General features: G+C 39.0%; 1 protein-coding gene across 1 annotated transcript; it reads right to left on the bottom strand.

Annotated features, from left to right (window-relative positions):
* Window positions 1–65,476: 65,476 nt before the first annotated feature.
* Window positions 65,477–130,570, bottom strand: LOC124615472 (Krueppel homolog 1-like). The gene is made up of 7 exons (XM_047143392.1): window positions 130,444–130,570; window positions 106,664–106,876; window positions 103,446–103,980; window positions 95,653–95,973; window positions 87,378–87,740; window positions 77,178–77,633; window positions 65,477–67,067 (listed from the first exon to the last, which is right to left on the bottom strand). Exons 2-7 carry the CDS (start codon window positions 106,672–106,674, stop codon window positions 66,723–66,725), a joined length of 2,031 nt encoding a protein of 676 aa, XP_046999348.1. The 5' UTR covers window positions 106,675–106,876; window positions 130,444–130,570; the 3' UTR covers window positions 65,477–66,722.
* Window positions 130,571–144,179: the final 13,609 nt, after the last annotated feature.

The raw sequence follows: 144,179 nt of genomic DNA, 5'->3' as shown, positions 1-144,179 counted from the left end.
ATTCCTGCCCCCACTCCCCCCTGGTATATGTGCAGCTACTTACAGTACAGTTGTTTGTCCCTATTAGTATCATGTGCAATGTTTCCCTGTATTTTATATTTTACTGTGTAATGAAAAGTACACTGTTATATGCCAGCATCTGTACTTTATTCAAAAATCAATTTAGTCTTGCAACTCACCCAAGAACCAGTTCCCATAAAGTTCTATCTATTTGGATCTACCACACATGGCCCCATTTTTTAATCTTCTTTCAGAGGAGTACTTTCCAAACACAGTAGTAACTCAGCACATTATATGTGCACAAAGAATTCATATGGCATTTGGATCTGTGCAATTTAGTCTGTCTAAAAGGGTTACTTATAAAATGACCCATATTACAGAATTTTACAGTAGCTAAAAACTGTATAAAGAAGTAATGTGCTACTTCCTGACAGATTAAAACTGTGTGCCCGACCGAGACTCGAACTCGGGACCTTTGCCTTTCGCGGGCAAGTGCTCTACCATCTGAGCTACCGAAGCACGACTCACGCCCGGTACTCACAGCTTTACTTCTGCCAGTATCTCGTCTCCTACCTTCCAAACTTTACAGAAGCTCTCCTGCGAACCTTGCAGAACTAGCACTCCTGAAAGAAAGGATAAGCGGAGACATGGCTTAACCACAGCCTGGGGGATGTTTCCAGAATGAGATTTTCACTCTGCAGCGGAGTGTGCGCTGATATGAAACTTCCTGGCAGATTAAAACTGTGTGCCCGACCGAGACTCAAACTCGGGACCTTTGCCTTCCGTGGGCAAGTGCTCTACCATCTGAGCTACCGAAGCACGGCTCACGCCCGGTACTCACAGCTTTACTTCTGCCAAGTTTGGAAGGTAGGAGACGAGGTACTGGCAGAAGTAAAGCTGTGAGTACCGGGCGTGAGTCGTGCTTCGGTAGCTCAGATGGTAGAGCACTTGCCCGCGAAAGGCAAAGGTCCCTAGTTCGAGTCTCAGTCGGGCACAAAGTTTTAATCTGCCAGGAAGTTTCATATCAGCGCACACTCCACTGCAGAGTGAAAATCTCATTCTGGAAACATCCCCCAGGCTGTGGCTAAGCCATGTCTCCACTTATCCTTTCTTTCAGGAGTGCTAGTTCTGCAAGGTTCGCAGGAGAGCTTCTGTAAAGTTTGGAAGGTAGGAGACGAGATACTGGCAGAAGTAAAGCTGTGAGTACCGGGCGTGAGTCGTGCTTCGGTAGCTCAGATGGTAGAGCACTTGCCCGCGAAAGGCAAAGGTCCCGAGTTCGAGTCTCTGTCGGACACACAGTTTTAATCTGCCAGGAAGTTTCATATCAGCGCACACTCCGCTGCAGAGTGAAAATCTCATTCTGGAAACATCCCCCAGGCTGTGGCTAAGCCATGTCCCCGCTTATCCTTTCTTTCAGGAGTGCTAATTCTGCAAGGTTCGCAGGAGAGCTTCTGTAAAGTTTGGAAGGTAGGAGACGAGATACTGGCAGAAGTAAAGCTGTGAGTACCGGGCGTGAGTCGTGCTTCGGTAGCTCAGATGGTAGAGCACTTGCCCGCGAAAGGCAAAGGTCCCGAGTTCGAGTCTCTGTCGGGCACACAGTTTTAATCTGCCAGGAAGTTTCATATCAGCGCGCACTCCACTGCAGAGTGAAAATCTCATTCTGGAAGTAATAATGTGCTGCTAGGTATGGGGGCACACAGAAATGATTCACACCTACAAAGTGACAGCTGCAGCAGATACAGTCGTTTATACTAGCTTGTGAGAAAACTACTGTGACTGAATATATAATCTCCTTATGTTCTGTAATGCTAAAGTTGGAAAGGAGAAAAAGTGGAGACATGGGGAAAGGGTGTGGTTATGTGGCAGAATAAGCTCTGATTGGCCAAAACATTCACTTAATCATGACTTATTCTTCAGTTTACTTAGATAGGCCACAATAATTCTTGATTGCTTCTGGGTGGGTATATTTCCTCATTTGCAGCTCCCTATCCAGTAAAGATGAGCCCCCATTCAATGTTGTCAGGAAGTGCCGCCATAATAGTGTACTAAATTTTGGCAGAGTCTGGTTTGTACACTTACCAGAAAGCATTGAGTTGCTTAGCCGGCAACTTGACTTCTATTTTACATTTTGTAGATTTTACCGATATTTATTTTTTTACTTTCTGATTCAAAGTATTGCAGTATTTCTCAATGTTATCATCTTATTTTTAGTGTTTCATTTATCTTGCTTTACTTATTTTCATTCCCAAATGAAGCAGTGCGACTAATTTGAAAGAGTCCTGATCATCACACAAACAATCACTTTTTAACTAACAATTCACCATTGACGGTTTCTGATTCTGTGATATATAATTTATATCACTTTCATAAAGTTTAATTTAATTACTACACCTACACTTCATTTATTCTTAATTTTTCTTCTTTATTGTGTTAACTATAACTGTGCTTACAAATTTTTATAGGCTCTCTACAGAAGTGACCTTAATGGGTTGCTATTGAAGAGAATGACATGGTCATTCATATTATATGTATATTCAAACAGGGCAAAGGAGATTGATTAGAGAAAGAAAACTGAGGTATTGTGGAATTCATGATTTCCCATGGTTTCCAATATTTTCACTAGGCTTTTTCAGGATAAATGTTTTTGAATGACAGAGCTGCCAAATAACAACAAACATGCTAGCAACAACTCGTAGAAAAATAATAAATAGCAGGTTTGACAGCAAAAAGGGTAACAGTTATAACACATTTTCAACATAAAAACATAAGCAGCTTATTCAGTAAGAAAGATGAATGCACCAAATCATGATACAAAACTGAAAGATTCTTCTACCAATGTGCTAAGCATAACATCATACAGAAGTCACAGAAACTGAACACAATGCTTTGTGAAAAAAAATTGAAGCAGCCAGAAGGGATGCAGAAAATGAAGTGAAAGTTCACCAATTGAGAGGGTATGTGATTTTCTTTCAATAATTGCAAATTTGAGTCAAATTTTCAAAGAACTTTCCAGTATGAACGAAGTCATCAGTTACATTACACTCCCACTGGGCTGAATGCCTACTCTGATTCGGTTGAGAAGCTCTTGTATTCTCTCTTGAGGCAAGCTGGCCCATATCTGTTGTAACTTCTACGTGATATCTTGGATTCTACCACTGTGATGGAGTTGGTCTGACACATGTTTTACAGGGGACAGATATTGGTAAATTTCAGGCCATGGGAGTGCTTCAGCACCCCTCAGACAGTTCATAGAGACACATGCCATGTGTGGAAAAGCATTGTCCTGCTGAAAAGTGGCACCACAATCCTATCATATCAGAGGTCACACATGTGGATACAGAATGTTCATGATGTACCACTGTGTCATCAGAGTTCCTCAATTACTATCAGCCGTGTCCTGAAGTCTTACTATTGCCTGCCCACACCACGATGCCAGGAGTAACACTGTTGTACCTCTCCAAAACATTAGAAGAATGGGACCTCTCCCCAGTTTGTCACCATACTCACTGCTGATTCAGTTTAATACAGAACTGTGATTCATCACTGTAAATAATGCACCATGATTCATCAGCAGCCTTGCTATCCAGTCACAACACTACTCCAAATATAGTTGATTGTGTTGTCATGTTAACAGCAACCTACCGGGTACACATGGGATGACAATTCCCTAGTATGGCTGCTGTTAGTCTCCAGTGGATGGTGCAGGATGACACAAAGTATTGAGGGAGTCCATTACTTGTTTTTGGATGGCAGTTGCAGATGTGAAGGGGTTACTATATGCTTTGTGTACAATATCATGATCTTACTTTGTAGTAGTCAGAGGTGGCCTATCAGAACCTGGACATCGAGTATGTCTGCTTTCATGTTGCCGTGCAGTCCAACATTGCACCAATGTTACATCTGAATGCCTCACAATTCGGAAATTATGGTGTTGTATGATTCAACCATTTATCCAAATGGAGACACTCAATAAGGCCTCTTTCTAACTTCATCAGGTGCTGATAACACAAGTATGTGACCTCTCCATGTTCTTCACAGTGACCACTCAACATCTGATACTGTTCTCAGGTCTGGCGACAACACTAAACACAAACAACACTAATGCACTCTGATGATCATTACATGTGCCACAGATAATTGCAGTTCTAATTATTTACATACTTGCTGATGTTATGTTTGTGTACTAAGTTACATTAAAGTATGACTATGTTTTCTGGGTGCTTCATTTTGTTTTGTCAGGCAGTTTTTAAGGAAGAGGAAATAGCTAAACACACTATAATTGGAATGATGTCTTAGTATAGCATTGAACATAAATAGTTTGGGAATAAAGCTATCAATTGAATGAGTAGCAAAAGCACCAGTAAACCCTGATTCTTAAAAGGGTCAATCTCTCATGTATAAAACAGCCTCAAATGGCTGATTACTTGATTGATAAATGAGTTAATGTGTTAAATATTTGATGTTAAGCTTGTAAGTGAGTAAAGTTTAGAAAAGGTTATAAATTATGTGTAAAGTTCGTTGGATGTTGCTGAGTGCTCTTATTATCAAATACTCGTTAACTATCACTGCACCCATCACCCAACGGTTTCCCCTTCCTCCACCCTCTCACTTCCTCCCAATTCATGTCCCCAGGTTGCCTTCAGTCTATGCTGCTTTTCACTGGTCGCTACAACTATACCTACCGCCCCTCCTTCCTGCATTCCTAGCTAGCAAACTGGCCTCCCTCTGGCCACTAGCCACCACTAGTCCCTCTCCCCTGCCTCTCGCCTACCTCTCCCTATCTCCCTACACTCACGCAACCGCACCCAGCACTACCCCCACCACTGCCAGCACACCTGCCATAAAATAGCATTGGCACTATTACTCTAGTAGCTGGTTAGGGGCAAAGGTATGTAGCATGCCCACCTTCTGTTGTGTGTGCATATTGACAACTCAACATTTCTCAAACAAAACCTTTCGGCAAGTGGTCTCCTTTAATCCTAAAGTATTTACATTCTACAAAAACTTTACTGCAGCATTTAGTACAGAGAAAAATTGATAACAGTCATGCTATAGCCCTTGTTAAGCATCACCAGGAAATTATTAACTTAAATTGCCATAGTGAAGACAGCCTCCCTAGGGGAATAAAATATGAGAAAAAATCCCAGTCCTCCAGGTTGGTGGGTGTTCAGCCACCCCAATAAAAACAGGTTTTGCTTCATTTTCCAAACAAAATAAAAAGGTTGGACAGATCTAAAAGCATCAACTCTGGTTAAGAACAAGGACTCTGATTTGTGGAACATGGAATGTACAGAGGTTAGCAGGAAAAACTGACAACATAATTAAGGAAATGGAAGTACTGAAAATGTATAACGTGGTAATAAGATCAATGAAAAAGAAAGGAACTGGGCAAGAAATAATTGGAGGCTGCATGGAATGAAAAAAACAACTGAAAGAGCATAATCAGGAGTATCATTTCTTATAAAAGAAAATGAAAACAAAGAATAATTAAATGGAAGGTAGTGAATTAAAGGATAATCAGTGTAACAGTAAAAATCCATCAAATAAAATTAGTGTTACCTGGAATGTGTGACCCTAATGAAGATGCACCTGATGAGAAGAAGAGGGATTTCCTCAATGACTTACAAGCTGTGGGTGATGAATGTTCAGATGGATGTGAATTGTTAATAATGTGAGACTTAAATGAAGTGGGAAAAGATTAAATGATGACATTGTAGGATCATGGGCAGACAACATAAAAAATGATAACGGAAGGAGGTTGATTAACTTCTGTAAAGTTGAGAAGTGCACTGTTACAAATGGCCAATTCCAGCACAAAGAAATACATCATTACATCTGGGTCAATCTGTCAAGGAACCTAACATCAGGGGTCAATCTGTCAAGGAACTTAACATCAGTCACAGACTATGTAATAGTTTTGAGGCAGCAAGTAATTAAGGTGCAATATATAAGGATAAAAAATGGAACAGAGTGTGTCCAATCATTTTATAGTAACGTCAAAAATTGCTTTTCTCATTAAGACCAAGGTAGAACAGGAGGAGAAAGAAAGAGGAGGATGCTGGAAGTAGTACTGTTGAGAAGCCAAAATTTAGGAAGCATCTGCTATGAGAGGAAAGTGTGAAAAATTTTATCAGTGAAAATTAAATCAAGATTGGATGGCGTGGAGGAGGACTGGAGTGCTAATGAGCTATACATTTTCCTGAAGCAGTCAGGAAGGTAGCAGTGGTGGAGACTTTGTAAAGGAAAAGGGAGAGAAGAGTAAGAACTGAATGGATTGCCAGAGAATTATTGGAGGTGGCTGAGGAAAAGAAGAAACTGTGTCACATATTGTTAAGCTCCGGGAATAAAGAGAACTGGAATAGGTGCAAGGTGTATAAAAAAAGATGGCCAAGAAATTGACAAGAAAGTGTAAGGAAGAGGAATGGGAATTTGGATATAGGAGATCAGCAGAGGCATGGAGGATGATAAGGAAGATAAAAATGGCTAGCAATGCTGCACCCACTATATGATCTATATCTATTGGACAGTGGAAAAAGCACTTTGAAGAATTTATGATAGTAAAAAAAGAGACCACATGATTGAAGTCTATAACAAAACAGTAAATTACGTAATACAGAACCTGTACTAGAGGAAGAAGTAAAAGAGATACTGAAAAAGCCAAGAAATGGAAAGGAATGTGGACTGTAAGGAGTTGCGATGGAACTGTAGAAATATAGGCCCCCTCAAATGGGGAAACTATACGCAAATTGTTCAGTCAGATTGTGGGGGGAGAGGAAATACCAAGAGAGTGGTGTTGTCATACATAATAGGTGACAATTGTTGAACCATATGGAAAAAAAATGTTAATTAGCTACAAACTACAGTGTCCACACACTTTATTCAACATATAAACATCACTATGGATATTGGGATTTAGGTTATGACACGTTCGAAATGCCTCCCATCATTGGAGATGATGTGGAACAGATGAATAGCGAAATTCTGCATGATCTGCTGAAGTTTCGCTATATCGTTGCTGTTGATGACATCCTGAACGGCTGTTTTCAGCTCAGCAATGGTTTTGGGGTTACTGCTGTACACCTTGTCTTTAATAAAGCCCCACAAAAAGCAGTTGCATTTGTTCAGATCTAAAGCATATGGTGGCCAATCGAGGCCCATGCCAGTGGCCTCTGGATACCCGAGAGCCAGAATGCAGTTCCCAAAGGGCTCCTCGAGGACATAAAACACTCTCCTGCTTTGATGGGATTGAGCTCTGTCTTGCATGAACCACATCTTGTCAAAATCATGTCACTTTGGATAATGGGGGTGAAATCGTTTCCTAAACTTTCACTTACCGTTCAGAGTCACCCTGCAAACAAGGAATATCGCACCGATTATTCTGTGACTGGACATTGCACATCATACAGTCACCCATTGAGTGAGATGAGACATCATTATTATGAAATACGAATTCTCAGTCCCCCAAATGCGCCAGTTTTGCTTACTGAAGAACTCATCCAATGAAGGTTGACTTTGTCGCTAAATGAAACAAGGCACGCGTGCATGTGCATAGTAATTCCCATCATACCTCCCTGGCCAACTGTGCAGTTTGAACATCCTAATGAAAACTGTTCAGAAGTTATGATAATTTTGTTTTATATATAATTCAATAATTGTCACCCTGCATCTGCTATCTATAAAAAGGAAACAAGAAGCACCCAAATAATTAGAGGGAAATCAGTGTTATGGATCTATCAGCATACATTTTAGTGCTATATTGAAGAACAGGTTGGAGAATGAGATTGATGGAAAGATGCAAGAGAAACAGGAAGGTTTTACAGTTGGACAATCTTGTATGGATCATACTTTTGGCCTTAGACAAACAATTGAGAAGGCAGATTCTAAGACTCAGGAAGTACACCTGGTATTTGTGGATTTAGAAAAAGCACATGATTCTGTACCCATCAATGCACATTGGGAAATGGAGCTGTATACAGTTGTTGACGCAAAACAAATTCCCTAATTTGGAGAATATACCACCGATTGTACACACCAGTTAAAGAAGGGAGAAAGTTGAGTGAGGCATTCCAAACATCAAAAAGCCTTAGAAAGGGCTGCAGTAGGTCGCCGTCCCTATTTAAAATATATACACAGCATGTATTGAAATGGTGGAATCAGTCATGTGGAGGTATGGGAATTCCTTTCCAGCATGGTACTCTCTGCTCATTATTATTTGCTGATGATAAAGTATTGATATCACAAAGTAGAGAGGATGTCAGGTTTATGATAAGTTAATGGAAACATTTGAACAAGGTGAGTTTAGAATAAATATTTAGTAGTGGAAGGAGACGGAAGGAATATAGTACTGCTGTAAGGAACTATTAAAGCTGTAAAGCAGTTTAAATACTTTGGATCGTTTATCAATTCCTTTGGAAACTGTGAAGCAGATGTGGAATGCAGGGTGCAGCAGCAGGCAAGAGGAGCAGTTATAATGCTAAATGGAGTTCTATGAAGCAGGGCAGTATCTAAAGAAAGAAAGAAGATTGTTCTCCAGGCAGTAATGGAAAGTATACTAACATACGGTGCAGAAGTATGGACCCTGTCAGAGTGGCAGAGAAGCAGAGTATAGGCAGTAGAGATGGATTGAATAAAGAAGGCAGCTAAGATATCCATTACAGAGTGGAGAACTGAGGAAATTAGTGAGATGATGGATAAGGAACAATACCTAGCAATGCAAAAAACTGAGGATGGAGCTCTTCAGTGATATGAACAAGTATGGCAAATGGAACAAGGATGGCCAAAAGCAATCCTGAAAGCGTCACCTCCAGGAAGGATGAAGTGTGGATGGCCAAGATTAAGTGGCGGTAATTACAGATGGTGAATGGAAATGAGTGTTTGGCGTCATTGGCCGGGAGACCCCTTGCAGGGCAGGTCAGGCCCCTTGGTGCAGGTCTTATTGCATTCGATGCCACATTGCATGACGTGCGTGCTGGATGGGGATGAAATGAGATGAAAACAACAAAACACCCAGTCCCTGAGCGGAGAAAATCTCCGACCCAGCAGAAATCGAACCCGGGCCTGTAGGACGGCAGTCCGTCACGCTGACCACTCAGCTAACGGGGCGTACTGCCATGATGGTGAAAGCTGGTAAATGGGAATACAGGGCAACTGCTGAAGACTGGAGAAGCTCTTAAACGCAAAAATAAGTAAGAACTGAAAGAGAAATCAGGCAGGGAGTTCCACATCACCAAAACTATTTTGATCAGCCCTAGAAGAGTTTTGCAGAGCTCGAAACTGAGGTAGGGAAAAATGGAGTCTGCTTGTTGAAACATATTCTAACGTTTTTGACAGCAAGAATGTGTGAAGTTGGATTGCAACCTTCCCAGTTCTTTTACACGAGTCGATTTAAATTGTGAATGCTCAGCTGATCTTCTTTGCTGGTTAGATGGCTACTCGAATCTCTAAAAACTTTTCTTCTCCACTCTTCTCCAAGGAATGATGCAAGTCTCTCTCTATCTCTCTCTCTCTCTCTCTCTCTCTCTCACACACTTTCTCTCTCTCTCTCTCTCTCTCTTAGTCGTGAAATAAGTAGGTACTCGAATAATACTTTTAGTTCACTGTCAGTATATTTCAACTTTCTTAAGGAACAAAATGATTAAATCGTCCATGTCGTCTCACATTAGACACAAATTAGATACATTTACAACATAGTTGGTTAAACAACCACAGAAATCATGAACATGTATTGCCTCTAGCTAATCTGTGTTAATTTTTTTTTAAAGACTTCAGAATCTCAATTGTTCTTGTTATTTATAACAATGAGGTCTGATATGATTAGCACAGAATAACGTAGACGTTCCACACTTCTTCTGTATACTTTCACTGGAACTTGCATGGATTGTCTGCCAAGTACTTGTCGGTGCCGTTTGTCCGCCGCATCTACCTTGTGCTCGCATTTGATTTCACACCTGCACACACAGACATGTGACATACAGTAGGTAGGATTCTGGCATCCCATTCTCACATCTAAAATATCGTGTGTTTGAGATGGTAGAAGGCCGAGTGGTTCTAGAATTTGCGCAGAAATTCTTGAAACACTACATATTCCCTCCTCAGATTGAACACATGATATTTTTTACATAATCATGATGTAAATAACATCAGCCATAACAACATTACATTTCACGACCATATACTTTTCTTCTCTCTCTCTCTCTCTCTGGCACGTCGATAGACACACAGACAAACACAAACATACACACAAAATTCAAGCCTTCGCAACCAACGGTTGCTTTGTCAGGAAAGAGGGAAGGAGAGGGAAAGATGGAAGGATGTGGGTTTTATGGGAGAGGGTAAGGAGTCATTCCAATCCCGGGAGTGGAAAGACTTACCTTAGGGGGGAAAAAAGACAGGTATACACTCGCACGCACACACATATCCATCCACACAAGTCTGCTTGTGTCTGTGGGAAAATATATCTAAAAATAAAGATGCTGTTACTTACCAAATGAAAGCGTTGGTATGTTGATAGGAGACAATAAAAAACACACAAACACACACACACAAATTTCAAGCTTTCGCAGCCCAAGGTTGCTACGTCAGGAAAAAGAGAAGGAGAGGGAAAGACGAAAGGATGTGGGTTTTAAGGGAGAGGGTAAGGAGTCATTCCAATCCCGGGAACGGAAGAACTTACCTTAGGGGGGAAAAGGACAGGTATACCCTCGCGCACATACACATATCCATCCGCATATATACAGACACAAGCAGACATATGTAAAGGCAAAGAATTTGGGCAGAGATGTCAGTCGAGGCGGATGTACAGAGGCGAAGATGTTGACGTTGACCGCTATCTGTCCAATGGCCAACTTCACACATCTGTCCACATTAAAATCACCAACAAGCTACAGTACCTCCATTATGACAGCTGCCACCCATTCCATATCAAACGGTCCTTTCCCTACAGCCTAGGACTTCGTGACAAACAAATCTGCTCCAGTCCTGAATCCTTGAACCATTACACCAACCTGAAAACAGCTTTTGCATCCCGCAACTACCCTCCCGACCTGGTATAGAAGCAAATAACCAGAGCCACTTCCTCATACCCTCAAACCCAGAACCTCCCACAGAAGGACCCCTAAAAGTGCCCCACTTGTGACGGGATACTTTCTGGGACTGGATCAGACTCTGAATGTGGCTCTCCAGCACTTCCTCAAATCCTGCCCTGAAATGAGATCCATCCTTCATGAAATCCTCCCCAATCCACCAAGAGTGTCTTTCCGCCGTCCACCTAACCTTCATAACCTCTTGGTTCATCCCTATGAAATCCCCAAACCACCTTCCCTACCCTCTGGCTCCTACCCTTGTAACCACCCCCAGTGTAAAACCTGTCCCATGCACCCTCCCACCACCATCTACTCCAGTCCTGTAACCCGGAAGGTGTACACAATCAAAGGCAGAGCCACATGTGAAAGCACCCACGTGATTTACCAACTGACCTGCCTACACTGTGAAGCTTTCTATGTGGGAATGACCAGCAACAAACTGTCAATTTGCATGAATGGACACAGGCAGACAGTGTTTGTTGGTAATGAGGATCACCCTGTGGCTAAACATGGCTTGGTGCACGGCCAGCACATCTTGGCACAGTGTTACACCGTCCGGGTTATCTGGATACTTCCCACTAACACCAACCTATCAGAACTCCGGAGATGGGAACTTGCCCTTCAATATATCCTCTCTTCCCGTTACCCACCAGGCCTCAACCTCCACTAATTTCAAGTTACTGCCGCTCATACCTCACCTGTCATTCAACAACATCTTTGCCTTTGTACTTCTGCCTTGACTGACATCTCTGCCCAAATTCTTTGCCTTTACATATGTCTGCTTGTGTCTGTATACATGCGGATGGGTATGTGTGTGTGCACGCGACTGTATACCTGTCCTTTTTTCCCCCTAAGGTAAGTCTTTCCACTCCCAGGATTGGAATGACTCCTTACCCTCTCCCTTAAAACCCACATCGTTTCGTCTTTCCCTCTCCTTCCCTCTTTCCTGATGAGGCAACCGTTGGTAGCGAAAGCTTATGAAAGCGTTGGTATGTTGATAGAGACACTAGCAAACACAAACCCACACACAAAATTCAAGCTTTCGCAACCCACAGTTGCTTCATCAGGAAAGAGGGAAACATGAAAGGATGTGGGTTTTAAGGGAGAGGGTAAGGAGTCATTCCAATCCTGGGAGCGGAAAGACATACCTTAGGGGGATATGTCTGCTTGTGTCTGTATATGTGCGGATGGATGTGTATGTGTGCGAGTGTATACGTGTCCCTTTTTCCCCCTAAGGTAAGTCTTTATAAACACATTTAACAGAAAACTATCATGCTTAATAGTAAGTCTCAGAAGCAACTTTTAAATACAAAAACCATTTGTAGACTGACGGTTGCTCAGCAGTGATGGAGAGATGTGTATTGTGAATTACTAGGAAACACAAAAAATAAACAACTATATCAGAGACCAAACTGGAGTAGGAGAATTGTAAATATGACTAAAATAATGCATGTACCAAGGTGAGTGGGTGATAGGTGGGTCAAAAAAGTTCTTTACAAGTTTCCAAGAGGAAATGATAGCATAATGTTGCATATATAGCTTGTTATACTGTGTGTCTGATGTTTTTCTATCTTTGCCACTTCTATCCTTCACACAGCCTTTTACTCCTTTGCATGTATTTGCATTGTTTTCTACGAAATATTCCGTGTCTTGAGTTTTTAAGCGCCTCTGTTTTATTCAAGAAATAAACCTCGGTCATTATCTGCTATTATAATTTAATTGCAGCCTGTCACAAGTAATACAGCATGAGTAGATGATATGAGAAAACACACAGGTACAACATGGAGGCATATAGCAGAAGACCTTAATACATAGAAAAGTCCAGAACAGTGATTTATCATGTAATGAATAACAAATAGGTCGTACTCCAGCTGTATTAAACATACTTTTTGTTAAGCTTTTGATTATTACATTCTGTAGTTCTCTGCATTCATTTAGTATCTATCTACCATTACATTAACTGATTAAAAACAATGGTGTGATATAAGCAAAGTTTGTGACTAACTTTGCTGTTGCTTATGTTCACCATATTCCACCAGTAATTACAATTATCAGTAGTAACTAAAGGAATGAATTGTCAGTAGTTACTAAAATAAAGAAGAAAACATTGCAACATAACGGGAAAAAGCTTCATAAAACTTGTGTAATACAGCTGAAAGGTGTGGCTTGGTGGTTAGATATGTAAATACCAGATTACAAATCAAAAGGTCTGGGTTTCAGTCCTGATTTGGTCCTATGGTTGTTTTATGTCATTTACCACTCTTTCATCTCTGGTAATGATTTGCATATGAAAGTGTCAAATTGCACCATAACTGAGAACCTACTTTAAACTGTAAATCCCTTTATCACTAGCTAGGATAAATTGTAGGAAGGCAAGAGCATAGTGCTTTGGCTAGTGAAGTACTGTGGGGTTCAGACCAAACACCATGTTGACTGATGCTTTACCTTTTAGTGGCTGCACTAGTTTTTCATGCAGATTGTAGCAAACCTCAAAGAAATGTAACACTTTAACTGTATGAGTTGGAGATTATCGCATTGACAAATGTTTGAGTTATATATATTTAATTTTAATTGCATCAGCTGAATTTATTTATTATTGCAGAAGTTCTTTGTTGAGATGGAAAAAAAGCGCACTGAGCAGGCTCAGAAGATGCAAGAGGTATATGGAAGTACTGGACCAGTAATGATGAAACTTGAAAGTGTTGTCCTGCAAACAAGTACTGGCTGTTGCCCTCTTATGATACCTTACTATGAGTTCTGGGAACATGAGATTTTCATTTCACTTGTAAGGTCAGTACCTGATGTCAGTAATGTCACAAATGTGGACACTATTTTAACATTTTGCTAAAATACAGGGTTAAGCCGATTCTACAAGACTTTATCTTCTACTTGAATGGAGACAGAAACTGGAGATAAATTTTTAACTTACACTTGAAACTATAACATTTTTTATTTTCAAAATAACCGCCCCATTTTCCAGGTGTACCTTTTACCTTTGGATATTTTTTATAGTTACACTTTAGGTCTCAGAGTTTTCATTTATCTGTCACATATAGTTGATGTGCTCTCCACTGGTGAACATGCCCACAGTAGTCAGACTCATCATTTGTGAGCCTGCCTATAGTTCAGGATTTCACTGTTAATGCTATGCAGGCCACAGTTTGCCCAAAATTGTTGGAAGGTGAGATTTATGTACCTTTTATGCCATAGAAGTTGCAGTGCCATATTCATGATGCATCTCACACTGCACAGTTGTAACTGAACCGCTACTGTTGAAACAGAGAAAGCAAAATACTTTTGATGCTGTAATTTCACCGTCTCTGGAGTCCCATATTTGGTAATAACAAGTGAGCTAGCTGTACCGAAGACCTCCATCAGTAACCATACAAAATGGCAACCTACAACTAGCACAAAGGTAAACTTTACGTTTCAATATATAAGTTAAAAATTACTCCAGTGTTCTAACTTCAGTTATGTACAAGATACAGTATTCTGAAATCAGATACATCTTTTAGAAACAACTTGTATTTTCTGTTATCATTTTGGTACTTGTCACTTGCACACACTCAGCTCTGTAAGGATTATAGAGCATGTAATGCAAAATACTGTTACTGATTTTATTTAACACCACAGTATAACTTTCTGAGAAAAATTCAAAAGAAATTGTGCAAAGCAACATAAATATCAAGAATTTCAGTAATCTGGTACATAATTCGGGTCACTTTAACGCAACAGAATCTGTGGTAGACTTACATTGTATCCAGCAGGAATGTTTTTGCCATACACACTCTCAAGTCTATAAAACGAAGGCTTTTTAATAGCAAAGATAGAAAAAAGTATGTAAAATTATAGAAGATAAAAGGAAGTAAAAAGTAGAGAGGGAGGTGTGTGTGTGTGTGTGAGAGAGAGAGAGAGAGAGAGAGAGAGAGAGAGAGACAACAACACACAACAGGATTTATGGGATCAACAGAAATCAAATCAAATCAAATCAAGCTAACTCAAAATACCTGTATTTTGATACAAATAAAGACATAAGATTCATGAATTGTGAAAGTAAACTAACTGTTATGTCAAGGCACTAAAAGAATAAAATACTTAAATAGAGGAGAGTTTCAGTCATTTTACTCTAGATGTACATGGTGATTTTTCCACTGTGTACAAACTCTAGGGATTGATCAATGAGAGGATACAGAACAATAAATGTTTAATGAAATTATGTATGGAAATGCATGGTTTCCGTACTAGACACCATTTATTCGATCATACATTGTTATAGAGACTGTGGTCTAATATGCGCTGTGCCATTCAACCACAGTTAACATATGTACAGAAAATGGTTTCCATGTGTTTCAACACATTCATTTGCGCACCGTACCACGTTCTGTCCCACACGTTCACATCAGCCAGGCTGCAACCGAACAGTATGAAAGGGAACATGAAATGCTGCTCCAGTGTATCCACGTCTGGAATGGACTATGCATACATGATACTTTTGAGATGGCCCCAAACCCACAAACTGCACTGGTTGAGATCTGGTGAATGAGAATGCTATGCAACTGTACACCCTTGTCTGATCCATTGACCATGGAAGACTCAATGGAGATGCACCCAGACATTAACGGTGAAGTAGGCTGGAGCGCCATCATGTAGCAGCCACATAACACTTCAAATCATCAATGGCACTTCTTCCAGCAGGTGAGGCAAGACCACCCACAAGAAACACCAACAGTTCTGGCCTGTTAGGCGACGTGGAAGGAAGATTGGTCCCAAAATATGGTCGCCAGTTATCCCAGCTCACACATTCCAGCTGCACCAATGCTGATGATTCACTGCCACCAAACCATGGGAGTTCTGCATACTATCGCACAGATGACTGTTATGAAAATAGAAGATACCACATGAAAATTGAAGATACCATTCAGTGTAAAGCTGGCCTCACCTGTGAATGGTATAGATGACACAAATCCTGGAATCATAGTTGCCTGGTGAAGAAACCAGTGACAAAACTGCTCCTGATGTGGAAAGGCTGTCGCTAATAAGCCATGCACACTCTGTAGGTGGTAAGGGTAGTAACGATTGTCATGAAGAATGTTCCAAACGTCATATGGCTTATGCTGTACTGGCAGGTCAGGTGCCTGGTATTGATATGACAGTCACCTTCCACAGTTTTAATCACATTTTCTTCCAAGCCTGGTGTCCAAACATTTTGGGTATGTCCTTCATGATTTCCTGCTGTCTGAAACAACCTGTCTCCACAAATGATGAAACACTGTTGCAAACATTGAATGCTGTGGTTTTTGTCAGTGGGGACAGGTCTCCTGATACAACCTTTCTGCCCGTCATCCATTGCCATATGCCTTTCTGTAAGTAAACACGATGTTGGCAAGCTCTTGATTTGAATACGGGACCATTGTCTACATCACTGTGTCAGATCCACTATAAGATGAGACAGCAAGAGAAATGAATGGGACACAACATTATCAATGAATATGGCAGGAGAGGGTGCTAGGGCATGACATATGAGGAACAGTACGAACCTCTAGGAGGGAACCATGCATACTGTAACTGTGGCTGCATGGTACAGTGAGTATTAGGCTGGTGGTCTCTAGCATGGAAACCGTGCATTTCTGGATGTAAGTTCATTACACGTTTGCTGTTCTATATCCTTTCATCGATCAATCCCTAGAGTTTGTGGAAAAAAATCACCCCGCATAATTGACAACCAACAAAAAGCATTATTTACCAACTGAAATAGTACTTGAAATATATTTTCATTATTTGCACTCTAGAACTGAGCTGTTCATACCTTCTAAATAAATCAATTGTAACCACATACTTCAGTTAAATAAAACTGCCTTTGTTAAAGAGTCCCTTTCTGTTACTCGCACTATAAATGTAATATTTCACTGTGTCTCATACCCTCTGATACCAGACTTCACAACAATCTTTGCCTTGAACAGTTTTGTTGATTGTTCCAATTTGATTCACAGAACCCAAAGAAGTGCTCCAAAATCCATTCACATCTACTTACATTGCAGTTGGGTATAAATGGACAGCCAGCTAGTAAATGTGAGACATGCATTTAAAACTGTAGTAGTTCATGTATTAAAAATTTTGCACTAAAATTTTCATGCGTATCATATAATCCCTAAACCTAGTGCCCTGCAGTTTTATTTAACTTTCTCTCCTCCATAGCTCACTGCATACCTTTTTGGTGGGTTCTTCTTTTCTGTTGTTGGGTTATGCATTGTAAAATGAGCCCACTTTTTGCTTTAAATACAGTGGTGCATGACATAGATAGTAGGGATTAAAATTTGTTAGTTGGAATGCTAGTAGTAGTTGGAGGGTTGACCACAATTTGCCATATTAAATCCTTGATGTTCAGCCTGCAACTCCCAACAACTCCTGCTTTCGTTATTGGTGGTATTCTCTCAACAGAAATCTATCCCTCACAATTATTTTACAATTGTGGCTTTGGACTTCTTTTTTCTGCGATACTCCTTTACATGCAATCTAACGACAATGGCATTTAATATTCCTTCTTCATTTACAATAAAACCATTAGTGTTTATTATACATCACAAAACAACTGACTATGTCTCACTAAGACCCAGCTTAAGACTGCCATTTTATAATTCTATCAACTGTTCCTCTTTTAAAACATTTTCATTTTAATAGATTCCACAGCATTCAGTGCTCCTCTGTGAATTCAGTGTCAGTCAATAAGTCTGTGAAGCTCTTGTGGTGCAACATGACAAGTAACACATTTTTTCCACTTCCTCCAATAGACACAGTGTCTCTTGAGCATGGAAGACGTGTATTGTCCTTAAAAGTTCTCAAAATGCATGTAAATATAAGAAAACGCATGCTTTACAAAATTTACAGAGGACGCATTTCATTTAATAAGTATAAATTGACTGTTCTTATTTGTTGATGACTTCACATTCAGTATTATACGGTGGTAAGAGATCATAAGAAATACATGCCACACATATTCCAGGAAGTGCAGATCACTACACAACATATGTGATTTCAAGTTTAATATTTGTTTATTCATACATGTGAAAAAGTATTTCTAAGTCTCATTTTACTCATATTAAATGTTGTTGTAGTCTTGGATCCAAAGACTCCATGCTAGTGTATGTGCAAGTCTCACCATCTCTGCATAACTACTGCAATCTTTGATTGGAATTGTTTACTTTGGTGAATCTGTGGTCTTCCTCAACATCACTCCCCCATCTCCTGAGTTCTCTCAGTGCTATTGTCTGTTACCAAATTATCTGTTCTTTAATTCCTGAATACCTCAAGATGTGTCCTATAAACATATCACAAGTTGTGCCATAATATGCCTTCTCCCTGATTTGATTCACTACATCTTCATTAGTCATCAGATCTAACCATGTGATATGTAAATGTATTTTGAAAAACTCTGTTGTCTTCTTCTTCTTTTCCTTTGTGTTTTCCCATTCCTTCTGTGGGGTCAGCATCTCTATATGGGTTGAGAGTGGAATATTGTGTAGCCCATCTGTGTCTAGAATAAGTTTATCTTCAAGTGTGAGAATATTTTCTAAATGTTTGTGTAGTGAGTATGTGAGGTGGGATGTGGGTATGAGCTTATGTTAGTAGTCATCTAGTTGGATGTGAGAAATGATGTACAATATAAACCACACCCAGACTGTCCGGCTCACAAGTCCTTCTCATAACCTGTGAGGCAGATTCGATGTGGGGCAGGCTTGCCTCCCTGTATCCCAAGTGTTTTGGGTTGATCTAATTTCTCCTTTTCTGTACTGTATATAATTTATATTTTATTTCCACGTAAACCTACACTCGCTAGAACTACTTTTTGAAAAGACCTCCTACACTAAAATTTTTATTAGATGTTAACATATTTCTCTTTATAAGAAAAATTTTTCTTACTGCCCAAGTAACAAAATATGTTGATTACTTTAGGGTCTGATATCCTAATTTAATTTCCTCAGTGTCATCTGATGTAGTTCAAAACCATCCTGTTACCCTTAATTTACTATTATTGTTGTTATCTTACAACCTCTTTTCTAGGAACTGTCCATTACATTCAGCTGATTCACGAAGTCCTTTGCCATCACCAACAGTGTTATAGTGTCATCAATCTTACTGTAAAGTTTTTAATTCTTCTGTCTGTACTTTAATTCCTTTTCCAAATTTCTATGTGGTTTCCTGTGCAGTTTGCCCAATGTTTGGATTGAATAAAATGAGGGATAGACTAAAATCTTGTCTAACTTCCTTCTCATCAACTGCTGCCTCCCTTTTATGTCCTTCAACTCTTTTTATTATTGTTTGGTTTTTGTACAAGTTGTAGACAGCATTACATTCCTTGTATTTTATCCCAGACAACTCCAGAATTTGAAGGAATGTATTGCATTCAACATTGTCAAACACCTTTTTAAAATCTACATGTGGTAGAATTTCTTTAATCTGCCTGGTATGATAAGTCATAGGGCCAATATTGCTTCACATGTTCCCACATTTGGCCCTAACCAAACTGATCTTCTCCCCTGCCAACTTCTACCAGTGTTTACATTCTTCTGTAATTAATTTGTGTTAATATTTTGCAACTTTGACTTATTAAACTGTGATTCTAATATACTCACTCAAGGGCATGTGCCTTCTTTGGTAATGTCATTATTACATCATCCTTGAAGTCTGGTGGTATTTTACCTGTCTCATATGTCCTGAATATCAGGTGGAATAGTTTCATCATGGTTGATTTTCCCAAGGATCTTAATAATGCCAAAGAGTAAGCATCTATTCCTAATGTCTTGTTTCAACTTAGGTCTTTCAGGGCTGTTGTCTTATTCTCCTCACAGTATCAGATCCCTTCCTCCAACTGACACCCCCAGTCTCATCTCCACGCATTTCCTCTTCCAATTCCATAATACTGTCTTCAAGTTTCTTTCTTCTATACAGCCCTTCAATGTATTTCTTCCACCTTTCAGTCTTGCCATCTTTTTTTTAGTACTGGCTTGCAATTGCACTATTGATATTCGTATAGCCACTTCTCTTTTCTTCAAAGGTTTCTTTAATTTTACCAGATATGAAATCCATATTTTCTCATAGTCATGTATGTTTGTACAGCTTTGCATTTATCCTCTAGTAATTCTTTGCCATTCTTCATTTTCTGTCAATCTCAAATTCTAGGTGGCTCTATTCCCTTTTGCCATTTTTGTTTGCCTAATTTTTGTATTTTTAATTTTCATTGATTAAATTTACTACCTTCTTCGTTAACCAAGGATTTGAACTTGTTATTTTCCTTGTATTTTCCTCTGCTGACATTACTATGTACTTGATTTCTTAATGCGACAAGTAACACTTCCATCATAATAATTTCTCTAGTGCGATTTAGTCATTTCGGAATGCTCTCTTTACTACTCATAACAACCTATGGTTGTTTCAACATATCTAGGCCCCATTTTCTAATTTCTTATCTTTCCGCAATTTTTCCACTGTAATCTGCATCTCATAACTAGTAAATCATGAGGTGCCCAAAATACCTGAAAATTTCATTGTAAAAATCAGAAAACTATACTTATGTCATAATGTCGTCTGTCACCTGCAAAGTACTCACCTTGAGCTTCTATGCAATGATCCCAGTGTTGTTCCCACTTTTAGACTTTAAGGATCACTCCTGTAAGTCCACAGGGTGAAGGATATTCAGGATCCATTGTGATTCCACTTACATGTCTTCAGTCAATTCAAAATGTCACCCTTTCAATGCAGTTTTCATCTTCAGGAATAGGTAGAAGTCCAATGGGGCTAGGTCTGGCAAATAGGTTGGCCAGGAATTCCTTCTCAACGAGTGAGGTGCCTGCAAGTGCGTTGCCCTGGTGCACCAACCAGTGTTTCATTTTCCGCAACCTTGACCATTTGTGCTGAAAACTTCTCCTCAGTCGCCTCAGAACCTCACAGTAAAACTGGCCATTGACAGTATGACCAAAGGAGAGAGGGAGAGATCAGCATCGTGTTGCTGCAAACTTTCTGTGGCCTTGGAGATGGCATTTTTGTGAGGATTGCAGATTCATTTCATTGTCACAACCATTGACCCAATATTCATTAACTGTTATGACTCTGGATAAGAATGTTAGACACTCTCAAACTCTTTGTTGCAGCTTGGTACACGTTTGAATCCTATGGTTTCGTTGGTTGATGCTGAGAAGGCGAGTGCACTTAGCTTTTCACTCTTATTAACTCATGTGCAATGTTTTAGCAGTAATCTCTGTCTTCCATATTACCTTGTCTTCCACCTTTAAGCTCTCAGGTTTTCAAATCTCATCTGGTGCAGTCCCCTACAATGTCTTTCCTTCTCATCCCATCAGGTAAATTATCCCTGACCCAAGGTTCTGGATGACTTTTCCAAAATCTAGCCGTTTTCCTAAATCTCTCCAGTTCTTTTCCTTCACCCCTCTTCCTTCCCCTTCAACACTTCTGCCGTGAGAAGGAGCCACTGGCTCTGAAAGCTTGCATAAGTTTAAACTACTTTTATGTGTATGTTCTCCTACCGCCATTTGGTGAGTAGGTTTTTTGTCTATCCAATTTCATAATATTATGAAAAGGATAATTGCTACTCATCATATAGTGGAGATGTTGAGTCGCAGTTAGACACAACAAAAAGACTGTCAGAAAGTGAGCTTCCAGCCAACAAGGCCTTCGTTGGAAATAGACAATATACATAGGCGAGTGTGTGTGCGTGCACGCGTGCGCGCGCGCACACACACACACACACACACACACACACAAACACACACACACACACAAAACTGCAACTCACACCCATACGATCGTGGTCTCTGGCAGCTGAGACCAGACTGTTAGCAGCAGTGCATGATGGGATAGGCAGCTGCATGGTGGGGGTAAGGAGGAGGCTGGGGTGGGTATGGGAGGGATAGCAAGGTAAGTGTTACTTATGAGAGCACACAGGAACGAGGCGGAGACAGGATAGGGCAGCTAGGTGCAGTCAGGAGGTTAGACAGAGGGTAGGGGGTAGCAGAAAAGGAGAGAAGTATAAAGACAGTGGGTGCATTGGTCAGGGTGTATACAACCTGGGACAACCGGGAAATCTGGGAAAAACCCAGGAATTTTTTCATCATGGAGAAAACCAGGAAAAACCTCAGAATTTTTTGGAATTCATTTGGAATTTCATTGTTTTAGTTTTCAGTTAAATTTATGTAATTTTTACTGGTAAGAACTGATACTCTAACAAAGAATATTACTGTATCCAGCTACTGCAGAATAATACTGTAGAAATGAATCATAAACAAAAAAACAAAAAAAAACCAAGTCAAAGGAAATGCTCCATTTACAACAGCAAAACACTGTGTACACACAAGCTTCTGCCAACAGCAAAATGTCTCATAGGCCTTAGGTTGAAGACTATGCAATACTTTGCAACAATATGCCTCTTCCTATAAGAGTGATGTCAGAACTGTGTTTGCAACTTTGACTTATTAAACTGTGATTCTAATATACTCACTCAAGGAATGTTCTTTTGAGCAGTTGCCAGTGGGCTCATGCACATGCGCAGTTGAGTCACGTATAAGCAGTACCTGATGCCACTTCCGGCTACTTGAACTGTGGCTGCTAGCTGTATTGGCAGTAGTAGTAAGCAGCCAGGCATAATGAGAAAAAATTTTCTGGCATGCCCTAGCTACCATATTTGCCCATGTGCAGAGTTGTCTGAGTTGTAGTCGGCAGGGAGGTAGTCCCCACATGACTCATGTTTACGTTTCCTGATTTCGCTGATTCCTCTCTGTTTATTGTTCTCACGTCAAATGAAAATTACTAGTTTCAGTTTTCTGATTTTATTTTATTTCCACATTTCTGGCAGTCGTTGCAGATCAGTGAAGTTAATTTTGTCAGTTTGCTAAGTAAATTTGGCGTTTATTAATCTTTTCCACTGAGGCAGGCGATCCATTTATTTGAAACGAATTGTTTCATTCCACAGTATTGGCTACTTCCAATTGTTCACTGAATTTCAAGTGCACACTTTCATCTTCTGGCATGTATGGCATGATGCTATAATAAAGAACTAAACCTGTGACAGTATAGTAGTGGTACTTCAAGAAAATTACATCTCAAAAACCTCACTGAAAAGCTTTATATCAGGTGGGGCCTACTTCATTGTGAATCTGGACAAACCAGTGTACACTACAAGCAGCATTATTCATTTTAGTATAGTTTACAAAATTCCGATGCTCTTGGAGTATCTTCTGATGTCCTGTTTCTTTTATGACGTAATATAAGGTCCCTTAATGCTTTATACTCATGAAGATACGGGCTTCCTGCATCAATGCAGCTGTGCAATAATGCCTGTTTTCTTGTGCTCTCTGGCAACTGCTAAAACGAAATATTGCGAATGGTGGTGTGAAAAGCATGACTTTCAAAGGAAATTTCCTTTCACGCAAGATGAGTTATGTTAAATGTGAGAATGAGGGATGAATTTAAAGCACAGAGCATTTGACTCTCATTTAAAACTTAATGCTTTGAGGACCAGCCACTTACAAGAGTTTCGAGCCCAGAAGACCAGACATTTATGTCATTATTTTAAATTTTACTGGCACATTTGTGTGATGTATCTTGAAGTCTAACACACTCAAAATGATGACCAATTATACATGTGAAAGCTTAGCTTCTTATGTAGCTTATTAATCTGCGAGACCGATATTATACATGTTTTTTCTTGTAGCTACACTATGTACATTAATGTAACTATTAACTTTTCCTCTTTGTGTGTTTGCGCTAGTTAGTGATCTTGCTATTGGCTGGCTACATCATGTGTCCTATGTTCTGATATCTGCTGTCATCAGCTGGCTACATCATGCGACATTAGCCATGATTGGCTTACATCATGATCTTGATTTCAGTGCTTCGGAAACTAATGTGCTGTGTTCGGCGGAATTCGAATTCATACTTTCTTAATATGAAAATATGCAGCGTATATGTTGCTGCAAATCAAAGGTCTTTGTAAAACGTGTTTTTTTTTCTTTTGTTTCCTAAAGTGCTGGGAAGTGTACACTGGTGTACAAAATGTTAACCATTCAAATTAATGATAAGTTTTACAGCTCCAAGGAAAAATCTATGGAAAATCTGCCGTAACTTAACATGGAAAAAGTGTATTTTCAACCGAGAAAAAATGTTTAACTGGGGAAGACCCGGGAATTTTTTTTCCTTGTCTGCATATACACCCTGATTGGTGGAATGGAGGCCTGTCTAGTGCTGGAATGGGAACAGGGAAGAGGCTAGACGGGTAAGGACAATGACTAATGAAGGTTGAGGACAGAAGGGTTACAGGAACATAGAATATATTGCAGGGAGAGTTCCCACCTGCACTCTTCAGAAAACTGAGTGTTGGTGAGAAGGATCGAGATGGCACAGGCTGTGAAGCAGTCATTGAAATGAAGGACATCATGTTGGGTGGCATGCTCAGTAATGGGATGATTCAGCTGTTTCTTGGCCACACTTTCTCAGTTGCCATTTGTGTGGATGGACAGCTTGTGGGCTGTGATGCCCACCCGGAATGGTTGCAGCTGAGCTTGTAGATCACATGATTGGATTCACAGATAGCCCTGCCTTTGATGGGATAGGTCACAGAGGAGTGTTCCCCTTGTGGCTCAGGACCACCTAAGACTTGAGCAACTGAATCACATTCTCTGCCAGGGTTTTGACGACCTCTCATTGTGCCCTGAAATGAGAAATGCCCTACTCACTATCCTTCCCATCCCTCTGACAGTGGTGTTCCACTGCCCACCAAACCTAAACAATATCCTCATCCATCCCTACACAACCCCTGCTCTCAACCCCTTGCCTCATGGCTCATATCCCTTTAATAGACCTTGATAAAAGACTTATCCCATATATCCTGCCACCACCACCACCACCGCCACCGCCACCACCACTACCACCACCACCACCACCTACTCCAGTCACAAGCATCATATATCCCATCAAAGGTAGGGCTACCTATGAAACAAGTCACGTGATCTACAAGCTAAGCTGCAATGACACTGGTGCATTTTTGAGGACATGAGAACATTAATCTGTCTATCTGCATGAATGGCCACCGACAAACTGTGGCCAAGAAACAGCTGGACCACCACATTGCTGAGTACGCCACCCAGCACAACGTTCTTCATTTCAGTGACTGCTTCACAGCCTGTGCCATCTGGATCCTTCCCACCAACACCAGCTTTTCTGAATTTCATAGGTGTGAACTCTCCCTGCAATATATCCTACGTTCCCATAGCCCTCCTGGCCTCAACCTTCATTTGTCATTGTTCTTACTCATCTAGCCTCCTCGTTGTTCCCATTCCAGCACTACATAGCCCACTATTTCACCAATGCTTTTTACTTCTCTCCATTTCTGCTAACCCACCCACCCTCCATCTAACCTCCTGACCACACCTAGCTGCCCTACCCTCTCTCCACCTACCTCTGAATGTTCCCACAAGCAGCACTTTACCAGCACCTACCCCTACAGTGCTATCCCTCCCCATGCCCATCCCTGACTCCTCTTTACCCCCCATCATCCTGTTGTCTCCCCCATCATATGCTGCTGACAGAGACTACTGTGGTCATGTGTGTGCATGCTGTGTTTGCGCGCGTGTGTGTGTGTGTGTGTGTGTGTGTGTGTGTGTGTGTGTTTTGTCTTATTTCCCATGAAGGGCTTGTTGGTTGAAAGCTCTCTTTCTTGCTGTCTTATTGTTGTGCCTATCTGCAATCTCTGCTATTTGGCGATTAGCAGCTACCCTTTTTATAACATTGTTACATTCCATCCTGGATTTTACATTGTTTGATTTTGCCTAATGGCTCTTCTTCCATTCCGTAACCCAGTGCTGTTTTCCTTTGTTACTATTTTCTAATGCATTACTATAATCAGTGTCTGCCCTTCTTTCTCTGCTTTCTTGTGTTTCTCTTTTTGCTGAGAAACCAAACTGCATGCTCTACTTATAAGCCACACTGTATCAACCATATTGGCCATGCGCAACGGACAGCTACAGGACTGCACTGATTGTTGGTGCAACATCTCAGCCCACATTACTCCCATCAATATCATTAATCCTATACCTCCAAATTCATTACTCTTCCTGTGTCACTCTCACATATTTTTGTATGTTATTTCCCATGACTTCCTGTGGAACACAAGCTTGTATCTCATCCTACCCATCCCTTCCCACCCCTGCTCCTTCTCCTCTCTATTCAAGTTTGCACATACTAACCTCACCTAATCTAGCCATATCTGCCGTACCCCTTCTTCACCCTTATCCATCCACAGGCCTGCAATCCATATTACAATCTTTTCATTACTTTTTTCTTTGACCTCATTGCAGCTTCATGCTGTTTTCAGTTGGTTTTTGCCCATCACTATTGGCCTACTCCCTCAGATTTCATCTTATTTTCCTTTACCTCATCTGTTTCATCCTTCCCACGTGTATTATTATGACCTTTTTGGGCATTTTTCTGCTTTATTTACGTATTTTTAAGCGTTTTTATCCACCACCATGGATCCTTGCTCCTTCCATCTGCATAAATACAGAAAAGTTTCCTTATCCCTAGCCAGAACCCACTCCCACATACTGTTCTTGTGTTGCTTGGCCCATGGAATCCCCACCAAATTGCCTTACTATCAAATTACCCATCTCGGCTGCCACACTTCCCTCCACAATGACCTCCATCTGTTCAGATTCCGCCAATCCTTAACCCTTACCAAATCTCCCCCCCCCCCCCCCCCCCTCTCTCTCTCTTTTATTTTATTTTATTTTTTTAATAAAAGATATGGAACTCCTCCATACCCACACTGGCATGATGGCTAACACAGAAGGTCTACTGCCATCACTAAAGTGAGGTCTCGCAGGATGTGGGTACTGTGATGTTTGCATACATCTTCTTAAGGTTAAACATTAATACACATTCATCTGGAGATAGATTGGGTCGAAAGTTGAATGAAGGGTAGCGGTTTGAAGGGTAGAGGAAAAAAAGTGCCAAGGCAAGAGCCAAGGAAAAAAACCTCTGCAACAGTTTGGTCAGGTTGTAAGAACAGCAGCGGTTTTCTTGCTGCCTCGGGGCTGCCGCTGGATGCCGGTGTTGGTTGCTCGGTCAGCATCAGCATACCTGTAAAAGTTAGGTTCATCATCATTTTGTGTCTGATAGGTCATATAGGTGATTTACGGTGTAGGGTAACAGGGCGTATATGCTCCGGGACAACTGGGAAATCCGGGAAAAACCTGGGAATTTTTTCATCCAGGAGAAAATGGGGAAAAACCTGGGAATTTTTAAGAATTCCAGGAATTTTTCATTGTTTTAGTTTTCTGTTAAATTTTTGTAATTTTGACTGGTAAGACCTGACACTCAAACAAAGAATTTTGCTTTAGCCCGTTACTGTAATATAATACTGCAGCAATAAAACATAAACAAGGAAAAAAAAATAAAACTTAAGTTGCAAAGGAAATGCGCCATTTGCAGCAACAAAACACAGTGCACACGCAAGTCCCTGCCAACAGCAAAATGTGTCGAAGGCTTTAGGATGAAGACTATGCAATAATTCATAACAACAAACTGTTCCCGATGGGTGTGACATCACAATGTTTAACATTAGATCTGTCTGAGAAGTTGCCAGCAGGCTTATGCACATGCACAGTTGAGTATGCACAGTATGAGCGATACCTTCTCACGCTTCTGGCTACTTGAAGTGTGGCTGTTAGCTGTATCCGAGGTAGCTAGATACGAGCTTTATCAGCTGCATCAGCAACAAGCAGTCGGATGCTACCCTGAAACATTTTTCTGGAGCACCCAAGCTTCCAGATTCACGCGTGCACAGAGCAATCTGAGTTGTAGTGGGATGAGGGGTAGTCTCCACGTGAACCGTGTTTATGTTTAGTGATTTTGGTGTTTCCTCTTGGTTTGCAGCTCTCAAAAAACAAAACCGATTTCTGTGGCCGGGAGCTATAAAGTGAATTAAAATTTTAACATAATTATGGAAGGCTAAAATATGTTATTAGTCTCAGTTTTCTGATTTATTTTATTTCGAGGTTTTTGGCAGTTAGGTATTAATTGGCTTGCAGAACAATGAAGTTATTTTTGTCTGTTTGCTAAAAAAAATGTGTTTAAGTAATCTTTTCTGCAGAGGTTGTTAATTTATTTGAAACACTATTGGCTAGTGTCAAGTGCTCATTCTTATCTTTAGTGACGTAAGGCATTATGCCACAGAACTAAACACGAGATAATACAGCACTGGTACTTAAAGAAAATTTGCATTCCGAAAACCACACTGAAAAGTGTAATATCATCTTGGGGCCTACTTCTTTGTGAATCTGGACATACCAATGTGCTCTTTAAGTTGAATTATGGATTTTAGTACAGTTTATAAAATTCCAATGCTTTTGGAGTATTCTCTGATGCCCTGTTTCATTTATGATGTAATGTAAGATCTCTTAATGCCATATACGTACGAACATACAGGCTACCTACATCATCGGTGCTTCGCAGGCACAGCAACGCCGTTTTCTGGCACTCTCTGACAACTGCTGAACTGAATTCTAACAGGTCACGGGTAAATATTGCAATTGCTTGTTTGAAAAGTGTTACTTTGAAAATACATTTTAATTTTATGCAGTATGAGTTATGTTACATGTGCAGATGTGCCTTTGAATTTCTTAAATCACAGAGTGTTTGATTTTCATTTAAAGCTTAACACTCTGAGGACCAGCCACTTTGAAGAATTTCGAGGCCAGAATCCCATTACTTACAATTTTACAGGCACATTTGTGTGATATATCAAAGTGTAACACACACAAAACGACAAGTACTATACGTGAAACCTTAGCTTTTCTTGTAGCTACACTGCGTACATTAATTTAAACCATAACTTTTCCTATTTGTGTGTTCATGCTACATAACAGTGATGTTTCTGTAGGCTGACTACATGCTCTGAATCACTACTTTTACACGCGACACATTCTCTGAAAGATGAAAAATGAATTTAAGAAACTGTTTTTTGCTGTTGTGTTTACATGTTAAAGGTCTGAAGCGGATTTGATAACCCAGTTAACTACAGTGCCTGGAAAACAGCAAATGTAATTTATGATTTAGTCAGCACAGTCGCTATTTCTCTTCAGTTAGATGAGGCATAAACATCTTCAGTCTAATATTTCTACTTATCCTTCTCTGTTCAAAAAGCCACTCTGTCAATATTAGCCAAATTTTTTAAAAACAAGATGAAATCTGACAGCCCAAGCATGTTTCAATACTGGCTGCATTTAGATGGCAGTGAAAATCAATTGCAGAATTGGAAAACCGGCAACCAAAAGCAGATTTCCAGATTTGATTTTGAAGTGTTTGCCTGACTATCCAGGAGCAGTATTGGGAGATCAATTTATGAAATCAGGTTTTGGGAGCCCCATGTAAACGCAATGAATATCTGCTATCATCAGCTGGCGAAATCACGCGACATGAGCTATGACTGGGTTACAAAAGTTCATGGCGATCTCGATTTCAGTGCTTTGGAAACTAACATTATGTGTTTGGTGGAAATCGACTATTTACTTTCGTAATACAAAAATATGCAGCACACTTGTTGCTGCAAATCAAAGATCTTTCCAAAATGCATTTTTTTCTGGGCTTTGTTTCCTATAGTGGTGGGAGGTTCTACACCAGTGTATAAAACCATAACAATTCAAAGGATTGATAAGTTCCATGATCCAAAGGGAAAGCACACTGTGACTCAACATGAAAAAAGCGATTTTTTTCCCGGGAGAAATTGTATTTTTTAACAGGGAAATCCAGGAAAAACCTGGAAATTTTTTCCTTGTCCGCGTATACACCCTGGGTAATGTTGGTGGTTTGTTTGTGCATCACTGTGTGAACTTGCCAGTTTCCTTGCTGTAACCTATTGGTCGGCTTTAATAGCAGTCAGCATATCCAGTCAACATTGTTGTTATGCAGGGGCTTCTCAATGTTGTTGTTTATGGATGTATGTTAGTTTGCCACAGGTGTTTATGCCCTAGCTAGTAATGCCTTTGGCCACTTATGCTACCATGTATGGTTGTGATCACAGTTTCCCAGAGTAAGGACAAAAGGATTGTTCAAGTGTATAGTCATGTGGCGTTTTCTTGAATTCTTCCTTGAGGGTTTCAAGGTGGTATTCATTGTGAAGATTCACAGTGCGTGTGTAGTGTGTAGCTTTACTAATGATGCGTAGCAGTTTGTTCTGTATGATCTGTAGGCAGTGCAGACATGTAGGAGCTGCATAACCCCAGATGGGATTTGCATACGTCATCAGAGGTCTAATCATTGTTATGTATATGGACCTCGACACTCTCCTACTCAATGTACTTTCCCTGTTGAGCATTAGGTAGAGTTGTTTGAGCCTCACATGTGCTCTGTTGGCAATGTAATTAGTGTGGTTCCCCCGTGTAATTTTCCAGTCCAGCCAGACATCAAGATATCTGAATTTCTCTTGGAAATGTATTGGGATTGTATGTAGTTTTTACCTGTCAACAGTGCTGATGTTTGCACGGTAGCTTTGGTCTGCGTGTGAACAGAACTGCTTCACACTTTTCAATGTTTACTTGGGTACAACCAAGGTTCGGCAGTTCTGAGTGCCATTTGTATTCGTTAATTTATTTTTGATGGTTTCCAATCTTGCGCAAGGATGGCTGTGTCATCCGTGTAGATGGCTAATGTCATGTTTTTTGTTGCTGGGAAGTCATTAATGTACAGGTTTAAGAAGATGGTCCCCAGGATGTTTCTCTGAGGTACTCCAACTTGGATACCATGTTGTGTCGATCGTTTGCCCTGCATGTCGGTGTTAAAACATCTGTTCATGAGATATGAGCATATGAGACGTACGAGTCCATCAGGGAAGCCAGCATTGCTTGGTTTGCTGATACGGCCATTGTGCCAGAGATGATCGAAAGCATTTTTAATGTCCAGTAACATGGCTTGTGTGGCTTTGTTTGTGTTGTAGCCATGTGTTATATGTTCGACTACTCGAAGGAGTTGTTGTGTTGTTGAGTGGTGATTCTTAAAGGCGAATTGCTCCAGTCTTAGGGTGCCATTGGTGATGCAGTGCCTAGTGATGTGTTTAAGTATTACCTTCTCAACAAACTTGCTGAGCGAGCACAGCAGATTGATGGGTCAGTGATTTTGTGGGAGCGAGTCGTCTTCCTGAACATCAGTACCTTGGTGTTATAAGATGGCATCCATTATGTGTGCAAGGTATTCTAGGGCTCTATCCATGAACTCACCAACTTAGTTCTGCAAAACCATATCAGTCAGGCCCAAACCTCTTGCAATACCTCCTCTCCATGTGCAAAATTCTCCTGCTATACAATCCCAAATTCCTGGATCACATATCACACATGGAAACTCTTGCTCTCTGTGAACTAGAGCAACATGCTCAACACCACCTCAAAAACTCTCCACCATGTTCACTTCCTATCCCACCTTGGACTACCACTATCCACTACCTCTACAACAACCTCCATACCTCCCCATATCCCCTATTAGCTGACAAACTCTGTCTCACAGACCTACTACATTTACCCTACCCTTGAAAATTCCCTCTCTCATCACCATACCGAATCTAGAACCTAAACAGACCCGAAACACAGTCTTGGACCTTTTCTCCAAAAGCCTTAGCCCCACAGAAGTATCAGTCCTTTCCAAAGGCCTCACCTTCTGCTCCACTCCCAAATTCGGTCATGGAAGACTTGTTAAAGACCTTCTCTCCTTTTCCCAGTCCCTACAGTGGAAACACTTTTTTGTCATGAACTGTACCAATCACACTCAACAAAAGACCAATATTGAACCATGCCTGACTCAGTTCACTCCTCCATCCAACCATGATTCACCCCCACTGCCATCAAATCACCCCTGTTAACTTTTCACAATTTCTTAACCTCGAACCTTGCCTACAAGATGCAAACTAAAATTACATTCACAGACAGAACCAAATTCCACCGCCTAAAAACTGATCCCAACCTTATAATTCTACCTGGTGAGAAGAGCTTTACCCCTATTCTTTTGAACCACAAGGATTACCTGACTGAACGGCTCCACCAGCTGGTAGACTCACTCACATACAAACACTGCCAATGTGACTCCATTCCAGAAATCCAGCAGGATATTCAGTCTCTCATCAAATCCTTAAGCCCATTCAGGAACCTCTCCTCACCCTACCACTCCCTGCATGCCTACGTTCTGCATGCTTCCTAAAGTCCGTAAACTCAACCACCCATGCTGCCCCATTATGGATGGTTACTGTGGCCACACTGAGAGAATCTCTTCACACACCAACACCTTCAGCCTATTACCCACAACCCACCCTCCTGTATAGATACCAACTATTTCCTCCACCAACTGTCCACAGTTCCTGCTCCTTTACCACATGGTACCCTGCTTGTCACTACTAACACTACCTCCCTTTACACTAAACCCCTAATGCCCATGGCCTTACCATTATTGAACACTATCTATCACAAAGCTCGATGGGCTCCAAACCTAAAACCTCCTTCTTAGTCACCATGGCCACCAATATCGTAACCCATGATTACTTCCCCTATGAAGGCATTACCTACAAACAAATTTGGTGTATGGTTATGGGCACCTGCATGGCACCATCCTATGTCATCATATTCATGGGCCCCTACAGGAAAAAGATAATCAGGGAAAAGTTATCATGAAAAGCATTATGGTGACATACTGTTAGTAAAGTTGTTGACTCAGTTACAACCCATAACTTGAGCCATAACATTCAGTAATGGAAGCAAGACTTACAAAGAATCAAGACATGTTCATGGAATTTGTTGGCCTGTAAAAGGTGACTGACTATGTAAAATGGTGCAAGATATTCCAAATTTTGAGAAAAATCAAGAGTAATCCACCATGAAACATGGTTAATACACAATATGTACAAGAACCCAAAGGGAAAAATAAAAATGGAAGGCCAAGAATGGAGTGTAAGACAGGAACGTAGTCTTTCACTCCCATTGTTCAATCTACATATTGTAAATGCAATAACAGAAATCAAAGAGGCATTCAAGAATGTAACTGAACTTCAGGGTGGGAGGATATCAATAATAAGATTTGCTAAGGATATTGCTATCCTCAGTGAAAGCAAAAAGAAGTGCAGTACTTGTGGAATGGAATAAACAGTCTAGCGAGTACAGAATATGAATTGAAAGTAAACTGAGAAAAGTCAAAAGTTGTATGGAGCAGCAAGAAATGAAATTAGTGATAAAATTAATAGCAAAATTGGGAACCACAAAGTAGAGGAAGTTAAAGAATTCTGTTATCTCTGATGCAAAATGACACATGATGAATGAAGCAAGTGCATAAAAAGCAGATTAACAAAGGCAAAGAGGGCACTCCTGGCCAAGAGAAGTCCACTATTATCAAACATCTGCCTTAATTGAGGAACAAATTTTTGAGGAAGTACATTTGGAGCACGATAATGTATGGTAGTCGATCATTGACTAGGAAAATCAGAAATGAAGAAAACAAAGCATTTAAGATGAAATGCTATAGAATGGTGTTGCAAATTAGCTAAATTGGTAAGATAATGAAAGAGGAGGTTCTCCACAGAATCACTGAAGAAAGGAATATGCGGAAAACACTGATAAGAGGGGACCGTATTTTAAAATGTGTCAAGACTTCAGCCAATACCTTCTGCGGTACTCAGGAGAGATGTAGAGGGTAAAAATTATAGGAGAAGAGAGATATTGGAAAACGTCTATGAAATAATTGAGGATTAGGATGCACGTAATGCTCTGAGAGAAAAAGGCTGAAACAGAGGTGGAATTCATGGCTGTATACATCAAACCAGTCAGCAGTTTTGGGAATCCATTAAACAATTTGCACCATTTGATGCCCCTAGCTCACCATGCTGCCATCACACCTTGTTACACACCATCAAATAACTGGTCAGAAAAAGAAGTTAACATGACACGTTGGCCGAAGTGGCCGTGCGGTTAAAGGCGCTGCACTCTGGAACCGCAAGACTGCTATGGACGCAGGTTCGAATCCTGCCTCAGGCATGGATGTTTGTGATGTCCTTAGGTTAGTTAGGTTTAACTAGTTCTAAGTTCTAGGGGACTAATGACCTCAGCAGTTGAGTCCCATAGTGCTCAGAGCCATTTGAATCATTTAACATGACACATTAGACAAGAGGATACTGTGACATTACACAAATCTGTTGTTCTTGGAAGGGCATGTCTGGAGACATGAGATCCTCAGGTGGAACAAGAGGATACTGTGGAATTATGCACAGCAAGTGTGCTTGGAAGTGCATGTTTGGAGACTTGAGATCCTCAGGTGTCACTCAACTGGTATACCACTGAGGTTTATGGTAGAATGGTCCAGGTATCATGACAGCAGTCATCTCAAGAAGGTGAATGGACTTGGACATTTGGCCCTGACCCTGGAAAAACCCAGCCTCACTACTATAGTACACATCAACAACAGCTACTTTGGTCAAATGACGAAAGATGGTGAAATAAAGCTCTAAATGTGCACTAAAAATGAATGAAAAGAAACAGATAGAACAAATAGAGCCAACCAGAATCAAAGTACACTATTAAATAGGAAATTTGACACTGAAATTACTATTGAAAACACCTCATCATTACAACCTACAATTAAGTAGCAGAATAAAGATTAATAAAAATTTGCATTTTTGAAAATTAACATCAGTCATTAAAAAATTACTACAGAACTAAATGAAGTGTGATAGTGAATGGTATATGTCAAGTGCTATCGGACTATGTAGCAATCTCTGTCACACACATGTTCATGAAGCATTTATTAACAAATCTGTCAACAGTTGGATTACATTTATTTCATGACTAGTTTCAAACCAACTGGTTCATTTTCAAGCCTGCCCCTAGTGAGGCTACCCTGAAAGTGCCTGATCTTAACAATAAACATCAAAATAGCAATACATGCTTTTGTTCACAGGATGACTGTCACAATATGGTACACATGAGCTTCCTGACATGTCAAAATCGAACTCAGACAACAAAATGTTGAAACTGAAAAGATACACACATCTATTTAGCCTGGAGATGTGAAAAACTCATAATTAACTTAATAATATAATTGAGTATAGAGGACAAATATAAATGTAAACATTTAACAGGAGACATTACAATAAGTCAAGCTGAGTTAGGATATAGTATTAGATTCAAGAGATCTCAACATACAGTACTTGATCAAATAACCTTGGAAGATCATGAAGCTAAATAACAAAATAACATGCAAACACTGCATATTTACTCTGCTATGTGCACACCAATGAAAAAGACGATAAAAATTCTTAAGAAACTAATAAGACTGTCAGAAAGTGAGCCTTTTCCCAACATGGCATTCATTGGAAATACACAAAACACACACACAAACACACACGCGCACACACAAACGCGTGCGTGCGCGCACATGAACATAACTCATACAAATATGGCCACAGTATCTGGCGGCGAACACCATACTGCGAGCAGCAGGGCATGATGGGAAAGGCAACCAGATAGTCGGGGTAAGGACGAGGGTTATGGGAATGAAGGATGTATTGCAGGGAAAGTTCCCACCTGTGCAATTCAGAAAAGCTGTTGGTGAGAAGGATCTTATTTTATTTTATTTATCCATCCGTTGACAATAAATATTGTATGGATGTTGTCAAGGGTACATGTAAGCCATTTCAAAGAAATGGGACACAAACAATATATACGTAAAAAAGTACAAAATAAAATAATACAATGAAGTTAATAATAATACAAAGAAATTAATATAGCCTATATACATCCCTGCTTGTTATTTTAACTGCATAGTCTGTTTTTCATAAGGCTTTAGTTTTGTCCTCCCTAAACGGCAAGTCCTTATATACACAACACTGCTTAAGTATATATTTACATCACAAAACAGCTGTCCTTTAAGTATGTAAATGTAATGAATGATTAGGTAATGAATGATTAGGTACAGATAGAGTATTTTCCATTTTGCCTTTATAAATATCATCAGAAAAAATTTATTGACCTACATAGTCATTTACAGAATAAAAACATTGTTCTACTAGAAATTTTTAAAATTCTGTTTTAAATTTGTTATCATCTTCTAACTGCCTGAAGTTGACTGGCAGTGCATTGTACAGTTTTGCACTGACATGGCTCACATGCCTTTGTGTATTCGTTCTTTTTGTTCGCTGAGTATGGAGTGCTGAGCTATTACGGGTGTTGTAGTTATGAAAGTCGGCATTTGTCTGAAAATCTGCAATGTGGGTCCTGACATACAATACACGTTTGTATATGTATAATGATGGTATAGTAAGTATTCTAAGCTTTTTGAATATGGGTTTGCAGTGTATCTGTGGATGACTATGAGTTATTATTCGGATGGCCATCTTCTGCGACAAAAAAATTTGTTTTAGGCGCCCTGTTGCGGAACCCCAAAATATTATTCCATATGTGGCAGGAGATTGAAAATAGCCGAAATGTGGCATTCTGGCACCCTCTGAGGTACAAACATTTGCAATAATTCTGAGGGCAAAACAGGCTGAATTAAGTTTCTGTGCAAGTTTTATTACGTGGTCATTAAAATTTAAGTTTTCATCCACATGAATCCCCAGCAATTTTGTGGATGTCACTCTGTCTAAGGCTTTGTCACCCTACACTAGATCGGGATTTACATTTTGACATCTTTTCCCAAACTGCATATAATTTGTTTTATTTACATTCAGTGTCAACCTGTTTGCACTGAACCAAGAGTGGATGTAATTTAGTACTTTGTCAGCAGTTGTTGGTAGCAATTGCTTTGGTGCACTTATTATCACACTAGTATCATCTGCAAATATTATTGCTTTGGCTGCATCATCTGAGGTGTGAAAATCATTTATATGGACAAGAAACAATTTGGGCCCTAGGATGCTGCCTTGTGGTACTCCTATTTCTACATTTTTTTGCCTCTGATACTGAATTCATTTTGTGGTTGGAGTAAGGTGATGTCAGTCATACAACCTGTGTTCTGTAATTCATTTTGTGGTTGGAGTAAGGTGATGTCAGTCATACAACCTGTGTTCTGTTTTTTAGGTATGATTCAAACCATTTTTTTCCTATCCCATGTATACCCAACCCTTCCAATTTTTCTAAAAGAATGTCCTGGTTCACAGTGTCAAAAGCTTTGGAGAGGTCTAAATTTACTCCTACTACACTATAATCTTTTTCTAGATTTTTGATTTACCGCTGTTTCGGTATTTTTACATGCTTGGAAGCCATGCTGATTTCTGTTTAGTAAATTATGGTCATTTAGATATTTGTTGATTCAGTGTTTCATCAGTTTTTCTAATATTTTTGAAAATGCTGGGAGGAGAGATATTGGGCGATAGTTTTTTACGTTATACTTGTTGCCATGTTTAAATCATGGCTTCACTTTTGAAATTTTCAGCCTTTCTGGAAAAGCTCCTTCACTGAATGATAAATTGGCTATGTGTGCAAAGGGCTTTGCGATTTGTGGTGCTGTCCTTGTTATGATTGACACAGGCACCTCATCTATGCCAGCTGACATTTTGGGTTTCAAGCTTTGTATCACTTTCAATACTTCACCCTCATTTGTTGGCTCTACCCTCACCCTACAAGCTGTTTTTGGATATTCAGGTTTTTCCATATGGCACAGGCTGTGAAGCAGTCATTGAAATGAAAGATGTCATGTTTGGCAGCTTGCTCAGGAACAGGGTGGGCCACTTGTTTCTTGGCCATAGGTTGTCAGTGGCCATTCATGCAGACAGACAGCTTGTTGGTTGTCATGCCCACATAGAATGCAGCACAGTGGTTGCAGCTAAGCTTGTCACATGATTGGTTTCACAGGTAGCCCTGCCTTTGACGGGATAGGTGATGTTTGTGACCAGACTGGAGTAGGTGGTGGTAGGAGGATGTGTGGGTAAGGTCTTGCACCTAGGTCTATTACAGGGGTATGAGCCATGAGGTAATGTTTTGGGAGTGGAAGCTGTGTGAGGATGAACAAGTATATTGTGTAGATTCAGTGGGCAGTGGAATAGCACTGTGGGAGGGGTGAGAAGTATAGTGGGCAGGAACTTCTCATTTCAGGGCACAAGGGGTAGTTGAAACCCTGAGAATGCAATTCAGTTGTTCCAGTCCTGGGTGGTACAGAGCTACGAAGGGAATGCTCTTCTGTGGCCAAATGATGGGAGCTTAGGAGGTTGTGAGAGACTGGAAAGATAAGGCATTGGAGATTTGTTTTTGTGCAAGGTTGGGAGGATAATTACAGTCTGTGAAGGCTTCAGGCATTACCTGCAAACAAATCCGGGGTACGGCTATGAACACCTGCATGGCACAATCCTATGCCAACCTATTCATGGGCCATTTAGAGGAATCCTTCCTAAACACCCAGAATCCTGAACACCTCACTTGGTTCAGATTCACTTATGACATCTTTGCGATCTGGCTCAAGGCTGAGGACATCCTATCCACATTCCTTCAAAACTGCAACAACTTCTCCCCCAATTGCTTCACCTAGTCCTCCTCAACCCAACAAGCCACTTTCCTAGATGTTTACCTCCACCTCAAAGATGGCTACATCAGTACCTCTGTCCATGTCAAACCTACTAACCACCAGCAATACCTCCACTTCGACAGCTGCCACCTGTTCCATAGCCTAGCCACCCATGGTTATCGCATCTGCAGTGATGATAGGTCCTTCTTGAAATATACTGAGGGTCTTTCTGAAGCCTTCACAGGCCATAATTATCCTCCCAACCTTGCGCAAAAACAAATCTCCCATGCCTTATCTTTCCAGTCTGCCACCATCTCCCAAAAGTCCCACTGTCCAGCCGCAGAGCAGCATTCCCCTCGTAACTCAGTATCATCCAGGACTGGAACAACTGAATTACATTCTCCGCCAGGGTTTCGACTACCTGAATTGAGGAATGTCCTTCCCACTATCCTTCCCACCCCATCCACAGTGGTATTCTGCTGTCCACCAAACCTACACAATATACTTGTTCATCCTTACTCAACTCCCACTCCCAAAACTTTACCTCATGGCTCATAGCCCTGTAATAGATCTAGGTACAAGACCTGTCCCACACTTCCACCCACCACCACCTATTCCAGTCCAGGCACAAACATCACCTATCTAATCACAGGCAGATATACTTATATGGACATGTCCGAAAGAACAGACACCATTGATGACCTGCAGCTGTCAAGAACGAAATTAGAATTATATATTAATACCTTCAGCTGCTGATGGGCATCCTGTCCCTGTTGATATATATCACCGCCCGTCAGCAGCTGAAGGTATTAATATATAATTCTAATTTCGAACAAGCTGTCTGTCTGCATGAATGGCCACCGACAAACTGTGGCGAGGAAACAAGTGGACACCCTTCATTTCAATGACTGCTTCACAGCCTGTGCCATATGGATCCTGCCTACCAACACCAGCTTTTCTGAATTGCGCAGGTGAGAACTTTCCTTGCAATACATCCTACGTTCCTATAGCCCTCCTATCCTCAACCTTCATTACTCACCATCCTCACCCATTCAGCCCCTTCCCTGTTCTCATTCCAGCACTATACAGCCATCATTCCACCGTCCTTTTACTTCCGTCCTTTTCTGCTATTGCTCCCCACCTCTACTCCGCCCTCTGTTTAACCTGCAGCATGTCACTGTCTGCCACCCCTACCATACTATCCCTCTCCCTCCCTGCTCCAGCCTCCTTACCCCACTCAGGCGCCACTCCCATCATGAACTGGTGCTGCTGCTCACACTGTGGTTACAGTTGCCTGAGACTGCGGTCGAGTGTTTGAGTTGCATTTACTGATATGGTTTCGCCTGACCAAGGACTAGACCATCCCTTCTCTGGGTTCATCAGTCTTTCCTCTCTCTGATACCTACATAAAATTGGATCCACCCCATCTTAAAAACTGAATTTGTATGCACAGCTTATGGCACCTACCTTTATCTGTACCAGTGACTAAATTTCTCCATATCCTAATGACTGTTTTAAGTGGATGTTTCTTGACTCCTTCCTAACATCCTTATGCATCTTGTCAAAAGCTCTTCACCCCTGGTTTATTTATTGTTATCAGATTATTGTGATGGAGTCTAGGAGGACAGATACTAGCTACCAGAAAGAGTGCCCTTGGAACGTAATCTCTTCTTCACACCTTTATACCAGTATCATCCATCTATATGATAAAGTAGCTTCTCACTTTCTGCTGAGAACACTTCTACAATTGCTGTTACTCTCTGTTTAATCTTTCTTAATACTCATACTATACAAAACAGTTATTTAATAGGCCTTTAACTTGGTAGTTTTATATTAAAGGACATATTGTATTCATAATTATTATATTTTTATTGCATTCAAACAAATAAACAAGTCATCAGCATTTTATTATTGGAGATAATTTTAATGCTATCTATCATAGAATCAGCCAAACAATTTGCATGCCATGTTATCCCATTTTCAAGTACATGTTAGCATATCACCTTCTGCTTTTAGGGCTTGCATTAGCTCCCTTCATTTCCCCAGTGTTCAATTTATGCCACTAACATGTGCACCTTATCACAATATAAATGTTCTTTTCATGTATAATAATAATAATAATAATAATAATAAAAAGAAATTGTCTGTGTGAATACATGTGTGTGTGTTACCTTGTATTTCATGGCTTTACCTATGAAAACAGGTTGTAATTACCACAATGTAGCACAGATAAAAGATAGGCTTCAGCAAAAGAGGCATATGAATCTGGAAAGAGGGAAGATAGAACTGGTGCTCCAGCTGGAGAAAAATGAAAGGAAATATAACAGTAAGTGTGTTAGAACTGAACAGATAAAGAAGATTGAATCCCAAAGACAGATTTCCATACTACCCTGTGAGTAGCCAGTAGAGACTAGGGAACGACATGTTAGTTATCAGTAGCAATCAGTCTTTTACTAGTCAGTCTGTAAGCAGTAGTTGCTCACAGTACTTCATCACTGTGAAACGTACATATTTGATTATAAGTACCTCTGTACTTAATCACATACAGTACCTACTTAACATCTTAATATTCCTTAACCTCCAACATAAAATCTATACAAAACCCAACCATTATTCATAAAAGGAAAGGGAAGATAGAAAATCCCACGTCCAAAACGTGCTGAAGTGGAAATGAGTGGGCAAGTTAGAGTGCTGTGGGCCAGTTTTATTGCTGTACCCATGCACTGTGCTCAGGATGGATCTCGGGTTCTGCTATTGTGTGCTGGCTGTAACTGTGGCTCAGTGCAGCTGCTACACAGACCCCCAGGGAAAGAGGATCTTGGAAGCTATAAAAAGGTGCTGGCAATCAGCTTGTGGCTAGAATATTTGAAGCTCACGCACTTTCTGGTGCCATCACAGGGAATGCTATAGTGGTGGGCCATGGTGATTGGGCAGCAGCCAGTGACATCAGCATGTGAGCTGGCAGAATGCACAGTGGGCCTGTCTACTCATAGCTGGCTGTTGACAGCAGCAGCAGGATGCGCACAAGCCAAAGCCATATGTGGTTCATCTCGGAGGGCACTAACACCTAACAAAGTCTGGTTGGCAGCTAATATCATGAATCAAAGCATCACATATTTGTGCCGTTCATAGTTTACTGAGTTCACTGACACAACCCAACATGGAAATACAGTGTGGCATTCAATCCATCCTTGATGCTCAAGAGAGTAGAGGCAGGAGTGAACAGTCCAACTCTGCTAGCACACACATTAGAACTTAAACTCTCTTAAATAAATGTCAGGTAGCAAGTATTTAAACATAACAAACATACCTTTAGGGAAAAAAGGAGAGGGGGGGGGGATAATAGAAATAGAGTGGGAATGACAATGTACATACAAGTTTAGAAGCTAACTGATCTCCGGAGGCCGTCACTTTTACAAACTAGCATTTTATTGTAATTAAATATTTACAACAAATAATCAAAATATTCTACAATTGAAATCAGCATTCACATTAATCACAAGTGCGTGTCGTAAGTCCAATAAACGTGAATCCGCAGCAGCCACCCATGGCAGGTAACATTGGGACAACCTCAGAAGAGCAAATATTTGAAAACACAAACAAGATACCATTTACATTCTTGCATATGCAAAATTTTTACAGAACATTAATTACGTAAAGGGTGTTAATGCTCTAGTGGACTTTATGACTTTTACTTTATTTTGCCAACTGACCCAAAAATTAAAAAAAGGGAAAACTACTGTGGCCAGTGTTTATTAAAATAATAAAAGTATTTTACAAAAATAAAGTCCAAAAGGGAAAGCTGCACTGTTAAAGACGAACACACAGTCATATTTTGCTTAAAACCTTAAGTTCTCACAATTTAAATTTAAGGCAGCACAGAAAATGTGAATATTTTCAAGGTACAGGGTCAAATTCTTGTGTACTCCTTGCACCCTTAAACAGTATTCATTAATCAAACTTTATTTCAAGCAGACTCTGATCCCTTCTTTAAGAATTAATTTACAAAGCTCTGAAATGGTATTCTGTTTCAGAATAGCATCCACCAGTAGCATGTACAATTGACCTTTTGCATGTGGGAAAATTACTTGCAATATAAATGAACGTGATAACTGTGTTACCATAGCCTGTTCCTCCAGCTGCACTGTCAACCACAAAAAGCTTATCATGGCAGTACTACTATCGAGTGACAATGATAGTGGTTCTGTGCAGCTGCACACTACACAGTCGTGTGACTTGGAGTGAACAGTGCATGCACAGTCAAACTGGCATCCTTGGTCTGTTGTGTAGTGACTGGGGTGTCCGAAGTGTGCTAGGTGTCAACAGGGGTTGTGGCAATGATCTCAGTGGTGATGTCAGCTATGGGCATTGCCAGTGGCTGATGAGTGAACTGGTCCTCCATTATTAGCAAGTACCACTTGCCATGGGAAGAAGGAAGTGGGCCCACAATGTCCACATGGACATGCGCAAAGCAGTGTGTTGCATTGGAAAAGGCAGCAACAGGTGTACGGATGTGCCTCCTGACTTTGGCCATTGGCATGTGATGCAGGTGCATGCCCATTGATGACAGTCGTTACAGAGTCCTGGCCAAATGAAGCATGCAGCAACGAGTTACAGGTTAGTGCTGACACTGCAGTGTGGTAGTCCATGGATGTGGTCAAAATCACTGCACAGGAATTTCTCTGGGAGAAATGGGTGGTGGTGCCTGTAGATACGACACACCAAATCTTATGGGTGGAGCTGGGAATGGGGCACTAGTTTGAGTCATAGGCCACTGGAGGCATCGTGGTGGAGGCTGTCCAGTTGATTGTTGCACTACTGTTCTTGGGCAGTGTCCTCAAAGTTCACAGGAGGAGAAACAATGGCACAAGTGTAAGACAAACCGTCAGCAATGATATTGTCTGTTCCAGAAATATAGTGAATGTCTGTGGAGAACTGCAACGTGTATTGCAACTGCCGGAATGCATGTATGATGGGCTTGTGGTGAGTGCAAACATTGAGCAAAAGGGCTTCTTCTGATGGGCAGAAGTATTTTATTGCCTCATACACTGCAAGCATTTCACATTAAAAGGCAATCCAAGGGTGTTGCAATGTTGATAGCTTCCACAGCAAGAAGCCGACTGGTTGTCAGCTACTATCAATTTGCTGTTGAAGCACTGTGCTTATGGCAGTTCAGCTAGCATCCACAGTCATTGTCAGTTCAGCAGTGTACACTAGGTGTGCAAGCAGTATCACTTCTGCAAGGTTTCTTTTGGTTTTAATAAAGCTTTTTCCATTGTGTTCATCTAGTGCACAGGTGTTCTTCCCTATGATGCTGTCAGCAGCGCATGCATAGTGGCAGCATTAAGAAGGTGGCCCCAATAAAAGTTCAGTATCCTGAGGTAGTGCCATAACTCTTTATGCATCTATGGGTGCAGCATGTTTAATACTGCCTGTATCTTGTTCAGAACTGATATGGATCTGCTCAGCATGATTAAGTGCCCAAGAACCACTATTTCTGTGGCACCAGATGTGCACTTCCTGGGGTTAATAATGATACCGACCTCACTGAGGTGCTGACAGACAGTTGCTATGAGGTGGCAGTGGAGATCAGGTGAGTTTGAGAAGACCAAGACATCATCAAGATATGTGAAATAACATGGTAAACATTGCAAGAAGCGGTCCAGGAAACGCTGCCAAATCTGGGCACCATTCCAAATGCTGAACATCGTATACTTGCTCTCGAAGAGCCCAAATGACGTGTCAGTTGCAATTTTTTTTAAAATGTCTTCTAAGGCCACTGGAATTTGCATGAACACCTTCACACCATCAGCTTTGCTGAAAATTACTGAGCCCGCCAAGGTGTGGATAAAATCTTGAATGTGCGGCACCGGATATCAGTCTCGCAACATTCATGAATTCAGGGCATAATAGTCCCCACATTGGCATCACGAATTTTCTTTTTGGGGGCGAAGTTCAAGACAGAGGACCATGAGCTGCTCGATGATCAGTCAAAGCCTTGTTGCTGCATGGCCTCGAATGTGGCCTTCACTGCAGTGAGCCGACCAGGTGCGAGTTGACTTGGACAGCAGGAAATGGGAGGACTGGGTATAGTTATGATGCAGTAGACCATCAAATGTTTCAAGGACTCTTGGAGAATCAGGTGGTCCTGTAATCTCCAGACATGTTGGTGTAAACCCCAGGGTACTTGACTGGTTTCACACTGAAGAAAGTGGTCTGCTGCCTCTGTCCTGCTATCTTCAGACATGGGTTGCATCTATTAGCTGGGCACTTGTGATATCAGCAAGCAACTTGTAGTGTCCAAGGAAATCCGCACCCAGGATTGGCTCATTAATGTCAGCCACATTTTAGGTCCACATGAATGTGAAACATAGTCCAAGGTCCAAATTTTGTTGATGTGTGCTATGTTTTTAGTGTCAAATTATTCGAAACCATGGGAGATAGCACCATGGTCGTCCTGCAGTCCCTAAGCTGAGAGGTCAGGACCCATGTCTACCAGGTATCAGCCACAGTCGGCCTGTTCTGCCATGAAGAGATACTTTGATTTAGATATCTCACTGCAGTTAGGTGTGTCTAAGCCTGGTTGCAGCTGGCTTTGGAAGCAAACAGGGCAGCCTGCACTCCGTCACGTCATTGCCAAGATGGGCGTAGTATCAGCAGAAGTCATTTGGCAGCTGACCTGACACTGATAAGGTACCACTAGAGCAGTTGGTGCAGCTGGATTGGCTGCTGCTATGATGCTTGCTGCCCACTATATGCGAGAACACCAACCAATTGACCTGCGTGCTGAGTGCTATCACCTGTGTGGCCCAGTTCTGAACTAGTTGGTGCAGATCGGTGGCCAATACAGTGGGTGCTGGAGGTGCCTGCTGGGATAGAGGTGGAGGAACAGTGTCATAGGCTATTGCGACTGCGATACAGGGCACCATTGTCAGAACATTGTGCACTCAATTGGCCAAGTCTGCAACAGCGTCCAGCTGAATGTCAGTCTGCATGGCTATCACAGCTTACACAAATACTGGGAGGATGCGCAACCAGGTAGCATGCGACAGCAAGTCCGGAACCATGTTGTATTTTGCTAGACTCTGCAGATAGTGCAGGACCTTCTGTCACTGCATTCCTGTTGGCACAGCAACTGGTGCACTTCTTACTCTTGCAATGATTAAAAGTGACAGGTCAACTGTTCCTTTAACATGGGGTCTGCATAGGAGGGGCAGTAATTATGTCCCGAACTTAGGCAGTGTAGTTCTGGTCAATCTGGCTCACAATGTGCCCAAATTTGGTGAGGTGGTTTTTATTCAAGAAGACCACTTCTACTTGGCTGAACCACAGGAATGGTTCACAGGGCGGAGTCCATGCATGCAGGGTGTGCCTTTAACTCGCCCTCCAGCCTCAGGTTGCACACCACCAGATCTTCTAAAGTCTTTTGCAGTTCCTCTAAGATTGTCGTCTTTGCTTTGGGTCAGATTCTCTCACAAGGGAAACATACACAATAAAAACAGCTCAACACAAAAGACACACATAAAGATAGTAATAAATGTTCGGAGTACAAATATTTTCATGCATGACAATGGACAAGCACAGAATTGTTTATTCGCCTATCAGGAACTGTTTACACAAGAGGATGTCAATGCCTCTCCACTTGTGGTTCTGCATCGCACAAGCTGATGAGAGTTTGCTGCCAAATGTTTATACTACTGATCACACTGGGGTCACCAGTGAAGTGGGAATGCATGGATTGCTGCCTACAACTTAGTGGTGCAGTGGGCCAGATTTACTGATGCATCCACACTCTGTGCTCAGGACGTAGGATGTATTGACAGTAATTGACAAAGAGAATTTACATCCGCACAATGATATATTTAGTCACAAAAAAGGAATACACAATCGATTAACAATGTTTTCCAAAGCAGTGTGTATACGACCCAGGACAACCGGGAGATCCAGGAAAAACCCGCGAATTTTTTCATCCAGGAGAAAACCTGGGAAAAACCGGGAATTTTGTAGAATTTCGGGAGTTTCTCGTTGTTTTAGTTTTCAGGTAAATTTTTGTAATTTTGACTGGTAAGAATCAATACTCTAAAAAAGGATATTACTGTATCTCAATACTTCAGGATAATGCTGCAACAATAAAACTTGAACGAGAAAAAAAAACGAAAATAAAACATAAATTGCAAAGGAAATGTGCCATATACAACAACAAAACACAGTGCTCATACAAGCGTTTGCCAACAGCAAAATGTGTGAAAGGCGTTAGGAAGACTATGTAGTATGACATAACAACAAATTGCCTCCGATGAGCGTGACGTCACAACTGTTTACATTAGATTGGTTTTACCTGTTACGGATTCATGCACATGCTCAGTTGAGTGGTGTATCAGTAGTACCTTCTCCCATGTCTGGCTACAGAAATGTGGCTGTTGGCTGTGTAAGAAGTCGCAGCAAGCAGCTAGATGCAAACGGCAACATTTTACTACCGCACCCAAGCTGCCAGATTCACGCATGTGCAGCGGGCCCGGATCTATGGGGGGGAGGGGGAGCCAAATTCATATTTATGAGGAGAAAAAACTTTGTTTCACAAAGCACCTAGCATCCAGCACACATTGGCCTATCGATTACTCATATGATTTTGATGCCCATCCCTGTTGGTTTTTGAACACACTTGTAAGTTGATTTCTGAATGGATTATAAGCTGTGCAGTCTGAGGCGACTTGGCACCACCTAACTGGAGAATAATTAGGAATAACTAAACTGGTGAATTTGGCACGGTTAGTGAAGTTAACCGGTGAATAAGTTTTGACAAAGGTAGGAATAGTTTCAGAATCAGTCATGACAAGATTGTTAGAATGAGGAAGGAGAAGAAATGGGACATCACACAAATTAGAGAAGAATATGATGATTCCAAATTTATATAAAAATCTCTTAACTACTACTTTTCGATCTCAGGCTCGAGAAACTGAATGAAATGAGAAACTATTTTCGAACATAAAGGTTTTTGCTTGTTGTAGGTGTAATAGGCATTTTATGTTGGTCTTCATGAATTGTATTCTGTCCTGTTATAAAAACAACCATTTGTGCCAAAACAGTCTCGTTTGTTTGGGTGTGTGTTACAATTTCTGTAGTGTTTGAAAGGCCTATTTTGTTTTATCTAGCAGACAGTGACAAAATAGACATAATCAGATTGAGAAACCACCCCAGTCTTGGGAACTATTTGTATTAACAGCTTACGCAGTATTAGATAACGATATTTCGATTTTTCATGTAGCAAAACATTTGACGAACTTTGATGAGGTAATAGATTCTTGCCAAGAAAGGAAAGCACACCATGTAAAGCTGCAGCGAGATTAGAGAGAAAACAGTGCTAGCAGCTAAGGATTGAAGAAATGTGTGCTGTATAGCTTGTCTCTTGTCTTTACTGGTTTTATGTATCCTATATTCCTTTTTATGTCACCCAAAACAGAAAGTTATTAGCTAACAGGCAATAAAGACTGCACAAATTTCCTGAAGAGTTCTTGTTCTCCTGGTTACAAATAATTCCATCCAGTATTTTTTTCTTTTTCTTTGCCCCCCCCCCCCACCCCCCACTGTCCTGTATATAGCTTGATGGCATCCCCAGAACAAAATATACACATATTTCAATTCCACGGAGCAAAATACAGTGACGTGCGATAGAAGAATGCTGAGTGAAGAGGGGTGGCACTGCACTCTGGCATACTTAAGACCAAATAACATGTCATACATTTCCTTGAACATATATGTTTTATGTATCAGACCCTTCAGAAACATGTTCGCTACAAAATGAACATGTTTTTGAAAATTTGATTTTTCAAAATTTTTGACGTCTTATCTCAAATGCACGAGGGAGTGGGGAGGTGACTATCTTAGTATTGCTCCGGTTCGGAAATATCGTAGATCCGAGGCTGATGCCCAGAGCAGTCTGAGTTACAGTGGGGAAGTGTGTAGTCTCCGCATGACCCATGTTTACATTTAGTGATTTTGCTGTTTCCTCTTCATTTACTGTTCTCACGTCAAATGAAAACAAAATGTATTTCTGTGGCCAGGAGCTATCAAGTGAATTAAAATACATTCACATAATTGCGGAAGGCTAATATATGTTATTAGTTTCAGATTTTATTTTATTTCCACTTTTCTGACAGCCATGCAATAATCGCCTTGTAGAACAATGAAGTTATTTTTGTCGGTTTACTAAAGAAATTTGGTTTTTATTAATCTTTTCACTGGGGCAGTCAATGTGTTTGAAACAAAGTGTTTAGTCCCACACTATTGGCTAATTTCAACTGCTCGCTGCATTTCAAGTGCATGTTTTCATCTTCTAGCACGTATGGCATTATGCCATAATAAAGAATCAAAAATGAGTTGCTGCACGTCAAAAATCTTTCCAAAAGGAGTTTTCTTCCCTGAGTTTCGTTTTCTAAAGTGCTGAGAAATTCTATGCCCGTGTATAAAAACATAACCATTCGAAGGATTGATAAGTTTTACAGTTCTGAGGGAAAATTTACATTCACTTAATAACACGGAAAAAGTGTGTTTTCATCCAGAAGAAAGTGTATTTTTAACTGGGAAATCCGGGAAAAATCTGGGAATTTTCTTCCCTTTTCCACATATACACCCTGAATAAGGAAAGTCTGTCCTCTGGCAGTCACTTGACCACAGTAATGGGCATTGCAGAATAGGTGTGCTCCAACACTTTTCCTGGGCAATGTACACTTCTCAGTGATCGAGCACTTTGTCCGATCATGTAACTATGGTAAAGCAATGGACGCACGTGCAGACGAAATCAATAACCATCTTCCCAACTCTTAGGATGCTGTGTACTTTGCAGTTGCAGTGTAATGAGATGGATGAATAATAACCCCATATGCATTGTGGCAAGCTCATGTTGAGCTTGACTCATGTGGCCCATGACAAGCAGAATCAGACTCACGGATGGAGAAGCATCTACACCATTCTGTTGCTATGCTTGGACTGGTCTCCGCTTTGTCTTGTGGGTGCTCGTGAGTGTTGCATCATTGCCAAACTTTTGCCTAACAATAAATCTATGGGCATGCTGGTGGCTGCTGAGCACAGCTAGCTCATGCTGTCTGTAACTATGGCATATCTATTTTTCAATGTGGCTGCCAAAATGCAAGATTACTTTCCTTGTACTCAGATAGAGCTTATGATTTTTAGTTAATAATGTATGTTCTTCATACTCAAATTACAGAGACAGTAAAAGAGGGATGTAAGTTATAGCAGTAGAATGGTTGAAGAGGAAGAAATTGCTCCATGGAAAACTAAATGTGAAGTAATGAAACAATTAGCAGGGACTGTCGATGGACATTACTCTGCTGAGTTTGCCATCTCTTCTGGGGATTCAAATTTCTGTATCATATTAACATTATACAATCCTTTTTCTGGCTCTGCTTTGGGGTCCACCAAAAACACTGCTTTAGGGCGTGGAATACTCACTATTTGAAATGTTCCACAATATCTTGGAAAAAATTTACTCATCACTTTCTTTATATTTGAACTTGGCTGATAATCCTTAACTAATACTAATTCATCTACATTAAATAATCACTTTCTTTGTATTTGAACTTGGCTGATAATCCTTAACTAGTACTAATTCATCTACATTAAATAATCACTTTCTTTGTATTTGAACTTGGCTGATAATCCTTAACCAGTACTAATTCATCTACATTAAATGAAGATGTATTTGCACTTTTGCTATATTTCTTCACCCTTAATTTTGCTTGTCTGTGCAGACTTTCATCAACCATATTGTGTAATTCCTCCAGTTCTTTTATGGGTAGCAATGTGAATAATTTTAATAGCAGTTCTCCAGTAAAATTATTATCCATAACTTCCAAGAGGGGGGGGGGGGGGGGGGGGGGGGAGAGTCCTATAGAAATATGTGGTAGTTTATTAATGATACTGTTTTGCCCACAGAGTTAGTTGCAGTGCTGACCAAATCTGCTTTTTCTTGCACTTTCAGCTCCACAAATTACTGTACCTGTCTTCCCACACTAATTAAAGATTTGTGTCACTATTTACTGTAACCAATTCTTTACTATTTTCTGACACCTTTACCCAGCCATGTGTATCTGAGATTTGGTCATTTGATGTCTTAAATCTATCCTTTACCTCTTTAAACTGCTATTCCACCTCCTCCTGTACTAAATTTCATTGTTTTCCTATTTCAGTGCGCAACTCTTAGCCAATCTAAGGTTGCATTTATATTGGAAAATTTACTATTTGAAAGGTCTAATTTTATAGCTAACTCCTCATCTTGTGTTTTTAGATTTGTGATATTCTTTGATAATTTGTCTAGATTTTCCATTTTTTCAATTTTTCTGTTATTTTGGCTTGACTGCTTCCTATGTTTTTGGTGGTAGATGACATACAATAATGACAAGAATATGTATGTATACTCAAGAACACTGAAATCCTTTGATTCTGTTGTGATACCAACACAAAGGATTAGCAGAATGTATATTGGAAAAAAAACTCTTGGGGCTGTCTACAGTTCACCTAATTGAGCACACTGCATGCTGCTGCTGCACCATGTGTTGGCGAAGCAGTGTCGTGATATGCTGCTGTGTAGTTATCTTGTAGTAAGTGGCCACCCTGAGCAGTAAAGCTGTGACACTCTTGCATTGGTCGGGTGCTGCAGAGTCACTCTTCACTCTCAGAGATCGCTTCTGCATTCGTGGTCTCAGAATCAGCACACTGAAATCGTCTGTCTCATTGATGTAATGTTTTTTGACTAACGTGCTGATGGATATTTCAACACGTAAATGTTTCCCACTGTTGACCTGGTTGCTATAGTCAGCTGATCTCTTTTACTTCTTCTGTTGTGATAATTCACACTTACTAGGTTTTTCCCAAATCATAGGATTAATTCTTCTTAAATATTGTAATTACATTGGTTGACACTACAGCACATGCTTGCCTGTATCTTCTTTGCCTGCTTGCCTGGGTTGCTCTCGGTAGCATCATATATTCTTCTGTTATTTCTTGAAAATTCTTTTGTTTATTGCAAAATACCTCTTTTTAGTGCCACATCCTTCACCTTGGTCACCAAGATGAGGTGTTATCACTTGTAAGAGAGTCAACAAGTTCACTAATGATGTTGCATTTTCAGTGCATAGATTTGCAACAATGGATTGAAAGACTACATTCCAGTCATACACCTGTTTTAATCGTAGCGCTTCATTCTTGGTCTTCCATTCTTACTGTTCCATGCTGGTTTCTGTGCATATTGTTTATTAATCATGTTTTCCTATAGCTTACTCCTTTTTGAAGTGCCATTCCTTATACTGTGTGACTTGTCTGGTACCCATCACATTCCAAAGATTTAGACAGGGCGAGCTCTGTGATTCTCTTTGTTTAACAATAATTTTTTTCCTATATAGACTGGAGAAAGTTATGACAAAAGTAATAAGACTTGTTAATTAACCACATTGAGCAAAATTTTACTGCAGTATATTATACAACAGCAAAAGAAAAACTTGATTATTTTCATAGCATCAATGATGAAGAGATTACAGTTAAATCTTTCTATGAGTTAGCTCCTTTTTCACAGAACAAATTGAACAAGCAATTGAAAAAAGAACAACACACTAAACTGTTTACAGTAACTTACTCTCTGCCCTAGTTTCCCGTTCATAACAAATCCTACACTCGTTATACCACTTTCTGATACTATTGTCATTACCCTATATCTGTCTGACCAAAAATCCTTCTTCTTTCTATTTTACTTCACTGACCACTCTATATCTAGACTGGGCTTTTGCAGCTCCCTTTTCAGAATTTCTAGCTTCCCTACTATGTTTAAATTTCTGACATTTTGTGATTGGTTTTCAATCCTTTTCTCATGCTTACCTCTGTGGGGACAGTCCCGTTCCAGAGGTCTTAATGTGGGAATAACCATTAACCTTTCACCAATCGAGAGACCATGATGACACTTTTTCAGTTACAGGCCACTGTTCCATGGATACATATTGTGCATCTTTAATGCTATGGTTTCCATTGTCTTCTGTATCTTCATGCTATGATCATTGCTGATAATTTCATGTTTGATAGGCAGTTTTTCCACCCCAAGGGCAACAGGTTGCTATGAAACTCTGTCCACTTTGACAAGCCCTTTGGTAGAATGTTGGTGATTCCTTATACTGAGAGCCTTGGCTTCCATTGTTGATTAATTTATTCAAAACTTAAACAGTGGGTGGGTTTGAGCCCGGGACTCAGGACATTTTGGTTACTAGTCAGAGACACTACCCATAAAACATGTCTTCAAAAGAATTCTAAAATTAGTCACTACCAAAATTCACTTTCTCTAATGACACAGCATTGTCATTACATTGCCAGGAGATGTGAACTCCAATTCCATAATAGTTGACCAATAGCATTGAATACAATAAGATTTTCCGTCTGTTTACACTTCTACAGACTACATTTGTCATGATGATCTGTAAGATTACTCACTTAAATTGCCTCGGTGAATGTTTTCCTTTTTTGTCCATTGGTTGAACTGATAGGTGCTTAGAGAAATTTTAAATAATCAGTATGACACTTTCAATGTTGCAAGTTTTTCAATAAATGCAAGTTTATTGTCTCTAAAAACTCTCATGGCGATAAACTTACTGATAAGAAGATTCATTATTATTACAAAGTAGGTCATCAGTCTGCAAAGACTTCAAGGTGTCTGGCCTAATTACATTGATGACTGTTAATAACTTTAGTTGTGACAAAATTCACAGAACTTTATACAGTTGACTCTTTGGCATGATAATGTAATGTAACAACACAGTTTAAATGCAAAATCTATGCCCTTAACATATCTATTTACGCTTATACGCCAATTTCTGATTTTTTAAATGTGTGAAATTGTGTGCGTCAGATAACCTGTTTTGAAATTCAAGAGTCTAATACGTTGCTGCTAATTATTTTTAGAGTATCTTTCATTGAAGAACATCATGATTTACCTCCAAGAGCGCTGACACAGTTGTTTTATTCAACTACCTGTTTCGGTCCATAGAGAATTGTCAGTTTTATAAGAACATTTACTTCATCAGGAAATAAAATCAGTGGAGTCAAATAATAAAATCCAGAAATTCATCACTGTTGTCAAATAGTGAAAAGTCTCATACAGCACTCATCTGGACATTGAAGCTTACTCTTGTGTCCATGTTTGCTTACAAATAAGTTTGTTTTTGCACAGGTACTGTCTTGAGGAAACACAATTTTTTCTTCTGTTCTCTCCACACTTGTTTCACAGAAGTTACAGCATCATCAGTGGGTTTTGTTTATTTCCTTTGTTCTTAACATATACTAGAAGCTCAGAAATGATAGTGTGTTTACAATAAAGCAAATGAAAATCCTACTGATGAAGCTGTAATTTCACTGAAACATGTTTGAATAGAAAATAAGAAAAAGTGAATAGAAAATAAGAAAAAAAATATGTTTGCTCAAGGCGGAACCTATGGAAAAAGAAATTTAGCTCTTAAGGAATCAACTGCTGTCATGTAATATTGTGTTTTGTCCATCTACTTCTACCTTCTGCAAACCACTAAGAAGTATGGGGTAGAGAGTGTGTCCCATTATACCAATTACTGGGGTTTCTTCTCATTCCTTCTGTGTATGAGTGTGGGAATAATGATTGCTTAAATGGCTTTGTGCTCTAATTTTGTCTTTGTGGTCTGTATGAGAGCAATACAAAAAAGGTTGCAGTATATTTCAAGATTTATCTCTTATACCTGTTTATTAAAACTGTGTGAGCAATTTTTCATGGGATACTTAGTGTCTATCTTCTTGCATCTGCCAGTTCAGCTTTTTCAGTTTCCTAAGAATCAAACAAACCTTTGACCATACATACTGACCCTCTTTGAATATGTTAAAATATCCCCGGAGAGTTCTATACGGTATTCTACAAATGAACGGATGTCTACTACCTGCTTACTGGAATGGAAGCTATGTGATCATTCCATTTCATATATCTACAAACTGTCATCCATTATTTGTATGATTTGACTGATTCCAATTGTGACTCACTCTGTAAGTGCACAAGTTTACTTTTCTATACATTTAAAGCAAGAAGCTAATCTTTTCACATCCTTGAAATACTATCAAAATTTGACTGAATATCTGTGCAGATTTCTTCAGGCAGTGATCATGCTGCGCTTGAACTGCAAAAAGTTGGAGGTTAGTATTAATACTGCTGCAGCTCATTAATGTACAATGTGAAGAACAAGAATCAAAACACATCATAACACATTTTTCTGGAGCACACTGGAAGTTACTTCTAGTTCTGTCAGTAACTCTCCAACCAATGTAACATGCTGTATCCTGCCTACCAAGAAATCCTCAATCCAGTCACAAATTTTGTTTGGTGCCCTGTTTAATGATACTTTGTTAATAAATACTGGTTTGTTACCAAGTCAAATGCTTTATTTGGGTTTCATGTGATCAATGTTTTGAGAGTTCATGGTCGTTGGCACGGTGGAAATTATTATGATTTAGGTACCTCATTATATTTGAGGGTTCAGAATTTGTTCTAAGATTCTTCAACAGATGGGTGTAAAAGATATTGGACAGAGGTTTTAGGAAGCTTCTTGAAGACAGGTGCTGTTTACATTCTTCCAACTACAAGAGACAGGTTCATGTTATAGGGGTCTATGGGACATTATGGTTAAATGAGAGGCCAACTCAGAAAATGTTTTGTTTAGAATCTGATAGAGATTTCATTGGGCCCTGGAGCTTTGTTTAATTTTTTTCAGTACTTATGCCACTGATATTAATATAAACAATATTACAAAAAGGAAAGATTGCTACCCAGCATAAATATGACACGTTGACTTGTAGATAGGCACAGTGAAAAGACTGTACACAAGAGCTTTCACTCAAAGCCTTCTACAGTAAAGAATGCTGGCATTCTAGCCCGAGAGGCCAAAGATTGCAGTCATGTGTGTGTGTGTGTGTGTTTATCATTTATGAAGGAGGCTTTGACCAAAAGCTCTCGTGTACAGTTTGACCAAAAGCTCTCATGTACAGTTTTTTTCATCATTCCTGTCTGCAACTCAACACGTGATCTTTATGATGAGTGGCAGTCTATCATTTTCATAACATTGTTGATATTCCAACCTGGACTTTCCATTGTTTAATATAACTCATCTTTACAATGAAGTGGAAATTAACTGGAGCAGTGATTCTGTATTTTACTGACAAGGGGACGCCATGACGTTGGGGTCATGGTTTCACTTCCAACTTTGTACACCTTTAGTAGGCCACGAAAACTCCATAGTGTGCAAGTAGTAAGATGCACTACTCTGCCAATCCTGAGAAAATCGCGAGAGAAGTTTTATGCATGTATGATGTAACCGTTGTAGCTGTGCGAAGCTGCCAGATGTCAGGAATCATTGTGGTCAAATGGTAGCGTTTGCGCTCTGCGAGTGAGTTATGAAGTGGCAGTTTGAATCCTGGTAATACTTACTTTTTAATCTATTTTTTCATCACTGGTCACATTATTTAATTTATGACATTTGAGAGGTAATATAATGACAAAAAACAAAAACAGACCATATGTGTTTTCATGAAGTTGTAGTGAATTTCATTTGTTATTTGACTATTTACTATTTCTAATTAAATTTTCAAGGACAAGGGACAGGCTTTGAAATCCCAAGTCAAACCTTGATAAACAATGATGAGAATGACGTTATTGACAATCAGAACACAAGGATAATGTGAAATTTCTTGTCAGATGTGCTGTCGGCATCACATTTTCCAAGATGGTATTTGTCATGCAGACATGGAAAACATAAATTGAAACTTCATGCAAATACATGTGTTTTTTTATTATTGCATTGCCTCTTAAATGTCATATAAATCAAATAAATTGACCAGTGATTGGGGGGGGGGGGGGGGGATTGATAATTCAGTTCAGGGGGGAGTTGAATTGTCACCTCATACACATTCAACTCACAAAGCTCAAATGCTAATAACTTAACCACCATGGACTCTAATGTCCGGCACCTACGCACAGATACATAAGCCACATAACAGAGGCATAAAACTTTTCTTGCGATTTTCTCAGAATTGCCAGAGTAGTGGACATTTCTACTTGCACATTATATTGTTTTAATAGCCTACTAAAGGTGTACAAATTTTGAAGTAAATCCGTGATCTCAGCGTCGTGACCTCCCCTTGTTAGTAAATGAACGTTTGAGAACCGAAATCAGCACTCTTACTTTTGCTTTATTACCTTCAGCTTCAGTGCCTATGCCATCCATGAGTATAAGGTTTTTAACTGTGATGCCACTGACGGTCTTTATATATGAACACAATTTCATTTGGTTTTGTGAGGTCTTTCTTAAAATATTATAATCCATAGCCAACTCAACTACAAGTAAAATGGATAAATTAAAGTCTTTTGATTAGGTTCTGCTACAGATATTTGGTTTAGCATTTATCTATTTATGGGACTGTGGTTCATTTTTCATTTACTTTTTAATAGCTACTGTTCCTTTAGAAGGTCCCTTCAGAGATTGTATACTATGCAGGGTCCCCCCAACATGAACTGTTCTACCAGATACATAAGTACATAGTCAGCTACTCTTTTAAACTTAGGTCACAGTTCCTCTACATGCTCCTACGCAAGTCGTGACAGTGGTGCAATATGACTTTTGAACAAATTATATCATTCTCCGTTTTGATTTTGCTTGTAAACGTTTCCATGCAGTAAATTTTATGCTCTTTTTATCATTAATTTTCCTTTATTTCTTGTTAAATGATATTTTTGCGTTACAATACACTGCAATAAGTAATTTCTGTGTGTCCTGCTTCTCTCATCAATGTCTTACTTTATCTCAATAGTCTTCATTTATAGTAATCTTTTCCTTTCTTTCTGAAATTTTGTACATAAACATCATAGGCTGAATCTGCTGTGTGTCTCCAAAGTTCTTTCATTCTGTTTTTTCTTTGGCTGGTACTTTTGCTATTTCTACAGAAAGTCTGCATTGTTCTTGAAATTTGTGCACTGAAACTTAATTTCTTTTCTCACTTTTCGATCTACTCAACATCTTGTCAAAATTTAACAAAGTTATGATCCTTCCCAACATTTCTTGACTGGTATATATGTGTGTCAAATTCTCTTGGAGTTTCATCTACATCAATACTCTGCAAATCAGACTTAAGTGGCTGGCAGATGGATCATTGAACCACCTTCACAATAATTCTCTGTTATTGCAATCTCAAACAGTGTGTAGAAAAAAGGAACACCTATATCTTTCTGTTATCATTATTCTCATGTCAGAAACATACAGGTACACGTACATACATTTTACACAGTTATGGTTACATTACTTTTGACCACAACTTGGCCACTTCCAGTGAATTTTCTGTTGCTTGTTGAAGATCATGTTCTGTGCAGGAGACTGGGCACTATCGACACAGAAGCAAGTGCCGAACTGTCTGTTCTTCTCCACAGTCACACTGAATATCATTTGGATCATGTATCCCCATCTTGCCAAGTTAACTTTTGATCTTCCAACTCTGGATCTCTGTCTATTCAGGGACTTCCAATCCCTGTCATGGCCTGGAGGTAAAGCTTCAACAACTCTTTTTCCAACCAGGGGTAAGTAGGTCGTAGTCCTCCACAGTTGTAACCTGGCTTTTTCAGCAGTAGTTCTAAGTTCCTTTGATATCCTAAGGAAACCCTTCCTTGACTTCAGTCATTGCAGATGCAGTTCGTGCCCTTACAGAGGATGGGTAATTTCCTGTTCCACTGCCTTTCTTTCCTTGTTCGCAGCTATCTCTCTTTGAACAGGTGGTGGTGGTGCTATTCCTGCGAGGTGGTAAAGCCATTCGCCTGGAGTGGATTTCAATCAGCCTGTTATAATTCTGCAGGTTTCATTGAGAGCTTCATCCACCTGTTTGACATGAGTTGAATTATACCAAACAGGACAGGCATACTCTGCTGCAGAATAGCATAGTGCCGTTGCAGATGTTCATTTGTTTCAGGTTGTCTACCCCACTGTGATCGGGCCAGTTTCCATAGGAGATTGTTCCTGGAGGCAACTTTCAACTTGCATTTCGTGCTGTGCTTTTTGAAAATGAGAGATCTGTCAAGTGTCACTCGCAGGTATTTTGGAGTCTCGTAGAGTTCCAGTTTGACACCTGACCATACTATTTTCAACTTGCAAGTGGCTTCCTTATTTGTCAGATGGAAAACACACACTTCGGTCTTTGAAGGGTTTGGTTTAAGCTGGTTTGTGTTGTTGGATCTGGACAGATCTTCAAGGGCATTCGTGAGGTTGTTCTCCACTGATTCAAAATCTGTACTCTTGGTGGCTAGAGTGAGGTCATCAGCATATAAGAAGCTCCTCGTGTTTGGGGCTATAGGTTGGTCATTCATGTACCTATTAAATGGAACTGGTGCCAAAACACTTCCTTGTGGGAGGCCATTCTTCTGTAGTCTCCATCAACTACGCTGTCCTTGAGTCTACGAAGAACCTGCAATTCTGCAGAAGGGAGGCAGTGGGTCTGGTTTGACCTAAATCTTTGGTCAGACTGTAGATCTTGACTGGTAGTATCTGGTGACTGACTGTATCATAAAGCCTTTGATAAGTCGACAAATGCCACTCCAGTCATGTGTTAAGCTTTAAAGCTATCTTCTATAAACTGTGTGAGGTTTAGCAATTTTCCAGTACAGCTTCTATCTGGATTAAATCCAGATTGCTGAGGTATAAGTGAGGGGTCAATTGCAGGTGATAGGCAATGTAAAATCAGTCTTTCCAGCAATTTGTAAAGATGACATAGTACTGCAACTGGTCTAAAATTCTTTGGATCATTTCCTTCTTTGCCTGGTTTCAGCAAAACAATCACTTGTGCCATATCTTTGGAATTTGGTTTCTGCTTACACAGTTATCAAAATGTTGGAGAATCCATTTCTTTGTATTTAAACCGAAGTTTTTGCTTTGCTCGGTTCATATATCATCCAAGCCAGCTGATTTGCCTTTTTTGCTTTGTTTGATAGTCTTCTGCAGTTCTTCCATGCTGAATGATGATGTAAGGTCATTACTCTCCTTTTGCTCTTCCCTTTGCAATTTTGGTTTTTGTGATATGTGTGTTGGCTTCCCGTTCATCAGTAACTGATGTGCTATTTGATTGGGAGTGATATTATGATGTTTAATGGTCTTAGTCGGATCATTCTTTAGGTGCATCACAAGTCTCCAAGCCTTATGGCTGTCTCTTTTCAGATCCAAGTTTCTATAGTTTGTATCCACTTATCCCATTTCGTGTCCCTTATTGAGGAAATAAGCTTGTTCCCTGCTTCCACAGTTGCTTCACTGAAAGGGTTTTCTTCAAATACAAAGCGGTATTCTGCTAGTAGGGTGGCTTGGTCTGAAGTAAGCCCGGGGATATAAGATGTTCAACATCCATGAGGGATAGATATTCTCGAACATCTCTTTACAGCCACCACATAGGTACCATAGCATTCAGGTATTAGTTTTATGTAAGATACTTTGATGCCCAGAAATTCCGCAAAACCTGACCAATCAGCCTTCTTAAAATTAAACCTTCTCTGAAAAGATACCTTCTGTCATCTTATAGCAGCAAATAATTGACATAATATTGGTCTATGCTGCGAGTTGGGTATTAGGGAGCAGATAGATTGTTGGCTGATACTGCTGCTACCAAAAATTAGGTCAGGATTGTAAGCTCGCCTCCACCTGCTGCTGCTAAAAGATCAAAGCAGTTTTGCATCATGGATTAAAGTCAGGCGACTTGCTTCTGCCCATACGTGTATTGCTGTCCCATTCTCATCTTCATGATCATAGACCCAAATGGTACTATGACCGTTGAAATCACCAATCACAATCTGCACTTTTATTTAGAAAATTGGGTGGTTTGTTAACAATGAGTTCAGCATCAGGTGGTTTATAAAGCAATTTTATGGTGCAATTAACTGTTTCTAGAGTAAGAATTTCAATGTTGTTTTCCTCTGTTAATGCTGTGGACCTGGATGGACAAAGATAGCACTTCCATATTTATCATGTGGTCTTTCAATGGCGAGACACATTCCGTCTAGTTTTGGTCCATGCTTGTCACAACTTCTGTGTGTCTCCTGTATGCACAGTATATGCCACTGATGCTGACTGTATAGTTCTTGTAGCACTTCTTCTTTGGCTGGTGTTATGCCTTGTATGTTAATATACAGAGTGTCCCATTTATCTTGACCACCCTAAATAACTGTTTGTCCAGATGCAAATTACAAAATGTTTCAAGCAAATGTTCTTTAGTGGTCAGGGGGACATCAATCAGCATGATTGCCTTCGTTGTAGCTTTGTTTTTTACAAAGATGAACAGTGGTATGATTTTTTTAAATGGCACCCTGTATTTTTTCTTCAGTAATTCATTTCCTCTCCTAAGACCGATTCAAAAACGTATCAAAGTGTACCATTCACTGAAACACGACGTTATTAATTACATAACACAACACTAACATTAACACTCTCAGTGCTTAGTGCAGGTACTCGAGGTAATGGAACATGTTCATGTGCTGACCCTGATAGAGGACAAATGTAAACATAAGTAGGGTGAACACTCGTCATTCCGTCAACCATCGTCAGTTGAAGAGTTGTGTGAGTAGAATGTACACTAACAAAGAGAAGATAGAAATGCTACTCATCTATGGGGAATGTAAGGCAGCAGAACAGTAATTGCGATACTGTTTTCTTATGTGCGGGTACATTTAGTACAGTAGTTTAGTCCTTTTAAACACTATTGTGTACAGTAGGCATACGGAAAAGGCTGTCCTTCCTACAAACTGCATCGGCATAACGTTTCTTTTATTGTTGTTGTTGAAGATAGGCGAAATGCTATGCAGGCAGCAGAACTGTACAGAGAGCGATATCCTGACAAGAAGCTACTTTCCCGACAGCTTTTTTCTCATCTTGTTGTGACGCTTCAGGAAACAGGAAGTTTCAACCCACGACAATGCAATCGTCATAGCACTCGTACAGACAAAGCTGCCGAAGTTACTGGTCTCACTTCTGTTGCTAGGAATCCACATGTGAGCACATGACAGCTTGAACTTGAGATTGACATTCTTACACATCACCGGTTCCATCCTTAGCATGTACACCTACATCAAGAATTGCATGGGAATGATTTCCAGAATCGTGTACAGTTCTGTCTGTGGGCACAGTGGCAAATCCTCACCAACCCGAGCTACTTTTCCAATGTTCTATTTACTGCTGAATGTTCCTTCTCAACAAAGGACAGGTAAATACAAGGAACATGCATTATTGGTCCAGCGACAACCCATGATGGCTTAGACAGGTGGAACATCAGTGTCAATGGAGAGTTACGTATGGTGTGGGATGCTTGGTACTACAATTATTCGCTCTTATTTCATCAATGGTAGTCTAAACATCACAGTGTATACCAACTTCCTCAGATGAATTCTTCCTCCTCTTCTGGATGAAGAACCAGAATGCTTATGTGGTATCAACACGATGGATGTGCAAGTCGTGTTCTGAACTGAAGGTATCCTGCCAGACAGATTGGTCAAGAAGGAACAGTTACTTGGCCTGCTAGGTCTCCTGATTTAAATCCTCTGGACTTTTTCCTTTGGGGATGCATCGAAGATGATGTCTATCGCAATATTCCAACAACTCCAGAGGACATGCAGGAACGTACCGTGCTTGCTTGTAATTCTCTTCAGCAAGCAACACTGGAAGCAGTGAATAATTCTTTCATTCCACGAGTGCACCACTGTATCAGTGTCTAGGGTCACCACTCTGAGCACCTTTGAATGTTCTACTCCTGGGCAATGGTACAGGAGAGTCAAAGTCAATTTTGTGTTATGTTTTTACTTGGTTTTCATTTGTTTTCTGACAACTCCAGCAGGTGGACGAGTTTGTTATCCCAGGCTCGAAGTCCGTGTTGTGTTATGTAATTAATAACATTGTGTTTCGGTGAATGGTACACTGTGATACATTTTTGAATAGGTCTTTAGGAGAGGAAATGAATTACTGAATAAAAATACAGGGTGCCATTTAAAAAAGTCATACCGTCGTTCGTATCTTTGAAAAAAACAAAGCTACCACGAAGGCAGTCATGCTGATTGATGTCCCCTGATGGCTAAAGAACATTTGCTTGAAACATTTTGTAATTTGCATCTGGACAAACAGTTATTTAGGGTGATCAACATAAATGGGACACACTGTATATAATCATTAACTGTGGCCCTGAAAAGGGCTCAGGTATATCTTTCTGTGCAACCTCTCATTTCCCTTACTTTGTATGATGTTTGTTTCTTCCTGTGTAGGTCAGCACCAACAAAATATTTTTGCAGACGGGGGAGAAAGCTGGTGAAAGAAGTTTTGCGAGAAGATTCCGCTGCAAGGAAAATCACCTTTGTTTTAATGACGTCCATCACAAATCTTGCATCATGTCCATGATGTACTCCCCCCTATATCAGGATAATACAAAATGTACTCCTCTTCATTGAACTTTCTCAGTGTAATCCATTATTCCTATCTGGTAAGGCTCCCAGACTGTGCAGCAGTACTCCAAAAGAGGACAGACAAGTGTAGCGTAGGCAGTATCTTTACTGGGTCTGCTACATTTTCTGAGTGGTTTGCCAATAAAACTCTGTCTTTGGTTTTGCCTTCCCCACAACATTTTCTATGTGTTATTTCCTATTTAAGTTGTTCACAATTGTAATTCCTAGGTATTTAGTTTAATTTACAGCCTTTAGATTTGACTGATTTATTATGTAACCAAAGTTTACCGGACTCCTTTTAGAACTTATTTGGATGACCTCACAATTTTCGTTATTTAGGGTCAGTTGTCAATTTTCGCACCATACAGATATTTTTTCTAAATCGTTTTGCAGTTTGTTTTGATCTTCTGCTGACTTCACTGGACGATAAACGACAGCATCGTCTGCAGGCAACCTAAAATGGCTGCTCAGATTATCTCAAGTTTACAGTCTTGGGTACAGATCTTTTGTTTAGTGAGCAGTTGTACATGTTGTTAAGTATGGAGCTATTGTATCGGCGTACTCTGGAAGGAACCTAACTGGTAAACGGTCTGGACCAGAAGACTTGCTTTTATTAAGTGACTGAAGTTGCTTCACTAATCCAAGGATATCTACTTCTAAGTTACTCATGTTGGCAGCTGTTTTCAATTTGAATTCAGGAATATTTACTTTGTCTTCTTTGGTGAATGAATTTTGAAAGGCTGTGTTTAGTAACTCCCACCAGCACACTTTACATACAACCAGAGTCTCTTTGGATTTTCTGCCAGGTTTTGAGACGAAAGTTTCGTTGTGAAAACTATTATAAGCATCTCGCCTTGAAATGTACGGTAAATTTAAAGTTAACTTTCTATTTCCCATTATATGATCAATAGTAAATGGATAACCACATAACTTTGAGTACATCTCTTTTTCAGAAGATTGTATATTCCACTTTTAGTTAACTGATAATAAAAAACTCTTATCTCGATTTCCATAGAGGTGTTCCTCTCCTTTAATTTTTAGTTTTTCCCACAGTTTGCCTACCAAGCTCTAGCAATTAGGTCACCTATAGTCATTGATAATCTGTGTTACTTGATTTTCAAAGCTATTCCTGAAGTTTGTTGTAATTCTGGTCACTTATTTTTGTACTTTCCTTCAACTGAAGCATACTTATATTATACTGATAGCATTCTTTCATTCATAAAAGTATGTTCCCTAGTAAGATTTTGTAATTTTTCCACCTATTAATATGGAAATACTACAGTTTGCTCAGTGCTCGTATTTCACTGTACGACATTAAAACCTGTACTAAGTTTTTAATACCTACAAGACGTATTTTCCAATCAAATGCTACATAGGGCACTAATGCAATATTTACTTATTATTCTTCAAGAATATTAATCAATTTCCCTTCTTCTGATCCTAAACCTTCAACACGTCATATGTCTACAATTAAAGTTTCTCCTTGTCCATTTCTCTGCTGGTACACCAACCATGATACCAGCTCTGTGTATAAAATAGTCCCCTATAAGAGGAGCCGCAATATCGAGGTTTCCCAACTTGTCTTCTGTATGGGTTCTCTCCCTTAGTCAACAGAGCTCATTTTTAAGGTGTCGTGCATTTACCTTCCATCCCTTTTTGTTGCATACATGCAACTGCATAAATCATGCATTACATGTTGAGAAGCCATAGACATATTTAAAGATAGAAATGGGTATTTCTCAAGAATTTGCTGCTACTGTGTGCTACAGCAATGTAAGATCTCGCAGAAGTTTCAGGTTTCTTTTGTCTTTCATTGATGTTTCTGGTTTTCATGGATCAAACAACAGAGACTCCCTTAGGACTGAATTGTATAAATGTGAAATATCTCACCACTATAGTATTTCTTATCATCGGGAGAAATTTTAACTTTACATAGAGAACGTATCGTGAGACTATGTTATTCATTTAATGAACGCAATTGAAAAATTAGTACATGACTAGCACACAAAGGCAGGGGCAAACACTGAAGTCAGCCTGCTTTAACAAATAACAAAATTTTATTTACAATATCACAGATAATTTAATGCTACAAAATTGTACTCTATGGTGACTTTAGATATTGTAGGTTTCTCATTTTTTGAGACTATACATAATCTTTGTGTGTATTAAAATATTCATCTGCATGATGACATCGTTGTATGCTTGACTAGCTTCACAAAAATACCATCAAGCTCCAGTTATGACTGGTAGAAAGTGAAGAACAGTTCACTTCTTTCTTTCATCATTGTCATCAACATTACATCAACAGTAACATCCCCCCCCCCCCCCCCCCCACACACACACACACACTTCTATTTTTCCTTACATAACTTGTTTTAAAACAAAGTGCTCAGTTTTCAAAGGAAATAAAAAGTCATAAAAACAATGTAAGTGTTCATCTTATACATTTTAAGTCTAACACTCAAATAAAAATGTATGTTGTTCCACCTATGAATCCACAGTTAACTGTGGACACTTGCTATGTTTTAAAATTGTACACAATACTCAGTCATGACATCATAATGTCAAATCATACTATAGGGTTAAACAGCAATTTACCATATCAGATAATCTGTAAATTATATTCCAGGCATAAAATGACAAGATTATAAATGCTCAAGGATTGGAATATAATACAATATTTCAGAAAGTGCAACATTGTTATTTACATAGTATGTAATTATAAGATTGTTGATTGCCACAGGTTCCGATGTTCAAAACACTTTCACCACGCCTCTTCTTAATATAATATACAAAAGGAACAGGCACAACTAACAGACCTTTGTAGAAGACACTCTGTTAAGCAACAATATCTGAGAGAACAATATGTAATAGAGATGTGCATGACAAAACAAACTCGTACAAATTTGACAATACTGCATTAATGGGAATAATTTATAGCCATGTTATGTGTTTTTATCTATAGTGGAATTTTACTAAAATTATCATGTGTTTTCACAGTAACCACTGCCAGTCTTAATTAGTTGGTACTTGTATCTTGTTTAATTTTCAAATTATTTTTTAAATATGAGTTTCAAGACATAAACCTAACTGCCAGGCAATTTTGACAATAGACAAACATTTATTGTACCAGTTAAATAAAATTTTTTCAATGGTGTTACTGTCTTAGCAGTGCTAAGGAATAAAGGGATATTCCAGCACACCGCCAAGACAAGAACAACAACATGGAAAAATCATTATATAATTAGGATAATTTTTTCTGCTGCGAATCTGAGCATGTTTCAAAAATAAATAATAATAATAAATTAAGCAAATGTCAACAAGCTGCAACTGCTGGAGGTTACTGTAAAACATTTTTATTAATTAATTAGAATTCTGTACATTAATATTTTGATTATTTCATTTTAAATTACTGTGCACTCTCGTCAAAAGCCACAATAGTTAAAGTTGCATGCCACACATTACATTAACCTTGTTCCCTGAGTTGTGTGGCCGAGTTCAATGTGAGTGCTTCATGAGATTGTTTCCATGGCACTAGATACCACTCTGCCAGTCTCCTCAAGCAGAACATAATGCTGAGGAGCAGCTGGCAGGTGGCTACACTGACCTCAAGAATCAGATGATACTATCTCAGTAGCAACTTCTGTGACCACCTCTGCTGTCTCCTCAAGCAGAACATATGGGGGTGATGCAACCTCACAGTCTCCTTCTTCCCGGTAAACAATTTCCTGATGGACCACTTGTTGAGGTTCCACTTCAATCACTCCTTCGTCAACATCCCCTAATTCTGAAGTGATGACTATGCGCTCGCCATCCTCGTGCACACAGTAGCCTGCAGATCTTATAGCTTCCACTAGAGCTCCTAAAGATGTCCCTTCTGCTGCCTCTGTGGTAGCCTGTATTTCTTCTGTTACGACTTCAGATGGATCTACTTCAACCTCTGCATCCAGCACCTGGAAGAGAAAGCATTCATTGACTCATATGACATTTTAATTCATATCATTGCATAAATCAAGTCAAAATCTTGAACACTGCATTAATCTGTAAGATTAAGGAGGAGGAGGAGAATGATTAACAGGTTTGTTTATATTAGTTATAGTATTCTAATAACTTATACTTCAGTTGCATAAATACTTGCAGATCACAGTTGAGAACAACCTGGGTATTTCTTTAAAAAAACCTAACCCAGTGGGTAAAATTGGGTTTTATTGCCCCCCCCCCCCCCCCATGCTGATGATTAAGTAGTTCAATTTAAATTCCTATGATTTATTGATTTAAAACATTAACCCATCCTTACAACTACTTTATTAGTACCTAATCTCTTGCCCTGCCATTGCATTCACTGGGAGAATCTTCTCCACCTGCAGTCTTGCTTGGTTAAAATTAAGAAATAATTTAGGAGAGAAGGGATCCAAGAAATTAATGAAGATCTATAAATTTCTGCATATAAAGTAAACTGTAATTTATAGTCATTACGATACTACATAAAGTTAAAGTTTGTTTTCTGGAAGTATAAATGTTATTTAACTGCGCTATTATATTGCAAGAAAAGTTAAAAAACAACATTAATAAAATAAATAATTGACAGCAAATATTTGCCTTCAATAAAAGTGATGGCTCTTTTTAATTTGTATAAGGCTAACTATGGAACATTTTGTATGTTAATTAAATTTTTACAATTACATATAGTTAAAAAAAAAAAAAATCCCCCACCTCAGAGGACACTACTTAACATAGCACTGTCTGTGTGGGCAAGGAAGTTTGCACACTCTGGATCTGGAAGGCTAGGCTGTCAGTAATTTAGCTGCCAGAAGGATCACCCAAACCAAACAGGCTGAAGAGGATGAGCCAGACAAAGTGTGTCCCACAACAACCTATTGGTGAACTTTCTCCTATCCTAAGTCTGTTCTTCCGATGCCCCTTTCCCTGCCATCTCCCATTACAAGTAAACTTTAGGGAGGACACTCCGGCATAAGGAAGCCAGCCTCCCTAGGGGAGTAAACCCTTAAAACAAAATCAGACAGCTTGAAAAGTCACAAAGTGGCAGCCCTGCTATCCAGCTACACTTGCACAGCCCTCATAAGGTGCACAGGTGAATTTCCCTAATTACTCCTAGTACCTGAAACAGCCTCGGATTGAGATCAGATAACCAATGATGAATCCGGCGAAGAGAAAGGTAGCAACATGGAATGTCAGAAGTTTAGCAAACAAAGAAAAAGCTACAGAGTAACAAATTAGTAGGACAATAATTGAGTTTATATAGCAGAACATAAAAAAGGTAGAGAGGAAGCAATTTACATACATAAAATGCAAGAAAAAAGAATTATAGGATACAGCTATATACTTTTAAATGGAAAAAAAAAAGTTTGAAATGTCAAAGAAGAGAGAGAAATCTTAACTATTGTTGCTGTTTACGCACCTGACGAAGGGAAGAAAGAGTAGTTTATAGATTTCTATGACAAAGTGGAATCGGTTTTGGATAAGTATAACAATAAGCATCAAGTAATATTGATTGGAGATTTAAACACAAGGGTGGGGAATAAGGCTATCCCACAGATTGTGGGAACGATGGCAGAAAACACCATAAATAAGAATGGAAGATTGCTTAGAGATTTTGTTTCTTTTAACAAACTAAAGATAACCTATACGTTGTTCCGCAAAAAAAGATATCCGTAAGTATACACACTCAGCTTGAGGATTTAAGACTCTTACTGAGTACATTATCATTAATTAAAAATTACATGGAAAAGTACAAGACACAAGAGTGTACAGGGGATACAACATGGGTTCTGACCATACCTTGGTAATATCTCAAATACCATAGATACGTACACGAAATGGAGAAAGAAAAAAAAGTTGACAGGCGAAAAGATGAAGGGAAAAATCTATGAAGTATATCTACTAAATGCGCAAAGCATACACGATCTGTACCAGAAAACATACAAGATCTGTATCAGAAGAGACTTAATCAAGAAGTAAAGCAGAAGCGGAAGAAATAAAGAGAGAATGGAAGAACATAGAAAATACAGTTGAGAAATCTGCTGAAGAAGTCTCAGGAAAAATGAAAAAGCTAAAAAGGATGAAAGGGTTAAAAACTTTGATATCGGAATTAGATAAAGTTATAAGCAAAAAACAAGAAGCTTTATCTTAACTACTGCAATGAACCCTCAGAGGAGAAACATCAAAGAAACAAGATTGAAATTTTTTAAGACAATGGCAGTAAACAAAGTTTACGAAAGTGAATTGTGGGTTACCAGTAAATGTCAAGAAAGTCACATACAAGCAATGGAGATGGGGTTTCTAAGAGTAGTAAGGGATCCAAAAGAGTCGACAGATTTCAGAATTTGGAAATTAGGGGGGCCGTGAACATATTTAACATCCTCAATAAAATAGAAGAAAATGGAATGAACTTGTTGAAAGAATGAGAGGAGAAGCCAAGGATGATGATGATGATGATGATGATTAAAAAAGACACTCTCCCCCCCCTTTTTTGGGGGGGGGGGGGGGGGAGGGGGGCGGAGGTGCCGGGTTAAATTACAAAAATCAAATTGCAGATACAGAGAGGAGGGATGGGGTGGGGTACACTCAATGAATAGGAGTAGATTTTAATTCTTTCAACGGTGGTATCAACCACCATTTTCTTTCACACTGTCTGAAGTCTACTTCATGATAAAAAAATACTTTTACTTTATTCCTTGTAAACCTGTACATTTTTTTCACTTTTGGATATCCTCTTTATAACTTGACTCATAAGGTAATCTGATGAAACACTTTAATGAAATCATTTATTGTTACTTTAAAAGAGCAGATATGATATTACATTTAGTAGAAGGTGGGGTAAAATGGTCAGGATGGGAAAAGTGTTCATAGCCTATTTTTTGCCCTGAACAGTACTGCTGTCTAAGTGATTTAGTTCTAACATACACCACTATTGTTGTTAGTAGTGAGTTTGAAAGAGGAAGCTTGTTACTTCATTTTGTAACAAAAACTTTTCTGATTTGCAGTCATCTGATGTAATAGAAAATATTTATTTTATTTTTGTTACCTAATACTTTTTTTGCAATACCAGTGTTGGCTACAAATATAGTTCCTTGTTATTTGTTTTAGTTTGATAGTTCCATCTGTGAATCAATAATCTCAACAAAGCATCTCATTGGAAAACATGGGCATGGACGTGGGGAAAAGAGGCCATGGAGTTTACTCCAATAAGATTTAGTTATGTCCACATACCATGCAAAATAGTACAGATTAGACTGATTTTGATACCTTTTTGTGTGTGAAGCTATTATCCATCATTCTGTCCCTTTGTGACAATTTTGAATTAATTTATAATTTCTAAAATCATCTTTGTTCTATTCAGCCTAATACAAAAATTTGGTTGCAAACAGTCTGCTGTAGCTGCTTGGCATCGTTTCAAATATTAAAGCAACAAGATGCCTAGAAATCAGAACAACAAACTTGGGATTCTGTTGCAATGCCACTGAATACTTGATCCCTGCAGGTACGGAAATACTTTATCCCTGCAGGTAGCGAAAAGTGGTCACTATATCAAATGCATATAGATCCTGTATATTATTTTCTTTTTCAATTAAAAATATTTAGTCTGATACCTTGTAACAATAATTTAACAGTAAAGTTGTTACTCACCATATAGCAGATAGGCACAACAAAAAGACTCTCTCTCTCTCTCTCTCTCTCTCTCTCTCTCTCTCTCTCTCACACACACACACACACACACACACACACACACACACACACACACAGAAATGCAAATCACACACACGACTGCAGTCTCAGACAACTGAAACCGCACTGTGAGCAGCAGCGAAAGGCGACTGGGTGGGGGTAAGGAGGGGGCTTGGGCGGAGAGAGGGAGGGATGGTTTGGTGGAGATGGTGGACAGTGAAGTGCTGCAGGTTAGATAGAGGACAGAGAGAGGTGGGGGGGGGGGGGGAATAGTGAAAAAGGAGAGAAATAAAAAGACTGGGTGTGGTGGTGGAATGACAGCTTTGTAGTGCTTGTCTGAGACTGCAGTCGTGCGAGTGAGTTGCGTTTGGATGAGATTTTGTGTGTGTGTGTGTGTGTGTGTGTGTGTGTGTGTGTATGTGTGTGTGTGTGTGTCGTCTATTGTTGACAAAGGTCAACTGCTGAAAGCTTTAATTGTGAGTCTTTTTGTTGTGCCTATCTGCGACTCAGCATCTGCGCTATATTGTAAGTAGCAACGTTACTGTTCATAATATTGTTACATTCCATCCTGGATTTTCCATTGTTTGGTTAGTGTGATACCTTATGATACGTATATTCAAAATGTGTGTGCGCCATGCTTCTATCAATAGTCATGGTTAGATGAAAATTCAATTTCCCTTTGAGAAGCCCCTTTATCCAATCCCCCTCCAATTTTCCCGATACGTCCAGTCAGGAAGGAAAAGCAGTTTCTAAGGCAAACAAGAATGATTCGCAAGAAAGATGGTGAACAACTGCAGATTACTATATCGCAAAGCTAATGATGACAAATCACAATTACATCTTGTTATCTATTTTGCAAAATGTAATTACTGGTTATACATAATAGAACCTTGTTCCACATAGTAGACACAATAGTAATTAATAAATTATTTTGAAGATCCTTCAACAATGAAACCATAATGAAGTCACTGAACCAGACCTATCATTGTAATCAGTGGTGGCTACTGTGTAAGAGCACGTGAACACCCTAACTTTTGACGCCTTTTGAATTTATTGGTTATTTTTCTTTGAATGCTGTTAAACGTAACATAGATGCTGCAATCTGAAAGATACGACACATATTTACCATGCTACTGCTTCTCTGACTCGGTGAAACTTGGCAACAGGGTTGCGAGCACACCTTTAGTTGTGCACGGTTTAAGGAGCTCTTGTGCATGCACAACTCGTGTGACATAATTGCCTTATGGCCCAAGTACATATGGATTTGATACACAATGTACACAGTTCACAATGTGCCACTCAACTAGAAGTTTATGTCAGTGCCACCAGGTGGTAGCACACTGTGGCAGACTTTTATCTATGCTCACTCAGCATAAATCCTGCACATTCCTCAGATATGCTAAATTACTCACTATATATTGTAGTAAAATTGATTGGATGTTGGTATATGTTAAATTTGTACTGATAGTAACCCTATATTTTGGGTTTTTGAATGAGGATTTATTCTCGAAACACGTTTTGCTCAGCATGAATGAAATAAGTAACCAGCACTGTGCTTAAACTAAAAACATTTGAGCAACGCTCCATGTTGCCATATGCCGAAACACACTAGATATGGTTCGACAAAGGTGTCACAATGATCACAACAATTATTAAACTGTGTTTGCGCATCAGAGACAGTTTGGAAATGCTTGAAATTGGTCATGATATCTTCATTTGAACGAACCTAGTTACTCACATCAGCCACCACGCCAAGTAGAGCCTGGCAGTGGTGGGAAATACAGCACAAATTGTTCCCACTTTTAGACGTTTACTGGTTCAAATCTGCTGAGTAGAGTGCTCTGGTGTCAATAAACTTAACCATGTAATGTTTGTAAACACTACTGGATGCCCAACATCATTTTTCCTCCACACAATTTTTTTTGTAATGCGTGAATCTCGGTAAATTATAAATATGCTGACACAAAATCAGGTGCAAATTAACATTGTGGGCATAGGATATTTGACGGGACTGATGAAAAATGTCATTAACGGTGGGGAAATGTTAATTCTGGGAAAAAGGGTTGTACTGTATCCAATTTTCAACCTGGAAGTAAATTCGTGAACTAATACATCTCTTAGGGATCTAGTACATTTGTTCAAAAAAATGGAAAAGCATGAAAACTCCAAATTACACAAAAATGCAAAAGGGAGAGTTGTGAAAGCTTACAAATTATTTCATTATTGCCCTAAACTGTACTTAATTATGTAGAAAACAACAAAATTTCCACAGGAGCATTTCTTCCTTTTGCCATCTTATTATGTTGTTACTGTTATTGGCAGTGGCTGTAGTTGTATACATTTGTTGATAAACATAACTGTTATACAATGGGTACTGTTGATTTTGCACTCTCAAATTTATCTGAATCCGAAAATTTGTGAACACCCAGAATGCATACTCATGAGCCGCCACTGATTATAATAATTATCGGACTCCCAACTGTTGCACTTCATAGGCCTTGTACCAATTCCTGGTGGATTTTAGCACAATTGGGGATAAAAGGTATTTTTTTCCTTTAAAGAATGAAACAACAGCCCTACTGCTGACTTTGTGCAACACAGTATTTTTAAGAACATTCCACACTTTAAAACTTCATCACCGTGGAATCAGTCTTCAGAGCTAACATTGCCAAGAAAGCCGGAACAACAATCTTTACAAAGCTTTTTACCAATGTGCTCTGAAAATTTGCCTCAAGTAATGTAATGTCACTGGAGGGGAAATTCCGTCTCGGTGTGTTTAACAGTATAAGCACATAATCACTATATTCTTTGGAGTTTAATGAAATGTTATTGGTTAAGACATGATACAGCAGGAAGTGCACACTGTGCTGTGTATCATGAAGCATGCATTATTGTAAAAAACATGAAGCATGCATTGTTGTAAAAACTCCACCAATTATATATGTGTACTACAGTTGAAACTGATTAAAAACTGCAGTGTTTAGGAAAGGATTGCATTCATTTGCAAATTATACTACATTACCCACCAATAAAGTGTAATAAACTGTTTTTTCTCTTCAATTGTCATTAGAGTGAGAAAATTGTCAGTCAACTATTTATCATCCTGTAGTTGGACGTCGTTATCAGGAGAAAGAAAACTGGTGTTCTATGGATCGGAGCATGAAATGTCAGATCCCTTAATCCGGCAGGTAGGTTAGAAAATTTAAAAAGGGAAATGGATAGGTTAAATTTAGATGTAGTGGGAATTAGTGAAGTTTAGTGGCAGGAAGAACAAGACTTTTGGTCAGGTGAATATGGAATTATAAATACAAAATCAAATAGGGGTAATGCAGGAGAAGGTTTAATAATGAATAAAAAAATAGGAGTGTGGGTAAGCCACTACAAACAGCATAATGAACACATTATTGTGGCCAAGATAGATACGAAGCCCACGCCTACTACAGTAGTACAAGTTTATATGCTAACTAGCTCTGCAGTTGATGAAGAAATTGATTAAATGTATGATGAGATAATAGAAATTATTCAGGTAGTGAAGGGAGACGAAAATTTAATAGTCATGGGTGACTGAAATTCAACAGTAGGAAAAGGAAGAGAAGGAAACGTAGTAGGAGAATATGGATTAGGGCTAAGAAATGAAAGAGGAAGCTGCCTGGTAGAATTTTGCACAGAGCATAACTTAATCTTAGCTAACACTTAGTTCAAGAATCATGAAAGAAGGTTGTATACATGGAATAACCCTGGAGATGCTAGAAGGTTTCAGATACATTATATAATGGTAAGACGGAGATTTAGGAACCAGGTTTTAAATTGTAAGACATTTCCGGGGGCAGGTGTGGACTCTGACCACAATCTATTGGTTATGAACTGTAGATTAAAACTGAAGAAATTGCTAAAAGGTGGGAATTTAAGGAGATGGGACCTGGATAAACTGAAAGAACCAGAGGTTGTACAGAGTTTCGGGGAGAGCATAAGGGAACAATTGACAGGAATGGGGAAAGAAAAACAGTAGAAGAAGAATGGGTAGCTTTGAGGGATGAAATAGTGAAGGCAGGATCAAGTAGGTAAAAAGACGAGGGCTAGTAGAAATCCTTGGGTAACAGAAGAGATACTGAATTTAATTGAAGAAAGGAGAAAATACAAAAATGCAAAAAATGAAGCAGGCAAAAAGGAATACAAACGTCTCAAAAATGAGATTGACAGGAAGTGCAAAATGGCTAAGCAGGGATGGCTAGAGGACAAATGTAAGGATGTAGAGGCTTATCTCACTAGGGGTAAGATAGATACTGCCTACAGGAAAATTAAAGAGACCTTTGGAGAAAAGAGAACCACTTGCATGAATATCAAGAGCTCAGATGGAAACACAGTTCTAAGCACAGAAGGGAAAGCAGAAAGGTGGAAGGAGTATATAGAGGGTCTATACAGGGGCGATGTTCTTGAGGACAATATTATGGAAAAGGAAGAGGATGTAGATGAAGATGAAATGGGAGATACGATACTGCGTGAAGAGTTTGACAGAGCACTGAAAGACCTAAGTCGAAACAAGGCTCTGGGAGTAGACAACATTCCATTAGAACTACTGACAGCCTTGGGAGAGCCAGTCTTGACAAAACTCTACCATCTGGTGAGCAAGATGTATGATCCCAAAGAAAGCAGGTGTTCACAGATGTGAAAATTACCGAACTATCAGTTTAATAAGTCACAGCTGCAAAATACTAATGCGAATTCTTTACAGACGAATGGAAAAACTGGTAGAAGCCGACCTTTGGGAAGATCAGTTTGGATTCCGTAGAAATTTTGGAACACGTGAGGCAATACTGATCCTAGGAATTATCTTAAAAGAAAGATTAAGGAAAGGCAAGCCTACGTTTCTAGCATTTGTAGACTAAGAAAAAGTTTTTGACAATGTTGACTGGAATACTCTCTTTCAAATTCTGAAGGTGGCAGGGGTAAAATACAGGGAGCGAAAGGCTATTTACAATTTGTACAGAAACCAGATGACAGTTATAAGAGTCGAGGGACATGAAAGGGAAGCAGTGGTTGGGAAGGGAGTTAGACAGGGTTGTTGCCTATCCCCGAGGTTATTCAATCTGTATATTGAGCAAGCAGTAAAGGAACAAAAGAAAAGTTCGGAATAGGCATTGAAAATCCATGGAGAAGAAATAAAAACTTTGAGGTTTGCCAATGACATTGTAATTCTGTCAGAGACAGCAAAGGACTTGCAAGAGCAGTTGAACGGAACGGACAGTGTCTTGAAAGGAGGATATAAGATGAACATCGACAAAAGGAAAACAACGATAATGGAATGTATTCGAATTAAGTCGGGTGATGCTGAGGGAATTAGATTAGGAAAAAAGACACTTAAAGTAGTAAAGGAGTTTTGCTATTTGGGGAGCAAAATAACTGATGATCGTCGAAGTAGAGAGGATATAAAATGTAGACTGGCAATGGCAAGGAGAGCGTTTCTGAAGAAGAGAAATTTGTTATTATCGAGTATTGATTTAAGTGTCAGGAAGTCGTTTCTGAAAGCATTTGTATGGAGTGTAGCCATGTATGGAAGTGAAACTTGGATGATAAATAGTTCAGACAAGAAGAGAATAGAAGATTTCGAATGTGGTGCTACAGAAGAATGCTGAAGATTAAATGGGTAGATCACATAACTAATGAGAAGGTATGGAATAGAATTGAGGAAAAGAGGAGTTTGTGGCACAACTTGACTAGAAGAAGGGATCGGTTGGTAGGACATGTTCTGAGGCATCAAGGGATCACCAATTTAGTACTGGAGGGCAGCATGGAGGGTAAAAATCGTAAAGGGAGACCAAGAGATGAATACACTAAGCAGATTCAGAAGGATGTAGTCTGCAGTAGGTACTGGTAGATGAAGAAGCTTGCACAGGATAGAGTAGCATGGAGAGCTGCATCAAACCAGTCTCAGGACTGAAGACCACAACAACAACAACAACAACAAAACAACAACAACAACAACAGTTGCTTGATGCATTATAATGTTTGTCACAGTAAAATGCAAATTCTGAAAAATTACTTCTGGCTTCACCCCTCTGAAAAATCTGTTTTGATATTTGTGAATTGTATGGAAGAGAACTGTAGGATGTAATCATTGCTGTATCAGTACTACCACTGTTATTATTTGCATGTGCAAGGATACTCTATACTGATGTAACCACTGAAGGGAAAATATAAAGGAAAATGTTATATATGGTACAAGCTGACATGACAGAAACTGTCAAAAAATTAGTAGCTATTGGGGATCAGCTTTGATCAAGTTTATTTTCTGTTGTGAAACGATGTCAGCTTGTCAAAAAATGTGTTTCAGCCAAGTGCCACTAATGGAAAGAACTCAGTTTTAATGATATACTGACCTCTACAGCAGCTGCTGAAGGATGTCTGATTATTTCGGCAGCTTCCTGCTCCGAGAGCACTTGATATGTGCCATCTCCTGCATCCTTAACAAACTGAATGTCACCAGCACGTGCCATACGCAAGAGATCCTGTTGGGGTTCTTCACTCATTTCTACTTCTACCATAGATCTGGGTTCCGTTTCAGCTTCTGCTTCCATGTGCTCGTTTCTTTCTTCTTCTGCCTGAATTTCATCTCTCGGAGTACAAACTTGATCACTTTCAGGTTGCGTATGGGAGTGGGACACATGTTGTATAGTTTGTGTCTCTCCATCGTCATGATCTAATTTCCTATCTATGGAATCAGTTTCTGTATCATCCGTGGCTGTCTCCAATGTTCGGCCACCATCAGAACCGAGATCATACTCTGGTGCTGGTGGTTCAACTTGAATCCTCAGAGAGCCATCTGGTGCAATCACCTGCAAATCATCGGGTGCATTTAGTGGAATTTAAAATCACAAATGATACAAAATAGAAACTAATTGTTATGAGACAAATCTAAGGGAGAAAAAAAGAATGTACTCTAAACATAAGTATTATTTATCAGCAAGGGTGCTTTAGGGTACAATACAAGGCAGGAAAATACTGTATCAATGATGATTTTAAAAAACTAACCAAAAGCTGTTACATTTTGAATGTAATACAATAGCTGAGAATACTATAAAAAACAATGATTCAACTAAGAAGCCCACACTTAACTAATAATAAAAGTACAGGTTTGAGGTTCTCTGATAAACGCTTACCAGTTAATTTGTTAGTGAGTTAGTTTGTTTGTTTTATGTTCGATGGACCATTTTGCAACTTTCTCAGTGATATTTTATATCACTTGGCAAGCAGTAAAAATTTTTTGTTGCAGCATTATGCTAAAGAGAACCTTAATGTGGAGTAATGAATGTCATTTTTCCTGCTAGTATTGTAATTATCTACATCATTGTTCCTTTTGAACTGTAGAGTATTATTTACAAGAAACTTTGTGAAGCAGTAGCAGAATGCACAGTGCTTATACAGATGTCTACATGGTGATTATCACATATGAAGTTTCCACCCCATTTATTATTTCCTCAACAAGTGTTACATCTACTTTGGTGTAGTACCCCTAGGTCTGCAGAACTGAATATGAATGGGGGGGGATTTGAGGGTGAGACATTCACAGAAAACCAGTAATGATGCTTGTAAGAACCTTTTTTACCACTTCTTCTGTTTCTGTATGTATGCTTGGATTGATTACAATACTAGTGTCATCTGCAAAAAGAACTACTTCTGCTCATGTTGTACTGGGTGGAAGATCGTTTGCATATATATAAGGAACAATAGTGGACGCAACACTGAGTGGAACACCATACATGATTTGTCCCCATTTAGAATTAAGTTTCCAGACTATATTGATTGAATTACTAAATACAACCCTTTGCATTCTTTTGGTTAGATATGACATTATCCATTGGTTGGCTATACCATCAACTTGTTAAAACTTCAATTTATCTGGGAAAATACTGTGATTCACACACTCAAATGCCTTGGCTCGGTTGCAGAAAATAACAACTGACACTATTTTATTATTCAATGCTTGTAAAATCTGGTGAGTGAACATGAAAATGGCATTCTTCTCAGGAGAGCAACTTCTCTGAAACCCAAACTGTGATTTGCTGAGGATATTATTGTTGATAGGGTGAGATACTATTCCAGAATATATCACATTCTCAAAAATTTTGGAAAACGATATCAGCAGTGAAACGGATTGATAAAATTTCACTTCTCTCTTATCATCTTTCTTAAAAAGGAGCTTAAAACTGCATATTTCAGTTTCTCTGGAAAAAAACGTCTTGAGTTACTGATGCATTAAATATTTCACATAAGATTGGGTATATTATATGGTCAATACACAGAGAGGGAAACCACTTCATTTACAAGGTAAAGACACTTTGGCTGTCAGAATGTTAACAGTAAACTGCTGAAGCATTCATAACAAAATTCCTGGATTTACTGCCCTCTAGGAAATTTGTTGCACTCAAATTAATCTCAGAACCGAGAGTTGTATGAAACCCGAAGCCAGAAGCCCTGAAATATTTAACGAGACATGGAACGTATCAATGTAACACCAATGGAATGTATCAGAAAGGTGTGTATTGCTTTCAAAAAATATACTGTCTATGTAGAGATTGAAATCAAGTGTTAACTGTGAAGTTACCAGACACGAGTAACTATCCTAACTAAACTCAAATTAATCATTGGATTCTGCCATGACAGTTATAAAATTGTTCAATGAAAGTCTGTGCTCAGTAGTGCAGAAAAGTTGGACTCTATTTTAACCTACAGAGTACAGACAAGGACGTTACTGGATTCACTGCAGGTGGAATGGACAGACAGTTGTGTGAAGTAGTGATGAACCCATCTTCCAGAAACTATATTGAGCTGTGAAGTAGTGATGAACGCATCTTCCAGAAACTATATTGAGCTGCTAACCTGCTAGATCAATGATCCACATGAAACGGAAATATTTTAGACCTTGTAGAGAACTAGAGTGGTCTACCACACTTCACCGGGGTGCTCCTGATGAAACCCTTGTCCCTAATAAACAGTTACGTACTGCATTCTATTACCTAGGAATTATTCAAGTCACTCACATATTTGGGTGCATTTTTTTTTTTTTTTCATATGCATGTACTTCCATTACCAGGCTGCTGTGGGGCACAGTGTCAAACCCTTCACAGAAATCTAGGAATACAGACCTTATTGATAGTGTCAGTATAGAGACCAGTGATCGTGATGTCATACCTTAGTTGCTTATTAAAGTTAATATATCCAGTAAAAAGGCTAGTAGAGTACTTACGCTGGAAAGGACAGATACGTAGTTGTTAGCATCCTACTTAGACAGTGAATGGACATCATTTACTTAAGGTATGGTGCATGCAGAGGAATTATGGGCAAAATTTAAATTGATTATAAATCCCACTCTGGAGAAGTATCTGCCAGGTTGGTGGATTAATGGTGGGGAAGACCCACTATAGTGTAATAAGAAAATTTGGACAATGCTGAGGAAGCAGAGACTGTTGTACTCTTGGCTTAAAAACGACTGTGGAAATCTCGGCAGGCAAAAGTTAGTAGAAATTCGTGTGTCTATAAAAAGACTGATGTAAGTGTACAACATATACTGCAACTTCCACTGTAACACTTTAGAAAACAATGTTGCCCAGAATCTGAGAAAATTTTCTCTATGTAAAATTACTACGCGAATCAAAGGCTTCTATACAGTCACTAATTGACCAGTCTGCTGTGGTAACATGAGACATCAAAACAAAATCTCAACTCTTAAATTTTGCATTTAAAAAAATCAAGGCAGGTCACACGGCTCCAAATGTTTGACTTTTGCACAGACTCTCATATGGAGGACATGAAAATAAGCAACCTTGCATTGAGAAGCAACTGAAAGAGTTGAAAACAAATAACTCGTCAGGCCTGGATGGAATCCCAGTTCAGTTGTACAGAGAGTACTCTGCAGCATTGGCCAACAGCTTGCATTTCTTGCAAGTCTCTCGACCAGTGCAAAGTTGCAAGTGACTGCAATATATGAGACTGGTAAAAGAATGGGCCCATAAAATGACAAACCTACATCCATAATATCAATATGCGCAGAATTTTGAATGTATTCTAAATTCAAATATAATACATGGGTTGGGTAAAAAGTATTGGCAACACAGTAGTATTTCATACCAGATGTTATGTTCACACCATATTACAGGTTGTCAATGTAATCACCCCTTGTCTCAATCACCTTCCCCCACAGAGAAGGAAGGCATCATACACTGCCAGTGTATCCAACTCTGTTGATGTCTTGCAAGGACTGGCCTAAGGCACAGATGATATTTTTTTTTGTGTGTTGTAGCACCTGCCACAAAGAGCTTCCTCCATTTTGGCAAACAGGTCGTAATTGCACGGACTCATATCATATGAATACAGTGGATGTTCCAGTATAGCCTACCCCATGTACGCAGGAGTTCCTGCACCGGGTTCACCCTGTGGGACTGTGTGTGCTCTTGAAGGATGGTAGGATGCAGTGCCAGAAGAAAACATTGTTGTGCCCTCTGACCACATGGCACTTCAATCTTGATCCACATGTTGTTCGTGCTTCCTAAACATACTGTTAGGGCACTCGAACTGACCTTTCGCACTTTCATACAGTACATACAGCAACTGACTCAAACCATTGCAGCTAACTGCACTACTTTAACCTTCTATTATCAGCTACAGACAGCAGAAATGTTATGGATGCATGTACTTCACGTTTTGAAAGTGTTTCCACTACTTTTTATCCAACACATGTACATTTCCTTGAGACAGAAAAGCTTCTGTCCACAAAACAGCAAGGATGTAGAAAGCATCAGCTGTGTGAAACTCAGCATCCCATTTCTCACATGCTAGACTGCAAACAATGGATGAAGGGCAATAGGCAGATTCTATATTCCTTGATTTCTTTGAACCATTTGACACAGTGACCCACTGCAGTCTGTTAACGAAGGTACTTGTACGAAACAGGTTCCCAGATATGTGAGTGACTTGAAGACTTCTTAAGTAATAGAACACAGTACATTCTCCTCAATGGTAAGTAATCATCAGAGCCAAGGGTATCATCAGGAGTGCCCTGGGGAAGTGTGGTAGAACCACTCTAGTTCTCTATAACGATATGATGGATAGGGTGTGGTTATGGCTGCTGATGAGGCTGTAGTATAGGGGAAAGCATTGCTGTTGAGTGACTGTAAAAGGATACAAGATGACTTAGACAGAATTTTTATTTGGTGTGAGGAATAGCAGCTTACTCTAAATGCAGAAAAATGTAAGTTACTCCAAAAGAGTAGGAAAAACAATCCAGTAATGTTCAAATACAATATTAGAGTTGTGCTGCTTGAAAAAGTCACATTATTAAATATCTCAGTGAAACACTGCAAAGTGATGTGAAATGGAACGAGCATGTGAGGATGGTAGCAGGCAAGACGGACAGTCAACTTCAAACAATGGAAAATCGAGTATGAAATGTAACAATATGAAAAGGATAATTGCTATTCACCATATAGCGGAGTTGCTGAGTCACAAATTGGCGCAACAAAAAGACTAAGGCAGAACAAAAAGACTATCACAAAATAAGCTTTCTCCAACAAGGCCTTTGTCAAAGACAGATGACACACACACACACACACACACACACACACACACACACACACTTGTGCGACCCGTTCTTGAGTAGTGTTTGAGTGTTTTAGGTACCCACCAGGTCAGATTAAAGGAAAAGATTGAAATAATTTAGAAGCAAGGTACAAGGTACCCTCTTCCAACCTTCATATGGTGGCTTGTGGAGAATGTATGTAGATGTAGGTCTTCATTTAGGCATTAATGGGAAAAAGGAAATCAAGATATGACAGTGGTTAATGAATGATTGGCTAATTAATGGCACAGAAACAAAAACAAGTCTGTTGATTCAGCATTATGATACAGCACAGAGCAGCTTGCGGTGATTGTCCTACACAGCAGCTACTGTGCTGGAACTTTCAGTTCACAGTACTGACAATCATATAATGAACTAGTGTTTGTAGATAGTGATTACTGATCTGGGTGCTGAATTTCTGTTACACACTTCAATATTAGTTTCTTGGTGACAGTTGTTGATATTGTAGTTTGTTTGTCACTAAACCAGAATGTGAAACTACATGTTTCATTAACCGGGATACCACAATCAGTGATGTACTCCGTCAGTCCTATCTGGTAAGGATTCTACACTGCGCAGCAGTATTCTAAAAGAGGACGGACAAGCATAGTGTAGGCAGTCTCTTTAGTAGATCTGTTACAATTTCTAAGTGTCCTGCCAATAAAACTCGGCCTTTGGTTAGCCTCCCTCACAACATTTTCTGTGTGTTCCTTCCAATTTAAGTTGTTCGTAACTGTAATTCCTAGGTATTTAGTTGAATTTAAGGCCTTCAGATTTGACTGATTTATTGTGTAACATAAGTTTAACGAATTCCTTTTAGCACTCATGTGCATGCCCTCAGACTTTTCATTATTTAGGGTCAACTGCCAATTTTTGCAACATTCAGATATCTTTTCTAAATAGTTTTGCAATTTGTTTTGATCTTCTGATGACTTCATCAGTTGATAAACGACAGTATCACCTGCAAACAACCTAAGACGGCTACTCAGATTGTCTCCCAAATCGTTAATATAGGTAAGGAATAGGTAAGGAACAGCAAAGGGCCTATAACACTACCTTGAGGAAAGCCAAAAATCACTTCTGTTTTACTCGATGACTTTCCGTCAATTACTAAGAACTGTGACCTCTCTGACAGGAAGTTACAAATCCAGTCACATAACTGAGATGATATCCCATAAGCACGCAATTTCCTCTACAAGCCGCTTGTGTGGCACAGTGTCAAATGCCTTCTGGAAATCCAGAAATACGGAATTGGTCTGAAATCCCTTGTCCAGCACTCAACACTTCATGAGAGTAAAGAGCTACTTGTGTTTCACAAGAACAATGTTTTCTAAACCCATGCTGACTGTATGTCAATAGACCATTTTCTTCGAGGTAATTCATAATGTTTGAACACAATATATGTTCCAGAATCCTGCTGCATATCGACATTAATGATATGGGCCTGTAATTAAGTGGATTATTCCTACTATTTTTCATGAATATTGGTGTGACCTGTACAACTTTCCAGTCTTTGGGTACCGATCTTTCGTTGAGCGAATGGTGGTATATGATTGTTAAGTAAGCAGCTAATGCATCAGCATACTCTGAAAGGAACCTAACTGGTATAGAGTCGGGACCAGAAGACTTGCTTTTATTAAGCGATTTAAGTTGCTTCACTACTCCGAGGATATTTACTTCTACTTACTCATGTTGGCAACTGTTCTTGATTCGAATTCTGGAATATTTACTTTGCCTTCTACTGTGAAGGCACTTCGGAATGCTTTGTTTACTAACTCTGCTTTGGCAGCACTGTCTTTGATAGTATCTCCATTGCTATCGCGCAGGGAAGGCATTGATTGTTTCTTGTTGCAAACATACTTCACATATGACCACAATCTCTTTGGAGTTTCTGCCAGGTTTTGCGTTGTGGAAACTGTTAAAAGCAAAGCATCCCGCATTAAAGTCCATACTAAATTTTGAGCTTCTGTGAAAGATCGCCAATCTTGGGGATTTTGCGTCTGTTTAAATTTGGCATGCATATTTGTTTCGTTGTTTCTGCAACAGCGTTCTGACCCATTTTGTGTACCAAGGAGGATCAGTTTCGTTGTTTGTTAATTTATTTGGTATAAATCTCTCCATTGCTACTGGTACTATTTCTCTGAATTCAAGCCACATCTGGTCTACACTTCTATTATCAATTTGGAAAGAGTGGAGATTGTCTCACAGGAAGGTGTCAAGTGAATTTAAATGTTTGTTATTAACTCAGGATTACTTGTTGCTAAGTGGTCAAGTGTGTTTTCACAAGCTTTTACTATTCACGTGGGCTCATGAATTAACTGCTCAAAATACATTTTAGAGAATGCTTTTAGCACAATTTTGAATGATTCTTTATGCATACCTCCAGAACTAAATGTATATTTTTGCCAACATATTGAGGGTAAATTAAAGTCACCACCAACTATCATCATATGAGTCAGGAACATGTTTGAAATCAAACTCAAGTTTGCTTTGACCCTTTCATCTGAATTGGGAGGTTGATAAAATGATACAATTATTATTTTATTCCAGTTGCAAACAATGACCTCTGCCCATGCTAACAGACAGGAACTATCTACTTCAATTTCGTGACAAGATAAACTTTCGGAACACCATTAGGTTCTTCGCAAAAATTTCGGCTGAGCTTATCTCCGGCTTTAGCCAGCTTTCTTTGCCTATAATGATTTGAGCATCAATGCTTTCTATCAGCACTTGGAGCCCAGATACTTTCCCAACACAGCTACGACAATTTACAACTGTTATACCAATGGTTCCTGTATCTACGTTCTTCCTGTGTTTGGCATGCATCCTTTGTGACTGAAGCCCTTCTTGTGTTTTCCCAAGAGCCTCTAACCTAAAAAACTGCCCAGTTCACACCACACAGCCCCTGCTACCCATGTAGCCACCTCCTGTGTATAGTTGACACCTGACCTATTCAGTGGAACCCGAAACCCAACCACCCTTTGGGTCGAGGAATCTGCAGCCTACACAGTCACAGAACCGTCTGAGCCTCTGATTCAGACCCTCCACTTGGCTCTGTACCAGAGGTCCGCAATCAGTCCTGTTGACTATGCTGCAAATGGTCAGCTCTACTTTCATCTTGCAAGCAAGACTGGCAGCCTTTATCACTTCTGTTAGATGCTCAAAACCAGAGAGGATCTCTTCTGATCTAAAGTGACACACTTCATTGTTGCCGATGTGAGCAACCACCTGCAGTTGGCTGCACCCTGTGCTCTTCATGGCATCCAGGAGTACCTGTTCCACATTTGGAATGACTTCATCCAGTAAGGACACGAAGTGCATATTGGTTTTCTTTTCCTTCTTGGCAGCCATGTCCCTAAGCGGCCAAATAACACACCTAGCGTTGGAGCTCCCAACTATCAGTAATCCCATCCTCTGATTGTCCGGATCTTGCAGGCTTTATCAAATGTGATAAAAAAAGGAGGGAGATATGCCATGTAATAGGCTTTAAAATTATCTTAAGTAATACTGGACACAAAATTAAATAAAAAGATATTGAAATGAGTTTAAGAAAAAGGACACTTTACAGTACTGTTATGAAAATCATTGTCATAGTGGGAAAGTTTTCAACTGTAATTCAGCGAGCAAACACACACACACACACACACACACACACACACACACACTCTCTCTCTCTCTCTCTCTCTCTCTCTCTCTCTCTCTCTCTCTACATATTCAGAATTTCATCTCTCAACTAGGAGTTGTCAAGCAAATATGATTCCAGTTTGTGTTTGAGGTTAATTCTACTATCCATTTCAATTCTTTACATCACACAGTAGGGGAGAATTAGCTGCCCCCCATAGGCATGAGTGGCATTTTATGGTGCCAATTCCACCCACCCCCTCCTCCTCAATATAATTTGAATTACAGTCACCTGTAGACCAATTACACTGCATGTGCCTTACTACGTACTTACCTCAACTATCATTTGATTTGCTATGAGTGATGTGAAACAAGAATTGTATAAAAGAATGAAAAGACTTCATAGCCTACCAATTTATTGCGAGAGTTGCAGAAGTTATATGAAATTATATAGGTAACCAGAGAAGCCCCGTGAGAAATGGCTTTTAAACCTACAGAAACATTGCTTAGCCAAAAGTGTTGAGTTCCGACTCTAGTGAGATGTGATCAATTATTTTAAGCTGAGAGCTGGATTTCAAGAAAGCAGTGTTCTGACTGCCAGCAAGACGGACATGCTAGTGATAAGCCCATACATTTGTATGTTTATTGGTGTAACACATGTATAACTCCTTATATAAGCCAAAGTATAAAACATACTTTGAGACTACTTCACCCTTTCATGAATATCACTCATCCTAAAGGGAAAGGGTTTCAGTTGCAAAGAATATTTTAATCTCAGTGCAGGAGATACTAAAACTTAGTTTTTTAAACATTCTAGCAATTACCTTTGTAATGTGTGATAGGAATATCTGCTTGTACATGAGGCACCATGTTCTTTATTCAATTATTGTGTGTTCTACACAATGTTGGTTACTTCTATCAGTCAGTGTAATGTTTTTATTCGTAGTTTTCCTGATGTCAGTATCACAGTATATTGTGATCAAGGAATAGCATGGACCATCAGGAGTAGGTACAACCTCATATGCAATTATTTGTTTACTAAGAATGAATTCACAAGAGCGATTTATAATGATGTCTCACATGCTACTCGTAAGTTGTCAAAAATATCTACATAAATTAGAAACTTGTATGGGGACCTCATTTTATAATTATTTAACTGGATAAATGAAAAGCAACCAAAACAATACACAGTCTCCCCTTGACAGAGAGCATAAACAAGTGCATTCACAAATAATGGATGGATTTTGAGCCTTTAAGAAAGTGAAGTTCAGTTCACCAGCAAATACAAGAAGGCTTAACATGGCTTCAGTAAACCCCAACAAATAAATATAATAACTTAACCCACCTGTACAACAGTAGCAACAACAGGAACCTTTATTTGCACAGCTTTAACTTTTGCACCAGGTGAGCGGTGAGCTCCACCACCTTCTCCTTGAGCAACAGTTATTTTGCCTGCCTGTCGCAGATCCTCTGCAGTAGCTGGCACTAACATCTGACGTCGTCCAGGACCAGGTGCAGGGTGCACCTTAACTAAAACAGGGATACCTCTTGCTGGTTTAAGCAGTGCAAATGGAGTCTGACCCTCCCGTTCTGCCACCTGCATGGCACGAGTTCTGATAGGATCAATAAGAACACCACCTGCTGTTTTTGGGTCACTCTGAGTGTTAACAACATTTGCACTGTTACTAGAAGAGCTGTTTCCAGATACCTAAAGTAAAACAACATATTATTGTAAGATAAATTGATAGTGTTAAGTCGTGGGTCGACTGCATACACTGGAAGGAGTAAAGGTAACTACACACAATATAGCTGTAGTAGTGAGTGATCAACAGGCACATAAACATGATCATACTAGCTAAGCTTTTGGACAGTGACCTGCTTTCGAGAAAAAACGCTAAAAACACACACACACACACACACACACACACACACACACACACACACACACACACACACACACATTACAGCTACACAAAGTACAGCTCCATAGCTACAAGTTTTATCATTTTTATGTGCTTGTTGGCTGATGCTTACATTAATGTAAGAGATACTGGCATAACAACATGTAAACAGACTGCAATATTTACAGGTCTGGTAAAGAAAGCAAGTAAACTACGAGGGAGTGTAATATCAAGATAATGCTACTCAAATCCTAAGGTTGAATTTTACAGAGATGGAGCTGATGATGGAAGTAGTTCTTTATTTATTGTTGGCTTAGCCTTTAGAGAAGAAATATGCCTCACATTCCCACAGATTAAAAATTACAATACAAAGACGAAGTAAAAATGATTGACATAAAAAATTAAAATTTATATATTTGTCATCAGGTGTCTTTTTTTTCTCCCTCTCTCACTTGTTGTGCCTCAAATTACAAGGAGTCTCCTGCTGTGCCATTAAAAATATATATATTTATTAGAAACAACTATTATTGGCATTTGCAAGTTCCCACAAAACTACATCACTTTTACATGTAACTGCCATTCACAATGTTGAAACTGCACCAAATTCTTCCACTCATACTTTGTACAAATTCTCTGCCCGGTAACTGAACTAGTTGACAACTGTATTCTTGAGTTGCTCATCATCATCTTCAAAATGCTGTGCGCCAAACTACTGTTTCAGTTGCAAAAGGAAATGATACTTGCTGTATGTGAGTTAAGTACTGCAGGGAAGACGATCAAAAAGTTCTCAATGGGCGTACTGAATCTTATCTTTCCTATGAGTAATGAAGCATGGAAGCATGCTGTTGTGGCAGAGGACCATCCTGGACGACAGTTTTCCACACCGTGAGTTTTGGATGAGATGTTTCAGTTTGGTGAGCGTTTCGCAATTCACATCAGCTGTAACTGTTGTTCAGTGTTCCATGAAATCAAGCAGACCAACATCCTTAGTAGTGGTCATTTTGGTTTTTTTTATTCTTATTATTATTTTGCAATTTTTAATGGCACAACTGCATTGAGTGGCATTTTTTTCCTGCATTGGTGAAGGATATCCATGTCTCAGTGGTCATAATACTGTGGGAAAATAAACCCTCATCACTGTGTTGACAGAGCTCCAAAATTGCTCATCCTCTTGGGCTTTTTGTGTTGTTCGGTAACCATTTTTGGTATCCATATCGAACAAATGTGCAATAGCAGAGTTTTTTTTTGTTGATAATCATGTAAATAGTGGTTCATCCAACATGAAGAAATTCATCAGCCAGAACACTAATCATCAATCACATCATAATTTGTAGCCCCCTTGTTTCATAATTTCATTGGTTTGCATACTGAGCCGGCCACTATGCTTTTCGTTATGCATATTTGTATCACCACTTTTAAAGTCTCAACATCACTGTCTATTTTTTCCTTCACTCATTGGTGTAGCCACATAAACTAGGCACAACAACTTTATTTGTATTCAAGTAAAGCATCTAAATATGGAACTTTTCGCATTCAACTTAGACCAGTTGCAAACATGATATTACGTTGCACACTATGATTCATGAAGTGCTAAAGAGCTTTGATGAGATATGGCCATATTAAAAATGTCAGTCATTTCATTTCAGAAAATTTTTCCACAAGACAAAGTAAATAGCTGTCATCAAAGTATATATACAATACAATACTATATGGAATACAGTTTGATAGTCTAAGGAGACTGTTTGTCAACAGCTTCAGCATATTTTCCACTGACACTTTTGGTAACAAAGAGACAATGTCCTGACTGATCTCCACATTGAACACAATTTTGTACGAGTAAATTCTGATTTGTTTCATTATACATACTACAAGCCAAATTATACTAACTTTCATTATTCAGATTAGAATAGATCTGTTTTAAATAATTGGTACATTGAGCTACAATATACCCGATGAGAACCACCTGAAAGTCAAAATGTCTGCCTTCCTTTTGTTCAGGGTTACATATAATTTACTAGTCAGACCATATATTTAGTTTCATAAGCTTGATGCCACGTTAAATATTGTGACTTTGGCAAATCAGCAGATACTAAGCACTGTCTTGCAAACAATCACACAACTACATTCAACGAGAGAATAATTAGTACAATGTATCACCCTATTGGGATTTTGCTATCAAGGAAGCCACTGAGATCAAATTATGCAAAATTAACTTTAACTGACACAGTGTATATGCTGTTAATGCTACATGGAAGTGTGTGCTTGCTGCTTAAGTTTACAGAGAAATATGCCAACATGCTTACTTCTCAATGAGAGCAGTGGCCACATTAGCGTTACTCCATTGGTAGCATATACTGGGTGAATCACCTAAAACTTGCACTTGCGGAAATGGAAAGTGCTATTGATGTGCTGTTTTCACAGAATGGCTTGATAGTCAGGGGCTCGTATTGTTAGCCAATAAATAGCTTGTAATTCTACTTAGAAACCATATTTTTGTGAATACACACATTTTTTAAATGGAGCAATGCATAGTGATATAACGAACTACAAGTAGGGTAATTTAGAATGTCATTGGTGCTTGTTGGAGGATACTAGTGCGAGTCATTTTAAAAGATAAAGTGCATACACTAGTTATGTGGATTCTGACCAGTAATGAGACAACTATCACACATTGTGTTCAATATGACCACTGGCAGCTGTAATACATGCTTCCAGACTGGTATGGAACAACTGCTGAACACGTGCTTGCATTGCAGCAGAGACGTCTGAGCAGGCTGCAATAATGTGTCATTGAATAGCATTGGGTGTTGTCATAATGTCCTTGTAGACAGCTCCTTTTCCACAGAAAAAAGTCTAAGGTGTAAAATCTGGGGAACTTGCTGGCCAAAATACAGGTCCGTTGTGTCCAATCCAACTATTTGGAAACAATTTGTGAAGACATGCTGTAGTACTTCGAGCAAAAATGGGCTTAAGAACTGATGGTTTAGTATCCCACAGTGCATGTTTAAACTCCACAGATGCTGATGTTCCACATGACGAAGCCAATGGGTATTATCAACAGGCCAATACAGCATATCTTAGCAGTTTAACTGGCCATGACTGGTAAATGTGGCTTGTCACTAAAAGATACATGACATATCTGGAGCATCCTGTCTTATTGTAATGCACATGTACAGAAGTTAATATGTCTCTCATAATTGTTTCCATGCAGGTCGTGACGGGCAGAGATGGAAACTATGTTGATGGAGAATGCATAGGACACTTGCCTGACTGATGCCACTTCCTCCTGCAATTGCGTGGGTGCTAGTGTGTGGATAAACTGCAAAAATATTAATTTCTCCTTCTCTGTCATCACTGTTTCCTTCTGTTATGTTAACTAGGTGTTATACTACCACTTTCACGTAACTGGTGGAAGAGGCTGCTAAATAACTGCCGAGATGGTTGATATCTATTGGAAAACCTTGCCACATACATTGTGCAAGAACGAAATGCATTCTTCCTACACTCTCCATACACTTTGAGCATATCAGCTTTTTCTGCACTGGTAAATTCCACTGTCCGCTCATGACGTACAGCTTGGACTGTCACACACTAAGACTAGCAAGTCACAGTGTTCTCAATGAACATACAAGCACACTGTAAGCAAACATAAAAACATTATACCTAGCAACCACACAGGCCGAACGGCACAAAAAAGTATCAGTGTGGAAACTTTGCACAATACAATATCTCATAAACGACACACTAGACACCTGTGACAGACACCACTGACATTCTGATTTACCCTAATTCTATCAAATAATGGAAACTCCAGGTAGGCATATCAAGAATGTAGGAAGACGCAAGCAAGCAAGCAAGCAAACCTCATGCACACACGACTGCCAGCTCCAGCATCTCAGGCTGGAATGCAACATCACATGGGATGCAAGCAGCAATTTGGAGGGGGCTGGGAAGAGATAGTAGTGTACGGACGGGGAGAGAGATGAACGCTGTCTACTGGAGTGCGCAGGGACTAGTCTGCCAACAGGGTCATCACACCCGGAAATGAGGGACATCCTATCCGAGATAATTCCCACCCGTCCTAAAGTGGTGTTCTGCTGCCCAGTCAACCTCCACAACATCCTAGCCCATTCCTATGCCACTCCGAATCTCAACCCCTGACTCCAAGGATCATATCTATGTGGAAAACTCAGGTGCACAGCCTGCCCAATCCACCACCCAGCACTTCCTATTCCATTCCTGTCACAGGTTAATCCTTCCCCGTCAGGACCCATACCTCCTGTGAAAGCAGCTATGCCATTTACCAGTTCTGCTACAATCACTGCACAGCTTTTTATGTTGGTATGACTACCAACCAGCTGTCCACCACAATGAATGACCACCGCCAAACTGTGGTCAAGAGTAAAGTAGGCCACCTTGTGGAACAACATGCGGTGGAACATAATATAATTGATTTCAATGGCTGCTTCACTACCCAAACCATCTGGACCCTTCCCTCCACCACCAGATTTTCTGAACTGCACAGATGGGAGTTATCCTTACAACACATTCTCCACTCCCGTAATTATCGCAGCCTGAACCTGTGGTAACATACTGTCCTCTCACCCTCCTCCCAACAGTTTACACCCCCTCTGTCCTATCATCTCTGCACTCACATCTCCCAACCTGTGTATTTGCAGCCCTCTGCCAATGCATCCACTTTACTATCCCTGCCAATGCATCAACCTGACTCTCCCTGTTCCTCTTCCTCCCCCCCCCCCCCCCCCACACACACACACTTCCCTGGCCACAACCTCGAAATGCTGTGCATGCTGGTGGCAGTCTAGTCCCGGAATGCTCCAACAGACAGTGTTCATCTTTCTCTCCACCCATACACCACTATCCCTTCCCCTTCCCCGCCCATACCAGATTGCTGCTCGCATCCCATATGATGCTGCATTCCGGCCCAAGATGCTGGAGTTGATGGTCATGTGTGTGTGAGGTGTGCTCCCTTTTTTGTGTGTGCAAGGTGTGTGTGTCTTTCTTTTACTGATGAAGACTATGGCTGAAAGCTTTTTATGAGTGTATTTTAACTGTGCTTGTCTGTTGACATGTCTTCTTTACAGTAAGTATAAATCTCTCTTATACTTCGTTTATTTTGTTAATGTCAATAGGCATTGTTCCATTTAAAGAAGTGTATGTTTGCAGAAGAAAATACACTTTCTAAGAATTATTAAACTCTGTTTATTGGCTAACAATACGAGTCCTTGACTACCAATCCATTCTGTGGAAACTGCACATCAACAGCACTTTCCATTTCTGTGATATTTGCAGTGCAAGTGTTATGTAATTTTACCTGTATAAACACCTTGACTGACTGGTACATATAAAATATCAGCATTGTTCCAGTTGAAATATGAGCACAGTAGGAGTTAAAAAATTCCAGCACAGCACTTGCTAACAGCTGTCACCTCTTGAGACAAAGGAAATCATCAAAAGCCAGAAATATAACTGTAAACCCAATATGACAACGGAGACAAGAGAATGTCGAACAGTGTTTAGAATGTTTTAAACCAATTGATTTTATGCAATAAGCAGTACTGTGTACAAATGTCAATCCACTACTTCAGCCCACAAATGAAACAAAAATCAAAGCAGTGGCAGTGGGCAGTGAGAGGGGTCAAACTCACCTCCTGGATGGCTTGGTCAGTATTTATAATTCATCTTACTGTTCACCTTGCCTACAACAAAACAGTTACTTGCAAATATTTAACAGGTCATTTGGACCAAGTGGATTAAAAAATACATGACAAGAAACCAGAATTGTTGAAGAAATGAATCATCTTTAATCAGGACAATGCACCTGCTAACAAGCATCCTTTGGTAATGGGAAAACTGAAGTATAATCTGTTGGAACATCCATCCTATTCACCAGATGTTGTATCCTCTGATTTCCATCTGCTAGCACACTGAGAGATTTTGTGACTGGAAAATATTTTCAGTCTAATGATGATGAGGTTGTGGTATTAGTCAACAGATATTTTACACACCTTCCAAATAACTCTTCAGAGATGAAACCCACTAACTGAAAGGATTCTGCACAACATTTGTTGACGATAATGAGGACTATGTTGAAAAACAGCCTAAAATACCATCTTCACCATCTGCCAAAGAATTTAACTATCTCTTGAAGATTTTACCTTGCTATATAGCATATAAAGCTGGACATAGCCACTGGACATTTTCTTGCCAAAAGTCACACCTGAGACAGCAGCTGACATTCATTAATTGATCCATCTTGTGAATCAGTGTCTAGTATGGGGAGGGGGTTCTATCCTTTATGTTTTCTCTGGCTACATTTACATCTGCCTACCTACTTCCAAACATGTGAGTTGTCATTAAGAGGAAATTGTACTGAAACTTTAATTTTGTAACTTGCTAATCCTTATACTATGCTTAAATCAGTGTGTGTGTGTGTGTGTGTGTGTGTGTGGGTGTGTGTGTGTGTGTGTGTGTATATATACTGTGCTTAAATCAGTGTCCCTGAGATTGCATTGTGGAATGAAAGTCATGTGAAGTACATAAATATGAGAATACATCACGATGATTTTTGTTGTATGGCATGAACTCAACATTCCAGAAGAGTCTTTATATGTCCTGCAAGGTTAAAGTAAGTTTTGTGAGATGGAATTCATAATCAGCTTATGTATCATTGTGGAAGTATTCCCTGCAAAGCTTGCATATTGCTAAAGTACTCTTCTAAGCTATGTAAATGATAACAATATCATCTCGACTTCACTGTTGTCACTAGAGATGCCAGTTCCTATCATTTACCACACTTATCACAATACAATATAGTGAGTGCATTACATCTCATTAGTGTACAATTTATCTTTTTTGTCTTTCAGAGTTCTCTCATATTGTTCCTCACACCATACTAGATAGTACCTACTATTTGAAATGTCTAGCTGTGGGTAGTTACCTTAATGTGAAAACTTGAGTGTGCTTCTCTATGTAGTATGTGGAGAAAGATGATTCATAATTGTTTTTAACTTTTTCAACATTGAAAGAAATCTGGACATAAAAATGGGCAGGTTGTCTTTGCCACTTCTATGCTATGGAGGTTCTGTCAGTGTTGCCCTTCATTATGTAACTAAAATGTAGCCTGTGTGGATAGGCACCAGACTAAAATCCAGAGATCTGGGATTTCATTCCCAGTTGAAACTAAGATTTACTCTGGCACATCAAATTATCATTATCTTCAACAAATTTTTTTTGCGTGAGAAAAATCTAGTACTAGTGTTTTGCAGAATTCACAGAGAACTATAGAAACCTGCTCAATTAGGTGAATGTGCCGACAATAAGATCAGAGGAAGGCAAGTACATATAATTTCCAATAAATACACATCTAATGAAGTGCTGTAGCACTCAAACCAAACTCTCAGTTGAAGGTGGTTTTATTTCTATATATGCTGATTTTTATGTGTTCAGAAAGGCTGCTATCTCGGCCACCAAAATGGCACTCTGCTGTGATGATCGAACTACACGATATTTGCAGAATGTTACATTCTGGTGTTTTACAATGTTCTCTTATTGCTGCAGATGTTTCCACATTTGTTGTAGGTGACTTATTCAGAACTCTATTCTTTGACAACATCTACATAAATTTTCCTCCCAAAGTACAACAGACTTATACTATTACCTACAACAATTTTAGGGCTGAATCTGATATATGCTCACCCGAGGATGAGGCCCACGAAAACGCACACCATGTTTATATTCTTCATGAGCACGTAATGCACCTTTCCGTGTAAATTCTAGGTCACAGATGTAACAAGTATAACGTGCACGATCACCGTGTGAGTGAGCACGATGACACACAAGATTTGACATTTGATTAAAACCCTTTCCACAGAGTTCACACTTGTATGGTCTTTCATTGGTGTGTGTGAACACATGGTTTCTGAGATTGCCTTTTTGGTGGAAGCCTTTCCCACAAGTTGGACAACGATGGGGCTTATAATCAGAATGAGTTTTCCTGTGTGATATAAGTGTTGATACCTGAAAAAATATAAAATATTGTAATCAAAGATGGGCAAAAATGAAGGGTTAATATTTCACTAAGTTAACATAAACATGCATCAACGTAATGCATTAAAATTCTCCACAATAAAGATGTGCAGTTATCAACAAAATCACAAACAGTAACAGTAAACACATTTCTTTGAGAGACCATTATCATTATCAAATAGCATGGCAACGTGAGAGTGTGCTGAGATAAAATGGACCTCATACAAATTGGAATTGTCTCACCTCAAAAACTATTTTGTAAAGATGTACGTGAACATCATTAATCACGTAGGCTTCTCAATGCTGTGAAACGGGCTGTCCACTACAAATACCTTTACATTAGCCTATTAGAAATACTTGTCACAAGGTTAATAAGTATTCCTTTTCATTTGATATGGTATTATTATTATTATTATTATTATTATTATTTATTACACTGGGCAATCAATCAGAATGCATAACAGAAAGAGAGGAAGTTGGATACTACACCTGATCTGCCAAACTAAACTGACTATAAGTAAGATGTGGAGTGGGGTCTGCATAAACAAATATTGTACTGAAACATTTCAATACACAAGATGTCACACACAATGAAAAATTCATTATTATTCTGCTTTCTGGACTTCATTGCTGTCAGTTTCCAGGTTGCCCGGAAATTATACCCCTTATCAGAACATATCTACATCTACACTCATGTTCAAGAAAACCAGAATACCTTGAATGACAAGATAGGGCATTCGTATTCACAGGACATGTACATGTTCTGCATAAATGATTAGGTTTTGAACCTTGTAGGCCCGCAGATTCAAGGTCAACGTCGATTTCGCGGCGCAGCACCTACCAGTAAAATGTGTGTGCAGCTCTCGTTGCCACTATAAACTGAAGGTAATGGATCAGTGTTACTTGAGCAGATGGTGCAATGTGCCTCCCAGACATAGGCGTGAACTGTATCATCAAAACAGTGTGTTTGAAATAGGGGTGCATTATTGGCACGAGAGAAAGTAGTGCATCCATCCAGGAAACTGCTTCTCCTGTGGGACAAAGTGTTTTGGCAGTGGAACGAATCCATGCAGAATGGTTCGTGGAAAGCCGTAGAACACAAAGAGAGGGGTCAGGTTGCACCACCACCCAGAACACCTCCAGCACGATCGACATCTCATCCCTCATCCGAATGGCATTGCCGGACAGGTCTGTGTCCTCCTTGGCTGTGGCGCAACAATGGAACAGTGTAACACATCATACACTATATGGGTGACAGTCCATCACTGTTTATTATGGTCTAGGCTATGTGCGCGTTATACACTACTCTGCCTACCTTTGATGAATGTGCAGAAACATGCTAGACCGCAATGGTGTACGGAATGATGTCACTTGGGACAGGAATGGCATCAGATAATGTTTTCGGGCGAATGCAGGTTCTGTTTGTTTGAAAACGATGGCCGCATTTTGGTTCGCCGCAGACATCCCAGCATCACAGTGATTGCACTCGCACAAGACATACAGTGACAACTTGGGGCCTTATTGTATGTGGTGCTATTGGCTACTACCACAAATCACAGCTGGTGCATGTCCAGGACCCTGTGACTAATGTGAATGACATCCTGCAAACTGTAGCCATATACTTTCTGCACAACACCCCAGACACCATTTCTCAGCAAGACAATGACCACATGTTGTTGCACAAACAACATACCTTATTGGTGTCACAGGATGTCAGCCTTTTGTCCTGGCCTGCCAGATCACCAGACTTGTGCCAGTCAAGAATATGATGAAACGACAGGTGCATAGTGAAATGACAGGGGCAGCACTACCAAGCGCTAACCATCACAGATGAACTTTGGAACCAGGTGAATGCAGCATGGATGCTTATACCACAGGATGCCATTCATGCCTTATAGGTGCCGATGCCATCACACATGGAACAAGATATCAGGGGCCATGGCAGACCATGTGCCTACTAGACAGCAGGATATATGCTGAACCAAGGTGACTGAAAAGCTAATCATTTCTGCAGAACATACTAACGTACATGTCCTGTGAATATGAATGTCCTATCTCTAGTCATTCAAGGTGTTCCTATGAGTGTACATCTATCACTGCAAACCACTGTGAAGTGAAGTGCATGGCACTGATACTTCCCATTGCACTGTGAATTAGTTTTTCCTCCTGCTTCATTCGTTTATGGAGCCCGGGAAGAATGCTAGCTTGTATGCCTCCATGCATGCTGCAGTTATTCTAATCTTGTCTTCACACTGATCTTGTCATGCATTATTACAGAAAAAGCGATAGCGCATTTCTTATGAAAACTCCTGTCCATAATGATTGTACTTAGATAATTAATCAGTTGAATACAAGAAGTCAGATAAGTGGATTGTTTCTAGAGTGAATCTTTTGCTCTACTGTTGAGTGTACACTGTTGTAAAACTTCCTGTGTTGAAGACCAGGAACCAATCCCAGATACCTGCCATCTGCAGGAAATGTTCTTGTTGGCTGAGCTGCCCATTCATGTGACCTGCAATGCAGCTTTAGTTTTTCAGTATTTTCATTATACTATGCAAACTACTCAGAAACTATTTTACATTTCTTACAGTGTGAGCATTCCTAGGCAAAAAAACTGTAGCAGAGAAATGGCTCAACTACTGTCTGTGGTTTGTTTCCAGAATTAGTCATCTCCTCTGGAGTGTAAAGTATGCTGCTGCGAGATTACCCGACAATTTAAAATTGCGCCCTGGATCAAGATTCAAACCAACATTCTTGACTTTGTGACTGTTCAAGCTTTCCCAGCGGATATGTTGTAAATAGTCTTCATGGGTTTACCACTGGATCACATTGTGCAAATTCCACAGTATTTCCCCAGAGCAACTGTTCTACATCTTCAGGTGGTTCAACCTTGCTGGTGACTAGGTACATCATAGTCGTACCCAGCCACCAGCAAGGCTGAACCACCTGAAGATGTAGGACAGTTGCTCCGAGGAAATACTGTGGAGTTTGCACAATGTGGTCCGGTGGCAAACCTGCAAAGACTATTTACCCTTGACTTTAGTTGCAAAGCTTCACAAAAATGCACATTTTGATGCAGCTTGAAAGATTCCTCCTGCTAACAATACCTAATCTGCGAGTACAATTTCTCCATTAAATCCTTTCTTCAAAGAACTCTAGTTTGGCAACATATGCAAGAGAGACTACTCCAGCAATGAGGATTGAAAAAACTGTGTGGGCAAAATGTGATTTAAACTTAGATAACTCACCAATAAAAGCACTGACCATGAAAAGTTAATGTCCAGATTCCAGTTCCACAACAAAATTTTTGAGGCTTTTGTATCAGGATCTTTGGCTGATATTTGTTTGACAATTCACTCAAGATTTACTCTCCAATGTTAGTGGCCACCCATTGTTACTGGTGGTCACCAACAACAGAGTGTGAATCTTTGGCCATTACAACCACTTGTGCTGACAAAAAAAAAAAAAAAAATCAGAAAAAACATAAAACAAATATCTGTCGAAGATCTATACAAAAGCCAACATGCAATACGTCAGTTTTTCAATGGACCACATATTGATACTGAGTGAAAAATTCATTCTAGTATCAATGACATTTCATCTTTTTAAGTTCCTGTTACTCAGCTTGGCCCACATGTGAGTTGTGTTGTTCTGGTTTTCTCTAGACAGTGTTAGGGGAGAATAAGAATGTCCTCCTACATTCTGTGCTACTTACAAGGTTTTGTTGAAGTTCTGGTGCTTTAATACTCCAGTTATTAATATTGTTTCAGCCAGTGTGATGCCTAAGAGATGAGGATGCAATATGACCCTCATTTACAGACACCACCTAAAACTTTAAAAACTGACTTTTGTTGTCTTCTGTTATGACATTTAATGGATAATGTGGAAACAAATTTCCAGCCAATACACACAGGAACACAATTTACAACACGTTCTGGAAGCTGTTACTCTAGGTTTCATTTCTTTTTTAAAAAACTATGGTAGACAAACAATAATGTGTGTTATCCACCAACATACTTAGGTAGTGTGCTACAGTGAGACATGGAATACAACTGCTCTTGTGAATGATTTAAAATGAAGCAAAAAATGGGCATATACAAGGGCATACTGAAAAGTTAATGCCTCCAAATTTTTTATGTGAAAACTCTTAAAAGTTTTTGAATAAAATAAATTTGATTAACATTCTACATCTTTATACTTCATCTCTACATATTTATTTCTCAAAATAGTTACCGGGTGACGTACCCATTCCTCCCAATGAGAATCCAATTTTTTGATACTGTCACTATGGAATGTCCAAAATCTTACCTGTCCTTGCACCCCTTCAACACATCAAAGTGTAATCATCAAAGCTGTTCTTCAAGTTTTGAAAACAGATGAAAATTGGATGGGGCCCAGTCGGGACTGTATGGAGGGTGATCAATAACAGTGAACCCAAGTGTCAGACTGTTGCAGATGTCACAGCACTCATGTGTGGTCTGGCATTGTCAAGCCGAAGGAGAGAGTGCTCTATGTGCTGATGAATTTGATTACAGCATGCTGTTTCTAACAAACTGATTCAGTTAGGTTACACACCACCATGTCACAAACTACCTTTCAGAGCCCTCTAGCAATAACGGGTTTCCAGTCTGTAGACACAATGGAAAAAAAAAAAAAGCAGAATTTTATAAAGCTTGTTTTATTTAAAAAGCTTTAAGAGTTTTCAGATAAAAAATTTGGAGACATTACTTTTCAACACACTATTGTACAACTTTCTGTCACTTATCATAAAAAATACAATTATTTTATTCTAGCTCTAACTTAAAACTTTGTCTTCCTTGCTTTAATGTGCTGAATATCTGAACATATCATTCTAGAGACATGATGAGGCTGCAAATGTATATGTACCCACATTCCCAATATATGGATTCTCTTTGTGTGTTCTCATTTGATTCCAAAGAATTACTCAATATTTCCATTAGATTTCAGAAAACAGAAATCATGCTGAATCCTTATCACAGCAACTGCGCGGTGTGTGTGCTTCATAAACATATCTCTCACATGAGTCATACAGGCTAAAAGGCAATATCTGATCTTTAGTGTTATTAATTTACTAAAACTATTTCTCAGTCTTCATCAGCAAATAAAAAGATGCATACAAACAAATGGGGGAGAGAGAGAAAAGGCATGTTCAGTTGCAGACAGGTACAATGAAAAGACTGTTATACATTGAGCTTTTGGTCAAAGCCTTCTTCAGAAAAGAAGACAAATATACACAAGCAATCACAACTCTCACACACGTAGCACTGCTATCTGCAGCAGCAGCGGCCACAGTACAATTCTGGCATTGATCGGAAGCAACACTTCAGAGCCTGGTAAGGAAGGGGGAGGATAGCAGGGTACAGGTTGGGAGAAAGAAGAGTGCTGTCTGGCAGAGCCTGCAGAGACTAGATGGTAGCAGAACGAGGCTGATGGGTGCAGTGTCGGGAGGTGGTGAGGAATGGGAGGGCGTGGAACAGGAGAGGAGCAGAGAAGAGGAAAAAATCAGTGTGCAAATTGTTTGAGAGTGGTGAACAGTGAGGGTGAGGGGACATGAACTGGGAGGGAGTGATAGGACAGAGGGGACAGAAACTGTTGGGTGAAGCGTGCGGGGACAGCGGGTCGTCATAGGTCGTGGCTGGGAAAATGTGAGAAGTGAAGAATGTGTTGTAATAAACACTCACATATGCTCAGTTCAGAAAAGCTGGTGGTGTATGGGAGAATCCAGATGACCTGGGTTGTGAAGCAGCCATTGAACTTAATCATGTCATGTTCAGCTGCATATTGTGCCACAGGGGGGTCTCCATCAGAGGCTAGACCACTTACGAAAGCTCTGCTGCAAACATTTTACAGCTTTTTATCACCAAACTGTGGCCAAAAGCAAAGTAGACCACCCTGTGGCACAATATGTAGCTGAGGATAACACAATGGCTGCTTCACAGCCCAGGCCATCTGGATCTTCCCCTCCACCATCTTTTCTGAACTGTGCAGATGGGAACTATCCTCATAACTCATTCTGCTTTCACTTCCGAAATTATCACGGTCTCAACCTACAATAATCTACTGTGCATACACTCTCCACCCATCAGCTACCACCTCCTCTGTCCCATCACCCTCTCCCAATTTGCAGCTCATCACCCTTATTATGCACCACTCTGGCAACACACCCTCTAATTTTTCTCCTTTCTGCCCTCTCCTTTTCTGCTACCCATTTCCTCCTCCTCCCTTCTCTACAGTCTCCCAATGATGCACCTGATAGCCTTGTCCTCCTGCCATCTGGTCCCTCCACGCTCCACCAAACAGTGCTCTTCCCTGCCACTGCTATCTCTCCCCATTTCCTGCCCCAAGCTGAACTGTTGCTTTCGTTAAAGGTGGGAACTGCATTCTGGCTGCGCAGCTGAGATAACGATCATGTGTGCATGAAGTATACCTGCTTGTGTGGATGTGTCTCCTTTTCTGAAGAATGCTTTGGCCAGTAGCTCAATGTATAATAGTCTTTTCATTGTACCTGTCTGCAACTGAACATGCCTTCTCTCTCTCCCCCCATTTGTTTATATGCATCTTTTTATTTGCTGATGAAGACTGAGAAATAGTTTGAGTAAATTAATATTGCTTAAGATCAGATATTGCCTTTTAGCCTGTATAACTTATGTGAGAGATGTGTTTATGAAGCACACACTCCACGCAGTTGCTGTGATAAGGACTCATGTTTCTGTTTTCTGAAATCTAATGGAGATATTGAGTAATTCTCGTACCTACTTGCAACATGATGTGTTGTCTTTACAGTAAATAGCAGGCTATCATTATCATAATACTGTTGATATTCCAACCTGAACTTTCTATTATTGAACAATATGCAGATAGATTCTATTCACCGCGTAGCAAAAGTACTGAATCACATACAGGCACAATGTAAAAGAATGCTACATATATTCTGCATTCTGACTAATGCCTTTATCAGAATAGCAAACACATGCACATTCACACAAGGACAAGTCACACACATATCCACTGTCATCGCCAGGTGCTAAAGGCCTTAGTGTCTGGAGATGACAGTCACTTTGTGTGTATAAGTTGTGCTCATTTGAATGTCTGCAAGTGTTCTTGAAGGGCTTATTCCGATAGCTGAAGATACCTAATATTGTTTTTCATTGTGACTTCTGCGACTCAATGCTGCCTCTATGTGGTGAGTAGCAATATATCATTTTCATCTGATGTTATTCCACCCTGGATATTCCATTGTTTGATTTTGTCAAAGTATTAAAAAAAATTTGGTCAACTACAGAAACATGCAATCACCAATAATCCCTACAAATCAGAGGTCTCATTTAACTATTATGAACTAAAAAATCCCTTCGGGGGTGGGTGGGGGAGGTATCTTCACTATTATTTGGATAGTAATTCAATAAAAGAGTTACTAGCAAGATTATGGACTACATGCTTACCCTGTTAAACGTCTTCTCACACATCTCACAAACATATGGCCGGGCATCTGTATGTATGGCACGGTGTTGTGACAAGGTACTCAACTGACGGAATGCTTTTCCACAGGCTTCACATCGAAAGTTGCGTTCACCTGTATGTGTTGGCAGGTGACGTGTTAGAGTGTACTGATGACGGAACTCTTTCCCACAGTAGCCACACTCCCAAAGTTTGACAGTCTTATCACCAACACGGGCATAACGTACAAAGTGAGTTCGAGGAGTGGTTGGATCTCTAGAGTCATTCTGACGTTGTCTTTCTCTTTCTGCTTCTACATCCTCTTCACTAACCACTTTGAATCGGATTTGACCTCGCCGTGCACCCATGTATCGACCTGATGATTGCAACGATGTATACTCTGGCTCAGAACCCGGTGTTCCCTCAGTATCCGGTGATGGCACATCATCTTCTGTTTTGATGAATAATTGGTCTGATGCTACTACTTCCTCTGTCTTCACTGTTCGTTCACGCACGACAAGCTCCAGCACACCATCTCTGCTATTAATGCATAAAGACAGAACAGTCAAGTTATGCTCAATGCAACAATTGGCAAGAAAGTAGTTATAGTTTGTTGATGGTAAACAAATAAATTGTTTTATTTTCTTCTTGTCTCAGGAAACAATATACCATGCCCACATGCAAAACAGGTTAATTTAGTGTTTTAAGTTCTTAGTAGAATGCAAACAATAGTTATAAAGAAAACTGAGAAGCTCTGCTCCTTTCATGTTTTTACAGAGTTTTTTTATGAGTTCTGCAGATAACTAAAATGATAATTTATTACTAAACAAACCTCAATTGTGCAAAATCACACATTACTCCTAAGAGTAGTAACTACCGTTGAGGATATCTTAGCACTTAAAATTAATTATGTTGACACCAACAACTCTGAGAGAACATACATCGTTGCAAGGAGTAATTTCCATACAGCTGTTCTTATAGTCCGATCATGTAAAGTGTCCACCTGAGCAAATGTAGTAATATTTCATCTAGGTGTTCTATACAGTCCAGTATCGTCAACTGTGCCAAACAATTAGAATTGCGTGAATGCACCAACAGAAACAGATGGAAAGCAACAAGAACAAAACACTTAATTTTACTACAAGTATCTTCAGTCTTTGCAGAATATCTTTCTTCCTTAAACATTTGTATACTTTTGTGATAGTGTAGAATAAAACTGTCAAAGATAAGTTATTGATATTGTTCTATTTGAACTGAGTACCCAACTAGATATGCCTCTTGCACACCAAAAGACAAGACAGCAACTTCATCACTAGGCATGCATTTTACTTGGCCATGGAGGATATAAGATGAACATCAACAAAAGCAAAATGAGGATAATGGAATGTAGTTGAATTAAGTATTTGTATGGAGTGTAGCCATGTATGGAAGTGAAACATGGACGATAAATAGTTTGGACAAGAAGAGAGTAGAAGCTTTCGAAATGTGGTGCTACAGAAGAATGCTGAAGATTAGATGGGCAGATCACATAACTAATGCGGAGGTATTGAACAGAATTGGGGAGAGGAGGAGTTTGTGGCACAACTTGACAAGAAGAAGGGACCGGTTGGTAGGACATGTTCTGAGGCATCAAGGGATCACAAATTTAGCATTGGAGGGCAGCGTGGAGGGTAAAAATCGTAGAGGGAGACCAAGAGATGAATACACTAAGCAGATTCAGGAGGATGTAGGTTGCAGTAAGTGCTGGGAGATGAAGAAGCTTGCACAGGATAGAGTAGCATGGAGAGCTGCATCAAACCAGTCTCAGGACTGAAGACGACAACAACAACAACAAACAACATGCTATACTTCCTCAAACATGTGATTTATGAGGGAAATTTGAAAAATAAAGGCTGTATTGTCATACCAAAATATATGTTCTTATTGGTGGTTTTAGTTTCCTACAAACTACTTGACTTTTCCTTGTAATTTTCATTCACTTCAACGCACTTTTTAAAGTTACATTAGCTTCTTCAGTAACTATACAGACAAGTTCTCCTCTGGGAAGTGAACTAGTTGACAAAAGTGGTCTCAACTTCCAAGTCATCTTCAAACTGTTGCCCAACAGGCTATTGTTTCAAATTAATGAACACACTAGGTGTGAGGTTGGGGCTGTAGTGTGGATGGTTGTAAATCTGGGAACAGAAATACTTCATCTTGTCTTTTGTGTGAGCACAGTAGTGTGTGGGTGCACACTGACATGCAGGATTTTCCCAGACAATAATTTCCAACCCCATCAATTATGGATAACCCGTCTGTTTGGAAACACTTCACAAAACACTTAAATCTGCAATTGTTGACTCATGCTCCTGAAATCAAGCAAAGGAATGCCCTTTTTGTGCCCAGAAAGTATTAGCCATTATTTTTCGACTTGAGTAAAGACATGGCTTGAAATGATTTGTTTTGGCGAAGTCTAATGACACCTCCAAATTGACTATTGTTTTCATTCTGCATTCACATGGAACATTCACACCTTGTTGCCAGTAACAATGTGGGGAAACAAATCAGTTTTATCTTGTCAATATCAGTCCAAAAATACTCATCTCCCAAAGATTCTTTGCTCTTTTTGTTGGTTTGTAAGCATTCTTGGTGTCCATCAGTGCTCTTTGTGACAATCATGTAAATAGTGATGTGTCCGACATGAAGTAATTCATTAACCAATTCAGATCACCAATTGTTGAGCAGATCACAGTCATGGTCCACCTGTTGCATGATTTTATTGGTCCCGATACAAGGCCTGACACACCACTCTTAATCATAACCATTTGTGTGGCTGCTTTTAAAGCCTTGACATCTTTGTCTAACCTTCCCTTCACTAACTGCTGTATGGCCATAAACAAGGCACAACTCTCAATGAATCTGAGCAACTGTTCCATTAGCTAACAGAAATCAAATTACACCACATGCTTCACAACTAGCAGCAGCAACCCTTTTCAAAGTCATTGTTGTTTGCCTTTCACCCATGATTAAATAACTACTGAATCAAAAAAATAACTTCTGTGGCTTTATAAACAATCAAAAGATGGCAATGCATTTGTGGAACTTTGTTCTGAGCAGGCAAAATTTAAATATATGGAAACAACCCTTACTTTTCAAATAGATCTTATATTTATTTGCTTGCATTCAAATAAGATAAAAATAAACTGTAACATTATTTTTGAAGTAATATTATTATTTACCATACCTTCGGTACATGTTGACTTATCAAAGCTTGGAGTTATTCTGTTCACGAGTTTTGCAGTGGGATGTTGCTGATCACATAAGTACTATGTTGTAAGTAAACACGAATTTGAGCAGCAAATTTTAGCATGATGTACACCTCGCATCCTAGTTGCAGCTCAGGTGATGCATCCAAGAAAAAGAGAGAGCCATAGCTGTGTCTTGCTGCTTGTTGAACCTAAAATAACAATTTTTATCGAAAATTGACATTTTAAGAACAGTGGCTGTAATACGATAAGTTTTATGATTGAAAAAGCAACCACCCATAAGTATAGTTTCTTTGAATCAAAACATGACCAGTTTCAGGTTTCTTACAAATCCATCTTCCAGAGGATTTGGATTTCTTACAAATCCATCCTCAGTTGGACTTGTAAGCAATCCAAAACTGGTCCTGGTTTGATTCAAATAAATCTTTTCAAACCACATTTGTGGCTGGTTGCTGTTTTAATTATAAGCCCTAACAATATTTTATCACACTGATGAACATAATACTTTTTCCAGGCTTGTGGTGCACAACTTAGAGAGCTTCAGAGCAATGCTTTCTGGGAATGTAGCTTTCTTACAAGTGGACACCATGCTTGCTGTGCCTGAGGTGGTGCTTAGACCACGACCCACAGCTATACTGAACATAATTTTGCACAGCGTTAGAAGCTCTCTTGATAAGTAAGTATTTATTGAATTGGGATTTACTCTTACCAATATTAAAGCATAACTAATATTGCTTTTCTTTTATTTTCCACTGTACTTAAAAAAAAATGTACAAAAGAGTTTGAATGCTACTGTTATCACGGAGCAAGGTTAGATTCTTTTACAATTCTCACTTCAAATGTAGGACGAAAAAAGAAGTTCAGCATAAGATAGACATATTTTCCTGTAGTTTACAAAAGACTCAAACTGAAGTATGGCATGAATAAACTTTTCCAGCAATCTGTCACAGCCCTGTTTCCACATTTATTGGTGTGATATGTACCCCCAGACTATATTCATACCTCCAGAGAGTCATTAAAAGGGCTATTTAAGCGACAGCAATACATCTCCTTTTGAATTACTTAGAAATTGTATCATCACTAGAATAATTTAATACACTAACAAACCATTACGCTGGGTTTAATCTTTTTAATAGAACGCAAATCTCAACAAAATTTCAGTTTCACCTTACTTTTAGTGCTAGTAATAAAATCATACCGGTGAACTCACTACTCTTGAGGACTCAATGGCTTTAAATACATACATATTATGACAGGCTTTTCCACGACTGTTATGCATATTGATTGAAATTACAAATTATTGTAATTTGTCACAATTTAATTTTATTTCCACTGTGGATTTCAGAGAGTTAAACTTCTGTCACTGTGTGGTCTTATATCAATTAGCAAGGAATGAAAGTTCTGTATATTCAACTGTTATGTATGCCGCAGCACAATCTCCTTTTCCTGACATGTTTACAGCACATACATCATATACTCTTTGTATACTCTTTCAAGCTGGTATTGAAATGCACCTGACAGCACCATGACATGTCATGCCAAGTCACAGATAAATAGCATGTGAAACTTCAAATATTATCACTGAAGACTCTGTGCCGTTGCTAGTTGCTTCCATGCCTTTGCTACCCTTCTCACTAACTAGCAGCATCAAGCTTGCTCTCTTCTACTATGTGTAATGTAAATAGGTACCTTTCTCTGGCAGATACATGATAATAGATACAAGAGAAAACTGCAGTAAAGAAACTACACACATTTAGGGTTCTATCACATAATAAGACTGTGATTAACTGCAGTAACCATGTTATTTATGTCACATTTGCATGTAAAACGTGTGTGTCTCATGTTTTGAGAAAGGATATGGCTTGTGTTTGTGGTTTTTAGTAACTCACACATGCCCCTCTACATCCAGAAGAGAGAAAAACTTATCACACAAAAACTATTGTTTCTGTTATCATTTGCATCAGATCCCTAAAACATATTGTCAAAAAATATTCTTCAACACAGACACTAGTAAATGGGCATGAACACCTGCCTCTGGAAATGCAATAACGGGTGCACAGAAATGAAAAAAATATCCTCTACACAATCAGCAAAATCTACAGAAAAGGTGTACACCACAACCAAAGATTACATTCTTACTAAGCATTGCTTCTGCCACAATGAAGCCATCAACATCTGCTTTGAAGGAGTAATCTGTTATAAAGTTGTATAAAAACAAAAAGACTGATTTAAATCCACCTGATAATGTTTCTCTGGCTGTGTCAGTGAGATCAGATGAGGACCAAATAAAAGGGTGCATGGACACTGAAGTCTATCCAAAGAAACTGTTTGGCCCCTCAGTCAACATTCCACACATCATCAGTGTCATGTCAGGCAGGTGGAAAGACGAGAAGCACAACACAACCAAATCACACCAATAAGATGGTTAATCTAGTACAGTAGAAAATAAATGGGTTTAGTATTTGGGAAGAGTAACTGTGGCCCTTGTGTGTCTGTATTCAAGAACCTCATTTGAAAGGCAGTTACACCTTGACAGAAATGGTTTTCTCAGTGAGGAGAGGGTTACAGGTGGTGTGTCAATATTCATTACAGGCAAATACTACTCCTCACCTCTCTCCATCATTACAATCATGCAAGCAGTTGCTGCAATGCTTCATCAAATAGCTCTTCCTTCCACTCCTCCTTTGTGTGGATTTTAAGGCAAATAATGTGGTGTGGGGCCCTATTAACCACCAACCCCAAGAGTCTGACAGCCTGATAAATGTGTAAGCTTAATGTGTGGCTGAGACACATTTCAGCATTACAGAGGAATTAGTCATCAAAATCCTGATGTGCTCTTCAGCTCTTAACAGTGAATCATTTTTGCTTAACAACTCCTACTCCAAAGATAGATTTTCAAGTAGATAGTATGTATGTGGTTGGTTTTAATTTATCAAGTTATTATTGTAGTTTAAGACATAAAGATATGCAGCTACATATATCATGAGCATGTAGTCTTGCTTTCACAAAAAAATTTGTCCTATTTGTAAACCTGCTGACATGTTCCACTTCATAGCAAGGTGGCACAAATATCATACATAGAGCATGGAGCAGATGGGGAGAAAGCTTGCCTAATTGAGTTAGTTGATTTGCATTCACATAACTAATCTTCATTCTGGATACGTGAAGCAGATCAAGGAAATAAAGCTGCCAAAATGTGTCCACAGAAAGGTTAATTAGATGCTGTAGAGCCACATCACTGTGTTTGAACAGCCCATGAATGGATTTATCACAGTCCAGAGTCTTCTGGACACCAAAAAATACTACTGCCTGTCCTTGCTTAAATGAAGTTCACCACAAAGCAATCAGCATCAGCTGTGCTACTTTGCAAGGTTTCAAGTGCATCCCTTCAAGTAGCGAGATGATAAACAGAATAAGTACAGATTGTGACATGGATTTCTGAATTTGATCAATCATTTCATCCTTCACCTCTCAAATCAGATAATAAGAAAAGGGGAAGTTGTCCCATTATAGGTGTAATGCACAGTGGAAGTCTACAGACCACCACACACTTTCACAGAAGAAACCACAACCAATATGCAAGATTTGGCATTACACCACCACAGATCTATTGCTGAGAGGGGCAGTTGACACTTGCTAGAGCAACAATAAACAACATAACTGTTCCTTCTCTCTGTGGGAACTGGAATCAGCAGCACTGCTGTAGATATGACATAATACCGGTCACCACCAAATCAGATACACCGCATTGCTGCACCTTGCAGAGAATTCAACACAATCCTCCTTGCCATGTTCAATCTCTTGTGAGGTACAGCCTTCCTCATCTCTTGGACTACATTCCTCATTTCCTTTCTGAAATCAGCAGAGGGCTGCCAAGTGATTATTGCTGTGTTGCCATTCGGAGCTGAGTAGGAAAGACCATGAAATGATTAGTTAACCAGTGTCTTGTCTGGTCTTTTGAATCATGGCAACTTCTTGGTCACTTCCAGTTTGGGTTCAGAAAATATTTTAGCAAATACTACCTGACTTGTTGTTCACTTGCTGATTATTACAGTTTCCTGGCTTACTGTGTAATCCCTTCAGCTGGGGTAGTCATGTTTTAATGTAAAATATTTTGACTTCAAAGTGGATGAAGACTTTCTGGCAAAAATCATACAGTTGTCTAAGGTCTTGTTGTTCAAATGGTATGAGGATTGTGCTATTTATATATTAGTGGTGTCTGAATAAGTGCAAAACAAGTTGAAGCAATGTTCTCAGTCCTGTACTGTGACTGGTAAACACAATTTTGACAAACAACTGTATATGTAAATATGTTTTCCTAACTACATAAAGTGGTACCATCTCCACACTGTCAGTAACTACCTCCACTAAAGTGAGCCATTTATAGACTTTTATGATCTTTCATTTTATTGTTTTTGTGCTCCTTTCTTATCACAGTAAAGCCAGATATACTTTAAGCGATTGTTTTGAAAAGCATCAGCTTTTGGAGATGTGTGGTTATCAGAACTCTGATCTGTCTGATAGTCTCCATTGCTTAGATGTTTCATTGTAAACCAAGAAATCTGATTCTGTGTGGTATCTTCAATGTGTTCACCTGATAACTGTCATCTTTATCATTGATCCATGAAATATACTGTGTCTGAATTTTTTTTTCATAATATGCATAAATGTAACCTTTAAACTTAACACTCTTCTGAAAAGAATTGGATCATTGATTACAATAGGCATGAGGTGGAGCAGGGGAGGGTATTAGACAAGGTCATTCCAGTGTGAAAAAAAAAAGATGCATGCACAGAGAAAAGGTAGTGTGCTGCAGAAGAAACAGAGGAGAAAGGTGAGAGGAATAAGAGGGAAACAGGGAAGGAAAGGTTCTGTACGAGAAATGCAGGAGAAAAGTCATTATTTTGAGATGGAGAAAGTAACGTGCAGCTGTCTTTAGGTCCTGTGGTTGTTTGTTCCACTGATGGAGTATGAAATATCTCAGGACCAGCTTTTCTGAATTGCTCTTGTGGAACCTCTCCCTGCAACAAATCTCTTCTCTTATGCCTGTCCTCCATCTCCCTCTTGCCATTTGCCATTCCCATCCCATTCCACCTTTGTCCTGTACTACGAGGTGCATTCAAGTTCTAAGGCCTCCGATTTTTTTTCTCCGGACTGGAAAGAGATAGAAACATGCGCATTGTTTTAAAATGAGGGCGCGTTCATTGTCAATACGTCCCAGAGATGGCAGCACCATATGGCAGATGGAATTTTACCGCCAGCGGCCAGAATGAGAACTGTTTTAAATACTTAAAATGGTGACATGTGGTGATGGAGTTATGGATGTGTCGAAAGTGCGTTCGTGGGTGCGACAGTTTAATGAAGGCAGAACATCGTGTGACAACAAACCGAAACAACCTTGGGCTCGCACAAGCCGGTCTGACGACATGATCGAGAAAGTGGAGAGAATTGTTCTGGGGGATCGCCGAATGACTGTTGAACAGATCGCCTCCAGAGTTGGCATTTCTGTGGGTTCTGTGCATACAATCCTGCATGACGATCTGAAAATGCGAAATGTGTCATCCAGGTGGGTGCCACGAATGCTGACGGACGACCACATGGCTGCCCGTGTGGCATGTTGCCAAGCAATGTTGACGTGCAACGACAGCATGAATGGGACTTTCTTTTTGTCGGTTGTGACAATGGATGAGATGTGGATGCCATTTTTCAATCCAGAAACAAAGTGCCAGTCAGCTCAATGGAAGCACACAGATTCACCGCCACCAAAAAAATTTCGGGTAACCGCCAGTGCTGAAAAAATGATGGTGTCCATGTTCTGGGACAGCAGGAGCGTAATCCTTACCCATTGCATTCCAAAGGGCACTACGGTAACAGGTGCATCCTATGAAAATGTTTTGAAGAACAAATTCCTTCCTGCACTGCAACAAAAACGTCCGGGAAGGGCTGCGCATGTGCTGTTTCACCAAGACAATGCACCCGCACATCGAGCTAACGTTACGCAACAGTTTCTTCGTGATAACAACTTTGAAGTGATTTCTCATGCTTCCTACTCACCTGACCTGGCTCCTAGTGACTTTTGGCTTTTTCCAATAATGAAAGACACTCTCCGTGGCCGCACATTCACCAGCCGTGCTGCTATTGCCTCAGCGATTTTCCAGTGGTCAAAACAGACTCCTAAAGAAGCCTTTGCCGCTGCCATGGAATCATGGCGTCAGCGTTGTGAAAAATGTGTACGTCTGCAGGGTTATTACGTTGAGAAGTAACACCAGTTTCATTGATTTCGGGTGAGTAGTTAATTAGAAAAAAAATCGGAGGCCTTAGAACTTGAATGCACCTCGTATTTTCTCTACATTTCTACTAGCAGCCCACTGATTCACCAACTTGTTCAAAGCAGGTATGAGATTTTCCAACTTCCCCTACTGCGTTCCTCTTCTAGCAAATGGCATGTCTCTTCCATATCACCATCTGTCATCCCAACCTGATTTTTATGCCATCCTTGCTTCACGTTATGTTATTTTGCTTCCAAGATAGAAGAGTTACTTCATCTTCTCCATGGTCCCCAAGTTTGATGGTAACTTTCTCACTGACTTCATTTCTGCTACTCTTCATTACTTTTGTCTTTCTTTGATTTATTCTCAATCCATATTCTGTGCTCAGCAAATTGTTCATTATATTCAGTACATCCTGCAATTCTTCCTTGCTTGCTTCCAGCAGTGTCATCAGTGAATCTTGTCGCTGATATCATTTCACCCTGAATTTTAATCCCTATCCACAACCTTTTTCTTATTTCCAACACATTTCTTCGACGCACAGATTTAACAGTTGGAGAGAAATATTGCACCCCTGCTGTACAACCCTTTTAATTTGGGCACCTCATTCTTGATCTTCCTTCTTATTGATTCCTCTTTGTTCTTGTACATTGTATATTGTCTCTGTTTCCGTATAGCTAAAATCTATTTTATGAGAAGTTTGAACATCTTGCACCATTTCATACTGTCAAACACTTTTTCGAGGTCAACAAATCCTACCGTGTCTTGCTTTTTCTTAAGTTTCAGGGCTGCCATTCTGGTGCCTTTACCTTTACTAAAACTGATCATCACCTAGCTTATCCTCAACTTTATTTTCAATTCTTGTGTACATTATTCTCGTTCGCAACTTGGGTGAATGAGCTGTTAAGCTGATTGTGCAATAGTTGCTCCACTTATCTGCCCTTGATCTTTAGTATGGGGTGGATGATAATTTCTGGAGTTTGACAATACACCTCCAAGCTCATAGATTCTACAAACCAACTTGAATACCCATTTTGTCGCCACATACCCCAATGGCTTCCAAAATTTCAAAGCAGTATTATCTATGCCTTCTGTCTTATTTGATTGCATGTCTTCCACAGCTCTGTAAAGCTCTGCACTGGAACCCCTATGCCATCCATATCGACCCCCATTTTCTCTTCTATCACGTCAGTAGGTAGTTCCTTCCTCTCATGGGCTTTCAGTACACCCTTTCACCTGTCTACTCTCTCCTCTGCGTTTAACAATGGAATTCCTCTTGCACTCTTGATATTGATCATATTGACACCTTTTCTTTGAATTTTGCTGAAGGTTGTTTCATTGTCTCTATGCTCTCGTTTGTCGAATCAGTCCTTCGAACAACCATTTCTTTCTTGATTTCTTTGCATTTTCCTGCAGCTATTTCATCTTAGTTTCCCTGCGCATCCTGTATTTCATTCTTTCTACAACTACATCACACTCCACAAGCCACCTAACAGTGTGTGGTGGAGGGTACTTCTTGCACAACTAACTGATCCCCCTGTCCTTTTTCACCCGTGAATGGCACATGGGGGGAAAGATTGTGAGTCAGCCTCTTTATTGGCTCTGCTGTCAGATTTTCTCAGTGCAGACATTACATTAGATGTATGTGGGAGTAAGTAATATGCTGTCTGATTCTTCCTGGAAGATTCTCTCTCTAAGTTTCAGTAGTAAACCTCTTCGTGATGCCCAATGTCGGTCTTGTAACATCTACCAATGGCGCTTGGTTGGTTGATTGGTTGGTAACACTCTTGCGCTGACTAAATGATCCCATGACAAAATACACCACCCTCTGTTGGATCTTCCTGTCCCTGCTATCATTCCTGGGAAAGATCCTATATTGACGAACAATACTCAAGGATCACTTGAACAAGTACGTTTTAAGCCACTTCCTTCAAGGATTAGCTACATTTCCTTACAATTCTTCCAATAACTCTCAGTCTGGCATCTGCTTTTTCTACTGTTTGTTTTATATGGTCGTTCCACTAAAGGCTGCTCTGGATAGTTGCTACTAGATATTTTGTGGTAGATACTACAAAGCCCATACTGTCCCATATCTCTTTCTCTCTTTCTTCTTTCCTTCCTCTACTACCGTGTTCCAATGCTCCTTGAATATTACATTATCATTTCTCTTTCCGTACAGAATTATTCACCAATATACCCACATATTTTCTCTGTCTCTTCATCTTCTGATTATGACATTAAATACCTCAACTACTGATGATGATAAATTGTTGATTCTGATTAGAATAATCTTATCTATCTACATCTACATGGATACTCTGCAAATCACATTTAAGTGCCTGGCAGAGGGTTCATCGAACCACCTTCACAATTCTCTATTATTCCAGTCTCGTATAGCACGCAGAAAGAATGAACACCTATATCTTTCCGTACGAGCTCTTATTTCCCTTATTTTATCGTGGTGATCGTTCCTCCCTATGTAGGTCGGTGTCAACAAAATATTTTCACATTCGGAGGAGAAAGTTGGTGATTGGAATTTTGTGAGAAGATTCCGTCGCAATGAAAAACGCCTTTCTTTTAACGATTTCCAGCCCAAATCCTGTATCATTTCTGTAACAATCTTTCCCATATTTCGCAATAATACAAAACGTGCTGCCTTTCTTTGAACTTTTTCGATATACTCCGTCAGTCCTATCTGGTAAGGATCCCACACCGCGCAATAGTATTCTAAAAGAGGATGGATAAGCGTAGTGTAGGCAGTCTCCTTAGTAAGTCTGTTACATTTTTCACAAGTGTCCTGCCAATAAGATGCAGTCTTTGGTTAGCCTTCCCCACAACATTTTCTATGTGTTCCTTCCAATTGAAGTTGTTTGTAATTGTAATACCTAGGTATTTAGTTGAATTTACGGCTTTTAGATTAGACTGATTTATCATGTAACCGAAGTTTAATGAGTTCCTTTTAGCACTCATGTGGATGACCTCACACTTTTCGTTATTCAGGGTCAACTGCCACTTTTCGCACCATTCAGATATTTATTCTAAATCGTTTTGCACTTTGTTTTGATGACTTTATTAGTCGATAAATGACAGCATCATCTGCAAACAACCGAAAACGGCTGCTCAGATTGTCTCCCAAATCGTTTTTTAGGTAAGGAACAGCAAAGGACCTATAACACTACCTTGGGGAATGCCAGAAATCACTTCTGTTTTGCTCGATGACTTTCAGTCAATTACTATGAACTGTGACCTCTCTGACAGGAAATCACAAATCCAGTCACATAACTGAGATGATATTCCATAAGCACGCAATTTCAATACGAGCCGCTTGTGTGGTACAGTGTCAAAAGCCTTCCGGAAATCCAGAGATATGGAATCGATCTGAAATCCCTTGTCAGTAGCACTCCACACTTCATGTCAGTAAAGAGCTAGTTGTGTTTCACAGGAACAATGTTTTCTAAAGCCATGTTGACTGTGTGTCAATAGTCAGTTATCTTCGAGGTAATTCAAAATGTTCGAACACAAGATATGTTCCAAAATCCTGCTACATATCGACGTTAACAATATGGGCCTGTAATTTAGTGGATTACTCACACTACCTTTTTGAACTTTTCATAGTAACTTAATCCCTTACTCTACTTTCCTGTCTCTGATGAATTCTACTAGCATTACTCAATTTCTGCTGTTAGTGAAATTACCCTCTGTTCATCTGACCTGATATTGTTATTTTTTTCCATTTCTTTCACTAACCCTCCCTTTATCGAGACTGGGCATTGCATTTCCCTTTTCACATATATTCCATCTTTTTTCAGTTGTTCAGAAAGCCAGTTGGTTTATTCTTATAGAAGTTTTCATGAATTTTTTCTTTCTCACAATAGTGTACAATAATGCTGAACTAGGAATTCTTCACATTTTCTCAAACATTTTTTATTAATTCTGCTAGTATATTGTCAATATCTATCTTCTCCTCCCCCCATCCCCCATCAGATCATGCAGAGCTTTGTCAAATCGATCCTTGATATTTGTCAGTACTACTTCATTATTATTACCCCTTCATGTTTGACTTCTTTATTACTACATAGGCTTTTGACATTTTCAATTTCATCATGATGAAAAGCTACTCTGTAGTATGCAGGAGGAGCAGCCATAAATGTGCTAGAAACTTGAATTTGTCTTGGCAGGCGTTTTTTGCATTGGAATACAACCCACAAAAAAACTTTTTGGAAATTTCAGAAAATCTGCCTTCTGATTCCGCTGAGCACATGGAAAAAAAAAATCAAGTTACAAATTGCTCAGGATGTCAACAATATTGGGGTATGATACACATACCTGATGAACATTAGTGGTTATGTTGCTATGGGTAACTCTTTCCAGTTTTTCTTGTCAGTGGAAAGAATACTTTGAGGTTCCTTGATGTACACAATTTTTATAAAACAATTACATAGTCGTGTATTTTTAAGATAATTTCGTTTCAGACCTGGAATGTTTAGAACTCATTCCTTTTAGCACTGGGATTGTCCCCTCAAAATGATTACCTGCTTTGTTGTTTAGATAGTATTCGTCATTTTTGGCATACTGGTGAGAGCACAAAATACTATCTTTATTAGCTGGGAGCACAACAAAAATATGCACCTTTTGTGTCTTTTACCAAACAGCCTGAACCCATTCAAAGCCAAAACCAGTAAGTTTCTACCACTCTTTCTGCATAAAATTAATTTACCTAACGAAGTCTATGAACTATTCTTTTATTGTAAAGCTAACATCAGTATTTGCTTTGATATACTGTATTCCAAGAGTTGTCAGTAGTCTCATCAGTGAATCAGCATAATACTTCACTTCCATTGATTTCTTTCATGAACATTTCTTGGGTTGTTGATCCACATATGCTGACCAAAAAAAATTGAACTTTTTGACAAATGTGTTTACATGTTTTCTTAAATGTGTTGTAGGTTTCTTCAATAATTTTAACACAGAAATGAATCAGTAATTCCAAAATTCCCAGTTAAAAAGTTTTCAGTGAAGTAAAATATCAAAAACATTGCATACAAACATTTGTTGCATTGATCTGAATTAGTTATATAGCCAATCAAATTCAATCACTTTCCGACACTTTGCGATAAATAATACTGGACAGCAATAAATGCTGTTCTGCAGACTCTGTCCCCTCACCCCCCCCCCCCCCCCCTTTTTACTTCCACAGAATTGCAAACTATTTTGGTAAAATTTTTAAGTACTTTTAACGAAAAATACCGCTTTATCTGGTCAGTTCAAACAGCTTGCAGAACTTATGATGTCTTCCTTTTTAAAAGAGAAGAAAATATAACAACCATCAATCAAATGACCTGAAACTTTCAGTCACCTTCACCAAAAACATCTTTTAAATTTGCACTTAAAAACCTTTACCTGTTCATATTACAATTTTCATTCATTACCCAAATGTTAACGTGAATCTTATAGTACAGCGATATTTTGACAACTAGCTGTGTGTTTATCACCAAGGAAATGTGTTCACTCGACTATTTTTTAAGACAAACTTGAGAGACAAGGAATGATTCTCCTTGTTTTAAAATAGCCCTAAAATTAGCAATTTCATGTACAACTATAGCAGCATTTACATTTAGAACAGGATGTTGTAGACTAGAAACACTTGAAGATGAATAGCACGGAAGTGTTTGTATTGTATAACACACAAGCTGTCCTATTTAACTGGAACTAGCAAACAGTCTGTTGGCCTATATCCACTTCTAAAGCTAGTTTGTTCTTTTCTTGATCCTTAATCATTTCTAATGGAAGCACTATCATCCACCGGTGCCTTTCCTGTAATGGCTTTACACATCTCGTATGCCATTTCCTCTGAAATGTCATTGTTTTAATTATTAATTATCTGGGTTTTTGATTTTTATCTTGCACTACATAAACATTTAATGAAATCACCAAATGCTTTTGTATCCATTATTAGTTACTGTACCACCTGCTGTTTTAATGTATCAAATGCGATGTCTACTAAACATAAGTCTCTATTTTGTTTCAATCATATTCTTATTGTTTTCATTATACCTGCTCAGAACCTCACAGACACAGGCCTGAAGTTTTGCATTCAGTTTTACATATTTTGCAATGCTCCAGTTTATGTTTACTGAACAAACCTCAGTTGCCTTTTAATAGTTAGTTTGTTCCATTCGATTTTCTTCCCCCCCCCCCCCCCCCCCCCCCCTTAGTTACATTTGCACCTGATCCCATCTTTGTCAAATTTTGACCCGATTCTTCTCTGTTGGTGTAAGCATAAATTTCTAAATTTAAGCTGGTGTACAACAGCTCTATTCATAAATAAATTATCAAAATCTACATTTACGATTTCCTGTATGAAGATATTGTTTCTTTCTATCTTTGTGTGCACTTTTTTCCTGTATCTTATCAGTCTTTGATCACTTGAAATTATTGCATCTGTACAATTTACTTGTTTCATAAACTATACAAAACTGTAATGACTAGTCATAGCTGTGGTTGCCCCATGTATGACATTGTCTGCATACACAAGATGTGCCCATCTTAAAACATTTCAGTATTTCAACTGACTATAGAAATGGTAATTATTTTCCATCTGTTGTAAATAATGACATTCCTAAATTTTAAATTATGTAACGGACCCAATAGCCACAGTTTCATGAATCAAAGCTAATTTTATTTATATTTTTGATAAACCTTCAGTGAAATGTACTCATAGTGGTGAGATTGGATGGTACATTTTACAAAAGTATATTTTGTGTGTGGTATTAGCAAAAGACATTTCTGAGTGGACAAAGGTGTCATCAATCTAAGTTATATGTTCCATAGCCAATTGCTTTAAGTACGAAAGTGCAATGTGGTGAGAAATGATTCAGTGTCCTAGTTGCTGAACATAACCCATTTTTACATCCATGGAAACATGTTGACTATTTTCCAATGTTCGTATAGAGTAGTAAAAGTGACTTTACTTTAATAACAGCACTAACTGATTTGTGGAACTTGGTTTTAAAGTTAACTGAGCTCCCAGACCAACTTAAAAAGAAAAAAGTACACATTACATCACCTTTCTGAGCGACAAGCTAGCACAACAATTATGGATACTTTCATTTGAACTGTGATGGAATAGTTATAAGAAGTTCATTATAGAATGTATGGACCAAAAATTGGTTGGAAGTTAAAGTGCTTAACTCCTTAAAGAGGTGCCTGAAACTTCATTGTTTATGAATAACCTAAAATACTGCCACTCACTCATTGTGTTGAACATGGAGGCAATTACCTCCTGAAGGGGGTAAAAATCAAAGTGATTCAATAATGGTTTAGTTATGAGTAAATTATTGTTAAAAATAATCCCCATTGTCACTAATTCATAAGACTCGAGTATCTATTAGATCATGATTGTCAAGCTTCCTCTATGCTTTTCCATACATTATGTTCTCCTGCTACACATATCCGCACTGGTCCCCAGTATTTTCTCTAGGAATAAACTTGGTTCCATTAAGCTGTTGCCTAGGATCCCCTTGTTACTTGGAATTCACCCAATAAATTTCTTCACCAACATACCAACTGTTTAACTGGCTACATATTCCACCCATCTCCAATTCATTTGCATTACAGTCCTCATCATATCTTACATTCTCATCTGTTCTCTGATCTATTTGTTTGTTTTCCCCTATCCCCAAATAATTTCCATTATGCAGCTCTCCATTTCCACTGAGGATCTGTCAGTTTCTGAATGGTTTCCACATTTAAAGTCGATATATTGCTGCTATAAGCCAAAGCTGGTACTGTACACTGATTGTAAACTTTCAGTTTTTTGTGTTTATTTTTGTACCCCGGACAGTACAAAAAGTTATTTACAGAGTATTTACAATACGTTTAGAGGTGGCTTCTACATGATGTATTGATTTTGAGGTGCAGAATTTGTAAGTCTTGATTCCTAAAATACAGGTATCTTCAAACAGACCAATAGATGTACTACATATTTAAGCTTTCCACATTCAAAGATTGCATCTTGAGTAATGTTTCCCAACATGTCACAGAAATGACATATTTCAGTTTACAGGCTATTCAAGGTCTTTCACGTCTGGTAAGGTGGTTGGAAACAGCAGCAGGCTCTTCCCTTAGGCTCTGAATACATCTTCCAGGTGTCTTGTTTTACCAGAGTTCTGTTTAACGAGTGAAAGGAAATGATGCAGTTGGAAGTTGTGCTCACTTTCAAATGTGGAATGTCTGGGCTGATCAATCTACTTTCTCTTATTTAGCTTTGCCACTGATTGTTTAACATTAGGGGATACTGTGTGTACAAGATGGTAGAGTTAGTAACCTAGTATTGTTCATAGGCAATCTGTTAAGATGCAGTCTACCTCACGAGAGCAGTGTCAACCTATATGACATTTGCGGAGTTCTCACATATTGTATTCTGCCAGGGAAAAGCATTGAGTTGGAGCAGATGTACATACAACATTTGGTTGTTCCGCCAGTGTACTGTTGGTAAGCTTCTGTTAATATTATTTCAGCTGCAGACTTTGAGTTTAATGTTCTCATACTGACTTTGAAAGTGATGTGTGGCACTGTGTTACTCTTGAAATACTTAGGAATGTCACAATGTTCCACTTGTTTTCCTCTCCACATTACATCCAACTTCCTTCTAGCTTGTCCATTACTCAGGTGAAATGCACAGCTCTGTTTTGGTTGGATTAGGTTTTAGGTGATTGTTATCATGGTGGTCTGCCAGGTCTTCGAGGGCTGTAGCCAACATTTCTTCTTCACATCCTCAAACATACTTCCTTGAGCAGGAATATTGTGCCTTTGACATAAACTGAAGCTCTTGAGTTCATTTTAACTGGATTGTCATCAGTGTAGATACTGTATAGCCATGGAGTTAGCACACTGTCTTCATGAAGACCCTTCTTCTGAATTCTGCATTGAATTTACAAGTTTGTCAGGTGACTACAAATCACCTATTTTGCAGTAGACATTGGATGAAGTGTAGTAAGCAATAATGACCTGTAATTTGTCCTCACTTGTAACCATTCTCTCACACACAGCATAATTTTCTGGAGCAAAATCCTGTTTAATGATGATATAGTCTACATTTCCAATATTTTGTTCAGTATAACTTTTTTCCAATTACTTGAATAGGTGACAGAGAGTCAAGACTGGCTGTGAATTAGTGGGGTCTGCCTGATCAATCCCAACTTTCTGTAAAGCCACACTTTTGGTTTTACACATTGTACAATTTAGTTTATTAAATACTCCAGGCCAGCATTACTTTTCCCTTTATTTATTATGTTGTCCATCCAGTCACAATAGTCATTAAATGTAATTAATTATAAAGTTTATCTAAAAACAAAGATGATGTGACTTACCAAACAAAAGTGCTGGCAGGTCGATAGACACACAAACAAACACAAACATTCACACAAAATTCAAGCTTTCGCAACCAACGGTTGCTTCATCAGGAAACAGGGAAGGAGAGGGAAAGACCGAAAGGATGTAAAGCCCACATCCTTTTGTCTTTCCCTCTCCCCCCGGCTTACCTCCATAATGAAATGAACTATTCTTCAGAAACATTTTGTCAACTTGAGCCATAAAGATCTGCTTTATTTCATGAAATACCTTTTCCATTATTACACAATCTAACCATTTTATCTTCAGCATTCTCCTGTAACATCACACTTCAAAAGCTTCTATTTTCGTCTCTGTGTTATTTACTGTCCACATTTATATAATAATATATTTTTAAAATCTCACACTGCTGCTTGTATCTTTTCTTATCAGCAGCTGAATGTCAACCATTCTCCAGAAATTGGAGGCAACAGCAAATTCTCTAACATCCAGTTGATACAGTTAATTCAAAGATATTTGAATTAAGCTGTGTCAGTTATGAAACTTACCAAAATGATTTATTGTTCCGAATATAGAAAGTAAACGCTTTCAATACTGTGCACGTCTTTCATTTTTATGTTCATGCTGCTACACAGTCTGAACAGACATGTGGGGTGTATCAAAAAGAATCATCCAATTTTAAAAAATCATAAGTATTACACTATTTGAGATACGTGCGTGAACATCGTACAGTTGGAAAGAGCAAAATCTCGAGTTTTACATGGTTCCTGTTAGGTAGCAGCAGTGTGTGTCAACTTCAGTTCTATTAAAAATGTTGTCGAGACAACAGAAAGCGTTTTGCGTTCTACATTTTGCACAGTGCAGGTTAGTAATAACTGTTCTGCGTGATGTTTGTATTAGTTATGATGTGGATCCTCCTACAGCACAAAGCATTAGACAATGGCAAACAGGTTGTTTGTGTAAAAGCAAATCGCCGGGCTGTCCCCAAGTGTCTGACACAGATGCCGAACGCATGCACCATATTTTTACAAGGAGTCCACAGAAAGCTGTTCATCATGCAGCTCAACATGCCCTCGATGTCCATCTGGTGTGTGTTGCATTGATGAAACCATACAAAATTCAGCTACAAGATCTTTGTGGAGGTGACAAACAACAGTGTGTGAAGTTATGTAATTCCATTCTCAGCAAGATGGAGGATGACAGGTTTCTTCCATGCTCAGTATTTAGTGAAGAGACAACATTCCATTTAATTGGAAAGGTGAACTATCATAGTGTGAGAATATGGGGTACAGAACAACCACATGAAGTTGTACAACACAAGAGGGGACTCTCCAAAATATTGTGTGTTTCCTGAAGTATCATGGGAAAAGGTGCAGGGCCCATTTTTTCTCTTTGTCGAGAACATTGTTACAGGAAGTACACAGGCCGATATGAGTTGGAGACTGATTTGAATGACTTCATTTATCACCAGCATGGGGCACCGCCACATTGGCATCTGCAAGTGTGGGAATTTTTAAATCAAAGGATTACTGAACAATGGATCAGTCACACTGGACCAAATGATTCATCCTTACATTACTGGGCTCCATGGTCACCCGATCTCACTGTATGTGATTATTTTTTGTGGAGGTTTATAAAAGACTGTTGATGTGCCTTCGTTACCAAAAACAATGAATGAACTGCAACATCGCATAACAGCAGCTGTGGAAGCTGTAACTCAAGACATGCTCGCTTTGGTGTGAGAACAAAAAAGGGGGTATATTGAACACACACACACACACACACACACACACACACACACAACCCCCCCCCCTCCCCGCCACACACACACACAAATTTTTTGGGTCTCCTGTTCATCAAAAAATAAAATTCATTGTATGTGTTTTAATACACCCTGTATATTGGTTCTATTTTTCCCAATTGAAAATATTTTATGATTTATGATAGGAGCTGGCTACAAAGATATAATTCAGTAGAGCAGCCTATTTGATCTAAACAGCGGAAAAGTACACAATGTCCCAGGAACCTATCCGCTGCTCAACCAAACCACTGAGAACAGCTAGCTAACCCACTTGTTCTTTCCTTCATGAATTTTTTACTTGGATGGATCTATTTTAAATCATAAAATTTAGTATGCAAGAAGTCCATCCATGTTTATGCTACAAGCCATCATTAACCATCATGGAGAAATTCCTTTTAGAACTCAGACACCCAAAGAAAGCTTTGAAAAAGAACAGTTAATCGATACCAGTGAAGACGTATCTAGAATTGCATACGTTCTGTATACTGGTACCATTTCTGGGAAGGTCAGAAGAAAACTCTGAAAAAATTATCTGAAATGTAGGTCCCATATCGGTCCCTCCAGTAAAATTGAAAGACTTACTGTGTTGTATTAAAACTGATTGGATCTCAGAAAAAATGGGTATAGCCCCCCCCCCCCCCCTACATCTCACATTCCCTGAAAATGTAGCATGCCATGTGTTGGACAGACTGAAAAAAAAAAGAAAAAAAGAAAAATAATAAATAAATAAAAAAATAAAAAAAGATGAAAAAAACAAGAGAAGACTTTCTGGGTATATATATATACACAACAATTCAGATTACTTAAATCATGCCAGAAAATACCTCAGCGCTGTCTCCCTCTGTTCACTGATAAATACCTATTAACAGGTTTTTCAGTGAATGGTTTTATTATAACTTTGGTAGTTTGTGTTGTTGTTTAACAGTTCCAGAAAATAGCTTGTAGGGTACACAGTTTGGAGTCTCTATAGTAACCACCAAAATCTGTGTGCACCACCTGAAAATGACACTTTGCTTCAAACAGAAAATACTTGTACACCAGGAATGTCCATTCTGTCTACAGTACTTTGATAGTCCTTCACATATTTAAGATTTGCCTGTGCTGTGTTTGCGGCATAAGGTAGAGAACTGTACAGCCCTCTTGAATAGGTCAGGTGTGGACTACTCATCAGTTGCCACTCAGGTAGCTGACTGTGTGTGGGGTGGACACAAGGCTTTTTTAGATTAGGCGACTCTCCATCCAATCCAGATAATGATAGCTGTAGTAAATCCACAAGTATCCGTGCAAGACCAAAAGAAATGCCTACCACAGCTGACACTATTAACATCCTAATAGGAAACTACTGAAGCATTCGCAACAAAGTGCCAGGGTTTGAAGTGCTCATGAAATTTGATAGCTGTGAGATTTTTGGGGAAAAATTTATTTGTATATCGAAAGTATAGGCAAATGGGAAACAAAGACAGTGTATTTGTTGCAGTAGACAGGAAACTCAAATCCATCATGATAGAAGTTGAAGCTGCCTGTGACACTGCGCAAAACTCAGCATGAGGATATGCCTAAAACGATAATTGGATTCTTCCATCACCCACCAGACTCATCTCCTGATGAACCAAAAACTTTAGAGAAAACCTCAGTTCACTTGAACATAAGTTCCCCCAACATACTATTATCACCATTGGACACTTTAATCATCCAACAGTTAATTGGGGAAATTTACAGTTTTGTTAGTGGTGAGCACGAGAAGACATCCTGTGTAACATTACTAAATACCTTCTTTGAAAACTACCTAACTAGACCAGATAGTTGATCGTGGTGGGTGTTATAATACATCCTGTGAAACTCTGAAACCTACCTTGAACAGATAGTTAGGAACCCTACTCATGATAGAAATATATTGTACCTCTCTTAGGACATCCACATCGAAACTGGGATCAGTGACCATGACGTGATTGTGGCACCAATAATTACCAAAGTACAAAGGACAGCTAAAACAAGCAGAAAGATATATATATGTTCAACAAACTAGATAAAAAAAAACACAGTAGTGTCATAGCTCATAGAGGAATTTTACACTTTCAGCACAGGGCAGGAGTATGCAGAGGAACTATGTCTTAAGATTATTGACCATGCACTGGACAGATATATGCCCAGCGGAACATTTCATAATGGGAGAGATCCTCCATGGTGTAGAGGAACTGTAAAGAAACTTCTAAAGAAACAGAGATTAGTGCATAATAAGTGTAAAACAAGTGTAGGACTATACATAAAGAGAAGGTGACTGAAACACGTTTGGGTGTCAAGAGAGCAATATGTAATGCCTTTGATGACTACCATAACTGAATACCGTCAAATGATATTTCACAAAACACAAAGAAATTGTGGTCGTATATAAAGGCTGTTAGTGGCACCAAAGTTAGTATCCAGTGCCTAGTGAATGAGACAGGAACTGAAATTGAAGGCAGGAAAGCAAAAGCTGAAATGCCCAACTCTTTATTCAAATTTTCCATGACTACAGATTGTTTATGTAATATTAACAGTTATACTAAAAATATCGTGAACTGTGGTATAATATGTTAAAATTACTATACAGTGGAGAGAGATCCACGAAGCATGCAGATATTGTACATGACCATTCCTCTTTGAATACATTATTACATCAATTTGAATCTAGTTTTCCATTAAGACATATGAATATAAATGAGGATAAAAACGAAGAGAGAAGGTGTTAACCTCAAGAATCCAAGTATTATGTACTGTGAGGAGTTAATATATTAAATTTGGAAATATAATCTAGAACTGAAATGGTATTATAGTACAGTGCATATTAATCTTTTTCATGTTGAAACTGAAAGCTGAAAGGAGACAACTACCTGCCACTCTTGCTTCTTTTGTAGTTCACACACACACACACACACACACACACACACACACACACACACACACAGAGTTAAATTATCAGTGTGTGGTAAAGTCAATATTTGTAGTGTAATAGATTGCATACAGCTATTTACCATGTTCCACCCACTTTGCCTCAATAACCTAGTAAGTGAACAAGTAACAAGTGAGAGTAAACCTGTATACATAGCACTCCACAAATGAAGGATATCTTCATAACCGAGCACCTAGAGTACACTGCACTGTCATTGGTAACACACTATACATAGCTCTTTTGTTTTGATAAAGTTTTAACACTTTTGCTAGTCACTTGTACACTCTAAAAGCGGAATTGTTTTAGTTTAATGGAATTAATTTACAATCAGTTTTAAAAGTAACTACTGATAGTGAGTTTTGTACAGTTATGACAAAATACGTTTACTGAATTCAGGAGCCTGAACATGGTACAATTTAACTGCAAAATTGATTGCCTATAAAACAAAACCATATAAATACAGCTGAACGTGTCAGCCCTACAACATCATGAAGAATACTTGTAATTCAAAAGCAAGCCTTACAGAAAGTACTTGCTGTGATAAATTCATGAAATTCACATAAACTTTTATTTAATCAGCTAAAAATTCTGACACTGGCCTAACAGCCCAACCAGTCAGTTATGAAACTTTCCAACATACAATATGAACCTGTTTAGCAGCAACTGCATCAGCCATTCATCTGACACAGGGCAGGGAATCAGTCTATGTTGTAAGCTCATTCTTAACTATCAAAGAAGCATTAGGCCTGTGTATGTTCTAACAAATAATTTCGATAAGCTTCTGTGTGTGAATTTAATATTGTTCATTGTGAAATCTTGTTTTCAGACCCATGTTGAAGAATTTTCAACAAATAAAATTACAGTAATTCTGGCACCTCCATGATCAGGTCTACTTTCAGTCCACTTAACCCAATGATATCATATTTAAATACCCTACTGGTTGCTGTAAAACCAGATTTAATACATATCAGCTATAGTAGTTTGTACACAAGACAGGCGGGAGGGCAATGCGCAGTGGTAACGAACATAATAGCACCTGATGCTCCAGCCAGTAGTGCCACTCTGCTGCATCTGCTTGTAGCACATGCAGATGCATGTAGAACATTTACACTTGTTGTTCATTTTAGTTCATGCATTGAGAGGTTATTGAGCCACTGGGTTACAAAGTGATACTGTATTAAAAAGTGACAGTGATAGTTTTCCAAGCAGATAAATTCTGCTAGCAGAAACAATGGCAGGGTGTAGCACTCATCCCTGAATTGAAGGTTATCAGGGTAGGCAACAGCTGGAGTGTGAGGCATGAGAAAGACATAGCGATCAGACTGGTACCGCCCACAGAGAGCACACTGGCACCGCCACAAAGTATTTTCAGTCTCTCTCTGAGCAGAATGCATCACACTGCCACCTCCTTACATGCACCCCACTATAGCATGATTGTTTTAAACAGCAGCTAGTATGATTGTTGGGCATGGTAGACTACTACAAAGTCTTCTAAATTCAGAACACCACCACATACACTGCCATGCACTTTAACTTCTTTTTCATGTGTGACTACAGCTCATTCTTTGAGTAGATTCAGCTAATGAAGTTATGAGGGATATTAATTTGCTGAACTAAATGAAAAACAAGACGGTACTATTCATATTTTATGACTGTGATTACATGCATGTCTAATTGAATAAAACAATGGTCAGTGAGAACCTATATGGTTTGTTAACTGATATGCTCCCTTCTCTTACTTAAAGAAATGAAACACAAAAGATCTTGAACTTTTCAGAAAGTCATGTTAGCTGTCGGACAGCGATACTGTTTCTGAAATGTAACACTAGTCATACAAAAGGCTTAAAACTGCTTTGCAGCCAACAGCTCAACTGTCAGTTCTACACAATACAAATTATATAACTACAAATTAATAATTTACACATCTGTGAGTACATAAAAGTTCAGTTGTAAAATGTATTGATGCCCAAATGAGCAGCACATTAGAATTGAACCATTGTTGACTACTGACAAAAATATAATTTGCTCAATCTGATGAAATCTTCACACAAAAAGCATACTTGCATATTTTCGCTCCATATTTGGAGTCTAGACAGCTAACTTTTAACAAAGTATTTAATCACATTATAGGTAATAGTAGTAATTGCAAAGGCGCTCATGTCTAGTAGTAAGTCATATTTTTCCAGTCTTTTAACTAATCAAATGAAAGTATATGGTTCCAGAGGACTTTTCAAGTCTCAAACATCTATGACATTATGATGTATACATTTGCTGACTGCAGTGACGAATGAAAATTTGCACCAAGGCCGGAATTCGAACCCGGGTCTCTGCCTAGTGTTTCCAGTGTGTTCAATTATATTGTTTTGTAGTGGCTGCATACCTGACTTTTCCCGCATCATATCTTTCTCAAGACGGGATTATAAGTTAATGACTAGGAACGATGGATTAGTCTTTTAAGCTATTGAAATGCAAACATTTATTTATGGTTACTAAAAGTTTCGATGATTGGTAGTATGAACTATCAGTGCGACAAATAGACTATAATGTTTAATCATGGGTTTTATCGGTGGAAATATGAAGACGGAATCAATATTTAATGATAGACATGCTGTTTTGTGCTGACCATGGCGTATCAATTAAACCATGGTTGCAACTAAACCAGTAGTCAAAAGTATTTTCTCAGCCGTAAACAGTGCGGAGAAACAAATCATCGTATTATGCAAGGGAAAGGCTGTAGTGTTTTGGAGTGATGTTCACCATGGGTAGCAAGTTTTCAGTATTGCAACGCTCAGTGCGTTCCACTACGTAAAACATAATGAGTCTTATTATCAGTCAATACTTTTCAGCAACGATGTCCGTTCCTCAGAAACTTCAAAAGGCCGCATTTCGGTATCCAGTGCAACAAAACACATTCGCAAGTCCAACAAATAAACATGTTCGTCATTTGTTCTGTAGGAGGAAATACAAACTGTAGTGGAAGTGAGAATTATGCAAAATAATTTCATCACCCTGCAAACTGCGTTTTAAATTACGTTTGGGTTTACTATCTACATCATCATATTAGCCTTAGTTCATTGAAATATAACGTTTTTATACCCCCTTTCAAGTTTTTTGTTTTGCATTTCGGAATTTGACCGTTAAAAATCATGGCATATTATACCGTTCACATTACGTTCTTTGTTTTAAAACTGGGTATCAAGCAGGTAGAGAATCAATAGCTCTTCCATGTCCTAATGCAATTTATTTATGGGCCTTCTCAGCATTGTGGTGAATTATAAGAGGAATGTACTTCCTACGTGTATCGCAGGAAACGTAATTAACTTTAAAGATGTGAAGCTGTTCAATAGCCCATCTTACTGAAATTGCGGGACATACATGTTGGGTTCTCTTTTTCACATATGTACTTACTTGTGTTTTTATAAATACGTTGATATGATGCTCAATTGTCTTTTGTGGAAGTATATATTGCACAAAAGAAGATCGAAACAAAATAGTTGCGAAGCTGCGACAAACGGGCACTGTCTTCAACACCACAGGGTAACCAACATACCGGAGAAAGCTGATTGCTGTAGCCAACCAATGCTCTACTGTACTTAAAGAAGATATATTTTGCCTACAGGAATTGAAAGATCTTTGGATCAGCGCAGCGAAAACTTTGTTCTGAATATTTAGAAGAGTTGCAAGAAGTGTAAAAAAAGTTACACATTTCTAATGGCGTCTCTTCCTTCAACAGCTTGTTATTTCAAAGATATTGATTCTTACGTGGCGGTTTCTTTGAAAGATGCAACGTCTCCCAAGGAGAGGACGGATGTATAGCCCTAGTGTAACTGAATTGAATTTGAATATTCATGTAGAACACTAAATGTTCTGTTGATTCCAGAGCTGTAGTGTTTACAGAAATTAATGCGTTTTCTAAGGATCCAAGAAGCTTTAATCCATGGGCATAAAATTACATCTCCCAGTAGAACGGTCCGGGCAACATTAAAGATCGCCGGCAGGCTAAAATACCACAAGCCATACCCACAGATCAGTACGTTCGCTAGCCAAGCTCTTAAGAGTTGTTAGCTATTCTACAATTAGTTACGAGAATCATAACTTCGTAACCGGCAAATGCAATGTAACTATGCGAAACGTGTTTGTCTGATGAATATAAAATAAATTGGTAATACGCATTTCAGTAGTCATCCTTTAATATTGCCATTGCTGTTGTGGTCTTTAGTCCGAAGGTTGGCCAGATGAAGCACTTTGTGCTAGTCTTCCTTGTGTAAGACTTCATCCCTACATAATCAACTGTTATAAAGTAGGATGCGTTCTGTACTTAAGAAACAATGTTTCAGTCCAAAGCAAAATTTCAGAACTAGAACATACAACGTGGACTGCCATCTGTCATAGTGCATCTCTTTCACTCAGTTTTGTAAATGATTTAAATCAAGATGTAGATGTAACTTTATGCTGCAGGGAAGTTTGCCGGTAGCCTTGCTGTTCATGTTGTATATTAAAGACTTTGCAGACAATATTAATAGTAACCTAAGATTTTTGCAAATGATGCAGATATCTATAATGAAGCAATATCTGAAAGAAGGTGCATAAATATTCAGTCAGATCTTGATAGGCTTTCAAAGTGGTGCAAAGACTGGAAGCTTGGTTTGAATGTTCAGAAACGTTTTCATACAATGGAAAAACATAATATCCTATGACCATAGTGTCATTGAGTCTCTGCGGGAATCGGCCAACTTCTAAAAATATGTTGATATCACACTATGTAGTTGTATGAAATGGAACGATCACATAGGCCCAGTCGTGTGTAAAGCTAGTGATATGCTAGGGTATATTAGTAATATACTGGGAAAATGCAATCAATCTACACAGGAGATTGCTTACAAATAACTTGTGAGACCCGTCCTAGAATATTGCTCAAGTATGTGGGACACGTACCACATGGAAATAACAAGGGATATTGAAAACATGTAGAGAATGACAGCATGAATGGTTATAGGATTGTCTGACCTGTGGGAGAGTGTCACAAAGATGCTGAAGAAACTGAACTAGCAGACTCTTGAAGATAGACATAAATTATACTGAGGCATCCTACTTACATAATTTCAAGAACAGGCTTTAAATGATGACTCAAGGAATATACTACAACCTCCTATGTGTCGCTCACATAGGGATCATGAGGACAAGATTATATTGATTACAGCATGCGCAGAGGCATTTAAACACCCATTCTTCCCATATTCCATATGTGAATGGAATTGGGACAAAGCCCAATAAGTGGTACAATGGGCTGTACCCCCTGCCATACACTTCACAGTGGTTTGCAGAGAATAGACATAGATGTAGATGGTCACACACTACAAGTTCCTGATGACCAAAGGAAGTAATTGTACCCAGCCGGTACTGGAACTGGACATTCTTTGTGGAAAGACTAAGCATTGGTACCTCTCAAATAAGATCAAAATAAATTAAGAAAAAACTCATGGTACGATATACAGCTCAGCTAACACATGCACCTGAATCATGAAGACACTGTGAAGTTGAATAGAATAGAATATTTTTATTAGCCTTTCAGTATTTTTCATACAGTTGGCTTCATCAAAGTTTACAGAGGGTTTTAGTTTCAGTACAATATTCAAATAGTTACAGAAAGGGGAGAAAAGGAACTAAAGACCTTTTCTGCAGCATTATGTAAAACAATGTTTTATACAGTAATTAAATACACACATAAGAAAAGAATCACAGTAAATAACTAGCTTATATAATATCAAAACATTTTCTTCATAACTTAGGTAAAACATATATTTTGATGATTAGTTTCTAAGAATTCTTCAGTTCTATAGAATTCGTTGTTTTTTAGCCAGGTTTGCAATGTATTCTTATATTTATTTAGTGGTACTGTACGAGCTGAGCATGGTAACTTATTGAAAAATTGTATGCTTAAGTACTTATAGTTATTATGGACTACAGCAAGTCATGTGGAAGGCAAGTCCAGCAGGTGACTGTTTCTTGTACTGTGTGCATGCACATCACATCTCATGTTCAATTTTTTCAGATTTTCTCTGGCATATATATATATATATATATATATATATATATAGACACACACACACACACACACACACACACACACACACACACACACACACACACACACACTTGGCACTGTCATTACGCCAAGAGATTTAAAATAATTTCTGCAGGACTCTCTGAGTGCTAACCCCTCCATGCACCTGATTGCTTTCTTCTGCCATCTGAAAATACATTCAGCCCCTGGGGAGTTACCCCAAAGCAATATTCCATATTGCAGTTGGGAATGAAAAAAAGCATAGTATGAGTGGAGTAGCAATTGCTTGCTCACACTGTTTCTTAATTTATACAATAAGAAAAGTACTCGTGCTAGTTTACTACATAGATAATTGGTGTGTCCTTCCCATGAGAGCTTTTGGTCTATGATTAGTCCAAGTAATTTCGCTGTTTTGTTTTCATTTTTAGTTACTTTGAGATTAAATATTATTTCTTCTGTTTTTGTTTGATTTATGCACAGTTGGTTAGCCTGAGACCACTAATTAGCCATTTGCATCATTTCTCTATTTTTTCCCAGTACACTCTGTAAGTTCTCTCCTGTACTTATTAATGTCATATCGTCAGCATATAGTATGTTCTTACATGGTATGTAATTCGAGAAGTCATTAACATAGACAATGAACAGAAAAGGTCCAAGAACAGAGCCTTGGGGTATTCCTCTTTCTATAGGGAGTGTTTCTGACCTCTGCTTATTTGCATATACAAGTTGTAACCCATTGCTTAGATAAGATCTGAATAGTCAGTGTGTGTCATCTTCAATGCCATAGTATGTCATGTGACACCGAGTCAAAAGCTTTACTTACGTCAATAAGTGTTCCAGACATCGATACCCTTTTTTCATACCCTTCATAAACATTGCTTACCAAAGCTTCTACTGCTTTTACAGTTGACAGGTGTGACCTGAAGCCAAACTGTTGTTCATTTAAAATTTTGTTGGTTTCAAAATACCCGTATACCTGCTTATGCACACAATTTTCTACTAACTTGGATATGATTGGTACTATTGAAATGGGTCTGTAGTTATTTGGGAGGTTTCTTTCACCTTTTTTATGCATAGGCAATGTAACTGTGAGCTTAAGACAGTCGGGGAATATTCCTTCATCAAGTACTCTGTTTGATAGTGAAAGAAGTGGCATTTCAACTTCTTTTGCTATACATTTAATGATGAGATTACTGAGTCCATAATAATCTTCTGTTTTGGAATTACTTAATTTGTTTATTGACTTATGAATATCATTTAATGTGATTCGGGTCCAAGTGAACTTCTCACTTCTTGTCTGTTTTGCACAAGTGAGCAATGCTTCTGCATCAGAGGCAGAATTGATGGGTGGGGTGGTGATGCTATTTACAAAATATTCATTGAGAATATTGAAGTCAATAGGGATACTCCTTTCTTTATTGGTATTATTAATTTCCCTTTTAATGACAGTCCAGGCAGCTTTACATTTATTTTTAGAATTTAAAGTATATTCATCATTTGCACAGCACTTAGCATTTTTTATTTCTAATCTGTAAAGGTTTCTCATTTTAGTGTAATTTTCCTTGTCCCTATCACTGTTATGAGATTTGTCTTTCATAATCATCAGTAGTATTCTGAGTTTGTTAAGTTGTGGGGTGTACCACTTGTTAGTATTTTGTTGCTTATGAGTAATATTACTCTGGTACCTTTTGGTTACCAAGGGGCATGTCATTTCTACTATATGCTTGATCTCTGTCAGGAAAATGGAAAAACATTTATTAATCATTTTCTTGTTATCCATTACATGAGTCCAATCAATTTCTTTTAACTGGTTTATCATTTTGTTTACATTGGATTCACCTAGAATTCTATATGTCACTTCTCTCTCTGTAGAACTGAAGGCTGACTTTTCTATTTGAAGCCATAGCCCTGCATGATCTGATATACCTAATTCTATTACATCACATTGTATGGAGTCTCTTTGTACATTGCTAATTATGTTATCAAGGCATGCGTTCAGTCTAGTACGTTTTTCATTGAGACAGTAATAGTTTAATGACTTCAGAGTGTTAATCATATGAATTACATTTTTTCTCTTTGCCCTTATGTCTATGTTAATATCACCTACAATTACAATTCTATGCTGTTTATATTTTGACAACAACAATATTAAAGTATTAATTTTTTCTATAAATACTATCTCATCAGAGCCTGGGATTCGATAGATTGAGACAATTACAGTTTTCTGTTCGTGCATTACAACACCGGCTACTTCCATTGTAGCTTCAAGGCATATTCTACGAAGGTCTATTACTGAGTAATGCAATTCAAGGTTACTTTTGACATATGTTGAAACCCCACCATGTGTAATACTTTTTCTGCAGTAGCTTGTAACTAACGAATATCCAGGAGGAACACACAAGTCTATTTCAGTGTCTTTCATCCAGTGTTCATTGATGCATAGAACACTGCAGTTGATTTTATCTAGCCGGTGTTGTAATTCATTGATTTTACACCTAAGAGATTGTACATTTATATGAAGGAGGAGGAAACTGTCACTGCTACATAATGGTATTCTACTTTCACAGAACTTTCTGTTTTCATTTATTTTCGCTACATGATCTAGGGTTGCACAATTATTTGAATGAATTAGACTGCTGCAGTTTCCACTTAATGTGGTTTCTAACTTTCCTTCATCTGCAATTTCGTTTTCTCTAAAAAACTAGGTGTACAGTCATGCCCTGTGGGACTGTCTTTTAAGATAAGGCTGCTGCGTGCTCGTATTTCATTTACAACTTTGTTTATCTCCTGACACAAAAATGTTTTACCATGGAATTTAGATGCTCACCATGTTCAGTGTGCAAATTTCTTTCAAGTCTGCTAATATCCAATACATTGCATTTATCATAAGTGGAACATAGTTGTTTGATTTTAATATTTGTTTTACGAATCTCTTTGTTAACACATGAATTATAGATCAAGTCATGTCTATGAGGTATCATCACATCAATAGTGTTTTCCACCTTACTTACATCTAAAAAATTTTGTAATAGATAGCAAACTTTTGTGAATAGATACTCTGATATGTATGCAAAAAAACAGTAATATGTTGACTGGAAACAGTACTTACTGACCAACGTCTACTAACCATGTATCTCTGTTCCACACTTATGTTTCTCTCTCTCTCTCTCTCTCTCTCTCACACACACACACACACACACACACACACACACACACACACACACAGGGGGGGGGGGGGGGCACAAATGTGCCAAAGGGTGCTGAATACAAGAGAGAATTTTGATGATGGCCCTGAGAATGTTCAGTTCACTAACCTTGTTGTAAGTGAAGACCTTATTTTGGAGAAATTTAAAAAAATAAACAAAAACAATCACCACTATAATCAATAAAGTAGTTGTTTTGACAGGTGACAGAAATGAATCATCAACTGATCCATCTTTAAGGCAAGTTGGATATAAATTTCTTTTCTCCCTAGTTCAATTCTGTACTTTGTTTGTTGTTCGATCTACCCACTTAATCTTTAACATACCTGTGCAGCACTGCATTTCAAAAAATTCTATTTATGATCCATGTTTCACCTCTGTACATAGCTATCTTCCAACAAATACCTTCAGAATAGACATCCTAACACTTAAAGTTGTATTTCATGTTATCAAATTTCTCATTTTCTGAAATGTTTTTATGCTACTGCTAATCTGTGTTTTATGTTCTCTCAACTTCTGCTATCACGTTATTTTGCTGCCAAGTAACAACACTCATTTACTATTTTAGTGTCTCATTTTCTGATCTAAGCCCCTCGCATCACCTGATTTAATATGACTACATTCCCTTACTTCCATTCACTTATGTAATAAAATGAAACACCTACTGCCATCCTTATGATGTTATTTACTATATGGTTACCATTTTTGGTACTTCAGTACACCATTTTCAGGCATTAACTGAAACTGAAGAGGTTAACACCAATTGTATAGATGATTCATCAGTGGCCAACATCTGTAAACTGGTTTTTGCAGACTACCTGTAACAATGATATTGTGTCTCCAGCTATCAACTGCCAACTTGGTAGTTGATGGTTGTCACTGACTACCTGTATTAATGATGTTGTATCTCAACCATCGACTACCGACTTGGTAGTTGATAGTTGGAGACACAATGTCGTCATTACAGGTAGTCTGTAAAAGCCAGTTCATAGATGTTGGCCAGTGATGAATTGTTTATATGATTGGAATTAACCCCCTATGTCATTTAATGCCTGAAGATGATGTACGGAGCACCAAAACTGGTAACCATATAATAGATAATGTCATAAGTATGGCTCTAGGTGTTCCATTTTATTACACACTATCCATTCAACTGGTCATCAAAGTCCTGCAGTTCGTGACAGAATTATTTACTATGTAATCAATTTTAATGTTTTCATTTAATTTATCTGAACTTTGATTCCCTTTCAGAATTTCTCCATGGTGGCTTTTACTGTGTTCTCAGTGTACAGGTGGAAAAAAACTGGGGATCAACTATAATCCTGTCTTACTCTCTTGTCAACTACTGCTTTCCTTTTATATCTTTCACTTTAACAACTGCAGTCTGACTTAAGTAAAAGTTTATGATGACCGTTTACTCCCTTTATATTATCCCTGGTACCTTCAGAATTTCAAACAGAGTATTCCAGTCAAATCTTTCTCTAAATCTACAAATTCTGTAAATGTTTGAAGGCCCCTGTAAACCTATCTGCTAAGGTAAATCATATGATAAGTATAACCTCATGTGTTCTTATATTTCTCCAGAACCTGGCTTAATCCTCACTGAGTTCAGCTTTACCAGTCTTTCTGTTCTTTTGTAAATCATTTGCAGTAGTGTATTGCAACCATGGCTGACTGACCTGCTGCTTTGAAATCAAGATTATTCATGAAATGTGGTGATATTTCACCTGTTTCGTATATCTTGAATACCAAGTGAAACAATTTCATCATGCTTGGTTTTCCAGAGGGTGTTAATAAGTCTAAGGGAATGTGTACACTCCTAGTGCCTTGTTTTGACTTAGGTCTGTCAATGCTGTGTCAAATTCAGTGCCGTATCAGATCTCCCCTCTCATTTTCATCTAATTCCTCTTCCCTTTCAATAATACTGTCTTCTAGTTCATATCCAGTGTATAGCTCTTCTGTTAGATTGGTGCATAAGTTTTTATCGCTTTTCCATAAGTTTAATAAACACAACAGATGTATGAAACAGAGACTTTAGTCATCCAATGCTGGGGGTAACTTTTCGATTCCACAACTGGAGAAATCACATGGTTGTGAGACAGAAGAACTCATCAAGCCATGTTTGGAGTGCATTTTCTTCTGCAAAGACAGTTTCTTGAAGATCGCTCAATATAGAGCAGAAAATGTGAAAAATTGATAACACAAGAGCAAGTAAATAAGATGAGTGGGGAATGACTTCATGACCTAACTCCTGTATAGTGTTTTTTTGTCAGTCTAGCATAATGGGAGCAGGTGTTATCATGGAGAAGCATTACTTCATGCGGTTTTCCTGGTTGCTATTCTTGGGTTGCACCTGCAAGACATCTTAGTTGTTTTATAGAAAATGGAGTGAAGGTTACATCTCGGAGAAGCAATTCATAGCACACCACATCATTGCCCTTCCACCACATGGTGGATACACACATGTCTTTGTACAGGGAATTGCTGCTTTGTTTGAGCTCAACCATTCCTTCCTCTTCCTTACGTTAGCAGACATAAGTTATTTCTCATCGCCAGTAGTGATACAGGATAGGAATGGTCAGTGTCATTCATGAGCCAGTTGATGATGACACGCAAGCAAAGATGCACATATGGCCACCTGCTGATTTTTGTGCTTTTGTCTTAGAGCATGTGGTGCCGAGACACCTGATTTTTGAACCTTCCGCATTGCATGCAAATGTCATATGTGGTGGATCGATCACAGTTCATCACGTTTGTCAGTTCTCGAGTGCCCTGAGTTGGTTCGTTGTGGTTTAATGTGTTCAAACAATCACCAAATCCCAAAGATCTTTATGAATGTGTAGAGTCTCTAATGTCAAAACAATCCTCCTTAAAAAGAGAAAACCATTTTCTTGCCATGCTCTGTCTAGTGGGATTTCCTCATACATGGCAAAAATATTTCTGGCTGCCTCCACTGCTGTGACCCCTCTATTGAACTCAAACAGAAGAATGTGTTGGAAATATTCCAATTTCTTTACATCACACTCCATTTTCTGGCATTCACAGCTCCATTCGCTAAATCCAAATGACAGTATATAAACTCAAACAGCTACAGTGAACTACAAATAAAAAAAGACAGTTGATAAATAAACCCTTAGAAGTTGGAATACCATCTTTCAAAACAAAAACGGTGTGAACTTATGCACCATCTTAATATTTTACCCCTAGTCATGGTGGATTCTACGACTTTGCATTTATCTTCTAGCAATACCTACTGTGTCTTTTTGCACTTGTTGTCTATCTCATTTTGTAGACATTGGTATTCCCTCTTACATGCTTTATTTGCTGGATATTTATATTTTGTCCTTTTATCAGAAAATTCAATATCCCATGCATTATTCAGTGATTTTACTGGGTCTTTTTGTTTTGCTTACTAATTCTTCTGCTATCTTCACTATTTCATCTTTGAAAGTGAACCACTGATATTCTTTTCACCTATACCAATCAGTCAGTCAGTGCCTAGTGTTCCCACTTGAAATTGCCTACTAATTCTTATCCGCAGTCAATCTTTTTAAATTTCTCTCTTTCTAGAAAAAGTCTTCAGTTTTCAGTCTGCAGGTATGTTCAATGTATGTTCAGCAACATACCAACATACTACAGCCATATAGGCTGTTGTTGCAATGGCAACCAACCATCCAGACTATTACCCTTGCCCCTACTGAAAAGACGTTTGCCTGTCTTCAGGAGCCACACATTGGCTAGCCTCTCTTCAGAAACTGGTGTGGTCGTACGAACAGTGCAATTGTAATGAAAGCCATACCACCACAGCAAGGTGCATGATTCGTGAAAGGATGACCCTTAATAATCAAACAATAATGGGATATTTCTTAAAGAACAAAGTTACTGCACAGTAGGTACAACACTAAACTGTTGCTATCAGATGGAACACTTAACATAATTACCATACCGGATCCACTCAACAACCCATTGAACGGAACACTTAAATAATTAACTTAGTAGGTCCCATTCAAAATCCAAGGAATGGAACACTTAAAAGAATTTTCATAATAGAGCTTACTCAAAATCCAAACAAATTTAAGTTATATATTAAGGCTGCTGATGGTGTGAAAATTTGCATCTCCACACAGGAATCAAAATGGACAGTTGTGCAATAAAATCCAAAAAGTTGAATTCTGGCTTCAAATGTCCTTTAAGAAGGTATGTTTAAGAATTTTATCATTGTTATATTGCTGCATCACTAAAGGTGAGAGATGTAAGTATCACTACTAATAATATTGAAAGCAGAGGAAAGTGCTGTAAGTGTCAGTACTCCAATGGAATTTTGAACACATACCTTGGGCAGAGAATGCTTCCATTGATTGGAAGAGAAAACAGTTCAAATAAAAGGAGAAAATCTGATCGACAGACCTGCCATCCTGTATCACTCACCTCTATCTGCAGAAAAATTTTAGAACATACTCTTCATGCAAATGTAATGGTTCAAGTGGAACAAAGTGATATATTCAACGGCAAGCAGCAACGATTCTTGAAACACTTGTTCTGCACCACCCAAGCTTCCTTCTTCACATCTCTTATGAGAGGTTTGAATACTGATAATAAGTAGATTCAGTGCCCTAAGTTTTTAGTTTCAATGCCACTCCAGTGTTTAGTAACTGAAATACATTGGTGCAGGACAACTAACAAACTTGACATATGGTTTAAAATATTTTGTCCTATTATATGTCCTTTATTCTGTCTGCCTCTTGTCTCTCATCTCCATTTTGTCAACTTGTCTGGTCAATATTATCCAATCAGTCACATGAATTTGGAATTAATTAGGTACCTCATCTGTAGCTCAACACTAACACAGTCACTCAGTGTATAGCAGAAGCCCCAATTAGCTGCTAATCAAATAAACATGACCATCAACACTGAAGATATATTTTCTAACCCAAGAACTCTGTAACTTATTGCTTGAATTGTACAAGCACATGGAAGACAAGGTCCAATGCAATTAACCATACGCACATGGCTGGCAGAGCCTTGCACTCCACCCTATATAGCATTTAGTTCCAACAGGGAGGGACAGCTGGCAGGCTGTGTATGAAACTGCTGTTGTATTAGCAGACTGCATAGCCCCTAGTGGCTAAATCAAGCACAAACTCCACGCACAAACTATGAAGCGGGGCACACACAAAATTGGTAGTTACGGCAATTTACCTTATAATTTTCTTTTCTCATTTGTGTACGTACTGTATGATACTGGAAGACACAAACAACAGCATGGCCATAATAAACCAAAGTTTACTCTTCTTTTACATACAAGCAAACAACAGCTGGAACATAGACACAAACATAGGAACTGATACAAGCAGTTACTGACAATAATTATGAACACGTATGAGAGCGAGTGCCTGCTGCACTGCACTTATAAAGAAGAGGTTCTGGTGGACAGCACAGCAGATTCTGTGCCATGTGCACAAGTCATGTGGTCCACCGCGATACCTTCTACATACACAGGTGAATGCACAATGGCAATATTGGAACATGATATCACTGAAAGTGGACTGTTTGTTGTGCAGAGTTTCAGTTTGCAAGTGTGTTGTGTGGAAAGTGATGTATTTCATACAGTATAAGCCTGTTGTTCTGTTTTGAATATGGGATGCAAGTGTTGTGTTCCCTGCTGCCAAGAAAATTGTAAATCCCAAGAAGAAATGAAAGTGCACATGTTCCAATTTTCCAAATTGAAGCTGAGAGATGACTGGCTTGCTGCAATACCCGAAAAAGATTTTGGACCTTCACATCAAGTAAGTAAATGGTGATAAATCTGTAATGTGTTATTTATTTTGACTGAACCACATTGATCAGTTATTTTTAAAATCAGTTCTGTATAAAATACCAGTGTCATTTGTTTTTTATTGTGCATCACAATGGACAAGATTAGTATGAAACTGGTTGTAGAGTATTAGTCATTAATGTAAATGTTTTGACAAAAGATAGTAATAGTGATTTTTGTTGTGCTGTTACAGATTTGTCACAAGCATTTCCAACTGGAAAGTATTGTTTGGACAGCAAGCTACTGTTACGAGAAAACAGGATGCATTTTAATTGCCAATCTCAAATGACCGAGGATAAAACAAGGACGAGTTCCATCAATATTTTCTGGTTGCACATCCATCATTGCAACTGGCTTTATGACAAACACCTGATGAAAAGTGAAAGCATCTGGAAGGAGCACAACTTTAGCAAGCCATTAATGAAAGTGTGAAATCTACTGAGCAATGTGAAAGTGAAAATAAAATTTCAAGTATATGTCAGATAGCAGGGGGAATAAAATCAAATTTTCCTCATTGTGGACAGTCATCAGCAAGACAGATAGTGTAATTTTTGCTAACATAGACACATCAGGATCTGTACCTCAGTTGTGTTATGCTATAGTATTTAATGGAAAGTTAGAAGTTCTAGTTTTTTATGAGGGAACTTTAGTAAATAATGTGTCAAATATATACAAATTTCCTATGAAAGTAAGTAATTTTCATAATGCTGAAAGTATACTGAAGTCTGTTGAAAACTGTGCATCTCCAGATTTTGAAGATAAACGTCACTTATTTGAGATGATACAAGATATTTTGGATATGATTATTGAAAGCTTTCATGATAAAGACTTTATCTTGGCTTTTAAAGCCTCAAGTACATCTTATGAGTAGTGGGCACAGACTAAGGTACTAACCAGAGGACTTGCTGTTTTCCTCTCTTGTGCAAATTATTTCTCCAGGCGCCTACAGATTCATGATGGAATCTATAAACATGTTAATGCCTCATCCAAGCATAATTCATTTTCATTTGCATCTTCCAGTAAAGCTTCTAAAGAACTGACTTCTTTGTATTGTTTGCAAAATCCTTCACTGAAGCTATCATTGCTGTACTTCTCAGCTTCTTCTACATCCATCCTAAAAATGCGCCAGGACTGATGCTATAAATAGCACACTGTTCTGTCTAGCGCATTCACTCGGTTTGAGTGAATAGCCACTGAGGCACTGCTTCTTACAATGATTCGTAAACGTTGTTTTCGTCGTCGCCGGCGAATGCTGGTTTACAAATCACTTGTCAATGTGGACGGCACTCTTGGTGCTTCGACGTCTTCTGCGAATGGTAAAAAGAATGAAGTAAGAGGAGTAGGTAAAACTTCTCAATTTGTTCTTCTTAATGGACCTACTTTATTTTGTGGTGCGAAGTTAAATTTTTCTTTAATGAAAGTATCTTCTTCTTCCAGTTTGGGTAACGGATGGATAACTGTAGCTTTTGTTGCTTGTAACAATGCTGGAAGAGCAGGTTTGGAATCCTTTGAAACTAGGGAAATTCTTGCTTACCGTACTATACCTGTTTCTGAGGTTATTATTTCTAGTGAGGGTTCCTACCTTTTACCGCACGGGAGTTTGTCTTTGTCTTGTCGTAGACATTTTAAGATAAATTCCGATTCTAGTATTCACTTATGGGTGAAGGCTAGTGGTCCTGCTTCTTTGGAAGATTGTCGTATTGTGGGTGATTGTACTTTATATAATCATTGAAAGCAGTTCTCAAATCGGCCCTTTTGAGGGCCACAAATACTACACATTGATCTTGCCAAAAGCCGAGAAGCGATTCTTCTTGGTGTTTTAGCTCCCTGGGGCACTCTGGGATGCTCTCTGTGGCACCCTGGGATGCTCTCTGGGCTGCTCAATAGATGTCGAGCACAGTCTCTGATTGGTTGTCTTGGATTTTGCGATTTTTCCCATTTTTTTGCATATATGTTTGCATTATTTATGCAGTTTTGCAAGTTTTTATCCTCCACAGTGGATACTTGCTCCTTTCAACTACATCAGTAGAGAAAATGTTCCTTATCCCTAGCCAGAGCCTAG

The sequence above is a fragment of the Schistocerca americana genome, chromosome 5, assembly GCF_021461395.2.
Source record: "Schistocerca americana isolate TAMUIC-IGC-003095 chromosome 5, iqSchAmer2.1, whole genome shotgun sequence".
NCBI lineage: Eukaryota > Metazoa > Arthropoda > Insecta > Orthoptera > Acrididae > Schistocerca > Schistocerca americana.
Note: the sequence above shows the minus strand (reverse complement) of the source record. Positions and strands in the feature narration are given on the sequence as shown.

Excerpts from the sequence above, each read along its gene's own strand:
- LOC124615472 (XM_047143392.1), bottom strand. Across the intron at positions 95,974-103,445 it reads GTGAGAAGACGTTTAACAGG|GTATCAACACTTATATCACA; the intron begins GTAAGCATGTAG and ends ATATTTTTTCAG. Across the intron at positions 67,068-77,177 it reads CTTCAGCAGCTGCTGTAGAG|GTGCTGGATGCAGAGGTTGA; the intron begins GTCAGTATATCA and ends TTTCTCTTCCAG.